Here is a 121896-nt window from a genome sequence, read left to right as displayed (position 1 = left end):
TGAAGTCAGACGCTCAACCGACTGAGCCACCCAGGCACCCCCCGAGGATAGATTCTTAAACAAGAGTCCAGATAGTCAACACTATACATTAAAAATTTATTTTTAATCAAAATTAAGGATTCTTCTTCAATTTCTGAATATAACCAGAAAAATGCAATTTATAATAAAATGACTCCATCTTGCAACAATCCAGTTGGCAAAAATTATTAAGTCATGTAACACCGACTAATGGCCAAAGATCGGGGGACATGAGATTCCTCATATGTTGCTGGTGGAACTATAAACTGCTATTCCAGTAAGCTGTCTTGGCAGTAGGGGTGAAATTAAGAATACACATATACTACGCCTAGAAATTCCTTGCCTGGAGAAATTTCAACATCCAGAGAATCACTTGCATAGAGTTTTGGAAAAATAAAAAACAAAAAAAGACCTCCGAAAGACATATGAGAATGTTCATGGCAATGTTACATGTTCTAACAGACAGAAGGTCGGAAATAACATAGGTGTCCATCTTCAGGGAAATGTAAAAGTAGAATGTGGTAATGCATTTTAATGGAAGACTATGCAGCTGGCAGAAGCTTGATGTAAATAAGATTCACATGTCACAATACAGATACACATATTTGTAAGTGAATATATATGAAAGATGGTGTGAAAGATCAGACTCTAAATATACTAGAGTGGGTGTCTATATCAGACTCTAAATATACTAGAGTGGGTGTCTATACCTGGGGAGAGATTGGGATTGGACGTAAAGAGAATCAAAATAAGACAAATCGAAATAGAATAGAATAGCCTTGCAGGTGCCACCAATGGTAGCATACTATGAACTGAGGAATATGATCCATTCAGTTCTGTAAACCTAAAGATGTAAAAAAAGGTCAAGAAAAATTTTCCATTTTTTAAATTTTGTTCTAAGATAACCTCTTAATCTTTTTTTTTTTTTTTTTTAACTTGCGGGTATGGAATGAATTGCATGGTTCGGTCTGACTTGAGCAGCTCCATGGCCAAACTCTACTGGGGCCATGCACAGTAGACTCAGCAGCAACAGTAGCAACTCTGCTGTTGCTGCTCTTTCCTGTTACTCAGGCATACATCTGTGGTCTTCCCGCTGTGTTCATTTATTTCCACCCAGTAAAGTCCTCTGGCACGAAACTGCCAGATGACCTATACCACTTTTGCCTAAGCAGCGCCTTTATAGGAACCAGAGGGAAAACTCCTGCACGTTAAACTACCTTAATGCTGCTGGGTTTGAAGTAGCAGATGTTGGTTGGATTTACAAGGCCCCTTTGCCCTCTTCCTTCATTTTCTGCCTGTTTTTACTTTAATCTTCTCTGTGCAGATCTGGCAAGGTGTGTGAATCACCCTCCAAGGAGCTGCATTAATGATAAGCCCAAATCTGGGTCTCTAAAGAGTCACCTTTCATTCACAGAGTCTGGGGAGCCCCTACTGGCCTTTCCCATATTAAGGTTTTGCAGCAACTGTGGTATTTAGAGAGAACACACATGCAGGATGGGAAGGTAGGGCTTGTCTGTCTTCTCGGCAGAGAGCCTCCCAGCAGGCTGGATTTATTGGCTTTTTCACTCTCCTTTACCATTTGGATTTCCAAATACTTTTTACTAGTTCGGGTTTTAAAGCTGAGAAATTCAGCCAGATTGTAATAAAACACTGCAGGCTTAGAACCCCAGGGTCCAAGAGCAATCGCTTAACTTTTCCAACTTGGCTGCAAAGCAGCATGTGCTTAAATGTCGTGCCTTACCTCCCCAGCCTCAGGGACACCACACTCACAGGGTGCGATTTTTGTGAACAGTTGAATTAGTATATCTTGTGCCTCTCTCCTTTCAATATCTTATGCTTAGTGTTAATGTTTCTAGTTTAGGGTAAATGAAGTGACTTCACAATGTTTAACATAGCAAGATTTTTTTCCCTTAGTTCTGAGTCATTCATTCGTTCATTCATTCATTCATTCATTCACTGAGTGTTTTCTGAACGTAGGTGTCAGTATGTGGCTCTAACTCTAACCAGGTAATTGCTAGGTTGTCCTCTTCCTCTGGTGATGAGATTTGTACTGTGGGTATTGGACTGATCTGATCATAGTTCTGTCAGGCAAATAAATGCTGGAAATCAAGTTGCCATTCTCTTGTCAATTTGCTGCATGCCTTTCAAACTAGTAGAGAGTTGATCTTCTTGGAAATAGGAAGAAGAAATATGGGTGTCTTATCACTGACTTAAATTTTCAGTCAGCCGTAAGCTTCACTGCTAGGTTTTAGTAAATATCACCTGCCTTCATGCTGTGCTTGAGTGAGGCATAGTATAATGTGATATGGTATTTGTTGTATGATGTGGCATGGTGTGGTGCGGTACTATATCGTGAGGTGTGGTAAGTATGGTATGGTATGGTGGATAGTACAGTACTATGTCGTAGGTGGACCCCAGATTCACATAATAGCTTAAGCATTAAGTTTTCCATTAACTTCCCTTGTGATCTTGGGTAAGTGTCCTCAATTTCTGGGGCTCAGTTTACTTAAAATTATATGAAAGTTGGTAATTGGAGTTACTGAAACAAATTAAGTGAGGTCTGTTTGTGCTCAGCACATAGTAGATGCTCATTAAATGCCAGCCTCTCCTATGGCATTCTAAGAGAAATGTGCAATGGATAGAAAGCACAGTCCTAGTCCTCAGGAACTAAAAATCTAGTTAGGGAGATGAGACATAGCCCCTGTTTGCAATCACCAGAGAAAGTGCCTCTGAGAAGATAGCTTAAATGGAATGAGTTAACTTACTTACTTTCTTTCTTTCTTTCTTTCTTTCTTTCTTTCTTTCTTTCTTTCTTTCAAGTTTATTTATTTTGAGAGTAAGAGGGGGTAGGGCAGAGAGAGAGAGGGAGAGAGAGAGAATCCCAAGCAGGCTCCACGCTGTCAGTACAGAGCCCGAGGAGGGGATTGAACTCATGAACCTTGAGATGATGACCTGAGCCAAAATTAAGAGTTGGCCACTTAACCGACTGGGCCACCCAGGTGCCCTGAGAGAAACTTCTTAGAGGCTGTGGGTATGTGTTGGATGATTCAAGGTGGGTTGAAGAGAGTGAAGGCCAATTCTGGATTGGATGTTTCCGGAAGCAGGAACAATTTTATGATTGTCTATCTTAACAATGTTTATTGATCACACAGGAGAACCGAAGTGGGGTGGGTGTTCTTGGTAAAGCAGAGGAGCAGCAATCACTCTGTTAGACAGAAGAGGGGGATATTTCATCATTTTTGTGGTTCAGGAGTGGCCTTATCTTTGTCCCTTTCCAAATATGGTAAAGGAGTAGCCTTGGTTAGACATTGTTCCTACTCTGTGAGTGTGGCTTATATTCAATTGGGAGCATCACGGCCTAGCTGCCAGCAGAGCTGTTTTCTCACCTGGTTTGGGGTATATTTATTCACCCCCTCTCCCAGAAGGCAAAGAAGGAAGTCATATTCTAGGGCGTGCCAGGGCTGAGCACTAGGGCAGACTGTCCATAACTGGGCTTTGGAGGTTGTATAAAGAATAAGAATTAAAGTTCACAAACAAAAGGGGGAACCACCTGATAGACACCAAGGAGCGGAGCCTGTCAGGGAGGGTGAATGAACGGGGTGTGGGCCTGAAGCACTTCCAGAGACAGAGTGCAGCTTCTCATCGGGCACGGGTGTGTACATGGGTACGTGTGAGAGTCCACAAAAGCCAGGCAGGATTCCTATTTCCTGACTTTAAATCCAGTGACCAGATTTTCTCTCCAACCCCAAGGCCAAATTATCCCTTCTTCCTCCCTATTACCTTCCTATGATTCTTCTCTATATAGTCTGCATCTAAATACATAGTCTTCATTTTAAACTTTATTTTATCTAGATAAAAACGGGAGAGGTAAACTATTAACACTGGTTACTTCTGGGAACTGATCCGTAAGGGTTTCAGACAAAGTCATCAAACTTTGCTCTCTACGCTTATATATTATTTAAATTTTATGGGTTAATTTATTTTTTAATTAAGTTGTTAAAAACAAAAATGAAACAATGTTAAAATGGCAGTGATGGTGGAATGTGTGATTTGTCGCTGGTGATGCTCTCTGAGGTATAATTTTAGAGTTAATATTTCCTTTTTTTTTGGAAGGGAAATTTGAAATTCCCTTTGGGAAGAGCACGGTGTGGATGTCTTGGATCTGTTTAAAAGATTATTTTAATAAAATGCTAAAAATCATGATTCTCATACAAATGTAAAATGAAGAATGGCAGTGATTTTATTTGATTCACTAGTTAAGGTAGAACCAGTGAGATGTGGAACCAGTTCAAGAGAATTCAAAGAGCAGGCATGTATATAGACAACCAGGAATGCTGAAATGAATTTGCTTAATAAATGTAAAACTGGCTTCTTGGCGAGAGAAGGACATCGATTTGCACCTCTACCTGACAAAATTCATTTGCAGTCTGTAGACAAGAGCCATTTGCTTTTGGAAACTTAGCGTAAGAAGGACACATTGGAGGTGGCATCAGTCAGATTCTTTCCCTGTTTGCTTCCCAGGGACAGTATCCACATGTCCTGGTAGAGGGAGGAGGTACTGCCCCTCAGGGTGGGGCAGTAAAGTCTTTTCTAAGTCCTCTCTTTTGCTTGAAAGACCAAATTTCTGAAAAATTTCAGAAAACTTTTGTTTATTAGAATACTATTCACACTTTCTTAAATGTAGACTCTGCTAAGCCAAAGAAGTGGATTACTTCTGAAGACAGATATCCCCTAGGGGAACAGCTTGCCTCTGGTTCTAAATGCTATAAAGTCTCCTTAGTTCAAGCTCCACATAGTTTAAATTCCGGAGGGAGGAGTCTGAGGTTTGCTTTGCAAACCCTTTCTTCATAGATGGTGAAAATTAATGCTATAAATAAGACTCTGGTAGCGTCTGGGATATGTGTGATTTATAACACAACTATATCCCAGGCATCTAAGAAGTATCATTAAGATATTTAGTTAAATTAAACACTAATTTATTATTCAGACTGCTAGGTTCTAAGAGGAAAATGGAAAAATTGTGCATTCTGGTATGGGTTATTGAAATTGCCAATCTGGCTCATTTTGAAGATCTCTCTCAACCACAGTTGAGTGAATGAACCAATGAACAAAGAAATATCATTGCCTGATTTGAGTTATTATATGTATCTCAATAAATTAAATAAAATTTCTTTTATGCCCCAAATATTTCCATCATGGTGATTTCTAAAGAATTGCATTTGGTTCAGGGCAGTTGTATGATAATCTTTTGCTATTCAAGCAACTTTGATTGAGTGCATGACTGTGAGCCAAGTAAATTTATTAGCTTGTTTCATTGAACTGCATTTGTACAATGAGACAAATTGTTTCAGCCAGGTTTCAAAGTGCTTCTCATCCACTGAGAAGTGACTTGGGCAATAAAGCCACAGTAATCAGATCTTCCTGAACACTTAGTAATTGTACATGGAAAACTATATACTGATAATAGCACTTACTAAATAGTATAGAGACGTTTTCAATGCTAATAAAACATATGGTATTAAATAGATCATTTGAAATGTGCATGTACCCTTTCTAGATATATCTGCTGGCTGGTTTTAATGTGCATGTGTGTGATAGACCCTAGATTTTCACCTAAGATTTTTGTCAAGATTTTTGTTGGTTTGAACTATGCCCTTACTCTGAAATCCAGAACACATTTTCCAAAGTCTTAATAAATTCTACTCAAAGCAACATTGCCATCCACGGTTAGTCAGACATCTCAGCAATGACCCTCTGCGAGGAGATCTAAAACACTGACGGTAGAGTTTTATTGTTGTTGTAGGAAAAGAAAATAATGGATATCCTTCATTCAGTGTTCCTTTTCTGCGTATGAAATTCAATAAGGTGAGTGAATGACTACTTTAGTAGTTAAGGGACAAAGAAAACATTTAGTTTCTAATGTTAGCTAGGTACTTCATTGTGTGTCAGTGACTATGTTGAGTGCTATTCCTGCTATTTCATAGTCATTCTTGATCCTCATCACAAGGTTAGTATTGTCTCTATTTTTTATGTATCAGGAAACTGAAGTATAGAATAGTTAAATGACTTGCCCAAGGTCATGCAGTTGGTAAGTAGTATAGCTATAAGGCTCCAAATCCTGGAGACAGAGCCTCATACTTTACTATTGCTGTTGTAAAGAAATGAATATTTTGAAATAATTCTTCATGTCCTTGTCTTTTGGTTATGAAAATTTTCTTTTCTGTAGTCCTTCCACCATTAGGGTCAGATCATAAGGCTTTTTCTGCTAAGGAAAGGAAAAAATATCCATCCGTCTGTAGAAAAGAAGCTCATGGGTTGAGTCATGTATTAGAGAATTGTCAAATAAATATGTTGTACACCTGAAACTAATATAACATTGTATGTTAATTATACTTCAATAAAAAATTTTTGATTAATGAGAAAAAAAGGAAAAGCTCATTGGATAAGTAAGAAGGAGGCTATGACATAGAATTCCTTCCAGAAGGGAAAGTTAGGTAGAAAATCCTTCTGGTGCTGTCAGAAGAAAGGAGCTGAGAAAGAGAGGAGAACCAGACAAGTTTCTTGGCTCTCCATATCCTCAGGGCTGAACAGGGGTGGGTGTGGTTAAGCATCTAAACAGGTTTGGGGCTGTCAGAGGGTATCCAGGCTGGGGAGACTATATGTTGTTGAGGGAAGCCTTGAGTTTGTTATGGCACCTTGTTCAACACAACGCCATGGCATGGGCTCAGTTTAGAAGTAATGTCAGGGAGGAGTCCCTAGGCAGCTCAGTTGGGTATGTGTCTGACTCTTGATTTCAGCTCAGGTCACGATCTCAGGGTTTTTGAGATTGAGCCCCATGTCAGTCTTTGCGTCAACAGTGTGGAACCTGCTTGGGACTCTCTCTTTTCCTCTCTCTCTGCCCCTCCCCTGCTCATGCATGCTCTCTCTCTCTCTCTCTCTCTCTCTCTCAATAAATAAATAAATAAACTTAAAAAAAAAAGTAATGTCAGAAAGAGGTGCTTTTATGGACCGGCCTGAAATAGTGTCCGTATTCCCCATGGCCTGTATCATGGCCACTGAAGAGTTGGAGTTCCTCCCGAGTCCTCTTCCAACTCTACGTCAATGGCTATCAGCAGAAATAGAGCTAGAGCAAGCTGGTGCAAGATGAGACCAGGTGAGCAGTAACTTCTTTTACAAACAAACTGACCAGCATGACCCCTTCGGCACAAGAAATTCCTTGAGCTTTGAGCAGATGTCAGTGGGCAGTTTCTGGCTACATTTTCCTCTTCACTGGAAATCAGTGGAGTGGGAGACCAACTGGTGATGCCTCCTACTTTTTGTCTTTATAGACAGATGGGCAGCCGGGATATGTGTACTCTCATGGGCAGGTCATTGGCTAGAAAATTCATCCAAGCCACTCAGGACTTTTGTGACCTTGAGAATATTGCTTAACCTTTCTGAGCTTTAGATTCTGCATGTATAAAGTGGAAATGATAGTAAAATAACATTTTCTGTGTATCGTTTTTGTAAGGGTTGATGAACAGTGAGACAAATATACTATGGAATATAACGCTATTATTATTAATACTATTATTGCCATTACTGTTATTAATTGATATATTTTGAGCTAATAATTGGAGGACCTTATATGTATAAAATAAGCACATGCAAAGCTACGTGTATGGTTTTGTGAAGCATCACAACATCATTCTTTTAAAATCCAAGCTGTATACCTTAACATGTTATCGCATATTGCCTCATTTTCTATTTTACTTAGTTTTGTTGATTCTTTCCATCTAAATGATCGTTTCTAGGCAGGCACTATGTCTTATGGTGCATAAATAGTAGGGGTTTTAAGATGATATGTATAGTACTTACAAAAGCTATAAAAAGTGTGAACTGGAGATCAGAAATACTCATTTTCAACCAATTTACAAGACAGTAAAGTTCTTGAGAGCAATGCCGAACAAATAATACAGGAAAAGCTGGATGCATAGAAATTAGAAATTAAGAAATCAAATCCAATCAAGCTTTTAAAAATTCCAAATCTTTTTCCTTTATTTTCTCATTTCTTTCATTTTTTAAGTTTATTTTATTGCCTTTTCTCCCCTATCTTTACGAAACTGATGCAGCCTTAGGCTCACTGCAGATAAAACAAAAACAAATAAAAGGATAAGCATAATGAATAATAATTATTCTATACACTTTAATAACTTGACAGATAGCCTTCCAGATAATTGTTAATTCATTTTTTAAAACGATCAAACCACACCTATTCTTTCAAAAATTATCAGAGGCTATACAACCAATTCCATCCTGTGGACATCTAGGTTGTTTACATTTAGGTTGTTTCCAATTAACTCTCTTATTGGATATCCAGATTGTTTCCATGTGGTCCCTTTTGTTGGCTATTAGATTTTTTTTCCAACTCATTACTATTCTCTTGTATTACTTATTGCTGCTGTAACATATCACTACAAATTTAGTAGCTTAACACAACACAAACGTACTCTCTTACAGTTCTGGAGATCAGAAATCTGAGTCAGTTTCATTGGGCTAAAGTCAAGATGCCAGCAGACCTGGTTCCTCCTGGAGGCTGTGAGTGGACAATTCATTTCCTTGCCTTTTCCAGCTTCTAGAGGCTGCCAGCATTCTAATCTCTGCTTTTGTCACATTGCCTTCTCTTTGGTATGGTATCTCCCCCTATTTTTCTCTTATGAGGACACTTGTGATTACATCCTTGGGCTTACCTGGATAATGCAGGCTACTCTCCCCATCTCAAGATCCTTAATCACATCTGCAAAGTCCCTTTTATGATATAATGTAACATATTCCTAGGTTTGGGGGATTAAAATATGCACATCTTGAGAGGCCATTATTCAGCCAACCAAAGGCAAACATTATACACAACGTGAGCAGGTAAAATAGTCTGGGGAAAATTATAGGAAAAATCACCCTGAAAATTTTATGAAAAGTGATAACAATGTTTAAAGACATATGAGCGGTATAAGCCTTGCAAAATTTCTAATACTGCCTAAAATAGGGATCAGTGGTGTCCATTTTAACCAAGACATTTCAACCAGTTTGAGGTCTTGACCAGCCTGTTTCCCACAAATTCCCCAAAGTCCATCATGTGAAGACAAAATAAGGTAGATTGTGGGGGGTTGTGCATCTCACATATGAGTCTCAGAGGAAGTGAAAACTAAGCAGAGATATGCAGGAAAAGAAGTGGATCAGGTGATGTGGTCTCAGGAAGAAAAGTCCTGACATGGCGAATGTGGTGCATATGTGAGTGAGAAAAGACCTGGAGATGGGAGAGGGTCCTGTGTTTCAGGAATTGATGGCAGGATTATGTGGCTAGTAGTATATTTTGAGTCGGCAGTGGGAGGAGGATGCTGTAAAAGAGGAAGCTGGTTAGTTAACTACGAGCTGGATCAAGATGGGCCTGTTGTGTATGGATTTTATCTTAAGGCAACTGCAGAGCCCTTGAAAATGACCTGGATCTTCTATTACATGAACTTAATATTGCTAATATGGCAACACTCCCCACACTGATCCATATTAGCCTCGCTCTCTTTTTAAGTTAGCTCTATGCCCAACGTGGGGCCTGAACTCATGATCTTGAGATCAAGAGTTATATACTCTACCAACTGAGCCAGCCAGGCACCCTTCCACATTGATCTATCGACTTAACACAATCCCTATCAAGATTCCTCCTTTTTTTTTTTTCCTAAAAATTAACGAGCTGATGATTCTAAAATGAAATGGAAAGGGCTCAGAACTGTTAAAACAATCTTGAAAAAGAACAAAAAGTTTGGAGGACTTAAAGTTCCTGATTTTAGAACTTATGTCAAAACTAGAGTAATGAAATCGCACAACAGTGGCATCAGGATAGCTAGACATAGAGACCAATGGAATAAAAGTCCTTGCATTCACAGTCAATTGAGTTTTGACAAGGGAGCCAAGATAATTCAATGGGGAAGTAAATAACCTAATGGTGTTGGGATAGTTGGTTATTTAAAATTTAAACAATGACAGCATGAACTTAGGCCTGACTGTATATCATACATAAAAGTCAACCCAAAATGTGTCGTAAACCTAAATTTAAGAGTTAAAATTTGAAAATATCTAGAAGAAAATGTATAGTTTTCTTTGAGTCATTAGCTATTAGGGACACACAAATCAAAACCACAATGAGATACCACTTCATATCCACGTTATAACACCCATTAGTGGCTATGATAAAAGAAGGCTAATAGTAACAAGTAGTGGCAAAGATGTGATGTTGGGACTGTCATACATTGCTGCGGGCATGGTTCAGGCACTTTAGAAAAGAGTGTGGCACTTTCTCAAAATGTTAAACATACAGTTTAACCATATGACTCAGCAATTCCACTTAGGTATCTACCCAAGAGAATTAAAAACATATGTCCACACAAAGCCTAGTACAGCAATGTTTCCAGCAGCATTGTCCATAGCAGCCAAAGAGTGGAAAGACCCCAAATGTCTATCAATTGATGAATGGATAAATAAGATGTGGTGTATCGATACAATGGAATGTTATGAGTAATAAAAAGGAAATAATAAAAAGAGTAAGTACTGATACATGCTAAAAATGGATGAACCTTGAAAACATGCTATATGAAAGAACCCAGTAAGAATGATCACATAGTGCATGATTCCATTTATATAAATATCCAGAGTAGGGAAACCTTTAGCAGTAGAAACATAGATCAGTGATTGGTTATATTAGGTTTGAGAGTAGAGGTTGGGCAAAGTGGGGAATAATTGCTAATGGTTATGGGCTTCTTTTTGGGGTGATGAAAATGGTCTAAAATTAGACTGTGGTGATGGTTGCACAAATCTGTAAATATGCTAAAAACTTGAATTGCACACTCTAAGTAGGTGTATTTTATGGTATGTAAATTATATCTAAATAAAGATATATATACTTTTTAAGAACATACTGGGGATTGACATAGTCAATTTCCATCAGTGTGGGAATGGATTAGAAGGAGGACAGGATTGGAGGCAGGCAGGCATGTTAAAATTTTCAGGTGCGAGTTACAGCTGGCCATGCTGTTTTAATTTCATTTTATTAAAAATAGATGCTTATTCTCTAGAAGACTGTGATTATAACAGTTTCCCAGCTCTAGTCAATTGCTTACCGTCATCACATAATCTTTGTGATAGCCACAGCACACCGTAGCTATGTCACATGTGATGCATCCAAGGAGAAAGGATGCTTTAGGTTTTGTATGGTAAGAGTTTGCTGCTTAGCGAGTCAGCTGATTTCGAGGCAGGGGATTAATCAGGCTGTCAAATTGTTTCCCTGGAAATAGATGCAGCAGAAGAGATAGTAACCTGTGGCTTTCTCAATTCAGCAAGGCAGCTGTTTAAAATTTTTTATGCCTGCAGTATCTGAGTGTCTCTCTCCTTGACTATAATTGAGGGCTTTCTTTATTTAGATGTACAGGAGGCTCTCTGTAACAAGTACTTAGTATTGGCATATTTAAAAAAAAATCCCGAAGCCTGCTTTTTATGTACCCCAAGGCCACTCATCGATAACTAGCACTTCACATAATAATACACTTATGAAAACTAATTTATTTTTAGTCTTCCTTTCTTCTCATGATAAAAATACAGGCAAACCATAATTTCCTAATGTCACAAAATTCAATACAAGTAGTAATTTTTTAACTGTATTTTTTTACATTAAAAAACACTAGTATATATTTCACAAAGCAAAAACAGCAATTTAAACAAATAGTGTTCATTTCTTGACTGTTCAGAAGGACAACTCTGGATGAGATATAAGAAAATGAAGTAGGATTCATTCATCATGAATATCCATTCATCTGAAGGTATGGCATGGATATTACCTAGGATTCTAAATGATTATAAAGCTAAGGGAAAGGCAGAGAGGAATATAAAAGCCAAATATTATCTGACAAACTGTATCTGACCAAGTGCCTGTAATCCAGCTGTGAGTTCACTGATTGTTATAATGCTTGGGCTTTTCAGAGGCACGCAGAAGTGTCATCTGCAGTTGGTTTGGAATTTGAGCTTTTCCTGTAAATCTCATAACAACCTTTAAATACTCTTTTAGCCTTTTTAATAAGATAGTTCTCATAAACTTTAGAGGCTCAGGTGTTTTCCTTTGCTTGAAGCCAGAGACAAGTCTGGACAGAATGTGTTATTATTCCTGGAAGGCAGCCTGACCTTCACCAGTGCCCTTGGAGAACAGCTAGAATCAAGCAAGTCCAGGGGTGGGTGGTAAAAACATACAGATTTAGATTTAGGAGTCTGGGTGTGGACACATGGCCATTTGCACAAACATTCATCTGGTGTCTTTTGCTTTGATGGAGAGTTCTTGAAATTAGAGTCCTATGGAAATGGTACTTAGGTTCAAAGTATTATTGAAGGAACAATCTCATCTTGACAGTTAACAAAACAACTTGCTACTTCTTGCTCTGGCATATTGTTAAGCTCTCATTGAATATGAGCCTTGGAAAGACTCACCCAGAACTAGAACATCACTGACTCCTTACAACTCATGGACTCTGAAAAACACCATTGAGTCTAAAGCCCCCCTGTTTTAGGATGAGGCTGGTAGTCCGAAGAGATGAAGGGAGGGCTGGATAGTGAAGAAGCTGGATCTAGGACCCACCCTGTTGGACTTGGTCTGTGTCCTCCCTACCACAAGGGCTTTGCTATCTGCATGTCATCATGTACTAGCTGTGAGAACTCACGTTTCTCCATTTGTAAAATGAACAAAAGAAAGCCAGTCAAGTAGGATGTTATAAGGAAAAAATGAGGTGTTGAGCATCCATCGCTGCATTTAATAAAAAACCTCTGTGCCAGAGCACTGATGTTGTTTTCCTAGTCTTTGCCTCATCTTTGATGAATTCTACTGCATTTGGAGAATGTAGTCATTGTGGCCCTGGTAAAATATACTATCACCCTGGGAATTATAAAAACATTGGAGACCAGATGCTGCTGCACAAATGAGAAGCCTCATCAACATTAAATCTTGTTCCTGACCTAGAGGAAGAATAATGTATGTGGAAACAATCTGCAAAATGTAACATGCTATAAAAATGCTAGTTTTTGTTATTAATGCAAATTAATCTATTTTAGTGATTTTTTTTGTTTTTTTTTTTAGCGGTCCCTAGCACAGCTTTTGCCCAGAGGATTAAGACAGATCAGCTTTGGTGATAAACATATCTTTGTGCAAGGGGTAGCCCTTGGCAACAAGAGGGGTAATTGCTTAGAAACAGCTGCCTTCTATCTGGTAAGAGAGAGAAAGAGCAAAAAGGAGTGAGGAATACTTCCAAATAGTTCCCAGAAAGGCCATGGACTAAACCTTTACGGCTCAAGAGGGGTATTCTCAGACTATTGGTGAGGAGTGGTCTGTCACCCAGGGGGCCAATTTGTTTGGACGAAGCCAGACTCTGAAGCCTATCAGGGAAGAGAGTCCTCTGGAAATGTGTCTTTTTCCTTAAGTCTTTTCAGTATCCTTTTTGAAAGAGGGTAGAACCTGTGGACCATGCACATTTTAGAAAGCTGAGACTAGTCAGACATTCAGCAGATGTCACTCAAAGGCCAGGGGTATGCTCACTTGTGAGGCTGTGGGGAGACTGAGGCATGGGAAGTAATAATAGGAGAAACTCTCTTTTGGGATTCCTTGGGTAGGGTAGAGATTACACTTAACCAACAAATATGTGCTGAAAATCCTTCAGTGGGTTGAGGTGAAGGAAATGACTTCTGTGTGGAAGTTGGTGGGACCCACGTGACTGATAATGCTAATGATACGAGAAGGGGTGGGTGGGTGGGTGTGGCAGGGATGGTATTAGAGTTGAATGTGCCTGTGTGGAGGAGTTATAAAAAAGATGTGGGAGGGGCGTTTGGGTGGTTCAGTCGGTTAAGCGTCTGACTTCGTCTCAGGTCATGATCTCACAATTCGTGGGTTTGAGCCCCACGTCGGGCTCCGTGCTGACAGCTCAGAGCCTGGAGCCTGCTTCAGATTCTGTGTCTCCCTCTCTCTGCCCCTCCTGTTGACTGTGCTTTGTCTCTCTCTCTCGAAAACAAACAAACATAAAAAAATCTTTTAAAAAGATGTGGGTTTTTTTCGGTATTATTTCTTTGTTTATAAAAGATATAAGAGTATTGTTGGACATACGGGAAAATATAGAAAAATATAAAGAATAAAATTAAAATCACCCACAATCTGCCACCAAAAAGTAATTAAAAGTTCTATATGGATGTCGATATGGACTGGAAATGCACACGAAAATATGACAATATTGGTTTGTTAAAATAATGAGGAAAGGGATTTTTTTTGTCCTTTTTCCTTTTTTTGATTTCAGTTTGCAGTGTTTTTTTTTTTTTCCTAGTGTTTTTAATGGGAATATATGGGTGAAAAAGAACTATAATATATTGGTAAATTTTACAAATTTAGAACGTGGGCTCCTGGGTGGCTCAGTCGGTTAAACATCTGACTTTGGGTCAGGTTATGATCTCGCAGTTTGTGGGTTCAAGCCCCACATCAGGCTCTGTGCTGACAGCTCAGAGCCTGGAGCCTGCTTCAGATTCTGTGTTTCCCTCTCTCTCTGCACTTTCCCAGCTTGCACTCTGTCTCTCTCTGAAAGAAATAAATATTTAAAAAAATTATAAATTTAGGACGTAACTGTATATTTCTGTATAGAACTGTATATTCTATACTGTATAGAACTGCTTTGTTCTCTGTTATCTTCACTTTTAGCATATTGTGAGCTTTTCCCTTGTGAGTAAATATTTTTTTAAAATATGATTTAAATAGCTCCTTTGTATTTCATTATGCAAATATAGATTATAATTGATCTTAGAAATTCTCTATTGTATAATATAGTTTCATCTTTTATAAATAAAACTTTACTTAATCTCCTTATACACAGTGTTCGTGTGGATCTCTACTACTTCCCTGAGATAACTGTTTCAACGTAAAATCACATTATCAAAGGGAATACACATTTTTTATGCTCCTGATACATTTTATTGGGTTTTTCTCTGAAAATATTCTATGAATTTACACTCCAAAAGGAGATGTTTGAGAAGCATCAAAGGTGGAGGCTGGGGATCTATGGTGAGTTGACCTGAAGAAAGAAGAAATTCGGAGACATCTCTCAGAGGGGCCTAGCAAGAAAGTAGGAGAGGAGTTTCGCATGAAAGAACCCTGATATTCTCAGGCATTTGTGTCTGAACCAGTGACGGAGTCAGCAAAGTGCACTGAGGGCCTTACTTCACCTTTAAGAGGGGGTTCAAGAAAATGATGTATGTGAAAAATGACCTCTTCCTTGAACTCTTGTGGGCTTTACAAAATTGTTCTAGGGTAGCTTACCAGGAGTCACTGAGGAGGACCCGAGGCCCAGAAGTTAGGCGACTCTCCCACATCACATTAATGCAAGTGGCAGAATGCAGATTCAAAACAATGCCTTCCAAACCCACCATGGTTTTCCACTTGGCTTTTTCTACACCTCTAAGTAAAGAGGTTGGCCTGATGTCACCTTTTTTCTTTCTTTTTTAACGTTTATTCATTTTTGAGACAGAGACAGAGCACGAATGGGGGAAGGTCAGAGAGAGAGGGAGACACAGAATCCGAAACAGGCTCCAGGCTCTGAGCTGTCAGCACAGAGCCCGACGTGGGGCTCGAACTCACAGACCGAGAGATCATGACCTGAGCCGAAGTCGGAAGCCCAACTGACTGAGCCACCCAGGCGCCCCCTGATGTCACCTTTTTTAAAATACTTGGTGATGAAGCAGAATGCCCTTCCTCACCTTTGGGGCAAGAGCTGCTCCCACAAGGGTGGCTGAAGTGAGAGTGAATGAGGCTGACACATGACAAACAAGAAAGGGACAATTTTTACAAAATGAAATCACTCTTTCAAACTCAAAACCCACTATTTTGTCATTATATATTATTGCTAAGCATAGAAGAGATTTCTATGAGGCTCATTTCAAAGGGATTACTCAGTGTCTAGTCCAGATTGATAAATTGCAGGTGAGTATAAGGCCCGGTGATTGATTGAGGCCTGATGATTATGTAGCAAGTAGTGGTAAGCCGAGCCCACTGGGACATAGCATGCACACACTCACTGAAACACTCTATTAAGGTGCCTCCTTAAAGCTTCTAACACCGGTCATTTCTCCCAAACTCACTTTATTAAAATGGACAGCAGAAAGAAATGCTTGGTTCTAGGATTTCTTGCTTTTTTTATGGGCTGAATTAGGCATTGAAGGCAAAGAAGAGAAAGGAAGAACACACCTATCGTTTGCTGGGCAAGTTTGATCTGAATGGGTAGGTAGATGCTAAAAACCATTCACCTGTCATTAGAGGACTGTTTCCTATTCACTACAGGGCCATCCTATCAAATGAGTCTGTTTTGGAGCCAGTATCAGCAAAATGTGAAGGGTAAGCTGCTTTTCTTGTCTTCTTTTTACATCAAGCACAGTGGTGGGGATGAAGGAATGTGGGGAGGGGGGGTGGAAGTCAGGGTCTGGAGCTGGCACCACGAAACCAGCCCTGACTCCAACACTATTTATTTGATACAGGATAGGTACTGTTTCTGCGCCTCAGTTTCTCCAGGGTGAACACTCTAGGATTGCTTAGAAACAAGAAAAGCTTGGTCTCAAGTGGGTCCTTTCCCACTTCTGTACCGCAGAAAGGACAATAGGTTTTGTGTAATGTAAAACGTTGCTTTTCAGAGGGTGGTCTGTGGACCAGCAGCAGCACCTAAAAGCTTGTTAAAAATGTGGAATCTCAGGCTGCATCCCACATCTGCTGAATCAGAATCAGCATTTTGATAAGGCTTCCCGGTGATTCACGTACGGTAAAGTTTGGGAAGCACTGATGCAGAGTTATGCAGTGTTATAGCTTTAATGTGAATTGTTAATTAGACTAAATTCTCCTCAACTGAAAATACACGGTGTGGGGATGCCGATTTTATATCGGAGCTAAAATTCCTAGTAAGATTCCTTCCCCTGGAAGGTTTCTGCCCTTCTCTCCTCATGCCGAAATTGCCATGTCAGGAATTGGGACCCATGACGGATAATCTGAATTTACTGATAATGCTTTGTAAGAAAGGCAAACAGGGCTTAGATTTGCATGCATGCATGTGAGCATGCACACACACACATTTTAGTTATGAAAAGTGCCAGAAATTGAAACAAAGGAAAACAACTATGCACTGTATTACTACCATAACAAAGCAGTCCTTTTCCTATATTCTTTCTCAACCCTTTTATACAAATGCAACTATAATTTTTGCATAGTTGTGACTATAGCATGACCACAGTTCATTATATAGTAAGCATTTCTATGAGGCTGGATGGTAATTTCAATTATAAATGAATGCTATAAAAATTTTAGCAACTTCTTATACAATTAAATCTTTCATGATCACAACTCTTTTCCTTTGATCTTATTTCATGCTACATATTTGAAATATCATTAGAGGAGTAGATAAATAGTAATGTTATTGGCAAAGGAAAGGATTGCAATCCATCCCTTCTTCTCTCTTTCCCGGACCTTCTAATTCTTTTCCAGACCTACAGCTAGGCAAAGGAAAGAGGGATGAGAAGGGCTTTTGCTGGCAGCTACATTGTTGTAGAGTCAGTTCATTATTTATCATGGAAGTTTACACGTTCAATCCCTAAAATATAAAATGAAAACTAGAGTTTGTACACTAATATTTTGTAAATGGAATCGCTTAATTTGTTCCTCACCTTTCATCAGAATTTTTGAAGGTTATCTTCCTAGCAGGGCTAACTAGAAAAAAAGCCAATATAGAAGTTTTTAGTAAAAATCTACCCCTTTCATTAAAAAAATAATTTGGCATGTCCAATGTGGTTGAAACAGTGGTGAGAAGTATGTCCCATTTACAAAGTAATTCACTATGTCAGGGATATTTTGATTTTCCTGTGTAGTGCACGTGTTCTGATTTTTTTTAAGGGTTTATTTTTTTGGGGGGTGGGGTCGAGAGAGAGGACAGAGGATCCAAAGTGGGCTCTGCGATGACAGCAGAAAGCCCAATGCGGGGCACAAACTGTGAGATCATGATCTGAGCTGAAGTCGGATGCTTAACTGACTGAGCCACCCAGGCACTCCCCCTTCCTGTTCTTATGTAAGTTTCAGAGTAGTGTAATAGTTGCTTTATATGTCCTGTCCAGCAGTTTTAATTGTAATCAGTGGGAGAGATAAGGTGTGTATTTATTCCCTCTTTAACTCAAACCTGAGGAGTCTCTGAAAGGATTTCTTCAGTCATTTTCTGACTCTCAGTGTTGCTACTGAGAAGTCTGTGACACTTTGATTCATGACATTGTGTGTGAAGCTTCTTTCATGCAGTGCAGGGCCTCTAAAAAGACAGTTTCTCATCCTGAATGTGACTCAGCAATGCAAGGCATCGTTATGAGTGTTCAGCTGGTCTCCCAGTCTCATTTGACTGAAACCCATATTGCTCATCTTTATGCTATACAAAGCTAAAACTTTCCTTAGCACCTTAGTCCATCTTGAAAATACCTATATATTTTGGATACCAAAATTCCATATTTTTAAAATTGACATATGTTCTTCAAGATTATAATTCATTTTCACCCACACCACCAGCAGTTTCTTCCAATCTCCGTCCAACACTAGTGTTCTCCGAGACTCTTAACACTCCTTCTTGTGATGCAACTTTCCCTTTCAGTGGGACAGTTGCATTGAGACTGGCCTGGCCTGGGACGTGCTCAGGGGCCAAGCCAGGCCTAATCTGGTAGTATTTTGATTTTAGCATCATCAACCCACCTATACCTGATCTAGAAATTCAAGTTAGGGTTTGGAGAAGTCTCATGCTCTAATGTTACCAAAATACTAGTTTTGCTTGGCCATCAGCTTAGGCATACAGAAGAGGAAGACTTTTCTGTTACTTTGAAAATGTCACTCAGGGAAGACAAAGGCAGTGAAATGGGAGGTGAAAGTGTATTTTAATTCTTGTTTTGGTTGATCTAAATGAGGTTAGGATTTAGAGAAATTTTATGGTGGGGGGGAAAGGTATATGTTGCACAACAGTACTTGAATATCATAATGGAAATCAGAGAATGAAAGAAAAATCATCCCAAATCTCATCGTTCCAGTAATTATCCTGTGCTCATTTAAAATATTTCCCTGTTGAGGAGCATCTGGGCGGCTCAGTTGGTTAAGCGTCCGATTTCAGCTCAGGTCATGATCTCACTGTTTGTGAATTTGAGCCCTGTATGGTGCTCTGTGCTGACAGCTCAGAGCCTGGAGCCTGCTTCGGATTCTGTGTCTCCCTCTCCCTGCCCCTCCCTTGCTCACACTCTGTATCTCTCTCTCTCTCTCTCAAAAATAAATAAGCATTAAAAAAATTTAAAAATTTCTCTGTTGATACTTAACCAAATGTTCACATAATTTGTATGTATGTTTTAATTATAGTATGGAAATAACATTGCATATGGCCTGTTTCACTTAATATTATATACATGCTACTGTGTAATCTAATTATAGTTTTTTAATGATGGAGAATATTCCCATCAAGTCACTATACCATAATTTCTTATCAGCGAACATGTAAGTTCTGGTGTTTCAATATTATAGATAATTCAGTAATGAATACTTTGGGGGTATATGTAGCTTTTTCCTTCGGGAAGAACAATTTGTTCAGAAAAATTCTCAGGGGTAGAATTATTGATTCAAACTAGGTAAACGTTTTCCTAGCTCTTGAAATAAATTTCTATGTTCCCTTAAAGAAGATATTGCTACAGATACTGAGTGGCTCAGTCAGTTAAGTGTCTGACTCTTGATTTTGGCTCAGGTCACGATCTCGTGGTTCATGGGATTGAGCCCCGCATCGGGCTCCGCGATGACAGTATGAAGCCTGCTTGGGATTCTCTCTCTCCCTGTTTTTCTGCCCCTCCCCCCATTCTCTGGGTCTCTGTCTCTCAAATTGAATAACTAAATATTAAAGAAAGATATTGCTCTATTTATTTCAAAACCATGTATGCCAACTTATATTGCTCCCACGTAGATTTGGAAGCCAACTATCTCAGGATGTTGAAGACTTTCATGTTCTGGCACCTCTGGTTGTCCAGTTTCCATTTCCCTGTGCCATACCCACTCCCACTTTTATCCTTCGAATGTACTGATCTTTCCATCCCTAGAACGTATTAGGTTCTCTTCTTGAGAACATGCTTTCACACACACCATTCCCTCCATCTGCAGCTTTCATCCCCGTTTTTATGTCATTCTTCAAGCCTCATCTTGACCATTATGTCCTCCAGGGTGAGGTGTCCATCCTCAGGGCCCCTATGTGTATCCCTGTCACTGTTTTTATAATTTGGTGCATGAGTTGGCTATTTTTCTGTGTCTTCACCTGTGCACTGCAGTTCCTATCTGGTTCTGTGTTATACCTATAAGGTCTAGCACCAGTGGAACACCCAGTAACTATTTATTAAACAAATAAAAAACAAAGTTAGCCTTAACTAAAAAAAAACCCAACTAAAGAAATACTAATCTGCTAGCAGGGCTATTTGCTATTAGATGTTTAATCAAAAACATTTGTTGAGTAGAAGATGCAGAGTTAGGTACTATATAGGTGAGAAGATATTAAGATAAAATTCTTGAGATACTTTTAAATAGGTTAAAGTTTAGCTAAAACTGGGGAGAACAAGAGTTGGGAATAGAATAGATATTTTTCAGTGGAGAAGACCTTGAAAAAAAATGTGGTGATGGATTATAAGAGAAATATTTTTCCCTTTAGTGGCTGGGGGATGAAGGGGGAAATATCTGAATCATGGTTTTATGTGAGAATGGTGGGAAGGAGACAGTTTTCAATTAAAAAAAATTTCAGCATTAACCATCAAATCATGGCAGAAAAAAAATGATTAAATTGGAGTCATAGGATATATGGTGTACATAAGCTTTATATTCTTTTTTGATATACTTTTATCACATTTTCATATATTTACATCATTTTTATTATAATTAATAGGAAAGTAAAGAGGAGGGAAAGGAGAGTCATATGGCATCAAGGACTTCCAATGAATGGCGAAAATGTATTAAAGGGTTATTTAGTGCCCTGTGTGGTGGAGAGAATTGAGAATATGAAGATATTTTTGTGAAAAGACATAATCAGCAGTTTGGGGAGATTATATCATCTGAAAGATATATAGAGCTAGAAAATGTCCCAAACAGGTACTTCTCAGCCCAAACCAATCAACAGTGAATACAATTCATATGTGAACCCTTGAACTTTGCTCTATCATTCATGCAATATTCACATGCTCACGCAAGTGAGGTGCCTGCTGATATTCTGGCAAAATGCTCTTGGTACCACCCTCCGCTAAAGGTTGCTCTCCCGGACCCCGAAGTTCCACCCACTGACTAAAGCCTTACAAAACTGTTTCTCTTTCAGGTTTAACTTTCGGGGATTCTGCTGGATGAAAACCATGATCCACACAATCAAGGAGATTCACAAGAGGAAATATATTTTGCCCAACATCACTTTGGGTTATCAGATTTTTGATACCTGTTTCACCATCTCCAAATCTGTAGAAGAAGCGTTGGGATTCCTTACAGGGCGGGAAGAAAACAAGCCCAATTTTAGAAACAGTACCGGAGCATTTCTGGCAGGAATTGTTGGAGTATGCGGATCGTCCTTATCATCTGCTGTGTCAAGAATTCTAGGGTTGTATTATTTACCACAGGTAATACTCAGGTAGCTCAGAATACTGTGCTGGGTACTAATTTATAAGCAAACACAAGCTGTGTTTGTGGAAACTGCAGTAAATAGTAAGGTACTCAGATGATGCTGAGGTAAACTGCAGAGACAAACAGGGATGATGGTGAAGTTACTGCCCCTAATTACTCTGTCCAGTCTAGCCTCAGCAGGTATGACTTGATGACCATGTAGAGGTGATTTCAGACTCTTCTATACCCTTCAGGATACTACTTTAATTTTTGGCTTGAGGCTGTGAGTTATTGATTTCTAAGTTAACACCTCACTAGGCACAACACAGAGGCACAGAGTAGGTGATGGAGAAATACTAATTGGTTGGTTGTTTGCTAGATGGTATAAGGAATTCATTTTCTTTCTTGCCTGTATTAAATATTCATGACTCTTTTTGTTCCATACACTAACATAGTGAAATGAGCCTGGGAATTTCATAAGATAGCTAGAGTTTTGGGATGCTAATTTTATGGATTATTTTATTTTTGACTTAAAAAACTTTTTTACTTTAAGTTTTTATTTTAATTCCAGTTAGTTAATGTAATAGTGTTACCTTAGTTCCAGGTGTGTAATAGAGTAATTTAACAGTTCCACGCATCACTCTGTCCTGATCACAGAGAGTGATCCTTAATCCCCATCACCTATTTTATATATCCCTCCACCCATCTCCCCTCTGGTAACCATTAGATTATTTTAAATTCAGAGACAGATGATATGTTTCTACTTAAGAATAAGATGACATAAGGGGGGCGCCTGGGTGGCGCAGTCGGTTAAGCGTCCGACTTCAGCCAGGTCACGATCTCGCGGTCGTGAGTTTGAGCCCCGCGTCGGGCTCTGTGCTGACTGCTCAGAGCCTGGAGCCTGTTTCTGATTCTGTGTCTCCCTCTCTCTCTGCCCCTCCCCCGTTCATGCTCTGTCTCTCTCTGTCCCAAAAATAAATAAAAAACGCTGAAAAAAAAATTAAAAAAAAAAAAGAATAAGATGACATAAGGGGCGCCTGGGTGGCTCAGTCGGTTAAGCGTCCGACTTGGGCTCAGGTCACGATCTCGCGGTATGTGAGTTCGAGCCCCGCGTCGGGCTCTGTGCTGACTGCTCAGAGCCTGGAGCCTGGAGCCTGTTTCAGATTCTGTGTCTCCCTCTCTCTCTCTGACCCTCCCCCGTTCATGCTCTGTCTCTCTCTGTCTCAAAAATAAATAAACGTTAAAAAAAAATTAAAAAAAAAAAGAATAAGATGACATAAGGGAGAATGGATTATTAAGAAAATATAAATAAAACTCTAATTATTTCTAAGGATGGGTGATTCAAGTATAGTCAGGATTTATTAATGTGAATGATGATTAAGCCTATTTGTGTTACTAAAGTAATGGAAAATTTGAAATAATCATAAAAAATAACATTTACATGGTATTTCTTATAAAGTTACAAATAAAAATGAAGGAGGATCAGAAAAATACCGAGAAACAGGCCAAGTGGGTGGGGGGTGGGTGGGTGACACAGCTAACGCCTTAGCCGTGGGCTTCATGTAGCTCAGTTGAACGGTTACTGTGAACTCTATTTTCTACCAAAACCCAGCTGCAGTCCAGGCACTGGCTAGAAACCTCTAGACTGATTTTCTTGTTTAAATCTTTGCAAAGAAGATTGTTTAAATCTTGTTTAAATATGCAAACAAGGTAAAAGTAATCTTCTATATGACACTTTCACATTGGCTGTTTCATTTAATATACTGATCATATTAAAATTTTTATATTATATATTAACATGTATGATATGTATGTTATTCATTATATTATACTGAGTATATATTAGGTGTACTTAATGTACTTAAGATGTAGATACCATTACCCTGATTTTGTTCATGAGGAAACCGAGGTTCAGAGTGTTTAAGTAAATTGTCCACAGTCTTACACTAATTATGTAGCCAGAATTAAAAATCAGGTGTCTCTGCTTCTTAAATGAGATTCTTTCCTACATATGACTTCCATGCTGCTGCTGCTAATGAGTTTCCAAAGAAGAATGTAAACTTTAGCTAAGAGTATAAGAATAGGACAAATGGTATAGAAAAGAGAAAATAGGAATATTTTGTCACTCACAAAGGCATTGACAGTCATGGAGGTATGGAATTATAATATAGGAGGTCCTACTGAAGGTGACGTATTAATAACAAGAGATGGGTTGGGCAAGAATGTAGCGTATGTTCCTCATTGCAGAGTCAGTGAGGCTGGGGGTAAGGTACAGCAGAAATGCATGTAAGATTGTCAGGAATTCATGGTACTGATGGAAATATACACGAGGATCACTGGCAAAATGAAAAAAAAATACTGTTTAATTTATCTGGACAAGTACCTATAAAATGAGGCCTTCTAGAACTTTGTTGGAGAATGTAGCTAGACCTGCAGGTTCTGTGGAGCTTCCTACAACCTTCCTCCAGTAAGTCTCAGAACCTAAATGCTCACAAGTCCTGGCAGAGAAAAACAACATAAGAGAAGAGAAAGAGGGAAAGGAGTGGTGGTAGAAACACACACACACACACACACACACACACACACACACACACACACACACGAGGGGCAGAGGGAAGGAGGGAGAACAAGAGAGAACTGAGCCTTCTGAATAGGCTGTGAGTCCACTCACTCCATCATCTGTGTGGATGAGAAAGCAGAGCTGAGGAAGGACCTTGACCCTCACACCCAGTGTCACGAGAACATAGATGAAATGTCAGGTGACCTGTTTTTCAGTGTTGTGACCCCAGCTCTGAAAAGTGGTGCATTGAATGTCATTATCTTGATAATTGGCTTTTCTGACTCCCCTGGGGTGGAGTGAGGAAAGGGTGCACAGGGAGGCCAGTGTTCCCATGCATGGTCCCCACCCATGAGATAGGGAGCGGAGTACAAGGTTTTATCATGGAAGGATGTGAGAATGAAGGGAGAACTCATCAGTCCCTTCTTTCTCCAATAAAAATATTCAGAGGTTGTGTAATTTGAAATTTTTCTATTGCTGTCTAATAACTGCAAGCACATTTTCAATTGTAGGTGAGTTATACCTCTACCTGCTTGATTCTTATGACAAACACCAGTTTCCGTCTTACCTTCACACGGTAGGCAGTGGTAAGATCCAGTCGGAAGCCATGGTATGACTTATCCACCACTTTGATTGGATCTGGATAGGCACAATAGCAACTGATGATGATTATGGAAAATATGGAGTGAAAATTTTAAGGAAAGAATGGAGAATGCCAACCTGTATTGCAACATTGAGTGCCAACAGTACAACCTGTATTGCATTCTCTGAAATTATTCCCAAAGCCTCTTCCAATGAGAAAATGCAGAAAACTGTTGATGCGGTTGAGTTCCACTGCTAGAGTTGTGCTTTAAGCATCTGACACTGACCTCAGTCCTTTTGTGCTGGAAATGGTTCACCATAACATAACTGACAGAACATGGATAGCCAGTGAAGCCTGGCTTACCTCTGCCCTCATTGCAAAGCCTGAATATTTCCCATATTTTGGTGGAAGTATTGGATTTGCGATTCCAAGAGCTGATATACCATGACTCAAAGAATTTCTTTATGATGTACATCCTGGCAAGGATCCAAATGATGTCCTGACCGTTGAATTCTGATAAATGGCTTTTAACTGTACTTAGCTGGATAGCAGTGTTCCTTACAACATTGACCATAGAGTGAATTTGACTGGTAAGGAGGACAGATTACATGCCATGTCTGATGAGTTCTGTATTGGAGAGGAGAAGTTGGAAGATCTTAAAAATACCTATCTGGATGTGTCTCAGCTAAGAATCACGATGTCAAACAAGCCGTATATTTTCTGACTTATGCCTTGGATGGTCTAAGTAGATGTGAAGAAGGACATGGGCCATAGATGCCAGGAAACACCTGTGCATATATACCTGACTTTGAGCCTTGGCAGGTAAGTTATTGGGTTGTTTCTTTTACTTCATGACAGAGTTTGACATTAAAAGAATTCATACAAATAAAACCTTTGACTTGCTTTTGTATTTAATAGATATAATTGTATCACATGTCTACCTAAGAGAAGAGCTTGCTTGTGTGACCTAAATGAGCATTTTTAAGTTCCTATTTGGTGGGATTTTTGAAGCCTTTAAATTTTTTCTATTTTTTAATTAAAAATTTTTTTCCTTTCAAATTTTTATTTAAATTCTAGTTAGTTAATGTACAGTGCAATATTGGTTTCAGGAGTAGAATTCAGTGATTTATCACTTACATACAACACCTAGTTTATTAATAGAATTCTTATTAGGTTTGTTTTGAATGGTAGAAAATTCTCCCTAAACAGTACTTTATGCAAAGTAGGTTTTGTTTTGTTTTTTTTTTTTCTTCATGTAAGTGAAGTTTAGAGATTAACATTCTGGGACTGAAAGACTGACTTAGGGATCCAGATTCCTTCTACCTTGTTTCACTGTTCTCACTATGTGGGTTCACTTCATAATCTCAAATGTCTACTTGGACTTCAACCATCATGTCCATACTGTAACCAGCAGGAAGGAGAAAGGGCAATGATGTGTACATCCCTCCATTTAAGGATATTTCCTGGAAATTACATACAATTCTCCTTACCTGCCATTAGCCAGAATTTAGTTAACATGGTCATAGCTAGCTGGGAGGGAAACTTTAGCCTTTATGCAGTGTGGGAGGGGCCATGCAAAGGCATGAACACTAGAAGAAGACAAATGGGGGTCATCTTGAGGATATGATTCTCCTCTTTCCTGTCTCAACTCTGATGTCCAAGAAATTCGTGTTGGGACACAGTAGCCCGAATGATCTCACCAGGATGCACGCCTAATCAGAGTGCTCCTTTGCTTACAACCTTCAGTCCCTCCCCTCTTACCTGTAAAGGATAAAGCATGACATCTGTGGTCTGGCACTATCAGTATCTTTGATTTTATCGTTCTTTCCATGACTCTCAGCACTTTATTCTCTAGCAACACCAAATTGCCTGTCACTCCCAACAGAGTCCACAGTAGTCTGAACCACCACATCTTTATTTTTATTTTCAAATTGATCCCACAATGCATTTTGATTTGTGTCTACTTAATCTCCTCCAGTATGTGATAGTTCTCCATTCCTCCTTGTTTTTAATGACTTTGATATTTTTTATAAGTACTAGTCAGTTATTTTTAAAATGTCTTAAATTTAGGGGCACCTGGGTGGCTCAGTCGGTTAAGCTTCCCACTCTTGGTTTGGCTCAGGTCATGAATCTTATGGTTTGTAGGATCGAGCCCCACGTGAGGTTCTGCACTGACAGTGCCTGCTAGGGATTCTCTCTCTCCCTCTCTGTCTGCCCCTCCCCTGCTCATACTCTCTTCTCTCTCAAAATAAATAAATAAACTAAAAAAAAGAATGTTTTTCAATTTTGGTTTTTTTATTTTTTTTCTCATGGATACATTGAGGGTATGCATTTTGGCAAAAATATCATATGTTTTTTGATATGATTTATCCTTTAAAAAATTTCTTTTTTAAAGTTTATTTTGAGAGAGAGAGGGAGGGAGGGAGTGTGAGTAGGGAGGGGTGGAGAGAGGGAGAGAGAATCCTAAGCAGGCTCCATGCTGTCAGTGCAGAACTGGATGCAGGGCTCAATCTCTCCAACCATGAGATCTTGACCAGACCAGAAACCAGGAGTCAGACGTTTGACTGACTGAACCACCCAGGCACCTTGATGTATCCTTTTTATGTCTCATATCAGGAGGTACATGATGTCATTATGTCTTATTATTATTGTTGACATTAATTTTCATCACTAAGTAATAGTGATGTCACCTTTTCTACTGTAAAGTGTGTTTCCCTTTGTAATTATCTTGTGGGGATAGTATTCTGAGGATCTGAAAATAATGTTTCTCATCATGCCTTTGCCCACAAATTTTAACATCCATTGACGATGGGTTTTGCTTGAAACAACCATTACTGTCTTGTTTAAAAAATGGTCATTTTCTGTTTCCTTCATTTCTTCTACATTTATTAACCAGAATTCTACTCTTCCCCCTCTGATTTAATTATATCAATATGGATGCAAGAATACTTATTTCCATCCTATGAGAATAGTCCACAACTATCATTATTTATTCTGCTGCTCAAAATTTCCCAGATTTGGCTGTTGGGAGCCACTTTGAGCTAGCTCTTTTTTCTTTGACACATCTTTATCATCTCTAAGTAATTCCTTGTTTTCTGGAACCCCAAGATGTTCTGGGCTCATCTTGTACTTTCTCTGCGTCAGGTCAGTAGTCAAGTCAGCCATTTCTGTAAAGACTCCTATTTCCATTTATTGGAGAATGGAATTTGTAAAGCAAGATCTGAGTGCAAGGTGTATTCCTTGGTACTGGGGAAATTGTGGTAAATTCAGAATAAAAAATTAAGTTATATTTTAAAGTCTTAGGGCAGTTCCTTTATTTTAAAAGAAATCCTTTGGGTACTTGTTTTGTAATAGAAAGGATACTATATGGTAAATAACAACCCTCTAATTCATTATTTGAATATTTCAATACTACAATTTAAATTTGCTCAAAGAACAACAAACATGTATTAGAATTGCAGAGAAGAGACTTTAGTGAAGATCAAAGGTCCACATAGTGTCAGGGTGAATGTTGGTGGGATAGTCCATGACAGGATTCATGTTCCTTGACACATACCCCATATGATGTCAGTAAGTTAAACCTGAAAAGCAGGACCTTACCCTAGAGATGGTTAAGAGGCTTATTGAGAATGCTTCATAAATGTATTGAAGTAAAAATTTTAAATTTATTTAAAACTAAAATGACAATGTACTCCATACTCATTCTTCTCAGCTTATCCCGTTAGCAGACTTGATCAGAATATGTATATTTGGTAAGACCCTTTTACTCTTGTGGTTTATTTGGACATATCTCTAAATTCTTTTGTATAGCTGGGTGATAGGGAACTGTATCCTACCATCCAATGGTGACAAACAGATGGAATTATGGCAACATCGTTCTAGAGAATGGTCAGGGACTGGTATTCTTTGAACATTTCCTTTCTTGACTCTTCTGAACATTGGAAAGGGGAAAAAATGCCTCTTCCCAATGGACTTGCCAGTGAAAGTCACCATGTTGTGAACTCTGATGTAGATTTTATGTTGTTTGAGAACAGCATGTGGTAAAAGGAAGGAGAGATAAAAGGGCAGGGGACCTGGAGTGGCCCTACTCCAGATTGGATGGTGATTATTATAATACTTAACTTGGTATATTGACTTACAAAAGGCTGAAAGTTATATTAATTTCTATGACAGAGATAGGGCAGGAATAATTTCCTTCTTTTAACAGACCAAGAAGCTAGTGCTTACAAGATATATGACTTGCCCAAGGTCATGACATTTGAAAGAACCAAAATATGATGTCAGCTCATCAGACATCATAATTCAGGCTGTTTCCACCAAGTTGTTTGGCCTCTTTGGTTTGTGGAGGGACCTTTGTCCACATGTTATTCTCTTGGCTTAGAATCTCCTTGTCACCAATGTTTGTCAGGTGAATTCTTACTAATTTTTTAAAACCCAGCTCAGATAGCCACTTCCTGGGGAAACCTCCTAAATTTTCCTAAGACAATTAGTTAACCCCCCCCCCCTCCCATGCCTTTTCAACACTTTCCACAACAGCAACATAGAGGCACATTGAATGTTACTATTTGTACCTGTTTATTTGTTTAACCTCTCTACTGGATTGTGAGGTTTTCAAGGTAGGGAGTGGATCTGGTTGATCTTCATGTCTCTACCACCCGACATGTAGGAAAGGGAATGGTTGGGGAGGTAGACTGGTATCCATAAGTGGAAGAAATCTGGGAGGGAAGGAAGATTCCCTAGATATGGAGATATTATTAGGCACCCCTACGCCTAATCTGTATGAGTCTGTATGAGCCACACAGGTAATTTAAAATTTTCTAGTAACTAAATTAAAAAATAAAAAGAAACAGATAGAATTAAATTTAGTAAGTTTTATTTGATCTGGAATAGTATTTTAACATGAAGTCATAATCATGATAATATAATAGTAATATTATAAATATAAAGTAATAAATACTATTTACTTATTATTATAAATATTATACATATAAAGTAATAAATAAAAGTAATATAAAATTATTAATGATGGTTTACATATTTTTAAACTAAGTCTTTGCAAACCAGTGTGTATTTTGTACTTAAAGCTCATCTCAATTTGGCCAGCCACTTTCAACTTTTCAATTGTCTCATGTGGCCAGAAGTTGTTGTATTGGATAGCAGAGGTATCAGGGAAAAGGAAAAAAATCCAATCACATGAATTAGATATGAGTTCTGAGATTCTTTTCTTTATAAACCCTGTTTTCTAGGCAACCAAATATTTACAAATTGCTTTTTTTCCTCCTCTTTTTCTAGTTAATGTACTATTTGAAGGGACTTAAGTTTACCACCCATAATGGAGAGAGAATAGAAATTGATGAAAATGGAGATGTGACTATGACATTCTAAACTGGCGATTAGGTGATAATGGAGAGGTTGCTTTTGTGAAGGTTGGAGAATATATATTCATAAACTCTAAGTTTGAGCTCGTGATGAAAAAGAACAATGCAACCATATTTTGGAACAATGAATCATCAAAGGTTAGTTACTCTGACATCTTATTTTGCTTATATACACAGGGAATTATATGCCTATATTGTTTCAGGCACTGTGGAATATCAGACATCTAGAGTTGGCTATTCCAAGTCAATTTTTTCAAATATAGTACATATCTTTTCTATGTACAGATTCCAGTCTTTTGTTTTTGGAACATTCTCTTGGACTGTAGTTTTAAATATTAGTTCTATCATTTGGTTTTTCTTCTTCAAGCACTCCAGTCAAAGAGTTTGGCTTCCTTGGTCTGTCTTCTGTTTTATCTATTTTCTCTCATTTTTGCTTTTTTTCTTTATTTCCTCCTTCTTCTTTTGGATATTTTCCTGCCTTTTCGATGTCCCTCATTAAATTTACACTCAGGTATATTTGTTTTTGAGTATCTTGTAACTTTTATCATAATTTCTGAACTGATAGTGTTTTGTCTTTAGTTTCTTTCCTGAACTAAAAAATGAAATTGTTTTCATTCTTTCCAGTTTTATATTTATTTAGGTTTTTAATTTTTAAATATCTGAATCAACATATTTTTGCACATCTCCAAGTGCTTTTTTGAGAGTATTTAATTGTAGTGCTAGAATGTTTATTTAAAATACTATGTTACACGGGACACCTGGATGGCTCAGTTGGTTAAGCATCTGACTCTTGATCTTGGCTCGACTCAAGTCTTGATCTCAGGGTCATGAGTTCAAGCCCCATGTTGGGCTCCACACTGGGCATGAAGACTTCTTTAAAAAACTAAGAAATAAAATAAAATGCTGTTACATTATTTTTCTGGTTAATGGTTATGTGTTTATATGTGTTGATGGGAATTTTAATCTGCTGGAATATTTTTTTTTCTATTAGAATGTTTTGATTTTCATTGCCTGTTTTCTTCTTATAGTAAACTTACTTCAAGGCACTCTTCCATTTTTGTTCATAGACAAGGATAAGGGTTTTTGGTGTTTTATAAATTTCAATTTCAAGACTTCCTTCTGTTAGTAGAGTAAAGAATAGTACATTTGAGATAATGACTTTTTGTGGTAAGAGAAAGCTTGATGTGTCTCTTGGTTTTATGATTCACTCTTGTTTCTGTAGGACTCTTAATTTTCCCTTCTTCTTTCCTTTTCTATCATATCTCAAAAAGGCACTTCTCCGTCTTCATACACCTTCTAGTCCCATACAAGTGGTGCCGTCCTGAGACTGGCACCTTAAGTCCCACTTTCAAGACCTTTCTCTAGCCGGTGCTGTCTCTACATGGTTTTGGACCTGTTTCAATGCAGACTGGGACATTTTCTTTCTAGGAGTGTCTCGTCTGCTCTCCATCAACCTTAGATTCTCTGTTCCCCCTTACTCTTTCCTGCATAGTTTCTTAAGTGTCATTTTCCACATACCCAGAGATGAGGGAGGAACTCTAGAGATGGCATTGCTGGAATTTACTGACATTTCTCTACACACAAGCACTTTGAAGTTCATAGTGTTCTCAGGTCCTTTATGATGCTACAGTAGCTGTCATGTATGGTTTTATTTCATTTTGTTTTGTTTTGTTTTTAAAGTTTGTGTGGTGTTTTTGATAGGATGTGTGGAAAGTCACAGTGTAGCAGCTACCATTATCCTCAGGCCACCCAGAAGTCCTTCTTTCTCTTTCTGGTGGTAGTTCTAGAGGGACTTAATTTCTTCCTCCTTTTTTTCTCAGGGCCAAAGTGTGGGAGGGAGGATTTACAAATTCATAATATGATCTGGGGTAGGGAACGCTAGCTACCCGTATAGTATGCATATGTGTGCACATGTATGTCAACAAGCTTTGATGTATCATTCAATAAACCTTTTACTGAGAAGATTACAGGAGAGAAAGGTGAGTTTCCAAAATACTGCCTTCAAAATTGTTTTGAGAGGTAATAGAAATAAGGTTTGAGGATTAAATGCGTTATGTTTGGAAGTAATGTTTACTATACAATAAAAACTGTTATTTTCCTTTTATTTTCTATTGTCATTATTTATTGATTGTGGATTATTGTTATTTGTGTCATTATTTATTTTGTTTATTATTATAATTTTTATTTCTCTTCCTCCTATAGCAACAGGAGGGCTTTGATATGCAGGACTGAGAAGTGGTTGGTGAGCTAGAGACTGGGCCCCCCTGGGTACACGAGGTAAAGACAGTATCTGGAGAAGTAACAGAGAAAGTTAGGGGAAACCTCATCACTTACCAGAAGTTATGAAGAAACCCCATTACTTACCAGATAGCTGAACTTTTTATCCTTCATGAAATATCAGTTCTAGGAGAGTAGGACTCTATGGCCTTCGATATTCTAGTTCAGTGTTTACTACATGGTGACCTGCTGTGCCACAGTAAAATGGTCAGGTGGAGGAAAAGCACTGGCAATTTAATCTTCCAAGGGGATCTCAGGATGAAGGACCTAGCAGGAGTGAGAGAGTGGAATGTGGGAGTCCATGCAGCCTGTGGTTTTTCTTTAATGGTGCAGACTTATTTCAGGAGTGTGGGGGCTGTTTTCATCTTGTTTCTTGTTCATGTATTTTCCCTCTTCTTGTGTGGCCCTTTAGACCTGAGATCCGAGATACCCAAACAGTCTTCCAAATCCTGCTGGGGAAAGATCTAAGAATAAAGTGACAAGGAAATTAAGATTTTTGAGATCCTGTCCTATGCCAGACACCTAGAAGATCTTGTGTTTTTTTAAAATCTCTTTTCATCTCTTTTGTTTTCTTTTTTTGCTCTCTGCTTTTCATGGATGGCAGTAAACATTTATAAACTCATACAGACTTACAAAAGCACACACACTTACACACAAGTTCCTCCCTTTCTTGGCCCATCCTTAGGCAGCACTCAAACATTATGACAGGATATATAAATAAAACTTTATCAGTATGTACCACTGGAGGGGCCATAGCTCTCTTCTGCATTTTATTTCTTTGACCTAGAGCTGTTCTGTCCAAATCAGTAGCCCCTATTCACATGTAGCTTATAAAATGTAAATTAATTAAAACTAAATAAAATTAAAAATTCAGTTCCTTAGTCACATTGGCCACATTTCAAGTGTTCAACAGCCACCTGTGACTAGGAGTACTGTACTAGACGTATAACACTTCTACATCCCTAGGCCTAGAGTATAAACTATCTCCTGTAGTCTAGAGCTCTCTCCCTCAATGAGGCCTGAGACTTTTCACTTTGTAGTCCTACTGCTAGGCATATAGCAGGTACTTAATATAATTATTGTGCATGAAAAAAGAGATGTTACTGCTTGTATAGGTTCATAGAACACTCATTCTACTAAAATTTGATGGAAGAACAGTAAAATGTAGTAGTTGGTTTTTATTTTAATGTTCCATTAGAACATAATAATTTTATTTTTCTTCTTTATTAAAATTGGGGTTATATTTGAATAATGAAATTGGTACAAATGAATTCGATACACATTTACTTAACATCTACTATGAGTTCACCTCTTGTTAAGCACTGCAAAAAACCACTTCCCTGAATTCCAGTCCAAGATGGCATCATAGGAGGACCCTGAACTCACCTCCTCCATGGACACACCAAATGTACACCTGTTTATAGAGCAGTTCCTCCTGAAGAACTGAGGGCTGGTTGAACAGCTTCTGCACAACAAAAAATAGTGACCACACTGAGAATGACAGGGGAGATGGAGACTGCAGTGAGGAGGAATAGTACCCTGAGATGACCTTGAGCAGGTTCGTCTGCTCAAGGGCACAGGAAAAAAAAAGCTGAGATTTGAAAGAGCAACCAGAATATGACGGGACTGGCCCTAGAACTTCGCCTAAAGGTGGGGAGCTGCTGGAACTCTCTCTGGGCCAGAGGGGCTAGTGAGTGCCGGGGTTTATGTTCCCCCTCCACCTTGACAGTGTGAACAGGAACAGGATCTGTGTACCCTACTGGCCTGCTGCTCCAGTGTTTCCTGGGTTCCTAGCTCACACCAGCTCCACCCATCCCACCAAGGACGTCACAGGGCAGTGCACACCAGGACATCCCTAGTCAGTGCTCACTATGGCTCCAGCTATCAGACCAAGATGACACAGGAACACAGCACCCTGGAACACTCCAGGCCCAAGTCACTTCAGCTCCAGATGGCTTGCTAGGGCACCCCTGATACAGAGCTGTTTGAGACCTCCTGGCTATGCCTGCTTTAGCTCCAGCTATCCTGCCAAAGTGCCCCTTGTGCAGAGTGGCTTGGGAATGCCTGGCCCATGCCTGCCTCAATTCTAGCCACCCAACCAGGGCACCCTGGGACCTCCCAGCCCACATCCACCTTGGTTCCAGCTGCCCCACCAGGGCAACCCCTGTGCTCAGCACCCTGGGACACCCTGGATTATACTCACTTCAGCTTCAGCTGTCCTGTCAAGCACCCTCTCTGTGGAGAGTCCCGGGACCACCCCAGCCCCAGAACCCACTTCAGCTCTGGCCATGTTACTAGGGTAGCTCCATTGCAGAATACTCCGACCACACCAGACACAGCTCTAGCCAGCCAGCCAAAGTCACAAGGCACAGTCCACACAGGGGCCAACCATGCATAAGACTATTCCTTCAAGTGTAAGAGAAGTAGCTGTTTTGCCTAATTTATAGAAACAAACACATAAAGTCAAGAAAAATGGGGAGATAAGAATATGCCCCAAATGGAAGATCAAGAGAAAACCTCAGAAGAAGAACTAAATGAAATTAAGCAATATGCCTGATGAAGAGTTTAAAGTAATGGCCATAAAGGTGTTCATGGGACCGAGAGAAAAGTAGAAGAACTCAGTGAGAGCTTCAACAAAGAGATAGAAAATGTAAAAAAAAAGAACCAGAGTTGAAGAATATAATAACTGAAATGAAAAATACACTAAAGGGAATCAAGAGTAGATTAGAAGATGCCAAAGAATGGATCAGACATCTAGAAAATAAAGTAAGGGAAAGCACCCCAGCAAAATAGCGAAAAGAAAAAAAGTATTAAAAATTAAAAAAAAAAGTTTATGTATTTTAGACAGAGATAGAGTGTGAGTGGTGGGGGGAGGGGGGGAGAGAGAGAGAGAGAGAGAGAGAGAGAGAGAGAGAGAGAGAGATCGATCCAGAATCTGAAGCACACTCCAGGCTCCAAGCTGTCAGCACAGAGTCTGACGCTGGACTTGAACCCATGAACCATGAGATCATGACCTGAGCTGAAGTTGGACACTTAACCAACTGAGCAACCCTGTCACCCCAGAAAAAAAGTATTTAAAAAAAGGAAGATAGGTGAGGAGAACTCTTGTAAAAATCTTCAACAAAATATTAGCAAACCATAGTCAACAATGCATTAAAAGGATCATTCACCACAATCAAGTGGGATTTATTCTGGGGATGCAAGGATAGTCAATATTCACAAATCAGTCAACATGAAACACCATATAAACAAAATGAAGGATAAAAATCATGATCATCTCAATAGATGCAGAAACAGCATTTGTCAAAGTACAACATTCATCATGATAAAAACTCTCAACAAAGTTGGTTTAGAGGGAGCATACCTTAATATAATAAAGACCATATATGAAAAAACCTCAGCTAACATGCTCAATGGTGAAAAACTGACAGCTTTTCCTCTAAGATCAGGAGCAAGACAAGCATGTCCATGCTTACTACTTTTATTCAACATAGTGAAAATTCTAGACACAACAGTCAGAAAAGAAAAAGAAATAAAAGCATCCAAATTGGTAAGAAAGAAGTTCAACTGTCATGATTTGCAGATTATATGATACTAATCACAGAAAACTCTGAAGACTCCACCAAAAAAACTATTAGAAGTAATCAATGAATTTGCTGAAATTACAGGATACAGAATTAATACACAGAAATTGGTTGTGTTTCTATACACTAGTAACCAAGTAGCAGAAAGAGGAATGTAGAAAATAGTCCCATTTATAATTGAACCAAAAAGAATTAAATACCCAGGAATAAACTTGATCAAGGACCTGAAAGACCTATACTCTGAAAACTGTAAAACACTCATAAAAAAATTGAAGACAGCTTAACGAATGGAAAGATATTCCATGTTCATGGATTGGGAAGAATTAATATTATTAAAATGTCCATAATAGCCAAAGCAATCTACAGATACAATGCAATCCCTATTAAATACCAGCCGCGTTTTTCTTAGAACTAAAACAAATAATACTAAAATTTGTATGGAACCACAAAATATCCTGAATAGTCAAAGCAATTGTGAGAAAGAAGAACAAAGTTGGAGGTATCACAATTCCAGATTTCAAGACATACTACAAAGCTGTAGGAATCAAAAGAATGTGGTATTAGCACAAAAATAGACACACAGAATCAATAGAACAGAATAGAAAGCCCAGAAATAAATCCATGATTATATGGTCAATCTACGACAAAGGAGGCAAGAATATACAATGGAGAAAATATAGTCTCTTCAATAAAAGTACTATGAAAACTGGACATGCAAAAGAATGAAACTGGACCACTTTCTTACACTATCTACAAAAATAAACTCAAAATGGATTAAAGACCTAAATGTGAGGCCTGAAACCATAAAACTCCTAGAAGAAAACTTTGGCAGTAATTTCTTTGACATCAGCCTTAGCAACACTTTACTGGATATGTCTCCTCAGACAAGGGAAACAAGCAAAAAAAAAAAAAAAAAAAAAAAAAAAAAAAAAAAAGCTTTTGCACAACAAAGGAACCCATCAACAAAATGAAAAGGCAACATACTGAACGGGAGAAGATACTGCAAATGACATATCTGATAAGCGGCTAGGATCCAAAATATATAAATAATTTATACAACTTTAGCACCAAAAAACAAGTAATCCAACTAAAAAAATGGGCAAAGGACTTAAATAGACATTTTTCAAAAGAAAAAGACATACAGGTGGCAAACAGACACATGAAAAGATTCTCAAAATTACTAATCATCAGGGAAATGCAAATGAAAACTGTAGTGAGATATTGCCTCATATCTGTCAGAATGGTTAGAATCAAAAAGATAAAAAATAATAAGTGTTGGCAAGTATGTGGAGAAAAGGGAACACTTGGGTACTGTTGTGTACTCTTGGTGGGAATGTAAATTGGTGCAGCCACTGTGGAGAATGGTACTGATTTTCCTGAAAAAATTAAATAGAAATATCAAATGACTCAATAATTCTGCTATTGGGTATTTATCCAAAGAAAATTAAAAAAAACCCCACTAATTCAAAAAGTTGTATGCTCTTCTGTTTATTGCAGAATTATTTACAATAGCGAAGATATGGAAGCAGCACAAGTGTCCATCCATAGATGAAGAAGTGGTGTATATATGTATATAATGGGATATTACTCAGACATAAATGAGATCTTGCCATTTGTGATAACATAGATGGAACTAGAAAGTGTTAAGCTAGGTGAAATAAGAGAGAGAGGCAAACAAATTCATGATTGCCAGAGAGAAAGGGGGTGAGGGGGATGGACAAAATGAGTGAAGGGGAGTGGGAGGTACAGGTTTCCAGTTATGGAATAAATAAGTCGTGGGGAATGAAAGGTAGAGCATAGGGAATATAGTCAATGGTACTGTAATAATGTATGGTGACAGATGGTAGCTATACTTGTGGTGAGCACAGGGTAATGTATAGACTTATGGAATCACTATGTTGTACATGTGAAACTAACATAACATTGTCAACTATACTTTAAAAAAGAAAAAGAGAATGCAGGAGCAAAGCAGGAGTTCTCCCTGGTCAAAAATTGGACAACTTGAGCATCAAGAAGGAAAACAAATGCAGTAAAATAAAACATATTTTAAAATCCATAAGTTCATAATGATAGTCTCTCTCCTCCTTCCAAAATTGATCAGCTTTGGAAGATTCTTTGGAACCAACCTGTTATTTCACAGACTACTAAATAAAGGAAAAGAAGTAAAAAAACAAAAGCAAACACACACACACACACACACACACACACACACACACACCCCAAATACTGCCTTCACAGCACTTACAGTGAAATCAATTAATTCATTGAGCCAATATTTGTTGAGCACAATATTATAGATGCTAGACACTATCTTACGAACCGGGAATACATCAGTGTACAAAACAGAACAAATCTCTGACTAATGGAACATTTTGGTGGGAGGAAATAGGCAATTATGTAAATTAGGTAAATTATGTTATCTTAAAGGGTGATAGTGCTGTAGAGAAAAATTTATAAGGATTAATATAGGGAATGATGGAGTTGGGGGTTTTATTTTACATAATATAGTCAGGGAAGGCCTCACTGGGGTGACATTTGAACAAAACTTGAAGTGAATCCATGCATTATCTAGGGGAGGAGTATTTTGGACAGAGAGAATGGCAACTTCTAAGCTCTGAGGCAGGGGTGTGGTTGGCATTTTGGAGAAACAGCAAAGAGGTCATTGTGGCTACAAGGAGGGAGGGAGAAGGAGAGTAGTGGGAGAGGAGGAAAGAGAGGCGAGAGAGTAGATCATATAGGACCTTATTGGGTATTTCAGGACTTTGACTTTAACACTGAGTGAAAAGGGGAGTCACAGAAGAATCTTGAGAGAGGAGAGTAATGGTCCGACTTAGGGTTTAAAGGATCATCTGTCTGCCATGTTGCAAATAGCCCTAAGGAGTGGGCTGGGGTGGGGAACAAGAGTAGAAAAAGGTAAACCAATTAGAAGACCAATAAAATAATCCAAAATAATGTGGGTGCTTGAACTAAGATAGATGTGATGGAAGTGACACATAATAGTCACATTCTGGATGTCTTACAGTTAGAAGCCCCTGGACTTGCAAGTGTTCTGCCCCAAATAATTAGTGGACAGTACCAGGTATGATTTAAATCATGATGGCAAGCTGAATCTGGAGGTTGGGGAGCAGGCGGGCCTGAGTGAAGGAGAGGGTGTATATATGCATGCAAGTAATGCAAGATAAAGATATGGATGAGAATGGTGGTGTTGGTGACAGAAATGGGGAATTTGGGAGGAGGAATAGGCTTAATGGGAATAGTTTTGACATGTTGACTTGGAGGTGATGGTAGAAACTAAAAGTAGGGACACGTTGGAAGTTTAGGATATGGAATTAGAGGTCAGGTGGGATAGGTTGGCAGAGATCAAGATTTGGGAGTCCTTATATAGAGCTGCTGGTTGAAAAAAAAGAGTGAATGAGCTGCTTTATGTGAAGAGATTAAAGCAGAGGATTAAGGAGCAAACCTAAGAAAATGCCCACAGTGATGAGGAAGGTGGAGGAGGTAGAGCTGACAAAGTAAATAAAAGGCCCAATGGAAGCCAAGGGTGCCTGAATCTCAAGGAAGGATTGATCAAGAGTGCCAAATATTGAAGAAAAACACCAGAGAATTTAGCTAGAGGAAAAGCTAGCAGACACGACAAGAAACATTTTAGTGAGATGAGTGGGTTAGAAGCTAGGTTGCAGGGGTTAAGACAGAAAGGGATACTTAGAAATGGAGCAAAAAGGCATCAGTTCATTGTTCATGATGATTTTATTTTATTTTTTTAATGTTTTTATTTATTTTTGAGAGAGAGACAGAGTGTGAGTGGGGGAGTGTCATCCATGCCTAGATATCTTGGGTTTCCTGAGATATCACAAACCCCCTAGAAATCCAGATGTAAACTCTTTCTGTCCTCCCCTGGTGTCCCAGTGGAGACAAAAGGCTTTGTTACATGCATTGATTGTATTTGTCTTTGCTAGCTTTTCCATTTGGTGCGTACTGATCTATGTCGTCCTGGGACCCGGAAGGGGATTCATCAGGGGGAACCAATATGCTGTTTTGACCTCATCGCATGTGCTGATGGACACGTGTCATGGGAACCAGGTAGAGATGATCATATTTTTCATTGATACTGAAATGCAATCAGAGTAAGCATGCTTTGGTAAACAGGGCTTTAGGAGTGATCTTTATAAATAGGTGTAAACAACTTATAACAAAAATCATTACAATCCTTCAAACTGTTGGATATACTGTGTAGTTTGAAAAAAACCCATAATATTGGGTTTCAGTTCTAAAGCTGCTACAGTTGGGAATTTAAGAGAAAGAATTTAAGAGAAGAAAAATTTTAAAAATGAAACGTGAAATGTGAATAAATGGAATCATAAAAAGTACTTAAAATTATTTCAATTTATAAAATACATTAAACATCAGTTATGTAAGAAATAGTGAATAATTGGAAAAACAGGTGAATTACAGTTCTGTATTCTACTGAATTATCTCTAGTTTGGAACTGTAAGATATAGAATTCCATCCCTAAAGACAGTGGACTTAAGGCCATAATTGCTCAAGGTTTGTAGGATGAATTTTACAGATGAATTCTTTACTGCTCCATGAATTCTTCTCTACAACCTGATGAATTTCTGCTCTTCATGACCAGGAATTTACCTGGGTTTGGTGTGCGTAGCCTTATGAAGCATGTTGGAGCAGGTATACTTTTATCTCTGCTTATCTCTATCTTTAAAGATAACTCAAAAGCTGTACTTGTCCTTTGCCCAAAGGCCCTCCATAACAATTTATTTCAAGAAGAATTTTAAAAAATGTAAAAGTTCCCCAAATAGAAAATAAGCACAATGTAACCTGAACAACTCCCTGAGCCCACGTGACTCATTCTCTGAAGAGTTTTATCAAGAGAAGTCCAATCCAACAGTGAGAAGTGGTTAAAAGGGATTTCCAATCATCACCTGTACATTTCAAAGAACACTAAAGTGATCCATTTGATAATTTACCATAAATTCATCTCAAATGCCTTTTTCCTATGTTGTAACACACTCCCATGTAGCTTTGTCAACACTGTTGTTTTTGTTTCCCTTGTTTTAAAAAAAACTTTTTTTAATGCTTATTTACTTTGTGTGTGTGTGTGTGTGTGTGTGTGTGTGTGTGTGTGAGAAAGAGAAAGAGAGGGTGGGGGAGGGAGAGGGGCAGAGAGAGAGGGAGACACAGAATCTGAAGCAGGCTCCAGGCTCTGAGCTGTCAGCACAGAGCCCAACATGGGACTCAAACCCACAAACCATGGGATCATGACCTGAGTCAAAGTCAGAAGCTTAGCCAACTGAGACACCCAGGGACCTTGTTTCACTTCTTATTCTCAGTCCTTCTCTGCCTGTTCTCTGGAATCTGCATCTGGAGGGTGGGGAGGAGAAAGCTGAAGGAGCAAAGACAAGATTCCCCTCAGTAGGTGGCAGTAATGTTGAATGGAAGACTGAAAACACTTGTATTTTAATCAAATTTCTCACAATAATTCTCTTGATTGTTTCACCTGAGTAGCTTTAATTTTCCCATCCCTGGCAAACCATCTGTGGGTTGTTCTTAGGTTTATGAGGATACACACCTCTCTTCTCAACCGGGTAATGGGAAGAGAAGGAAAGAGGCATCTTACTGGAAAAGGCCCATATAGGAAAGGCTGAAACCAAGAAGGCAGTCCAAATTTCCACAACTAAAAATAATTCTCAATTTGTAATATTGGTTGCAGACTCTAAGACCATTGTATTGCTGCTTTTTTTCTTCTTTCTTACTTTCTTTTTTTTTTTTTTTTTAGATTTTGTATATTCTGTATAAAGGGATTTCAGTGAGTCCTGCCCTGGGTCTTTGGCTGCTCCGAGCTATTCATAGCTAAAGGGGACAATTAATTTTCTTGCAGTTAATCCTCTGTTTGTTCATTAGGTCAAAGGGAGTGTGAACAATGTGGTGAAGACTATTGGTCAAATGCACAAAAGAGTGAGTGCATACTGAGAGAGGTGGAATTCCTTGCTTACAATGAGGCCCTGGGATTCCTGCTTGTCATTCTCTCCATCTTTGGGGTGCTTGTGGTCGTGGCAGCCACAATTGTGTATGTGATATGCAGGCATACTCCACTTGTGAATGCCAATGACAGGGATCTGGGCTTTCTTATTCAGGTTTCTCTTGTCATCATACGGCTGTCTTCCAGGCTTTTCATTGGCAAGCCTTACAACTGGTCCTGTATGACCCGCCATGTCACTTTGGCAGTGGGATTTTCTCTTTGCCTGTCTTGTATTCTTGGAAAGACTATTTCACTGTGTTTAGCCTACAGAATTTCTAAATCCAGAGCCCGACTCCTATCCATCCACACCCTTTATCAAAAAATCATTGTGCTAATCTCTGTTCTAGTTGAGATTGGCATATGCACAACCTACTTAGAACTGGAGCCTCCAAGAGTGTGCAAGAACATGGAATCTCGAAACATAAAGATCATTTTGGAATGTGTTGAAGGTTCTATAGAATTTTTATGCTCTATGTTTGGGATTGATGTCTATCTGGCCTTGCTATGTTTTCTTACAACCTTGGTTGCTTTCCAGTTGCCAGATAATTACTATGAAGGAAAATGCATCACCTTTGTGATGCTGGTCTTTTTCATCTTCTGGCTCTTTTTTGTCCCTGCTTACTTGAGCACCAAAGGCAAGTTCAAAGTAGCTGTGGAAATGTTTGCAATCTTGGCATCCAGCTATGGTTTGTTGGGTTGTATATTTGCTCCCGAGTGTTTCATTATTCTGCTGAGGCCAGTGAGGAATACTGATGAAATTGTTGGTGGAAGAGTTCCCACTATAAATAAAAGCATCCAACTGACTTTAGCTTCTGTGAGCAGTAGAAGTAGAACACAGTGTCAAGTGTTCTGGATGACTAGGGTTGTGAGTTACATGTGTCTTTCAAAGCTGCAATGGTGACATGGTTCAATGTTCCCTCTCAGGTTGCTCCTGCAGCAGCTGCCTGATGCTCTGGGGAAATATTGAGGACTTGGGCTCTGGTAGTATGGTCCTAGCATGAGATGTAAAATCTCATACTGTAAGATACCATTGAGCATGAATTAGAATACCTGTTACTCCTGAAACTGTAAACCACTACATTCAAACATCTCAATACTTGCGTATAAGGGGTGTATAGCAGAGGGTACAAGTAATCTAAAATAATGGGTAAAAAATTGGCTCATGAATATATTCTTTTTTATATCATGGGTGTCTGATCTAGAAATTTACATTAAACAAAGTCACCTTGAGGGGACCAACAAAGGCATCTTGTTAATGCATCTATTGATAGCTTTTCTCTAACTGAGGTAAGAATTATAGCTCATAAACTCTCCCTTGGAGCAGGGCATTTGGTAAGAGAATTTATGTTTCGAAGGACTCTGCAGCATACAGATGATATTGGAGGAACTGAGATGTGAACAAAGCTCAGGTCCTTCTTGAATTCATAATGGGAATAGACAAGTTTCTTCTAGAGGGAAAGCAAGGCCTACTTCCTCCAGATTTTCGTAGATAATAGTAGTAAAATATTTGAGTTCCTATAGAATGCAAGATTTTTTAGAATAAATTAAATGATAGATATTTACTCTCTGGTCATCCAGAATTAACTAAAATGTTATAAAAATATTTTGAATCTTCTTCCAGTTATGAAACTTAAAAGTGATCTACATATATTTATGTGCATATGGATTAAATGTGTGGAAAAACAGAATTTGTAGAAATGCTGATAAACCAAATAGCTGTGTGCATACTTGACTCTAGGAAACCAGTAGGATCAGAAACTCTCTTTTCAAGAGAAGTTATGAAGTCTTGTGAATATCAATTAGCCAAACTAGGCAGAGAGATTCATACAGGCTTTGGAGCAGAAAGTGAAACCATGATGACTAGTTTAGCAGGACAGGTCTGTCAGGAATTTATTAATTTAAAAAAAAAATTTTTTTTTTCAACGTTTATTTATTTTTGGGACAGAGAGAGACAGAGCATGAATGGGGGAGGGGCAGAGAGAGAGGGACAGAATCGGAAACAGGCTCCAGGCTCTGAGCCATCAGCCCAGAGCCTGACGCGGGGCTCGAACTCACGGACCGCGAGATCGTGACCTGGCTAAGTCGGACGCTTAACCGACTGCGCCACCCAGGCGCCCCAGGAATTTATTAATTTTTAAAGAAAGATAATTCCAGACCAGATGAAGAGGATAAGCTTCCTGTAATTTAAATAGGAAGTTTACACCACGGTTCAGCAAAGCCCCAAAGTGAGCTCATTTCTTGGAGGGCTAATGGTATCCCAGTGCTTTCTGGGCCGGCATCTATTCACCCACCCATCTCCCAAAACTTGTACAGTGCTTTGCATCATGGCCCTAGGACTCTGAGAGAAGAGCCTATATCACGGCGTGACGCATGGGAGATTGCTTTCTTTGTCCCTATACTTGATCCAGCAATGGACTTTGGAAAAGAGAGGGTTGTTTGTCAAGGTATCAAATAATACGAAAATGAGAATCCGAGTCAATTTCTTGCTCAATAATGCATGTAGCTTGAGTCTTCTCAGTGATCCATTTTGGAATTTTAAAAAATGCTGAAAGATGACTCACGTCTAGTGATTTGCCTTACTTTTATATTCAAACTATTTCAATATCAAAGTAATTTTTCCTGAAATGTTGACTGCTGAATATATGTCTAAAAAGGTAATTCCAGAAGTCCACCTGGGCAATATCAAAGACTTCACTCTCTCCTTTCCTACCAGATGGCTCAGTAATACTGTCTTATTGGACTTGTGTTCCTTGCAATTATTTATTTTTCTGATCAGCAATAGGTTTGGGAAAGTAGAGAGAATAAATATTATTAAAACAAAGTATCAACTGAACTTGCATGCTTAACTTTAATGTTAACTTGTAAAATTTTATAATTTTAAGATACAACTTTCATCTAAAATGATCTGAAGTTATCACTTGTTGACTTGGTACACATACATTGTCATAAAGACTGGCTTATGGCAGATAAATTGAATAATATGTGTTGTCAAAGATGATGGTCTAATTTTTAATATTGATCTATTCAATTACTTATCAAGTATTAAAATGGTCCTTACTGCGTTAAAAGATAATTTTTCTCCTTGGGCGAATGGGTTATTTGTTTATTTCATTTAATTTAAATTACATTTAGCTAACATATGGTGTAATATTAGTTTCAGGTGTACAAGTTTAGTGATTCAACACAGGCATGCAACACCCAGCGCTCATCACAACAAGTCCACTCCTTAATCCCCTTCACCTATTTCACCCATCCCCCCACCCACTTCCTCTCTGGTAAGAGTCAGTTTGTTCTCTATAATTAAGAGTCTGTTTCTTGGTTTTCCTCTCTCTTCACCTCCCGCCCCCGCCTATGATCATTCGTTTTGCTTCTTTTTATTAATGTTTATTCATTCACTCAGAGAGAGAGAGAGAGCGAGCAAGCATGAGTGCAGGAGGGGCAGAGAGCAAGGGACAGAGAGAATCCCAAGCAGACTCGATGGTGTCAGCACAGACTGGGGGCTCAATCTCACAAACCATTAAATTATGACCTGAGCTGAAATCAAGCGCCTGACACTCAACTGACTGGGCCACCCAGGCACCCTTGTTTCTTAAATTCAACATATGAGTGAAATTGTATGTTATCTTTCTCTGACTGACTTATTTTGCTTAGCATAATACTCTCTAGTTCCACCCACGTCGTTGCAAATGGCAAGATTTCATTCAAACGTGTCATTTTAAAATGATTTCTAGTAAAAAAAAAAATTACTAGAATCTCTATCAGCAAATGTTGTCTCATAAGAGAATCTCACATAGAAGTCATTCGTGATGCTCCCTGCTGGGGGTGAGCATTTTCTGGTAACCACATGCTGGGTCTTGGGGAATAGTTCAGAATTAATTTCGGGGTGTTGCATCAAAATAATGCAGTTGCTGGCTTGGGGAGTAGCATAAAGACTAATTGAAAGAAAAAAAAGTAGAAAACCACACTTTATTAGAGGCTGACCTAGACATATGCAGGTTTGAGCTCTTTTGGAAAAACAAATGTATATCAGGGCTGCTCAAACCCACAATGTAAGATTGATTTGTTTGGGTTAAGGCAAAGAAAATTCTTGATAGAAAGTGAATATATTATCAAAAAGGGAAAGATACTCCAACAGCCAGATTAATTTCCTTAAAACACAAATCTGATCTCATCTCTTCCCTGCTCATCAGCTCCCAGTGTTTCCTCAGTTCTCTGCAGCATGAGTCCAGCTACCTTAGCCAAATATTTGAGACCTTACGAACTGTTTTCCATTTTCTATTTTCAACGTTTGTCACCTGCCACCTTCCTACCCACATCCTTGTAACACAATCCAACTGGATGCCTGAAATTCCTAGAATCACCTTATTTCCTTTTTCCTCTAATGTGCTAATAGTGCTCCATCCATCTATCCATCCATCCATCCATCCATCCATCCATCCATCCATCCCTGAAGGGATGGTGTGCATCAGATTCAGAGGGAGGCATAGAAGATGCACAAAGACAAGGCTTGTCCCCCACGTACAGGTAATTGCCATCATTTGAAATGAAAGATAATAAACTGACAATGATCCTATGATGTGATCAAGCTGTGATTGTGGGAGCATGGAGGTCAAGGAGGTGACACTTGAATACCTTCCTTAAGGACAAGAAGGAATTAGCCATAAGCAAGAAAGATAAACTAATGTGTGCATTCTCCCTAGCCTAGTGGTGGGGCATGGTAGGTGCCACCTTCCCTTTCCTTTTTTCTAAAGTCCTGTAGGACTTTATCTATGCCTCTTTTGTGTCATTGACCATTCTCTGCCTCATACTAGGGTTATCTGCTTCCATATCTTTTCTCTGTTGCTGCATTATAACTTATTAAGGGATCCCTTATATGTATATAAGTAATCTTATAAAGACTATAAGTCTTAACATCACAGAATATAACTTGCATTTAAGTGGTGCCCAATGATTTTTTTTAAATGAATGCATGGATGAATAAAGTTATTAAGATAGTTAACCAGTAACCTAGAAAGGCCCAGGGGTGATGTTTCCATGTAAACTGAGGAGGCCTGGAGCATAGCAGGGATGGAGGAGGTGGAAAGAGGCTGTTAGGGAAACCTGGTGGGTAGGGGCCAGTTTGAGAGCAACAAGCACTTCACTGGGAAGAGAAGGGAAAGCAGGGCTAAGAGGAAGGAGGTGAGTTGAAATGGGAGTGAGCAGTCTTAAAAAGAATTTTTCAATGGTATTCATTTTACTATTTTCCCATGGTATTTTCTCTTTCATATAGTCTTATTTTTTGAAGAAATGCTGTGTTTTAACCCTCCTGCAATTTCTTCCCTTTTGAGCTGTCATTGGGAAGCAGCTGTTCGGAACATTTAAAGGCAGAGTAGTTATTCATAATCTCAAGGTAGAATTATTAACAATTTATATAAAAAAATCTTTGTGAAATTTACTCATTTACATTTTTAGAGGATTATTACACATTTCCCCTGATAGTTTTGGGAAAACAATTTAAATACAAAAGACATAATGTGAAATGCAAATAAACCAGATACATTAGTCAGGGTAGGTTAACTGTGGACCGAACAATCCCTAAATCTCAGGGATTTAACGGATTAATACTTAACACACATTTGAGATGAATGTATGTCCTATTAGTCAGACTGCTGTCTTGGACAGCCCTCTTTCAGGGGGTGATTCAAAGATGCTGCTAGATAATCTATGTTTGCCCCACCACACACCCATTTGCTGCCTTCCCCACTCTGCTCTGTGCTCCTATAGTCTCCATCACACAAATTCCCTTGTCCTGTGGCTTCCAGTGGGTTCTGTCAATGAGAGGCACCAATGGGACACTGGACAGCAAGGAGAGAGGTCAGGGTCACTGGACAGCAAGGAGAGAGGTCAGGGTCTTTGCTCTTTCAGCCATGGCTCATTCCTTTCCTGTGGCCCCTACCCCTCCTCTCCTGTGACTACAGCTCTCACCAAGTGTCACATTTGCTGACCTATCCTTTCAGAACTGAGTGTAAAGACAACTTTTCATTGTTGCTAGTCCCAGGGGGTTCACTATCCTTTGTTAGATCCCTTAACTTTGTCTGCTCATGTCTATAGTCCTTTATTTTTTTTTCTAATTTTTATTTAAATTCCACTTAGTTAACATACAGTGTAATATTTGTTTCAGGTGTACAATTTAGTGATTCAGCACTTCTATACAATACTCGGTGCTCATCACAACAAGTGCCCTCCTTAGTACCCATCACCTGTTTAACACCCACCCCCCCCCCCCCACTTCCCCTCTGGTAACCATCAGTTTGTTCTCTATAGTTAAGGGTCTGTTTCTTGGTTTTCTTCTCTCTCTTTTTTTCCCACCCTATGTTCATTTGTTTTGTACTTTAACTCTCTTCTCTTCTGAGCTTACCAGCGTTTCCTGTTGGTACCCTGACTCATCCAGTGACCCAAGTTCCTTTTGCTTCATGATGCCAGTGTTTGCCAGGGCAAGCTAGAAGTATACTTCATAGGCTCTAATTCATGGATGAGTGTAAATAGACTGTGGGAAGGTCTGATGGTGGCTAGTCTGGGGTCTGGGACTTAGGAACTCTTGAAACCATTAAATAAGAATACCTCTCAAAGACAAAGCCTCCAATGAAGAGGAAAGAGTAGGAGGAAGATCCAAACTGATCAGGACAAAGACAGCAGGGGCAAAGAGAGAAAGGGTTCAAATCCATATAATCAAAGTAAATCTTACTTAAACCCGTGTCATTTTGAAACATAAATAGACCCGGACATGAATGAGAACAGAGGTTTTAGATGCTTTAGGATAATGATCATGGTCAGTTATTTTTGCTAACGGGGTGAAGCAATGGCAAAGATAATCTCAAATTACTCATAAGCTATTACTGTCATATGACTGATTGTATCAATAAACATTCCAGGACTGTTTCATGTGTTTGCTACAAAATGATGTGGTATGCGGCTGCCCATTTTGCCAGCAATGCACCATCACTCAGAACAATTTGCCTCATGGAAATGCCTTAGGAGTTTGGGACATACTCTTTTGAATGTCCTCAATTATGAAGAATCTTTACTTTTTCAGAATAGAATTTTTAAAAATTTTATTTATTGCTAAACATTGAAAGAAAATGTAAGGGGAAAACAAGATCTGTAAAAGGCTGAATAGAATATGGAGAAAGGTAAAGCAAAACAAAACCACAATGTTGATTAGCACATTAGAAAACTATTTTCAGCATCTACCGAAAATGAACATATATATACCCATGACCCAGCAAATCCATTCCCAGGAATCCACTAACTAAACTGTGTCTGTATGCTTATCAAAAAGATGAATTGGGTAGTTGTGATGACCCAATCACCCAAATGCCCATCAGCAGGAGAAGAAATAAATAAATCAAGATAATCCCACACAGTGGGATACCGTGCGGCAGTGAGAACAAACAGGCTGCTTTGTGGGGGAAAAGACTGTAGGGCTTTATGGTTGAGAGCTGGGAGACCAATTTAGAAGTGATTACTGTCATCTGGGCAAGAGATCAAGAGCCCATCTTGGACCAAGAGCAGAGCTCTCAACAATTTGTGGCTAGCTGGACATTGTCACATCAGATTTCCTGACGTAATTTAGACATTTGGCAGTTGCATCTCAAAGTAAATATTCAAAAGAAAAGGGGGACGAGTCAGAAGGCTACAGTTTAAGCACTTAGCACCAACTCCAAAGATAATCCCATTATTTTGAACTGGCTTTTACTGCCTTTTGAAATTCTGATTAATAAGGGGATCATTTAAGCTGATAAAGCCACCTGGGTGGAACATGATTTTCTCAGAGTGGCTGCCAGAGCTCACCAGTAATTGAAAAACATGAATGAAAAGTTTCCTATTTCCTTTTTCCCATTTTAAAGTTAAAATCTCACTGAGTAAACACTTTTTCTCCTTTCTGTAAGGATTCAGAGTGACAGCCTAACCAGCAAACACCTTTCTCCTTCCTCCTAAAGACACTAAACTTCATTTCTGCCTTTCTCTTTGAAGCTTTTCTCCACGGTGTCCCATTTTTTGGAGCTGGAGTATGTTGATTTATAGGTCAAGCATAAGGGTTTCTCAGGCGAAGTGCAAATTACTACTTCCTTCTCAGGTTGTTTTTATGTTTTTGTTTTTTTCTCTATCAGCTGCAGTTTCATAGTAAATCTTCCCACAGTGTTAATCAGACTGATGGAGTGGCCAGCATCCTCAGTGAGGGCCTTGATCAGGGAAGACAAAGCACAATGATTTACTTTGGTGCCCTAGCCTCAGAACTGGTTGGGCGTGATAGAGCAAAATGACTAAAAGCAAAGAGTTTAGAATAACATGGTTTGGGACCAATGTTACAATTTCTTGCTGTTTAATCCTAGGCACGTTCTTTTACTTCTCTAAGCACAAAGCCTGGCATATAGTAAACACTCAGTAACTGTTAGTGTCTTTGTCTGTTCAGGCTGCTGTAACAAAATGCCACCGAATGGGTGGCTTATAAGCAAAAACCATTTCTTTCTCATAGTGCTGGAGCCTGGAAAGTCTGGAGATTATGGCACTGGCAGAGTCGATATCTGGTGAAGGTTTGCTTCCACATGGTGGAAGGGATCTCTCTGGGGCCTCTTCTATGTGGTCGCTAATTCCTAATGAGCTAACGTCCCAAAGGCCCCACATCTTAATATCATCACCTTAGGGGTTGGTATTTCAACTTATGAATTTTGAGGGGGGAACAAACATTCAGACTGTAGCAGCTAGTTATACAAGTTATTTCATGAACTACTAGTAATACTATTATTAGCTTGTTGGCTCCAATGTCTCTTTAGTCCCAGCCCCATGCACTGAGTATTTTAAACTCCAGGGGGCGCAGTGGGCCCTGCTCTAGCTCCTGTGATAGTGGCACTTTCAGGCCACAGAGTTTCTGAAATCAGAAACTTGGGGATCATTATCAACATTTTCTTTAACTTCAGCTGCCTCCTCCATCCCCCTTCTAGGCCCCATGTACGCCACAATTGTCTACCAATTTCTGTCAACTCCAAAATCAATATGGTTCTCAGATCAGTCCTTTCCTCTTTGTTTACCCAATCCATTAGACACTCTTGGCCTAGGTACTTTTTGGTACTCTTACTTTGCCTCTCTCTGCAGCAAGAGTCCTCTAAAATGTGTGTTTAATTTTGTCACTTTTTGGCTAAAATCCTTCACCATTATGTTCTTGTTCTCTGTTTATTTCTCCTACTTGAAACTCCTTCTTCCTTGACCTTTTGGGGCTTCCCTTCCCTCTAGCTAGATTATTTATAATACCCTGAATTCATCTTCTCTGAGAAAAGGTAACTCCTTCTTTCTGAATATTCCTTCCTTCTCTGTCATTCTTTTGCCAAACATCTTTCTCCAATCCATGAAGACTCAGGTATCACGTCACTTCTCTGTGGAAGCTTTCTGAGCAGGCTCTCTCCGCTAAGTTGGCATGGGGGAACTTCTCATGCTTTGTAACACTCCACACCTGCTTTGATCATGGCACTTAGCATCTTGTGTTGTAATGACTTTTGGAAGATACCTTGCACCATGAGCTCAGGGAGCTCTGTACTGCTCATCTCTTTATTCCTTGGTCCTCGTAGAGGGCCTGATTCATGATAGGTGCTTAATGAATGCATTCTGAATATCCTTGGCGGCTACTATACTGGGAGACTGGCATTTTGCATCAGTGTAATCAAGATACAAATGGAACTATACATATGTTTTTGTTCATTTTTAAAGTCCCTAGGCATTACTGGCATCAAGTTGTATTTTATGTTAGTTCATGGTTGTGGCTGCATGAAACCTTTCTCAAACATGGCCCTGCTCTGTAAGAAATGCCATGCTAAAGAGTACTTAAAACACCGTTACAGAATCTGAGATGATTTGCCTCTGGAGAAACAGTCTTTAGCCTGTGGACAAAGCTACTACAAGCAATAGTCACCCATCAAGGTCAACAAAGCATGCTTCCAGCTTAGAGCCTTCCATCCACTGGCCTGGGCCACAGCAGCTAAAGCTGGTTTAATATAAACTGCATCAAACCACGAAGATAAAAATGCCTTGCCTACCCACTGAAGTTCAAGGCTCACAACTGTATTTCCTGGCCCTACCAAAAGCCTCTCTGCATGAGTATTTGTCTTCTCCAACTCCATACTTTTGCTTAATTTTTAGTGTGGGAATTTTCATTTCCCAGCCCATGAAATGTTGCGGTCATTGACAATGCACCAAAGTATAGCCTCCTTTCTGGGTTTATAACAAATTAAGATAAAAGTTAAACAGTAGCAAATGAGAGGTCAAATGCCATCTTTTTTAGGATAAACACTGGGTTGAGGATGACTTTCTTAAGAGTCAAATGGATTTCCTAAATTTGATCCCAAGAAATAAGGTGACTGGGGGTGTCTGGGTGGCTCAGTCAGTTAAGTGTCTGACTTCAGCTCAGGTCATGATCTCATGGTCCATGAGTTCAAGCCCCGTATTGGGCTCTGTGCTGACAGCTCGGAGCCTGGAGCCTGCTTTGGATTCTGTGTCTCCCTCTTTCTCTGCTCTTCCCCCACTCACGCTCTGTCTTTCTCTCAAAAAATCAATAAACACTAAAAAAAATAGAAAAAAAAAGAATTAAGGTGACTGACCCCTCTAGTCACTGGCAATGCAGGACTGAGCCCCCCCCCCCCCCCCTTCCGCCATGAGAAACTTTCTAGGGAAGACTTGGGTCGTAGAAAACAAGGATATATTCCCACACCCTGTGGGCATTTCATTCCCAAAGAAAAAGATAGATAAGGTGTTTGAGCTCAGCTGTGTCACTCCACTTCCCCTCAGGGGTGAGTGAGCTGTGGAGAGATGCCAAGGGTGATAAACTAGTTGAACTTCCTCAATGCAGCAGGAGTCAGGAGTAGGGAAGAAGTGTTCCCATTCAACACCAGCAGAGATAGGGGCTCAAATAACTTTTGTGGTTTAATCAGTAAAAACATATATTAGGTGCTATTATTCCACCTCAGCATTTTTTCCTTTTAGTTCTTGTGTTTGCCTGCTGTACTGGATGATGTATGGATCAATACATAGTAATTTTGCAGAGATGATGGGATAAAGCATTTATAGGTGGCTTACCATGAACTCTAATGGTGCTCACATAAAATGTATGCCATATATCGTGTCTGTATTTTAATGCTACTAATTATGACTCAGACTGAAAATGTTTCTAAACCTTAAAGCTTGAGAAAAAAAAATAATGGCCTTTTTTTAATGATCTTTTTGCATTGTTTTCTACTCAAAGGGAGTAAAATATCCATAAAAACAACTCAATTTATTTTCAAACTGTAACTTCCTTTCAGACTTCCAATTTAAAGGCCAGTAAATGGATACCTAGCATTGACCTTAACACATTAATGTTGCATTTTAAAAGCAGGGTAATATAGGACCAGGTGATGTTTCTCAGATTTAGAAGTCCGATCACTTAATAATATCACTGTCCCTATCACTGGGCAGTATCAAGTGCCTGCTGACCTGGAGGCTGGTGTTTGGGGTGAGTGTAACCAAGATACAGAGGGAACTGGTGAGGCTAGCTGACCCTTTAGAAAGTCTTAGGACCTATGATATAAAACTGTGCCAACTGGTGGGTTTCTCCACCCAGGATGCCCACAGAAAGGGGTGGTGAAAAAGAAGTGGTATGCCTCTATTTGCCCATTGATGGTCAGCCGCCATTTTGCTGGTAGAGTGGGCTATAGGATCTGGGTTGGAGTACGTGACTTCGAATTTTGTTTTTTATAGTAGTTAATGACAAGAGTTAGGATTCCGTTGGTCAGCTTGAAAACTCACCAAGGTTTTGCTTGTGGTGGTCCCAGCAGGGAACTCCATTGGCCAGTGAAGGGAAAGGAAGGTGGAGAGGTGAGATGTGGAAGAATGAACATGTGGGCATCGCCTTGGGGGCTTACATTCCAGCCAGGGAAACAAGCAGATGTACACAGTCATTTGAAGAGTGCCAGAAGTTTGGTCATTTGAAAGAGACAATTTAAGGGCCTGTAAAATACTTTGGTCACATCACTTGCTATCCCTGAGATTTTATCCTTTCTATGTCTAAATTCCTTCATCTGTCATAAAGGTGTCCTAATAGTACCTATCTCATAGAATTGAGAAGATTATATGAGATGATGCTTATCAGGTGCTTGCGATGTCAGCTTTAAAACACTACATGCTAGACTGGTGGCTAGGTGGCCACCTGTCTAATATCCATTAAAATATTGTAAAGCATTGTGCCTGGATCGTGTTTTCTCTGGTTCCTGCAGGAGAAGTTTATTGAATTCACATTCTCAGTGTAAAATGCAAAGTGAGAGTTTTCATACTAATGTAGGTGGAAATTGGTTCCAACTTTCTGGAAAGGAACTCGAGGATATGTATCAAATTGTCTTAAGATTTTTCCTGGTTCTATCTAACTGAATAATTCCACTTACAGAAATTATCCATAGGAAATAGTTATGGGTATATGAGAGGATTTATCTTCAGCATTGCTCTTAGTTGCTGTATTCTCCCAAAAAACATCCTTAAACTATAACAACAGGAAGTTTGTTAAATAAATTATGATATAGAAATACAGTGAAATATGAAATATAGCTATTTCAAGGGCTATTTAATGGGAAAACGCTTTCATATTGTAGCATTTTATGAAAAAAGTACAGGGTGTTCAAGATTTTATTGAAAGTTTGTACTAAAAAATGACATTCATAATTATCATGATTCCAATTATGTGGTTCATGATATATTATGTAGTTAAGGAAAATAGGTCACAAAACAATATTATGGTACAATTCTAATTTTATATAAAAATATATTTCTAGGGGCATCTGGGTGGCTCAGTCAGTTAAACCTCCAACGCTGGCTCAGGTCATGATCTCACAGTCCCTGAGTTTGAGCCCCGTGTTGGGCTCTGTGCTGACAGCTCAGAGCCTGGAGCCTGCTTCAGATTCTGTGTCTCCCTCTCTCTCTCTGCCACTCCCCCACTCGCACTCTGTGTCTCTCTCTCTCTCTCTCTCTCAAAAATAAAAATAAACATAAAAAAATTTTTTTAAATGTATATTTCTAGATGACATTGGAACACTAAAAATCAGATGTGAACAATGATTATTTCTGGAAGCTGAGATCATGTATGATTTTTTTTTAACGTTTATTTATTTTTGAGACAGAGAGAGACAGAGCATGAATGGGGGAGGGTCAGAGAGAGGGAGACACAGAATCTGAAACAGGCTCCAGGCTCTGAGCTGTCAGCACAGAGCCTGACGCGGGCTTGAACTCACGGACCGTGAAATCATGACCTGAGCCGAAGTCGGCCACTCAACCGACTGAGCCACCCAGGCGCCCCAGATCATGTATGATTTTAATCTCATCATTTATGTTTTCCTGTATTTACTGATTTTCTTTTAAAATGTAAAATTAAGAAAACTTAAAATTTAGTTTTAATTATACAAGTGATAACACACATATATTCTCTGTAATAAAGAATTTAAACAATGTAGAAGTATAGAGTAAAAAGTGGGAAGTCTGTTTTTCATTGTGTTACCTCCAAGTGCCATAAATACCATTTGATGCTCACTAGTTACATTTTTGGGGAATCTCTTCATAACCCTTTCTGGGGGGTTCAGGAGCACCACACTGCATTCTCTACACCCTTCTACAGATTGCAAGCCGGAGTGGCTGCTTTCAGCCATTTTTTTCTGGGCTCTTCCGGATGCAGTGTTCAGATGAATGTGAGGCTCCTCTGAGGCTTTCGCAGTCCCCTGGCTTAGCCAAGGAAATAGGATCTCCCTGGGAATTCCATATGACCCTCCCTTCCACTCTTCTGACCCCAAGGGCATCTGATATTGTGTCCTTTTCTTCTTTCCTCCTCCTCCTCTTCTCTCAATCAAAAATGTTCTCACTTCCTCTTTAGGTGGGTATTAATTGTTGAATTTTCTGTATGTTTGGATTTTGAAATTTTTAGGCTCAGCTGGCCAAGCCTTGGTATATAAGGGAATCTTTGGAATAATGATATTCATTCTCAATATATTTTGGCTTTCAAGACTTTGTCCTTTCCTTCTCTTCCCTCACTCCCTTCTTTCCTCTCATTCTGCTATGGACAAAAACTTTCTCATTTATAAATCCCCTGCCTAACACTGAATCATTTTTTCATTTTGTATTTTTGCTGAAACAATCCTCAGTCTCTTGTTGAATTGGAAGAAATTCACATACAAGGAAGGGGGGAAAAAAGAGCACAGAAACATATTTAAAAATTTTTTCCTTTAAAAGCATAGAATTAAAAAAGTTGTATTGTACAGATAGATTTTTTTAGGTCAGATTTACAGGTAGTAAATTCACCCTTTTTAGGTGTGCAATCAATGGTCTTTGTCAAAGTCATACAAAATAGTGTAACCAAGACCACAACCAAGATATGGAACGTTTTCATCACTCCCAACAGTTTCTTTGTGTCCCTTTGTAGTCAACTTCTTCCCCCAACCTCAGCCTCTGGCAGCCATTGATGTGATTTATAGTTTTGCCTTTTCTATAATGTGATATAAATTACAGTAGGTAATGGCTTCTTTCACTTAGCATAATGCTTTTGAGATTCATCAGTGTTGTACATGAGTAGTTCAATCTTTTATTGCAAGGTAGCATTACATTGTATGGATATAGAATAATTTGTTTATCCATTTATCAACTGATCATTTAAGTTGTTTCTAGTTTTTTGACAATTATGGATAAAGCTACTATATAAACATTCACGTATAGTTCTTTCTATGGACATATATTTTCATTTCCCTTCATTAAATATCTAGAAGTGGGGTTGCTGGGTAGTATACATATATGGTTAACTTTAAAAGAAATGTGAGAATGTTTTCCAAAGTGACTATGCCATTTTGCATTATCACCAGCAAAGTTTGAGAGTTCCAATTACTCCACATCTGTAATAATACTTGGTATTGTCAGGTGTTTTTCTTTTTTTTAAATCGTAGCTTTTCTAGTAGGTATGTAGTAGAATCTCACTGTGGCCTCAGTTTGTGGTTCTCTAATTTTTAATGATGTTTAGCATTATTTTGGGTATTTATCTAACACTGGTATCTCTTTTTTGGTGAAGCACCTATTTAAACAATTTGCCCACTTTAAAAAAATTGTTTTTTTTTCTTTATTGAATTGAAAGCGTTCTTTATATATTTTGAGTACAAGACTTTTATCACATATGTGTTTTGTGAATATTTTCTTCCAGTTTGTGGTTTGTGTTTTCATTTACTTAGTAATGTCTTTCAACGAACACTAGTTCTTAATTTTGATGAGGCCCAGTTTATTGATTTTTCCCTTATACAGCTCGTGTTTTTTGTGTAATACCTAAGAAATCTTTGCGTAACCCAAGATTGCAAATAATTTTTTCTATGTTTTCTTATAGAAGTTTTATGGTTTTAGGTTTTACGTTTAGGTGTATGATACATTTTGAGTAAATTTTTTGTACATGGTGTATGTTAAGGTTTATACTTTTACATATGGAGAACCAAACGTTCCAGCACCATTAATTGAAAAGACTATCCTTTCTTCATTGTATTACCTTGATACCTTTGTCAGAAATCATTTGACCATATACATATAAGCTTACTTCTGGACTTTATTCTGTTCTGTTAATCTATATGTCTTTCATTATGCCAACACCATACTCTCTTGATTTGTAGTTTTATAGGATGTCTTGAAATAAAGTAGTGTAAATTCTCCAGCTTTGTTTCTCCAAAATTATTTTGGCTATTCTAAGTCCTTTGCTTTTCTGTGTAAATATAAATATCCGGCTAGTCAATTTCTACAAAAAGAAGTAAGCTGGAATTTTTATTGGGATTGCATTTAATTGATAGGTCATATTGGAAAGAATTAATAGTTTAGCAATATGGAGTCTTCCCATCTATGAAAACCGTACATATGTTTATTCATTTAGGTCTTTTTTGATCTATCTCATCGTTTTATAGTTTTAGCATACAGATTGGGCACATGTGTTGTTAGATCTATCCATAAATATTTTATGATTTTTGATGCTATTTTAAATGGAAACCTTTTATTTAAGATTTCAGTTTTCAATTTTTTCACTGCTAATTTATAGAGATGAAATTGACTTTTGTATATTGACCTTGTATTTTGCAGCTTTGCTAAACCCGCTTATATTTTATTAGCATTTTGTAAATTTTTGAGACTTGCCTTGTAGAGAGTTTTATTTCTTTATTTCCAGTTTTCTTATGTTACATTGTTTTTGCTGTTTCACACAGGCCAAACCCTCCAGTAAAATATTTAATAGAGTAGTAAAAGTAGACATCCTTGAAAATGGAATATTTTCAATCTTTTGAATTTTTGTCAATTTACAGATGGATATGGTGTGTCATTTTTAAAATTTGCATTCCCTTACTACTAGTGAAGTTGAATGTCTTTTAATATATTTATTGACTTCAATGTTTTTTTTTTAGAATTACCTCCATATATCCTTTGTAAAATTTCCCTTCAGTTGTTTAGCTTCTCTTATCTGATTTGTACATACTTCTGATGCATTCTGGTTATTAATCTTGTGCACGTTGTAACTATTAACATGTTGCTCATCTTAATTTAATATGGTCAGCTTTGGGATGTAGAAGTTTTAAATGGTATGGAGTCAGATGTGTCAGGCTTCTTATCCTTTTATGATTTCTGAGTTTGTAGCTTGCTCACAAGGGCTTTTCCATTCCAAGACAATACAAATATTATTTTATAATTTATTCTGACACTTTTATAGTTTTATTTTTTTCTTCTTCTTTTTTTTAAATTTAATTTTTAATTTTTTAAAAATTTACATCCAAATTAGTTAGCATATAGTGCAACAATGATTTCAGGAGTGGATTCCTTAGTGCCCCTTACCCATTTAGCCCATCCCCCTTCCCACAACCCCTCCAATAACCTTCAGTTTGTTCTCCATATTTATGAGTCTCTTCTGTTTTGTCCCCCTCCCTGTTTTTATATTATTTTGTTTCCCTTCCATTATGTTCATCTGTTTTGTTGCTTCAAGTCCTCATATGAGTGAAGTCATATGATTTTTGTCTTTCTCTGACTGACTAATTTCACTTATCATAATACCCTCCAGTTCCATCCACGTAGTTGCAAATGGCAAGATTTCATTCTTTTTCATTGCTGAGTAGTATTCCACCGTCTATATTTACCACATCTTCTTTATCCATTCATCCATCGATGGACATTTGGGCTCTTTCCATACTTCGGCTATTGTTGATAGTGCTGCTATAAACATGGGGGTGAATGTCTCCCTTCGAAACAGCACACCTATATCGCTTGGATAAAGGCCTAGTAGTGCAATATAGTTTTACTTTTTAACATTTAGCTCTTTATAGTCCATCTGGATTTTTTTCTTTCTGTGTGGTGTCAGAAGGATGTAGCTTTATAGTTGTGTAAATGATTAACCAGTTGTCTCAACTCTCATTTAATTGAATATCTTACATTTTCTCCACCACCTTGAAATGCCATGTTTATCTTTAAAAAATTTTTTAAAATTTATTTATTTATTTATTTAAAAAATCTTTAATGTTTATTTATTTTTGAGAGAGAGAGAGAGAGAGAAGCAGAGAGAGCGAGACACAGAGTCCAAAGCAGACTCCAGGCTCTGAACTGTCAGCACAGGGCCTGATGAGGGGCTCAAAGTCACCAACCATGAGAGCATGACCTGAGCCGGAGTCAGATGCTTAACCGACTGAGCCACCCAGGGGCCCCAATGTTTAATTATTTTTGAGAGAGAGAGAGCAGGAGCGGGAGAGGGGCAGAGAAAGAGGGAGACACAGAATCTGAAGCAGGCTCCAGGCTCTGAGCTGTCAGCACAGAGCCTGACGTGGGGCCTGAACCTATGAACCATTAGATCATGACCTGAGCCAAAGTTGGATGCTTTACCGACTGAGCCACCGAGGCACTCCTCCATATTTATCTTTTACTAAGTATGTTCATATCAAAGAAGTTCATATATTAATGAGTGTCTTTCTGGATTCGGGTTTTTGTCCCTTTGCCCTATTTTTCTACATTTTTGCTAGTACCATATGATTTATTGATTGATTGGTTGATTTTTGAGAGAGAGAGAGCATAAGTGAGCAAGGGACAGAGAGAGAAGGATGGAGAGAGGGAAAGAGAGTCTCTGGAGCCTGAAGTGGGGCTCGAACCCACCAACCGTGAGATCATGACGTGCGCGGAAGTTGGATGCTTAACCAGCTGCTCCACCCAGGTGCCCCTAGTACGATATGATTTTTACTTCTAGAGAATTTCCTATGTTTTGCCATCTCATAGAGGAATTCTGTGGCAGTCCTGTGGAGAGGCTTGACTCAACTTCCATTCCGATCTTTTCCAAAAGTATTGGCTAAAGGTCACATTGCCTAGGTTTTCTTGCAGTTGCAGTTCTGTTTGAAATTTAGTTTTTACTTTATTTTTTAAAACTGTTTGTTTACTTTTGAGAGACAGAGAGAGTGAGTAGGGGAGGGGCAGAGAGACAGAGGGAGACACAGAATCCCAAGCAGGCTCCACACTGTCAGTACAGAGCCCATCATGGGGCTAGAACCCATGAACTGTGAGATCATGACCTGAGCCGAAATCAAGAGTCGGATGCTTAACTGATTGAGCCACCAACCACCCCTGAAGTTTACTATTTAGAAGGCAAAAGCGGAATACAGTATTTTGGAGGCTGTTCTTTACCATCTGTGCTGGTGAGCACAGAGGGAGACACATTTGGTTTTTCTACAGTGATTATAGCAGTGGTGCCATTCTCTAGCTCCCAGTCTGGTGTAGATTGTGTCGAATGGGGGGCATTACGCAGTTAGTAACTTTATGACTCTGTGAGGCAGCTGCTCCATTGGTGGTCTAATTCTGTATTGAACCCTTGGGAGGTGTCCCTGGAAATTCAGCCTAGGTTCTGTTTTGTTCACCTTCCCAGTGGATCTGGTACGGCACTTAAGATCTAGAATGATTCTCCTTGTGTTAATTGGATGGATTTTGTTTTCTGAAATGAGTCCTGACACAATACAACTGCCATCATATTTATTCTTTTATCAGTTGGGAGGTAGGGTGTAGGGAAGACATAATTATAATAATGCTCTTTGTCCTTTTTGCCTTTTGTACCAATGTATGCATTCCTACCACTGCTAAAATCCAAGTTCACAAACCTTGTGAGGGATGCAAATTGTATTGTAGATTTTGTAGGGAGGTGGATCAGACTAGTGTTTGCATGCCTCTTCGTAAAACTTAGGAAAAATTCTGCATAGAGACCTCAGTTTTCCTACCAAAGTTCATCTTAGTTGTTATTTTACAAAATTTTTTCCACTTCTGCCCCTATAAGTCTGTCTTACCTTCTGAATCCTTCATTCCCACGTGCCATTTGATTCAGTTTACTGCAATAGTAACATACTTCAGGATAAACAAACTCACAGTGAGATGTTTCCTTGAAAGAAAGAAAAGAAATCACACAGGTGTGCACTGTTTTGAGTAACTGATTTCACAGCATGAGGTTTAGAATTCTTTGCAGTAGTTGGCAAGTGTTCTTTTCAAATTTGCAAAGACCTTTAGATTCTTCAGGATTAGATTCTTCAGGATGTATCTGTGTCAGTTATTAAAATATTGTCCTTACGATCCAAACCTACCCTTGATACTTTGCTTTGTGAAGTTGGGGTCGGGACCGCAAACCGCGTATCCGCTCTGCTAGGCGCTCTCCGCTAGATTCTGTCGGTAGGGGGCGCTAGAGGGAGCCTGGACGGTGGAGGCGGGAGAAGGACTTCAGGCTGGCCTTCTGATTCTGAGAGCACCATCCCAGCAGTTTCTTTACACTGGCAGCGGCAGTTATTCCCTTAGTGGCAGCTGAGTCCATTTTGTACTTACGCTAACACGTGTAAAACCATCTTCATCCTGTGTCCCCTCAGAGATCCTGGCTGATGCCCCCAGGGTATTGTCCATCCGCTTCGCTATTGTATCTCCAGCCTCTAGAACAATGTTCAGTTACAGAAAGTGCCTAATAAATATTTTATGAATGAATGAATAAATTCAGACAGACCAGAAATATGGTAGATTTCAAATGTCAAAAAAATTCTCTCCTCAGCTCCTCTAAATCCAGACACTGTCATAGGGGCTTTGCATTAATCTTACTAGAGTAGGCATTCATTGCTCCATTTTTAGATGAGGAAATTGAGGTTCAAAGGCTTAAGTAGATCAAGTAACCAGCTCTACTATCTTATACACAACAGAATTGGGGCTCAAACACTGCATCCCATCTGAGGCCTAAACCTGGGCTCTTTCCCCCATCCGCTGTAATAATTGTGATATTTTAAGGACCCGTAGGGAGAATCATTGACAAATTATATATATTCTGCTGTTACACATATATACATTGAATATGTAACAGTGGGGAGAAACATTTGTTAGGAATAACACTATTATAATTTTCATGTATCTAATGAAAACTCATGGAAATTGGTAATAAAAGAGGCTTTATAAAGTGTGAGAATGAGTCACAGCATACATTCTGGGGAGTCAGGAGATGTGGGTTCTATTTCTGGCTCTGAGGCTAATTAGCTCTTTGACCTTGCGTGTGTCTGAGGACCTCCTTGTGTCTCACTCCTCTCATCTACAAGGTGAGGGAGCCGGTCCCTAGGACTTCTGATGCATATACTGCTTACCCTTCTAACTTGGTAATTCTCTCCGTGATATACAAATGAAGGAGCTTATCCCGTGTAGGCAATGGGAACACTCCAACTGCAAGTCAGGTTATAAATAAATAAAAACTTAGACCCACTGTTCTTCCTTTAAAATGTTTGTGTTGCCACTCAGAAAATCTATTCTTAAAATTTCTGACTCTGCTCTAAAAGGAATTCGCAAAAACATTAAGTAATGTAATATTTTTTTAAAAGCTAGATTGAGGCTAAAATGATTTCTTAAGGTCTGTATTGCTTAGAAACTGTCTATTTTTCACATTGAAAAATTGAATGGAAGATTCTGTTTTCTGTTACTGGCATCATGGAAGGATCTATTGAGAAGTTTATTCAGTTAGGTGAATGAAGTAAGGCTTTTTGTTTATTTGGCCTTGAATTATTTCTAAAAGGAGGCACTCGAATATTTTGAATAAATTCCCTCCTCTTTGTGGCTTTGTAACTCAGTTATTATTTGGGGGATCCATCAAAAGGTTTTTAAAAATGACTCAATCTGAGGCACCTGGGTGGCTCAGTCCATTGAGCGTCCAACTTCGGCTCAGGTCATGATCTCATGGTTCGTAGGTTCAGGCCCCCATGTCAGGTTTGCCTCCTCTCTCTCTCCCTCTTTTTAAAAATTTTTTTTCAACGTTTTTTATTTATTATTTTTGGGACAGAGAGAGACAAAGCATGAACGGGGGAGGGGCAGAGAGAAAGGGAGACACGGAATCGGAAACAGGCTCCAGGCTCTGAGCCATCAGCCCAGAGCCCGACGCGGGGCTCGAACCCACGGACCATGAGATCCTGACCTGGCTGAAGTCGGACGCTTAACCGACTGTGCCACCCAGGCGCCCCTCTCTCTCTCTCTTTTTAATGTTTATTTATTTTTGAGAGACAGAGACAGAGACAGAGCACAGGCAGGGGAGGAGCAGAGAGAGAGGGAGACAGAATCTGAAACAGGCTCCAGGCTCTGAGCTATCAGCACAGAGCCCCACATGGGGCCCGAACTCATGAGCCATGAGATCATGACCAGAGCCGAAGTCGGATGCCCAACTGACTGATCCACCCAGGCACTCCCGCTTGCACTCTCTTGAAAATAAATAAAACATTAAAAAATGACTCAATCAATTAAAAAGAATAGTTGCATCACAAATTAAAATCAGTGAAATCTCTGTCCATTAGTTGAGTACGTGGGGCGGGGGGCCCTTGACATTCTCATGGATTTAGGGATCTCTGGAAACTGTGAGCATGGTAGTGTATGGGTAAATAAAGATGCTGTCTCCTTTCCCCCAAAGGTGCCATTTCTCTCTCCCACCTCCAGGGGAGACAGTGAAAGAGAGGAGGGCAGAATGTCAGTACAAAGAGCCCTGGAGTGGGACTCGGCAGGCCTGAGTTCTAGTTCCACCTTGGTCAGGGCTTTGTTGTTACTTCGGGCAAGTGACCATGTTTCTCAGGACCTCACCTGTAAAAGAAAGATTGGACGAAAACTATGCCTGAGACCCTTTCTGGGTCTACTAATATATGACTTTAGAACTGAATTTTGGGAACAGTTGTAGTCCAAAGGAGACTGGATGAAGGGAGGCTAGTTGAAGGACTTGATTCAACAGAGGGCTCTTATGAATAAGGAACACTTGAAACTGAACAGACAGACAGCCCACTACAGCCATGTGCTTCCAGCAGGTAGGCCATGGCACCTGGCTTCCTTTGGCTGGCGTCACGTTCCAGATAGGTAAGGGTGATTTTAACGGAGGCCTAACTAAGCTTTTCCAGAGGAGTCAGGAGAGGGTTTTAATCTGGTGCAGGCTGTTTGACTAATTGGCTTTGCACAGCTTGTCCTGGGAGTAGCAGAACAAGAGCCAGTTCTCCCAGGAGGAGAAATACTATTTGTTCGAGCAGTTATATTTAATAACCTAAGACCTCCAGGGACAGAGGCTGATATGAGAAAATGTTATTTATTCTCCTTTCACAATCCAAAGTGTCACATTCTTCTGGGTCAAAGTTGTGTCTTTCTTTTCCACCTGATCTGAACGCAGATAATTTCTATCTTAGTAACCTCCAAGAATCCTATCCAACAAGGACAGAAAGAGAAAAAAAAAGGGCTATAGAAAAATACTTTAGGTTACACATTTTCAAATCACATGTTTATTGAGGTGTTGATGCAGTAAAACTAGTGTCCAGATAATGGTTTCATTCATTCTAGACTTTTAATCTATTTGTTGTATTATAGTTAGTGATATTGAAGAGTCCTAAGCCTAAGGGGCCTTTAGAGACATTCCTGAATATTCTCAATTGATAGGTATGCTGAGGAATGTGGAGATGATGTGATTTATTAATGGGGGATATCTAAGGGACTGATTCGATTTAAGCAGTAAGCAGCTTTTAAGAGAGGGCTGCAGGAAAATACAGGACCTGAATACAGTTGAAACGAAAGCTGAAGACTAGGCAAGCATGAGTTGCTGTGCCTAAATCTGTTAAATACCACCTTAGAACAGTGGGCAGATAAATGGAGCCAAACTGTCCACAAACATATGTCAGTATATGTAATACATGTATACGTATTTAACATGATGAAGGTGGTATCCCAATCAGTGGGAAAGGAGGTATATATATATGAGTTACATATTATATATACTTAAAATATATTAATATTTATTATATATTTATATGTGTATTTATATTCTCTATGTTTCTAGGATTATAATATTCACATTATAATATTAATATGGCCCATGAGCCCCTGTTTTCTCTGAGAGTGTTAAACTTAATCTGGCTAATTCTCGGTAACTCAGTCACTTCTCCAAGAACTCAGTCTCTTAGGGTTTTTCTTTCCTCTGTCTTTCCTGCGCACCGGGCCCACCTAGTTCCTCCACGGGGTCAGGCATGGCCTTAGCGTGGGAATTCGGTCTCAGAAGTGGATCCTTCTGCTGGCCCTACCAAGGCGAGGCTTGTCAGGTGGTTGGCTTCTCTGTCCACTGTGCCTACTCCGAATGTCCCTGGCTGAGGAGCTCTCTCCCTCCTGACTCGAGGCAGCCTCACTGCCGCCTCTCCGGCTCCGCTGCTCACGCCACAGCCCTGCCCCAATCTGCCCTTGCGCCGGCCAGGCCCACCTTCCATTTTCTGTTACTTTCCGCAGGTCTTTTTTTTTGGGGCGGGCGGGGGGGGGGGGGTGGCTACGGAAAGCACCCAGATCTATCACTCTCTCGGGCCCTCGTGGGGAGCTCTGTTCTTAAACCCACGGTGCTGCCATTTTTACTCTAATGTGGCTGCTCCAAGTGGCTCTGGGCACCTGAATGCTGAATCCTTGGAGTATTTGTCCTTCACAAACTCATCTGGCTTTCTATCCTGGGGCTCTTGTGTTTGGCTCCTAGCTCCTCCCAGTCCAGAAGGGATTCTTACTTCCGTTCTTATAGGTCTCACTCGTGCTTCTGTGCCCTCTGCTTACTAGTTTAAAATCTGTGCTTCTGATCTTCCAGGGTTTTTTTTTTTACCTCTTGAAATGAGAAGCTCTTGAAAGATCAAAAGGACTCTGTCTTCAAGAATGCTTTTTCTACTTTGGATTTGAAAAGCCTATTTTTATACTCAAAGCCAAGAATTTGAATATATGTACATATATGTATACACACACACACATATATATGTATATATATATGTATTCAAATATATTAAAAATATACGTGTGTGTATATATGTATGTATGTATTTATCATTTTGCTTGTTTGTTTTGGAGTTCCCCCCTCCCTCTCTGGTGCAATAAGCCAATGTGAATTTTAGGTAATTATAAAAAGAATGACACTAAAGATCATATAGATAAATATAGATGTTTGGTCTCAGGATACAAATAAAGTTTTTCCTAAACTTAAAAGTAACAGAAGAAATTACAAGAAAAATGCTAGTGGTTTGGATCACATCAAGATTAAAAGTACAACATCAAAAAAAGCATGCAATACTAAAGGAAAAAAAAATAGTCTGGAATGTTCTTTACCCAAATGTTAGAGATGAGTGATGAATAACCTTTATATATAAAGAATTCATACATATCAATTAAAACACTGAGACACCATAAAAATAAATGAGCAGAGCATAGAAGTAAGAGGAGGTAATAGTGACTAATAAAATCACATATCAAATATATGGAAATTAAAAGGATACACATTAAAACCAAGCATACTTAGTTCTGGTTAGTGTATTCCAATCAGTGCATCCTCATATTGCTAAAAGGTGTGAAAATTCATATGGCTTTTTTTTTTTTTAATCTGGTACCAAACTGAGACCAGGACCTTTTTGGTAGCAAATTGAAATTCAGACCCTTTGGTTCCACTTCTAGGAATTTAGAAAAAAAAAAAAAAGGGGTGGATGCAAAAGAAACATGAAAATTTTTGGTGGGATAATAGTTCATAAATTATGAAACATTCATTTGCAGGAATCTTATGTAGCCATTAAAATATTTCTAGGGTTTTTAATGACTTTGTTGTATAATATAGAAAAGAAGAAGCAAGAGCTGGGTCTATGGTATAATCTCAACAATATATAATATTTTTTATAACAAAAGAATGGATGAAATGTGACATGGGGGGGTTATTTTAGGAGAGTGGCATTATGATGGTTGTTACTGTCTTCCTTACTTTTTTAAATCTTTCATAATGATCATATATTGCTTTTATAGTTAGTAAAAAAAAAGTACTCTTAGGGTAAGTGTAGACAATTATACTCTCTTTTGGGCAAACGCTGAAAAGGCTTCTATAAAATGCCACTTTCTTTTAACATCCTAGTCATCAGTCTATTTGTTTAGTCTCCATCAGTAAGAGAAATTTTATGACCTGTAAGCATAAAGTAATATAAAATAGGAACAACAAAAATTAAAATTACATGGATGAGAGGATTTCCAAAAATGTTAAAAATGAATACCTTTTAGAAGACAGATGTCTTTGACATTTTGAAAAAAAGTCTCAAATCTTTGGCAAGCTATCAAGTGACATCAGCTATTTGTGAAACTGAGCAGCCTTGGGATTGTACTTTACCCTTTACAATGCACATGCACACGTGTTGTCTCACTTCTTTGTTAATCCTCACAACACTCTGGGACAGGAACAATTACCATCATTTCCAACTTAACCACTGGAAAGCCAGTGCAGGGCTTTTAGGTGGTAGGAACATATGTCAAATCTAGATCTTCTCATGAGAAATCCCAGGCTTACTCCATTGTACTGCACCATTTCTCTAATGTTCTCAAGGAATCCAGGAGAGTCCTGAGAACAAAAAAGAAATGTAAAATAAATTTTTGTTGCAAGATATTTTAGATGTGAAGCTCTCTTTTAATTTTTGAGAATGTGATGCCATCTGGAAGCGGTATCCCATTTTAAAGCTCAGATGGTGAGTCATGATTTCCTGACCCATATATATTGTGTACTAGTTTTGTTTCTTCTTTTTCCTAAGATTCTCTCTACCAGACAGGAGACAGATGGCTGAAACATTGTGACATCCAGGGCTGTTGTATTGCACAACTGCAGGGAGCACCATTCATATCATAGTCTATGTGAATAGCACCTTCTGGAATTGTGCAGTGCCCAGCCTGTCCAGCTGTACATGGCCCTAGTGAAACTAGGATAATTCCTACCTTTCATTAGTACTCAGTTCAGGTAGAGTTAGTCCTGAGGATGATGGCCAGCAAGGGGTCTAAATCTTTGCATTTTGAATTTTGCCACATCTACTATGGACATTGCACTCTCCCTAAATCCATGGTGATATATGTAGCACAGAGGACACTCTAAGAAATAAAATGTTTTATTGCTAGCTAAGCTACACTTTCCTTAACTTCACTCAATGGTTCTCAACCCTGGGCACACTGGCAATGTCTGGAGACATTTTTGATTGTGACCACTGAGTATTTAGTGCTGTTGGTATCTGGTGAGTGGAGAGTCCAGGGATGCTACTAAAATATCCAAAAGAGCATAGGACTCTCCCTCACAGCAAAGAATTGACTGGTTCCAAATCTCAACAGCGCAGACATCCCAGCTGTATTCCCTTCTTGATCAGCTGGGCCCATTTATGAACCTTGAAAAATTTCTTGTTTTGTTTTTTTTTAAGTTTGGCCTCCAGTAGGAGGTTAGGAGGCCTCTTTCCCTAGATTTACACCCTGTGGTTTCCTCTTGGGGATTCTTTATTTCCACTTAGAGAGAAAGAAGCAAAAGTTCTTCTTGAGGAGAGTTTTCCTGAACCATTTATCCATGGCCCTATTTCCCCGTAAGTTTTGGTGCAGTAAGTGGTGTGAAAGATTTCTTTTGGTGGGAGGAAGTACATGGTTGGAAAATCCCTCACAGTGCAAGAAGGCATGGACTATGAGCACCCCCTGAGAGCTCTTACTGCTTTGATCCTTGGATCCTTATAAGTGGAAAAGAAAGAATGCACACCTCTAAGGGAATGAAGGACTTAGCCTGAAGCTGACCATTGATATACTTTTGAATTCTCTCATTTTGTCTTAAAAATACATGTAGATATTTTTCTACTCTTGATATCCGTATTAATTTTTATACAGTTGTTTTAAATGATCAGACACCTCACTTTGTTTCTCCATGTCTTTGAATAAAATCGAAACTCCATGAACATGCATGTGCTTACCCAGTTGCTTTGCTTATATGGCCATGTAGAATTTTCCTCCATTGCCCCCCTTCACGGGGCTTGTAGATAATCACCCATTAAGGAGAGAATACCTGATTGCTTTTGGTTGGGCCAGTGTTAGAGATGTTGAACTGTGCTGTGGCGTCCAGTGCATCTGAATCAAAAGGAGTGGTCATCATGGTATCTGAACTCTTAGGAGGGAGGTGTTGAATACACCACTGGATCCATCGTGAATGACAAAAGTGTTCTGAATACTTTCAGAAGGGGGGGAATGAAAGGAAAATAGCTGTAGTCTTGGGACTAGAGTTTCAGCAAGAAGCACTGTGACAGTGTTTCAGCCAGAAAGTGGGGGACTCTGCCTTGCTAGGTAAGGTACCATACAGGTTTCTGTAGAGAATTCCAGGAGGAGATGCCAGAAGGCCAACCTTTGGAGAGAGGTACATGTCCTGAATCGTCAGTTATCAAAGGGATATGGCAAAGTTGGTCAAATGACTCAAGCAGCACTGGATCTGTGGACTCTAGTTGGACCCTGGCCAGATGGCCTTGAACCGACAGGAAGACAAGCAGTGTGACCTGTGTTCATGTTACCAGGCAATCAAAAACAAAGATTTTATGGCATGTGGGAACCTCAGAGAAGGTGTCCATAGAGGGTAGAACATATTAAGAAAATATTACAAGAATGAAATGTCTCAGAGACAGACTACATGTGGGTTATAGGTTATGGAGAATTTTAAGACTCCATCCACAAGAGGTCACATATTTAAGATCCAAACCCACTCTTTGTAGTGCCTTACTTAGGCTGGTTTAAAGCAAATTATTGGGATGGTAGGAAGTACAGCAGCATTTTTATCACCTAGAAGAGACAGGATGAAGTTTTCTGGTTAATGATGACATGAGGGAAATTATCCTGATAGGCAGTGGAGAAGGGGCCGTGGAACATGTAATGGACTGGATGTGTCACCACAAGGTGACATCCACTTGTGGGGATTCTCTTTTCCAGCTGCAGAATTGGTCTGAGGATCCTGAAAATTCTACCTTTTGTCACAGTTAATGAAGTGTGTTGGGGGGAAATGGGGAAAGTTGAGGCAACAGAGAACCATAAGGAGAGTTTGGGGGATCAGAATATGCCACTGCAAATATGGCACTTTGGCATAAGGATTATTTTGAGCTGAAGATAATTGAGAAACAGTTGCCAAAAAAGTTCTGTACCTTTCCTACCATTGCTTAAAATCAGATATAGAGTCTTAATCATTAGAGACAACTCTAGACTCTTAACAGTGCAGAGATGGCACTGAGATGAATCTACCCAACAAACCTTACAGACTTGAACCTTATCTTCTATTAGTTTCCCTCCATATATTTATCTTCTCAAAGTTTGCTAACTCTAGAAGCCTGCACCCCTTTCCTTTGTCTTGTCATTTCTCTACAAACTTCTTGTTCTTTGTTTAGATGCTATATAAGCCCAAGTTCTAGACCATCTCTTTGAGTTACTCATCACTGAGTTTCCTCTGCATGTGTATCTACTGTACTTGTTAATAAACTCTGTTTTTATCTCAATCTGTCTTTTGTCAGTTTATTTAACAGGGTCCCAAGCTGCTGAGCCTAAGAGTTAGAGGGAAAATTTTTTCTCCCCTACAGGAGGAACCCACAGGATGTATCCTGACCTGTGCTCAGACATGGAAATCAGGGGTGACATAGCCCTGAAGAGGCAGGCAGGCCAAATGTTGGCTGTTCACTTGGGGCAGTGAAGTATCTAGCACCTCTAAGCCTCTTAGCTGAGATCGCCAAAGTGGAAAAGATGTACAGATGCCAGAGGTGGTCACAAAATGAGCTTGGACTCCTACACTGGAGCCAACTGGCTCCCTATGGCACCAGGCTCCTTTCCTGTGGCCACTCCAGACCCCTCTCACAGAAGGGCTACTCAGCATTTCTCCTCTTCCTTACCACACTTTCCTCCCACTCTGTCTCCAGACCAGTGGGATAGTACATTGTATGAGTCAGCATCTAACCAGGAAAACAGAGTCCTCATTGGGTAGTTCAATAGAGGGAATTTAGTGTGGGGAAGTGGTTATAAAAGTTTTTAGAAAAGTGGTATGGCTAAACAGACAGTGAGGCAGCCCAGAGATGTTGTTCAAAGGGTACAAAGGTTGTTATACAGGATGAATTAGTTCTGGGGATGTAAGGCACAGCATGATGACTTTAGTTAATGATACTGCATTGTGTTATTGGAATGTGCTATGAGAGTAGATCATAAGTTTTCTCACCACACGTACACACAAATGGCAAGTATATGAGGTGATGATGTGTTAATTAGCTTGACTGTGGTAATTATTTCACGATGTATTAATATATCAAAACATCACACCTTAAATATATACAATTTTTCTTTATCAATTATAGCTCATTAAATCTGGAAATAAAATTTAAAAAAACATTTAAAAAGAGCTTTACATGAAACACTGGAGGCTATGTAATTATGCCCCTCGCCTCACAGACCTGGGCCACATGCTGTCCTCACTGTGGTTCTGTTAAGAAATATCTTCAAAAAAAGTAGCTTCTGAGTCATATGAACCACAAGCTCTGCAATCTGCCCAGCACTGCAGACTTTCTAGAATGTATTTGGTAATGTCTCTTAAAGATACTTTCCCCATCACTTGGGGGTTATGACTGTCAGATCTTCTCTCTGACATCTCAGTTGGAGACCAACACTTTTGATGACATATGTTGGGTGGGCTCATTGCTGTCATTTAAGAAAATGCCTCTATTCAAATCCAGATGACTAGATCATTTTCCCAAAACATCTGTCTGGCTTATGTAAAGGGAGCTGGATGGTATTCGCAATCAAAGCTTAGAAATCTGCATGGGTCTGCAGGCTTCTCTCTTTCCAGAAAAATCAGAGGAAATGAATTCAGATTTATGTAAAGTTTTAAATCAGTCTGTCCTCATACTGTTGGGGGGGTGGGTAAGTCATTTGCTCACAGGTAATCAGTGTAAAATGGTTTTCCAACAGAATACCAAGCAATTACTTCTTGGTCAAGTAAATTTTCCCACAGTTCTTATAAATGGGCAGGCTCTTCTATTTAAACATTTATCTCTTTTCTAATACTCGGGATGCAGACGAGTCTTACATCCTTTAATTAATAACATGCCCTTTGAGGTTAATGATTATACAGAATGTTGTTTCATTGTACCAAGTTTCCAGCCTGGAGTGGAGATCATGGAGTCAATGAGAAATCACATCAGCATTCATTTCAGTTATTTTTCACTGAAACCCAGTTTGGAATGAACCAAAAGGGCTTATCTGAAATTATAAATGACTATGAATACATTAAAGGGATAAAACAAGCCACCTCTTTGGAAAAAGGCAAAGGATAAATTATAAAGAATTATTAAAATATCAGTGAAGAGATTTTACAAATATTGTGCTTCTTATTTCCTTTGCTCTTTTTTTTTCCAGGTTTTGTGATCCTTTAATATATTTTCAGCTTTAGTTGCTCAGGATTAAAGGAATTACTTTTTGTGTAGTTTATTCTGATTCTTTGATAGGTCTTTCTTCAGAGACTCAGTTTAATCTTTCTCCAGACTTAACTTTCTATTAAGTCCAGCCTCCAAAATCTAATCTTGGCCTAGGAAATCTGAAACTTACAAGAATTGTGTCAACTCCACATGTACAAACCCTCCCTTCCTCCTCCCTGCCTTCTTTCCTTCTTTCCTTCCTTCCTTCCTCCCTCCCTCCCTCCCTCCTGCCCTTCCTTCTTTCCTTCCTTCCTTCCTTCCTTCCTTCCTTCCTTCCTTCCTTCCTTCCTTCCTATTCTTTCCTCTGAGGAACATCCACTTCAAGTTTCCAGGAGTGGATAGTAGCAGTTGCCTGATTGCTAGAGCACGATTCAAGTCCAGCTTATTCATTACCTTTCTTCTGCATTTCCAAATTCTTCCCTGTCTTTCTCTGGACTTGTCCAAGCCATTATTGTCTGTCCCATGTCTTAGGGTTCAAACCTTTTATAGTTGGAAACACTGGCTTCTACTTTCCCCTTTTCCTTCCAATTAGCCACAAAGCCCAATTCCACCTGTGAAATATTTTTCTAAATAACAGTTTTGTTTGAGTCGCTCTTCTGAACAAAAATATTCAATGTTCCGTATTTCTTACAAAATAAAGATTAAATTCCTCAACCTGGTGTTATAGAATCTCCTTGTCTTTATTCCAGCTTAGCTTTGGCCTTATGTCTAATTTACTCATTTGTCTGTTTTATGTTCATGAGAAGCCAAGTTTATAGAGGTTTCCTAATTACATCTGGTACTAAATCAAGCTAATTTCTACCACTATTTCACTTTAATTTAAAAAATTCCATATAGTAGTGCATGGTGATTTTAGAAAACAGAATATACAGATAAGCAAAATAAAAAAAATCTAAATTCAAACTCTCAGAGATAATTACTTCCAAAATTTTGCTGCATTTTCTTTCAGAGTGTTTTCTGCCATATGTAAACTTATAAAATGGAATTTTACTGGATTATAATCTAATTGCTTCAATAACTATATCATTGAGTATAACTCCATTTCTATATTTCCATCTCTTGGCTATCAAATTTATGGATGTTTAATTATCTGATCTCTTCGTTTGGTCACTTAAGTGTTTTCATTTTTTTTCATGATTAAAAAAATGTCCTTACAAACTATATTGTAGCAAATATTTTGTGCAAGTTCTTAGTTAATTTCTTACGGTTAATTTCTACAAGTGAAATTGGTTCTTGAACATCTTTAATGTTTTCCTATCATTTCTATTTTCCAAATCTTAATAATGATTATTTTTCTTCTTTGGATCCAATTCAACTTGTTTATATTTTTATTAAAGTGTGAAGATTAAACTCAGAACTATTAATCTAAGACCAGATCAGACCGGAGCTATGGACAAGATAGAGATGACTCTCTGGCTCTTATAGTTTATAAGTCTTGTTAATTCCAACCAGAATTACATGAGCTGTGAACCTAACAAAACTTACTCCCAAAATGGTTTATGTTCATGTGGTGCCCCTATTCCTCTCATCTCTGTTTGAATCAGCTCAGTCACTCACCTCCATGCTGTTGATGAAGTTGGAGTTTTGTTATTGTGATATAAACTTTATAAGTTAAGGTGTGCCTGGCTAGCTACCAACGGCTGTTTTTTCAAGGGCACTTGGTCCATCATTTAAGAATCCACCACTGAATGGTTGTTCATTTTATTCTGCCCTACTTAATTGAAAAAAACATTTATTGAGTCCCTTTGGTAGGTGACTCTATGTGAGGCTCTGAGGCACAGTGATGAGTAGGGCAGTCTCCCCCAAAGAGCTCAAGGTCCAGTAGGGGAGGCTGACGTGTAAATACCTAGATTCCCTCACTGTAGCCTGTGCAGCCACAGAAGTGTGTACAAGGTAGAAGAGATGGCAACTCTTTATGGAGGGTCAGGGAAGGCTTCTTAAAAGAGGTGACAGGTGAAATGTATTTTGGAGGATAAATAGGAGTTCCACATGTGGTTGTGTCATGAGGAGAGAAAAGAGAGAGCAATGTTTCTAAACACAAAGGGGCCTAAAACAATATGGTGTGTTTAGAAAACCATACATACGGTGGTATTATTGGGGAAAAATGCTATGGAAAGAGGAAAGTGTGTGTTATGAGGCTTGAGGGGACAATGGCCAGAACGTGAATGGCCTTGTGCTATCATGTGCTTGGTCTGGACTCTAGAGGCACTGGTGACTCGGTGAAATTGTTGTTTGAGAAAGATGTGCCAAATTCTAACATGGTACCTGGATTTCAGATGAAAGGTACTGGAAACAAGAAAACCAGTTAGGAGAGGATTATAATTATCCACAAAAGAAACGAGGGAAGTATTGGGACAGGAGTGTGATCATGGTAGAAAAGCAAGAGGCCAAGGGTTCTGGACCAAGCCAGGGCCTAGGAGGCTTGAATGGGTATCACACTTAGGACTTTAAAGTCCTAAGGGAAGAGTGGTTGACTGATTCAGGAGGCTTCAGTGGGGAAACCAAAATTGGGAGCCACTCATTCTAAAAGAGGAATCAGCAGGACAAGGTTGGGTAGAGAGAAGAAGCCAATTGAGATACAACAGTTTGGGCTCTGGGAAAACCAGAAGATATGCAAGAGTGTAAAATCAATGGATTCTCTAAGCAGAACAAGCAAAAATCATCAACAAGGATATCCATAAATAGACCACAAAGTAAACTTTTCCTCTACCCCCCAAATCTGTAAAATACCAGCAAAAGAGAAGTCTTTGGGGGAAAAAATCCCAAATTGATTTCACAGTAATTTTGATCTGAATATGAAAATCTCATTTAGAATAAAATATTCAAATGTCGTGGGCAACTCTAAGAGGTATCAATACTTACCTTCCTGATTTTATTGGCTTCTTTGAAACCCTGACAGGGAGGATTTTTGCATAATTGTCCATATGTTTACTGGGGTAAAAAGGCAAAAATAAGTCAGTTATAGATACTGAAAATCACCCTCTCTAAGTGTTAACATTTGCCAGTTTCCCTCTACTTTTCACTTGGTACCATTCACCTCTTTTGATTGGGGCCGTGTTCTAGTTATGGAATTCTGTGTTAACAAACCATTTAAAAACTTAGTAGCTTAAAACAACAACCAGTATTTTGCTTGTAAGTCGGTAACTTAGCCAGAGCTTGTCTGGGGCAGTCTGTCTCTAATCCGTTTGATGTCAGCTTTGGCAGATTAAAGGCAGAGGCATGGAATTATCTGAATGCTGCCCATTCATGTCTGGTGGTTGATGCTGGGGAGACTCAGAAAGGCAGGGTCTGGAACAACTGGAGCTCCATGGCCATGTGTCACCATTTCTATGGGATCTCCTCAGTAAAGTGGCTTCAGGAAATCCAGACTTCTTTCATATGTTGGTGGAGGGCTTGCAAGACATGGAGAGAGAGGGAGAGAGAGAGAGAGGGAGAGAGAGAAGAACCAGGAAGGAGCTCTATTGCCTTCTCTAACCTACCTTGGAAGATAGCAAGTGTCTCTTTTGCTACATTCAAGTTATTAGAAATGAATTGCTAAAGCCAGCCCATATTCAGGGGAGAGGAATTAGACTCCACCTTCTGTAGGGGGAGGGTCAAATAATTTGTTTTAAAACTCACTGCAGTTGGGGTGCCTGGGTGGCTCAGTCAGTTAAGTGTCTGGACTCTGGGTTTCAGCTCAGGTCATGATCTCACTGTTCATAAGATGGAGCCCCTGTAGGGCTCTGTGCTAACAGCATGGGTCCTCCTTGGGATTCTCTCTCTCTCTCTCTCTCTCTCTCTCTCTCTCTCAAAATAAATAAATAAAACTTAAAAAAAACCACTGCCGTCTAAATGAGGGGAGAGGAAACCTACTGCTATAGCTATAGTTTTGTAGACCCTTTTGTTTCAGGGATTCTTACCAGAGAAATTTTTGACTCCTCCTATACTGTATATGGGTTCCTAACCCAACCTTCCCAAGTTCAGTTCTCTGAAACTTCTGATGGTCCCAAAGCAACATGATATAGTAGAAGGAGCAGGTGTCCAGAGTTAGAAAGACCTGATTAATAATCCCCCAGTCTCAGGTGTGCTACTGACTTGCTGTGATTGCCTTGTGACTTAGACAAGCTTCCCACGGTGAGTGGAGGTGGTTAATTTAGACCATAAATAACATGTTTTTTCCTTTAGTTAAAAACAACAGTAAGATTTATGTGTGGAGCAATTAGCAAACTTTACTGAGTTTTTTTCACATGAGAAGTGCTATCCTGGCCTCTGTGGAGGCTGCAAAGACTGGCCTAGGAGCAGTAGAGTCTGGTTCTAATTAATAAGTGGGGGCAGCCTGTGCAGACAGAAGCCAACAGCATTACTGTCCCAAGGCCTGGGCAAGCGGGGCTCCCCATGCCATCTACTACTCCTCTCTTCTCTGTCCCCATGGTCCCAAGGGCTTTGTACTTTGAAATCTCTTCCTCAAAAGTTTCTTTCTTTCTTTTTTTTTAAAATTTATTTATTTATTTTGAGAGAGACAGAAATAGCGCAAGTGGGGGAGGGACAGAGAGAGGGGGAGAGAGAGAGAGTCCCAAGCAGGCTCAGTGCAGCCAGCACAGAGCCTGATGTGGGGCTTGAACTCACGAAACCGTGAGATCATGACCTGAGCTGAAACCAAGAGTCGGACGTTCAACCAACTGAGTCACTTCCTCAAAATGTTGTAAGTGACTCTCTGGTGAGATTAGTTTTAGTCAGGACCTCTAGTGCCATCTGAGAAGGGTGCTCTGGGCTTGGACCAGGTCTGGTATAGGCTCTGGTCTCCCATTCTCACCTTCATGATGCCTTCCGTACCCCCACCTCCTTGTGCATGGAGTTGACTAGATGTCCAGAAGCCTCAGGACTCATGACCACAGGGTTGTTTCAGGGCTTTGTGGTAGGGCCCTGATTCTAGATGTGCATCCAGTGAGCAAATAGGCTCTATTGGCTAGCATGGTATTTCTCTTGTAGGAGGACACGAAACTGGGCTGCCAGATTGGTGCTGACACACTAATTCTGAGGCCTGAGAATTTAAGTTTCGAACAAGTTTCCAGGTGATGTTAATGCTTCCGGTCAAGCAACTGCACTTGGAGAATTAGTGTGAAACTGTATGTCTTGTGAGTGAACTGTGTTATATTCTTTTTAATCCTTTGAGAACTTTTGTTCTTATACTCTGTGGTATTAGTAAAATGCCTAGCTCAAGAGCAGTGTAGGTCTAAATTTCCTCACCCAATGATACTGACTCAGGCATCACCCTATAAAATGGCCCTCTGTACATGTTCTCCCTGACTGACCTGCACTGTTGATCCCTGCTCAGTCAGTGCAGTGGGGTTCTCATCTGTGGGGGTCACCTGAATGTGATACATGATAGGCCATGTTTACTTGACTTGAGGACCAGAAAGGCAAATCTTTAGCTCTGGGACCACCTCATTCTTACTGTGACTGAATGCCACATGATTGGGTATGAGTGTGCCTTCCTTTTTATCTTCCCAAATTTTTGCTGAAGATGAGATGTCAAAAAATAAAATCTAATCAATGTTTGCTGGAGGAGGTAGCTTTGCAAAGGAATATTATAATGGATATCTGAGGTGGGGAGGGGGTCATTGCTTTAGTAGCTTGAATTTTAAAGAGGCCGTTATGTTTGTGGCCAGGGTTTCTGAAGCAACAGAGACTAAAGTCACCCAAAAGTGACCAGCAGGTCAAATGACCTCTTAAGGGATTCAGGACTTTGCAAAGACATCTCTAGTTCCTATGACTGAAAACAGCTGGAGATCTTCAATAGTCAACATTTACTAAATAGATTAGTGCCAGCTCCGTTCCAAGATGTGGGTTCTATGGAATGTGTCATCCCTTGGGGCTCTCGAGACAGTCTGGTGCCCACCCCCCCCACCCCCACCCCACATAAGCCACTAAGGAGCATTGCCAAGCAAGGAGGGCTCTGACAGAAGTGCCAGAAACGAGAGGAGGGAGCTGTGTGTGGAAAAGTGGAATGTAGTAAGGATCCCCATACATTATCTTAGTTGACCTTGTTGACTTAACGGGATTATTAGGGACTTGCCCAAGATACGACCGCTTGCATCACAGAGCCAGGACTTAAATCCTCTACACGCTTAGGGCATATGTAGAAAGGGATGTTTAGAATACGTGATCTGTACAATAATTACTCAACCATCTGCTAACTATGGTCTGGTTACTTAATCTCTCTCTCCACGAACTCTTATAGAAAATTACGTTGTTTATATAAACCAGGCTTTTTGTGAGGAAGAGAGAGACAAGAAACAAAGTGCCTAGCATGGTGTTGGACACATAGTAGATGCTAAGAAGGTTGGCTTCTTTCCTTCCCTTCTCTTTTCCCTCCGAGGGACCTAAGCCTAACAGCTTCACTCTGATTCACCAGGAGGCACAAAACAGAGGTTTTCTCTCAAGCAAGTTACACAATCTTCTCAAGCCTCAATTTCCTCATTTCCAAAGTGGAGATATAAAGTTGTGGTATTTAAATGAGAAAATGCGTGTCAAATGCTTAGCATAACACACAGCACGTGGTCAGTGCTCAATAAATATTAACTATAATTAATAATAATAGAAACGGGAACATTTAAGTATCTAGGGTTGTTGGAGTCACAGGAACGGTGAGCTGGTGAACCCTGTACCTCTTTGATTTTTTTTTTTTTTTTTTTTTGCTGTCGCTGGCATGCCCTTTAAAGTTGAGTTGGGCCAGGCCCAGGCCTTCAAGGAAGCCTGGAGGCCCCAGGAAGAAATTTGGGCCCTTTGAGTCATCTTGTTTTATATACTGTGCATGTTATACAGCTCTTGCCAAGGAGATGGCAGGATTTTCTTTCAAATAAAGCTGAATTTTGCACAGTTCTCAGAAAGAGATTTTCCTCTGTTTGTGAATAGAGCTTCCTAAGGACTTCTTGCCAGAATGAAGAGAATGAAATGCTTGACTTCTCGATAATAGCCTCTGGTTTAATAATTAGACATTCCAGGAATAACTGCTTTGGCAGAAGTCAGCTACATTTTATTCTGACAGTGAAAGACTCTTCTATTTTTTTCTTCCTATTCCATTGTAATAATGGTAAAAGCTATTTGGAAGCCTGGAATTTTTGTAACATATTTTGTTCTTTAAGGCCACATTATATTCTAAGATTTTCTCCAAAGGTCACAACTAGAAATATTTTATGGTGGAAAGACAACGGAAAAGGCCAACTTTCTATGTATCCCAGCAAGTTGAGAAGTTTTCAAAGTAAAGCTATATTATAACTCTTCTTCAGATTTTTATTCTCTCTTTGCAATAGGGAGCTGGCCCTGTGGAATTTAAAAAAGACTGGGAGGTCTTGGGGCAGAGGGACCAAGGCATGGATTCCAGCCCAGCCACTAACTTGCCCCTGGCATGTTATTGAAAACCTATAACCCTCAGTGTCCTCATCTGGAAAATGGTAGTCATAAATCCACATTGCAGGACGGTTTGAGGACAAAGAAGCTTATATAAAGCTCACAATGTGGCATATGGTAAGCACTCAATACAGTTCAATAAATACTATGTCCTTTCCCTCACCTCCTCTACTGGTTTATAGTTAGGCAATCATGGGCAAGTCTCCTAGGCCCTCTTGGTATCAGTTTACCCATCTGTAAAATTAAGGGGCTTGGCCAGCTCAACACACCGGGGGGCCTGAAAAGCCTATGATTCCGCGATTCTCTCTATTGTTATCATTCCCTGACAAGCTGCTCCAACACTGGATTGAATCAGCTCCAAGGTGAAAGATGGAATAAACCCAGGTAGCTGCTGGCCTATGTGTCACCATGACCCTTAAGCTCGGCCTGAGGAAAGTAAAAGAGCAGTGGGGCCTCAGGGTGGAAAACAGCCGGAACCCTTCAGGGGATTCAAAGAGTCCAGGGATGTTTATCCCAAATCCTGCTTGGATTTCTGAATGACCAACCAATTCCAGGGGCAAGTGGGGCATTTCTGACATGTTCAGACTATTATATTACTCAGCCCTTTTTTGGTGGAAAACAGCAGAAACCCAATAAAGACCAGCTGAAATCTAGTAAAGACCAGCTAATGCACAAAAGAGATGTCCTAGTCCCATGAAAGCAGGATGTCCAAAAGATAGATCCACATATGGCTGGACAAGGGGCTCACATGGTGTCCTCAGGCCTTTTCCTCCACATCTTTCAGCTCTTCTGCTCTGTTTTTTTGAATGTTAGCCTTTTAGTTTTCCTCCTGCTTCTGATAGGGTTTCTCTACCTTAGAGCCAAGTTGGACCCTGGCAAGTTTAGGCTTACAATCCAATAGAAAGAGACCTGTTCTCCCCGCCATGTCCATATTTCACATCCTATGGAAGGACTCTGATTGGATTTTATTAGGATATGTGTTCATTCCTTGGGTGAGAACACAGTAGCATGTAAGTAGCATACCACAGTTCTCAGAACATATAGACCTGGATGATGTGGCCACCAATAGGAACAGGAACCAGGTGGGCCTTGTGATTTATAGTCCAATGATATCTATGTGGAACAGAGGACTTTTACCAGTTTACCAATAAAAAAAGACCTGCCAGGCAAAAACAAACACAACCCAAAGATATCCATGAGGGCAGGTACAGTGAGCAGAACTAAATCCCAGTATTGGTCTCAGCCTCTTGTCTGCCGAGAGATGCATTGACCCTTCTGAGATTACTGAGAAGCACAGCAATATACCCCTGGGCTGGCCTTCAAGGACTTGAACTTCTCCTTTTTTCATCAGCAGTTTCCTCTTTTTGATCTTGTTCTCATATCTTACACGTAATTATCCATCACATATTTTCCCAGTGCCAACTTCCTCACTCCCATTGTGCTCCCCCACCTGCCTGAAAAATCCCAACCCTGGGTCAACCAAAACATCCCATTTCTCTGTGCTTACACCTGTACTCCTGACCACTCCAGGAGATAATCATGGGCCTGCACTGATAAAGGCCACTATCCATTCACGGCTCCCAACTTCAGGCAAGCCCTGTTCCTTGGCAGTAATTTCATCCATCCTCCACCAGTGGCCATTTCAAACATTCTCCACTTGCTGGTTATTTGCTGTTTCTACTGTGGATAGATTCTCCACCTATATCTTTTCTGGGCACTGATTGACCTCAACAGGCAAGATCATCGGGCTCCTTGCCCTCTGGCTTCCTGTTGGGTTTTGTCAAGGGAGGCACTAGCAGAAGAACCAGATGGAAAGAGGACAGAGAAGTTGGGTCCTCTATTTCCCTGTTTCCTCTCTGCCTCACCGTAAGTCTGACTAATGTCTCTGCTGGGCAATTCCCCCTTCATGGCTCCAGCTCTCAAGGTTGCACTTCCCTTTTCTTGCCCATTATTGCTAGCTCCTGGGTGCTTCGCCCCCCCCCCCCCAACCCAACCCACATCTAACTGACTTGCCCCATAACTGACCCTCTTTAGTGACAGTTCTGTTCATATTGGTGGCCACATTATCCAGGCCTATAATGATACTCTTTGAGCATGCCATTGGTTTCCTGCTGAAAAGTGATTGTGCACATTCACTCTCCTCAAACACATGGACTCTCCAATGATTCCTTCACCCCCAGAATGAAGTGATCCCTTCATTCCTATAACACAGAGAGAACAGAGGCCACTAGAAGGGAACCACTTCACCTCCTTCCATTAAGCCTAAAACCTTCCTGCATCTGCTTCTATCCTCCCCCCATTTCTCCTCTTATATTAACAAGTTTTCCAGCCCCTGCCTGAGACCAGTTTGTCTACTTGCACTCTGGATTTTATGATCCCATCCACCTGGGGACCTTGTTGTGTCTGTTGTTGTCTCTCTCTATAGTCTTCAGACTGTCCCTCACACTGGATTCTCCCTTCCTTCCAGCAGTCAAAGTTGCCTAAGACTTTCCTATCTTTATTTTATTTTTTAAAAATGTTTGTTTATTTTTGAGAGAAAGAGAGAAACAGAGTGTGAGCGGGGGAGGGACAGAGAGAGAGGGAGACACAGAATCTGAAGCAGGCTGCAGACTCTAGGCTCTGAGCTGTCAGTACAGAGCCCGATGTGGGGCTTGAACCCACAGACTGCGAGATCATGACCTGAGCCAAAGTTGGACGCTTAACTGACTGAGCCACCCAGGTGTCCTGGGCTTTCCTATCTTTAAAACACCCCCCTCAACATGTCCTTCTCTTTAGCCACCATATTTCTCTCTTCCACCTCACAGCAATCATGTGCAATCTCCGTATTCGCACCTCCCATTTGCTGAGGGTGGCCTCTCTAGCCCCTAATGGGAAGCTTATCTGTTTAAAGGATCATACCATCCTTTGCTGAATCTGGTTTATTATCTTTAGGAGGAATTTACTTGCCTCTCTTTTAAAAATTATGTTTAAAAAAGAAAATGGGTTATAAGTCTGAAATATTTGTTAAATGTTGTTAATGCCAGCATTTCATACTTACTTTTCAGTTATAACTCACGAAAGAATCCTTGGGAAAATGTAAATGTACCTCAGCACTGGGCATCAGGGCAAGGGGAGGCATGTATCAGTTTCTGTGAGGCAGGAAGCAAAAACTATGGCCACGAGAGGAGCTCAAAGCCAGGAGTGGGGTCTGAGGGTTTGAGGCAAAGTGCATTCACACATAGTTCTCACCTGTAGATGGCAGAGTCTGTGGTGCTTTAGGAGAGAGTCCTAAATTGGTCTTGAATTTAATCTTTATTCTCCTTCATCTCCACCTGGGAACATCTGTGTTAATCCTGCTGACCTCCAATAATCAGAAGGAAGTTTTATATACAAAGCATATTCTTCAACAGACATCCAACTCATGTTTAAAGAGCAGCTACTCAATAATGAAAGAACATGAATTTTAGAATCAGACAGGCTTGGGTGATCTTAGGAAAGTTATTGAACTCTCTAGGTCTCAGTTTCTTCTGTATTAGTCAAAATGCATTCTCCCTGTTCAACCTTTTCATATACACAATCTCCCAGTACATGCAGATTAGTGCTTCTCAAACTTCTATATGCATATGAATCACCTGGGGGATCTTGTTAAAATACATGTCCTGGTTCACTGGGTCTGGAGTAATTCTGCACTTCTAAAAAGTTCTCAAGTGCTACCCAAACTGCTGATCCTTGGACTGCACTTTGAGTAGCAAAAGCTTCTCCAAGCTTTGATCATGTGAGTATGAAAAAACAAAATGAGTTACCGTCTCTTACAGCAACTGAAAGTTTCATAATGTCCCTTAGCCTTTTTTAAGATCTTTTATAGGGATGATGGGAGTGTTCTGAGTAGCTCTGGAGAGTCCGCAGCCCTGCAAATGGCTGGAACTCCTGTCACTTCGATGTTGGTGTGGCCAGGTCTGCTTGCCCTACTGGTTCTGACTTCTGTATTCTCCCAGTTCATGTCCTGGCCAGCGATGGCATCTTAGCCCTTTTCAGGCACTTCAGATATTTATAGGGGAACCTCTTTTTTTCCAGTCTCCCCTCCATTAACTAGCTTGTGTGGCCTGGTTCCTAAATAAGGTCCGGACATTTTGGAATGAAATATTCCCTGCTGACATGCCTTAAACTTTGTGAGTATTGGGCCATAATAGTATAAATCAGCTTTTAGACTCTGAGAAAAAATTGGGCCCAAAAAAGTATTGGGCCAAGCTCTTCCATGTGTATTTATTACAGTCAAATAAAGCAAGTATACTTTGACACACTTGAAAAATACTCTAGGTGTTAAAATGTAAATAATATCACAATAAATGACCAGATGTCATCATAACAATGTCTATGGTTTTACTAGAGCACTTTCTATGTCCCAGGTGCTATACATTTAATATCTGTAATCTTCACAGAAACATCGTCATCTGTATTTCCTTCTGGTGCCAATGGAGATACTGGGACTCAGAGAGGTTAGACAATGTCCCCGGGTCACATCACTCCTATTCAGGAGAGCTTGGATCCACCACCTGTGTCTCATGTGAAATCCTGCTAAACCACTTCTGTTTTTCATGCTATCTTTTCAGTAGACAGCCACTTCCTTAAATACATGTCGTGTTTTACTTTTGCTATTTACTTTCTCATCAATAATATTTGTGGGTTTCATTAATGAGGTTCCCCTTAACTTGAAGCAATGTGATCATCACAATGGGAAATATCAATGAGGGACTTCCTCAAAATATTTGGTTGAATTTAAGCCATTTAAAAAATTTTTTAATGTTTATTATTTATTTTTGAGAGAGGGAGAGTGCAAGCAGGGGAGGGACAGAGAGAGGGACACACAGAATCCAAAGCAGGCTCCAGGCTCTGAGCTGTCAGCACAAAGTTTAATGTTTGTTATTTATTTTTGAGAGAGAGAGTGCCAGCGGGGGATCTCACAAACCATGAGATCGTGACCTGAGACACTTAACTGACTGAGCCACCCAGGCTCCCCTGGTTGAGTTTAATCTTACACAAATGTAATCCTGAGGATCCAGAATGGGTAGGAAATGGAGTCACTGTTTATCCCAGATAGTGAGGCAGTGTCTGTCTATGAAGGTGTGAATGCATCAGAAATGTGGGCCGTTATTTGCATTTCCAATGTAGGGCTGACAGAATACTTGAGTTCATACCGAACCACACGCTAAGAGCCCTGGTATATTATTTCTGTTGCGAGTGACTGAACTGGGCTCAGGCCCCAGGATGGGAATTGAGGCAATGAGACCTTTATAGGAACTGGGCCAAAGTCATCACTGCAGCAATGCTCCAACAAGGGAGGAGTGACTTAAATATTGGGCTCCTCAAATAGTGTTCAAGATCTAGAAGACCCTTTAAGTCTGTGGAGTCATCTTTCAAGCTTTAAAGAAACAAGTCTGAGTAAATTACAGGATTACTGGACAATAGTTGGGACAGGTTACTTTGGCCTGACGTTTAAATGTTTCCTGTAAGATCACAGAATGTCATTGATTCTGGTTGCCTAACCATCATTAGAACTTGTCTACATGTTTTTTATTATTAAAAATTTTTTAAATGTTTTATTTATTTTTGAGAGAGAGCGAGAGACAGAGCACAAGCAGGGGAGGTGCAGAGAGAAGGGGAGACACAGAATCCTAAGCAGGTTCCTGGCTTTGAGCTGTCAGCACGGAGCCTCACCCAGGGCTCGAACTCACGAACCGTGAGATCATGACCTGAGCTGAAGTCGGACACTTAACTGACTGAGTCACCCGTCACCCAGGTGCCCCAGACTTGTCTGCTTTTGAAAACAAGAAAATAATTACCTCCCATTTTGCATGCTCGTTACTTTTCCTTTTTGGGATTATGCTCAGTCCTTCTTTAAAGGGAAGGAGATGGAGAAAATGTAGATGATTTCTACCTCTCTGTCTCTAGATTCTATAAGAGGCTGCTGAAGGCTTATACAGAATAGTTTTTTTTCCTTCAAATTTCCTTGAAGCAGTGATTACAGAGATGGCATAGCCTTCAGCACACATTTCATTGACAGCTTCGATGTGTTTTCTTTGTTTGCCAAACACTTTATTTTCAGAGAGGATTGCTCCTTGCTTTATAAGTAGCAATGTTCTAAAATCTATTAAGAGGAATTGTATTTTCTTTCAATGACGATGTTCTAAAAGAAATGTGTAGCATATTAGGGCTCAGTGAGTTAAGCACCCAACTCTTGATTTTGGATCAGGTCATGATCTCCTGGTTTGTGAGTTAGAACCCCACATCCGGCTCCATGCCGACAGTGCGAAGCCTGCTTGGGATTCACGGTCTCTCTCTGCCCCTCCCCCACTCATTCTCTCTTTCTCTCTCTCTCTCTCAAAATAAATACATAAACTTAAAAAAAGAGAAATGTGTAGCATATTAAAGCAGCAGAAATGCAGTCGGAATACAAAGTGACTCACTATACAGTGTTAAGTATTTAAAAGGTAATAAAGATGACCCATAGTAATTCATGGTTAGCAAATTAACAGGAAAGAAGAACCAACCTTGCAACAGGCAGGTAAAGAATAAAACCCAAAACTTTAGTGGAGCAGTGTGCGTTTATTAACATCATAAAGCAGGAGTGACAGGAACTGACCTCTTAAATTCAGTGCACAGAGTTTGTTCCTGGAATGAATCCACATTACTGGTGAAACACAGCATCCGGCTTTGATTCTTTCAAAGGAGCTGAAAGTAGAGCAAGTCACAGAACTTTCTGGGCCGACTTCTCCTCATCTAAGAATGGAACCTGCAGTGAGAATACATGACAACCATTCAGATCTGTAACTACATGGCTATGGGTTGTTGTGATAGATGTTGTTATTCTGACCAGAAGTAGCAGCCCTCATTTGGAAAAGGCTCTGGCTCAAACTTCTCCTTGCTGAGAGTTGGAGGTTAGTACCCTTGTGCTCTGCCCGTCATAGCCTATAAATGCAGCCCTGCCGGTCTGCCGATGTGTTTCACTTATCCAGAAATGGCCTCATAGCTTCTACTGGGTTCTACCAAGTTCAGAAGACAGAGGGAACCTTGAAAGTAATAAAAGTATCAATCATCTTAGGATGAGAATGGAAAACAACTGAAAACACAGTGGGGCAGTGGGGGGGGGTGGTGTGGGACAGTGCCTGGGTGGCTTAGTCTATTAAGCATTTGACTCTTGACTTTGGCTCAGGTCATGATCTCATGGTTCGTGAGTTTAAGCCTTGTGTTGGGCTCTACTCTGACAATGTGGAGCCTGCTTGGGATTCTCTCTCTCTCTCTCTCTCTCTCTCTCTCTCTCTCTCTCTCTTTCTCTCTCTCTCCCTCCCCTACTGCTCACACTCGTGTTCTCTCTCAAAATAAATAAATGAACTTTAAAAAATAATAAACATTTGAATTCATGGCAAGGATACAAGAACATCACTCACCCCTCAGGGTCTAGCTCATAAAAACCTTCATTTCCTTTGAGAGCAGAGCAGAAATGCTGCCAATTCCAGGTAGTCACTTTTGAATGGCAACTCAGTCAGTTTCAGATTGTCTCTTACCTCCCTTCTTGGGGTAATTCTAAGTTTCTAGGGACCTTACATATTTTCTTGACCGTGGGAGGTGTGTCTGGTGCCGGTGCCGTCCTCGTCCTGACATGCCTGCTCTTGAGGCTGCCAGTCCCCCAGGGGCGAGACACCTTCCCTCGCACCAGGGCCCACAGCAGGGTACTTTGCGGTTCCCTTGTCTTGAGCCCAGCTTTCCTCGATGCTGGCTTCTGTCTGCCATTTCTGCGTGCCTTATGTGGGAGGGACCACTGCTAGAGAAACCTTTAGGTTGCTGTTCTACATCACGCTCAGGGTATGTGTGGGATGCGTATACCTCCTGTTTGGAAGACATTACCGTTTTTGCCTGTTGTTTCTATGTGACTATTATTAACAGCACTCTCTTCCCTCTCCAAAGTGGCCCAGTTTCACAACATATTGGGCTACCTTGGTGTGCAGGACTCAGGGAGGCCCCCCCTTCGGTCTACCTGGCCAAACACCTCCATCAGCCATTGTTTCCTTGTCACTCAGATACCTTCTCGCACACAGAGCAAGTAGGGCCAGTGGCACCTCAGGCCTAATCGAATCTACTCCAATACTCTCATTTGGCCTCTAGTTTCTTCTTGGCCCTGAGGGAAGGGAGAGGAAGAAAATAATAATCATGCAATCGAATGTCCTTCCCCTCTTGATGACTATGTTCTAAGCTTTCTCTCTTACTATTTACATAGGATTTTCTAGAAATAAAGCAAAACAAAACCTTTGAAGAAATTTTTTTAAGGGTTATTTATTTTTGAGAGAGAGAGAGAGAGAGACCAAGTGCAAGCAGGGGAGGGGCAGAGAGAAAGGGAGACCCAGAATCCGAAGCAGGCTCCAGGTTCTGAGCCATCAGCACAGAGTCTGACTTGGGGTTGGAACTCAGGAGCCACGAGATCATGACCTGACCTGAAGTTGGACGCTCAACCGACTGAGCCACCCAGACGCTCCGAAACAAAACCTTTTTTAGGTTCCTGGCCCTGTCGTTGCCCTTCAAGAACCCATGGTGAAAGGAAAAGATCCAGTGGGTATGATGTCGAAGGTGTGCCTGAAAGGTGGGACCTCAAAGAGGGGGGTGAAAGGGAGACGGATTAAGGGCAGGTGATGGGGGCAAGACATACAGTAAAGGGAGCAGATGGTCAAGACAGTAGTAAAATTGTCGCAAAGCCATGTAGAACAGCATATCCTAATTAGCTCAGCCCATAGCCATGATAAGAGCAGGAGAGAAAATGCTCCCTGCAGGCTGTGGGGATCAGAGGAAGCTTTATGATAGCCTGGAATCTCAATGCGGAAATAGGGAAAGGGGTAGGCAGAGAGCTTTACTGATAGGGAGAAAGGGAAAGGAATGATAAAAATGTGGTGTGAAGCAGCAGGCACTTTAGGGGAACCAGGAGTGAGGCAATCTAGTTGGAATACACTTTGTGCAGAGAAGCAGCTACACATGAAATTGAAAAAGCAGACTGGACAGAGATAGTGACTGGCCTTTAAAATCAATTTGATGAGTTTCAGCAGTATTTTATGGTGTAAGGAAAACACTGAAGGGTTTTGAGCACAAGAGAGATATAATTAGAGCAGGTTTCTCTTGCCCCTCTCTCCATCTGTCTGTTTTCCTGTTTTAGAGAAACTTACCTGTCAGTTATGCGTGTAGACTGGCTAAAACTTTGGAGTGATGAGAGAAAGAAAGACCAGATAAGTATTTTAAATCAGCTATTATAACTATGCTCAATGAGGTAAAGGACAATAAGCTTTCAGGGAATGAAAAGCTAAGAAATCTCATCAGAGTAATATAGAAAATAACCAAATGAAAATTCCAGAACTGAATAATATATTATCTGGAATTAAAGGGTTACAGGATGCACTTAGAATAGAAATGAAAAAGTGAGCTTGAAGAATAATCGATAAAACTGTACAATCCAGAGAAGAGAGAAACAAAAAAGAAAAGAATGAACGGAGACTCAGGGACACAAGGAACAATTTCAAAAGACCTAATATATGTGTCATTGCTGTCCCTGAGAAGAGGAGAGAGACTGTAAAAATAATGGCCAAAACATTCTTAAATTTAGTAAAAGACAGAAATTTATAGATTCAAGAAGCTAAGCAAACTGAAGCAGAACAAGTACAAAACTGGAGCACATGATAATCAAACTAATCAGAATCAAAGATAAAGAGAAAATATTTAAAACAGTGTAGGAGATTGCAGATAAGGGAAAAATGACTTGACCATTGATTTCTCATCAGAAAATGCGGAGGCCGGAAAACAATGAAAAAACATCTTCAAAGTGATGGAAGATAAAGAACTCAGAGTGAATACCTTTCAAGAAAGAAGCTGAAATAACATATTTTCAGATAAAAGAGAATTTCTTGTTAGCAGGCCTAAAAGAACTGTTCAGGGAAGTTCTGACTCTAGGAAATGAAAGTGAGTGGAAACGTGGATCTTTGGGAAGACACCAAGAGCATTAAAAATGGTGAATATGTGAGTGAATAGAAAAACTATGCCCACATGCACCCAGCAAACTCAATCCACCTGCCTCTGCCCTGTCTCAGCAAGTGGCTCAGGCCAAAAGCCTTCCCATCATTCTTTTATACCTGCTTTCCTGGCACCAATGCACCAGGAAATTCTATGCTTGTCACCTTCGAAATAGGTACACAGTTTTACACCTTTTTATTACAGCCACGATTCACCACGTCTATGCTGCCATCATCTCTCTCCTCTCTCCTAGGTCATTGCAACAACCTCTACTAGTCTTCCTTCTGCTTGCCCCTGCCTGCAGTCTGTTCCAGCAAAGCAGCCAGAGCAATCCTTTTACTACATAAATCTGTTTGTTTCACTCTTCAGTCATCTCCTTCCACAAGCTGTCCATCTCAGAGATGTTGCTGGATGGATCTTTAACATATTGTTAAACGATACAGCATTGTGATTTTCATATGTATCTGAGAAGACATTTAAAGAACCGAATAATTTTATTATAATAAAAAAAAGCCTTCCATTTCCATTTATATGAACAAAGTTCTCAGAACATGTATCTTTAAAAATGAAAAAAAAAAAAAAAGAGAGACTAGAATTGATGTTGAATCTTATCCCATTCTACCAGTGAAGAATATCACTCTATGGATACATGACCTAATTCAGAAAAAAAACCTCAACCCTATCCATGTCATGAAAAGATACATTTCTGGGGCACCTGGCTGGTTCATTTGGAGGAACATGCGATGATTGATCTAGGGATCATGAGTTCGAGCCCCATGTTTGGTATAGATATTACTTAAATAAATAAATTTTAAAAATAAAAAAATAGGGGCGCCTGGGTGGCTCAGTCGGTTGGGCGGCTGACTTCGGCTCAGGTCATGATCTCGCGGTTCGTGAGTTCGAGCCCCGTGTCGGGCTCTGTGCTGACAGCTCGGAGCCTGGAGCCTGTTTCGGATTCTGTGTCTCCCCCTCTCTGACCCTCCCCCGTTCATGCTCTGTCTCTGTCTCAAAAATAAATAAACGTAAAAAAAAAATTTTTTTTTAAAAATAAAAAAATAAAGATACATTTTAAATATAATTTTACTTCTTAGGTAAGCAATAATTTTTCAAAATTTGGAATATCTAATTTTGATCAGTTATGTCTAATAATTGTCACAATAATTCAATTCCTAGGACATTTTATAACACGTATAGTCTTTTTTTTTTATATGAAATTTATTGTCAAATTGGTTTCCATACAACACCCAGTGCTCATCCCAACAGGTGCCCTCCTCAATACCCATCACCCACCCTCCCCTCCCTCCCACCCCCCATCAACCGTCAGTTTATTCTCAATTTTTAAGAGTCTCTTATGGTTTGGCTCCCTCCCTCTCTAACCTTTTTTTTTTTTTTTCTCCTTCCCCTCCCCCATGGTCTTCTGTTAAGTTTCTCAGGATCCACATAGGAGTGAAAATATATGGTATCTGTCTTTCTCTGTATGACTTATTTCACTTAGCATAACACTCTCCAATTCCATCCACGTTGCTACAAAAGGCCATATTTCATTCTTTCTCACTGTCACGTAGTATTCCATTGTGTATATAAACCACAATTTCTTTATCCATTCATCAGTTGATGGACATTTAGGCTCTTTCCATAATTTGGCTATTGTTGAAAGTGCTGCTATAAACATTGGGGTACAAGTGCCCCTATGCATCAGCACTCCTGTATCCCTTGGGTAAATTCCTAGCAGTGCTATTGCTGGGTCATAGGGTAGATCATTTTCAATTTTTTGAGGAACCTCCACACTGTTTTCCAGAATGGCTGCACCAGTTTGCATTCCCACCAACAATGCAAGAGGGTTCCCATTTCTCCACATCCTCTCCAGCATCTATAGTCTCCTGATTTGTTCATTTTAGCCACTCTGACTGGCGTATAACACATATAGTCTTATGGATATAGAAAATAAAAATTTGGGGGCACCTGGGTGGCTCAGTCAGTTAAGTGTCCAACTTCAGCTCAGGTCATGATCTCATGTTTCATGGGTTTGAGCCCCGCATGGGGCTCTGTGCTGACAGCTCAGAGCCTGGAGCCTCCTTTGGATTCTGTGTCTCCCTCACACTCTCTGCACTCACTCACTTTCTGTCTCCCAAAAATGATAAATGTTAAAAAAAAAGAAAATAAAATTTTTAACAGTTTTATTTATATTTGTTTTCCTTGCAGAATTATTTGATAGTATCATCTGTAAAATATTTTCAAGCATGCTAATATTTTACATCAGAATAAAATTCTGGGTGAGAAATGGACTAGAAAAACAAGTTCAGGGAGAAAAAGGAAGAATGTAAAATTTCCAACTGCTAAAGAAGAGAGTGTTCATGAATTTTTTAAATGTTTGGTGATAGATATCAAGTAGCCATGGGATTTAAATTCCACTGGATACATTTGAGATAGTGGCATAACAACTTTATTTTTAAAACAGCAATACTTATATGCTGGACATGGCATCTTTGCCACTTTTTAACTTTATGATGACAAATATATTTAAAAATGTTTAAGTTGATAGTTTTTCAAATTTTTAAAAGGGAAACATAAGCAGAAAGTTTGAATTCGAGTGTTTTAATAGTATCTAACTTGGAGAATAAGTCATCAATATTTATTAAATGTTTACATATGCTAGATACTGTTCTAAGTTTCACACATATTTTGTGAAATGTTTATCATAAGGGTATGAGTAATACCCTGGTTACTATTGCTGCACAATAAACCTTAAAACTTAATGGGGGTAATAAAGCAATCACTTATCTTACAATTTTGGAGGTTAGGGTTTGGGGATGGACTTGCATGGGCCGTTCTCACTCGGGGTGTCTCATGCAGTTGCAGTCTGGTGTTGGCTGGGACTGCGGTCATCTGAAGGACCAGCTGTGCCTGGACACCCAAGCTGGCTGGCTCAGAGCGTTGGTGGTTGATGTTGGCTATCGTCTGGGAGCTCAGCGGGTGCTACTGATCAGAGCACCTTCACGTGACTGTCCGCCATGGCAATCTCAAGGTAGTCAGTTTCCTTACATGGCAGCTGGTTTCCCCAGGATGATCGTTCCAACAATGATGGGTGAAAGCCATCTGGTCTTTCTGACATAACATCACTTCTGGTATATTTTACTGATCAAAGCAATCAGAAGTCCACCCAGAGTCAGGGGAAGGAAAATACATCCCACCTGTCAATGGAAGGAGAGTCAAAGAATTTGAGGGTCATGTGTTTTTCTGTTTTTCTTGTTAATTTTAAATACTGCTGTTTCTGTAGTTACATTTATTTTTGTTTCTAATTTTTAATATGCCTTCCCCCCTCAATTAAGACCTTTTTTCTTCATTCTGCTTGAGGTTTGTCTCCTTTTTGTCTTTTCATTTTATTTTGTTATTTTTTTTTTCCTTTTGTGCCCCTGGAGTTCCATCGTCTTCCTTTCCTGACTGCCTGTAGACAACCAGCTTTAGCCTGTGCCCAGGCTATGCCTGATTTTCCCCTCCTGACTCAGTCCTACTCATTTTTTTTTCTCCTTTCCTTCCTTCCTTCCCTCAAAAACATATATATATATATATATATATATATATATATATATATATATATATATATCAAAGTTTATATTATATATAATATAATATAATATATATTATTCTTCTATATAAATCAAGTTTATATATATAAACATATATATATAATTTCAGTATGTATGTATTACCTGAGAAAAGCCTTTTTGGAGAAGGACTGGGGAAATCTCTATGTTATACACTTGCTATTATATTTCAGTGTTTTTCCTTAAGTTACATGGCTTCTCTCTCTTTTTTTTTAATTAGCATGTGAATCTTCCTTAGCTCAATACTGTAAGGTTCAGCCTCGTTCATTCTCCTTCAATACTGCATAGTGCTTAGCTTACTGTTGGGGACCTCCTAGGTAGAACTTCAAAAATTATAATGAATAAATAAAAGACTGAATCCAAGATTTATACAGATACAGATACACACACACACATTGGCTAAAAAATATATAGATTACATTTAAAAAAAACAATTTATTTCTCCCGCCCCACCACCCTGCCTCTGGCAAGCACCGATCTAATCTCTGTATCTATGAGCTTTCTTTTTCTTTCCTTTTTTTTTTTTTTTTGGTTCCACATATAAGAGAGATAATATGGTATTTGTCTCTCTCTGTCTGATTTATTTCACTTAGCATAATGCTCTGGGGTCCATCCATGTTGTCACAGATTGCAAGCTTTCTTTTTTATGGCTGAATAATATTCCATTGTATATGTGTCTCTGTGTGTGTACAATCACAATTTCTTTATCCTTTTATCCATTGGTGGACACTTAGTTTATTTCCTAAAAAAATGTTAAACTAGAACTACCATATGACCTAGCAATCCCACTTCTAGTTATTAATTCAAAGAAAACAAAAACATTAACTTGAAAAGATATCTGTACCCCATTGTTCACTGCAGTATAATTTACAATAGCCAAGATAACGGAAACAACCTGTGTCCATCGATGGATGAATGGATAAAGAAATTGTGGTACGTTTAGACAATGGAATATTATTCATCCATACAAAAGAATGAGGGCTATGTTTTAAAACTGCCACAGGTAGATAATTATTCCTGTCTTTATAGATGAGCAAAGGAAAACATAGTGGGGTTAAGTAATTTACCTGAGTTCATAGAGCAGATAAGTGATGGAGTTAGGTTTCAGACCCAAGCAGTCTGACTTTACAGCAGAGCTCCTTAACACAATAGCACTGCCTCCTAAGAAAGGCAAGCCAAGGGACCTGGGAAGCACCTTTGGCTGAATGAACGTAGTTCTCTCTCCCCAGCTCCACTACAGAGTCCCCAATTGACACATGACCAACAATATCAAAGTAGGGAGACTGTCCTCAGAGTCCACACTTTGAGAAGTCTATTGGATACCATTGTTGTCAGAGCTCCTTGATGGCTCAAGGGTTGGAGGGCAGGGTGAGGAATTGGAGAGGTTGCAGCTGTTGGTGCTAAACATTCGTAAGCCTCCTCAGTGCTGGGTAGGATAGACCCCAGCACTTGGTAGCAGCTGCCTCCTTGCTCTTTGGTCAATGTTTCAGGTGTTACATTGCTTTATGGTCATAGTTCTAATCCTAGTTTACTCTAGATATTAATATTAAACATCTGTTGCCTAAATACGGGAGAGTCCACATGATATGATTTGCTGTCCTCTCATTCTCAGCTTTGATTAATTAGCAACCATGGGCATCTTCAAAGACATCTCTATGATTTCCACAGGAGTCAACTTTTTAAGAAGAACCTTGTCTTTCCTCTTTTCTCCCCTGTCATTGGCAGAGGCTATAAAACCTCACATTCCCTCTCTAATTTAAAAAATTTTTTTTTCATGTTTCTTTATTTTTGAGAGAGAGGGGTGGGTAGAGAGAGGGGGACAGAATCTGAAGCAGGCTTCAGGCTCTGAGCTGTCAGCACAGAGCCCGACGCAGAACTCACAGAACTCACGAACCGTGAAATCGTGACCTGAGCAGAAGTCGGGTGCTTAATCGACTGAGCCACCCAGGTGCCCCTGATTTTTATTGGATAGACAAATTCACAAACTGTCTCAAGTTCTTTAGATGTAGCCGACACTGAGTAGTTGACATAGGAAGGACTGAGGTTGACTGGGGGGATGCCTGGGCTTAGTGGCTCATCAAACAACTTTGTGGTAGACACATAGGTGGGCACTAATGTCATCGTCCCTTGAGCTAGGACTGATTGGTGGGCATGTGTGGGTCAGTCCCATGGGTCTTGAGTACAAGGGCCATTAACCGAACTTTCTTTCCATCTTCAGGGCTGGTTTTCATGGGCTCTGAGCACATACACCCCCACGTCTATATGTGCACACACTGGCTCTTTCCACTTCCTTTCAGCCTCCTAGTTTGGTTACGGCAGCTTCAGCCTCAGTCTATTTAGTTGTAACGTGATTCTCAGGCCTTCCATCCCTCAAAAGTATGGAAAGGCTCAGTTACTGAAGCCCTGATGGTGGCCCTACCTTTCTTCATTAGGAATGAAAGAATGTTTGACATATATTATGTGGTTCACTGACGTTCAAAAAGCCTTCCTCTCCCAAAGGATCATGAGATAAGTTAAAAATATTATTTTAAGGCTTACATGAGAGGAATGATCCTCCCCTTGCATTGATATTGTGAAACTTATTCGAGGAAATTCACACCAAAACGTTTAAAACTCTAAAGGGACTCTAATTAAGAATGGCTAATGAACCTCTAGACGTCTGTTTTTAAATATAACTCTGACATGATGACCAAATATAATTTACCGGCCTTAATGATCTCAGGTTCCGTATTTTTAAAATGAGTCAAGTCCAAACTTTGAAGAAGAAACAGCACCGTAACAGCTTCAGCATTACAAAGTTGCTAGGGGTTGTTTTTTTTTAAATTTCCACGTTCCAAGGTAGCACAGGTAGTGGCCACCCTAGCCCTTCCTCAGGAAAGTTAGAGATAGCCTTTCATCCCCCAGCCACAGACCTGGCTCAATTACAGCGTTGCTGCAGGATAAGGTTAAGGGGATGGGGGAGGACGGAGAGGACGAGGGAGACAGAAACAGAAAAATCAATTCAAATTACTTTGACGACAGTGACTCAGAGTCGTCTCTGATAGACACGAAAGCTCCAGGATGCTGGCGGCCCGGACCGGGGCAGCCGGGAGTCAGATCTCAGAAGAGAATCCCAAATTCAGGAGACAATCTGGGCTTTCCACGGGGGGCAAAGACAAATCTCCCAAGAAAGCCTCAGAGAATGGGAAAGACCGCAGCCTCAGCCCCACGGGGCAAACCCAGCTCAGGGCTCGCCAGCTGGCTCTGGTGCGCGAAGTGGAGATGAACTGGTACCTAAAACTCTACGACCTGTCCAGCGAGCACACCGCCGCCCACACCACCGGCATGCCCCACAGGTAAGCCTCTGCCCCTCTCGGCGCGTGCTTCGGGAGACTCCACTCTTCAGAGTGGATGCCGGATTTCTTTTCCCGTGCTGCTGGAGCTCTTAATGGCTCTAATTGTTTCATGGATGATTGACACTCCCAAATGGGTAACCACAGAGCAGGAACTTGGTGAAAATGGCAAATAATGCTCCCTGGATTGTTACTCAAAAGACACCCCGTGTAAGGAGGCAAAAGACCCTCAAGGGCTGGCAGGAGCAGAGGGTATGGCATTCAGATCCCTTTTAAGTGAAAATCAGAGGAGCTCAAAGATTGCAGGAAAATGCCCCTTTCCACCATAGCAACAAAAAAGACTTTGCAGTCGTTTTGCACTTCCTTTACGTTGAGAACTTGGGGATGAAGGAGGGAAATGTGTTTTGCTTGTTTGCAAAGTGTACAATTGAATAGTGTGACTTTGTTGAATGACAACTTAGTCTGGCAATCGGAGTGCAGAGTAGAACACCCAATATGACCCAATGTGCAATCTGCAATATGACCCAATCTGACCCCAATATGGGGGTCTGAGACCCTCCTCTGAGTAAGGAAGACAGCATCAGGACAAAGGGCACATTTCAAAAAAGTGGGGAATCTCTCTAGATTTAATTTCTGTTCTTTTCTCAGCCTCAGCTTCAAATACTGCAGAATAGAAATAATTTCACAAATCTTAATGTTATAAGGCAAAATGCACTGAGTAAAAGTGGTCTGAGTCCTGAAATTTAAGAGTGCTTATTCCTGACAATTGCTACAAAAAAATCTCTTAGGAAAAGGATAATTTTGCAAAGAAAGTTATTGTGAAAATAAAGCCTGACATAACTATTTTCATTAGATGGTAATAAAAATTAATTAGAAATGAAACGGTCAAAGTATAGAAAACTTCTTTTGTAGAGACTGTGTGGTAGTATGGACATTCTGGAATGTACTTACTAAAGCATCCCAGTGTGCTCTGCACTGTCCCTATTTTTATGTTTCTAATTCCAAAAGGACACTATAGAAAAGTTTATCTGGCCATGAAATCAATTGATTTAGCAATTGATGCCTGTAGACTAAACACTTGTTGGAGTACAAACTTCTAAATGCTCGAATTTCCCTTTTTCCATTCCCTTTTCATGGCAGGAATAAAATAGATATTTCCAAATCTAAGCCACTATTTAAAAATCAACATTTAAGAAATAGAACAAGATAAGGTTTCTAGAAATGTTCTGTGAAATACATTTACTATTTATGGCCAGAGTGATTTGTCTGAAGCTCTTGTAAGCTGTCGTGCTTTCATTTGGGGTACAAGGAGGAAGGACCAAAGAGAATGGCCTCAAGTCAGAGAAAGCTTGAATGACCTGTCAGTGTTGGACTTCACATCTATAAATCTTAAAGCTATCATTAATGAGCTTCTGGAAAGAGAGTTAAGTGGCAAAGCCCTGGTAATGATTTCCTTCCGTAATGCATTCTTTTACTTACTGTAGACCAGAAGCTTAAAGGAGTAAAGGAGTAAAGACTCCTTAAAGCAGTCTTACACAGGAATTTTATGATTCGGTTTTATGTTCTGTTTTATGATCATAAAATTCCTACTCTATTATCTGATGGTGGAGTAACATTTTTCAGGTCAGAGGGGAATATTCATTAAGGTAACCAGATTTAGCCAGCAACTTTTGGGAAGAAACAAATATCTACTCTTTTTTTGCTTTACTCAAACAATACTAACTTGTCCTTTAGTCAGAAGACATGACCCAGAATTAATGGTTTCTATGGTAATCTGTGGGGTAGGGTTATTAATCGTTGATTTGCAGTAACTTTGGGTGTCCTTTGTTTAGTGAGATGTTCAAGAACAGTGAAAATCATTTCTATCTTACACCATCAAAAACGGCAAAAAAAAGTCTCCTCCCCCTTTATCTTTGCAACATGATTTCCTAGGAGGAAACTAGTGTGTGCAGTTGGAACTAAGTCCATTTATAAATTAGATTTATCTCAGAGCTCTGTACATGCATATCTCAGAAAAAGAGTTCTCATTGTCAGCTCTTTTCCTTTTTATACCACAGTGTTGGGACTACCTACCTCAGTTGAGTCCTTGAGATCATTAGGATAATGACCATGACTAATGGTACAATCCCCTTAAATAGTAATGTAAGTAGTAGAATGTGCACTCCCCCAAGCCACCTGTTTTTCCTTAATTTATAGATGAAAAGCATAGCCCAAGAGTGATAATTCCATTAGAGACCTGTATGTAGAATATAAATATGATTAAAATAAGAACAAATGTATTCATCTGTGAAACCTGACTTATAGGACAGAATATGAAATGCATTGAAGAGTCCTTGAAGATATACACATTTGCTATGGGCAAGGATTTTATGGGTTGTTGGTTAATGGCCATCAATAGGAAAATGCTAGAGGGCTCTAACTCTAATTTCCTTTCTGAGAGGATGGAGTGACAATATTTTACAGCAAGTTAATTCTAGTTCATGAGGGATTTGAGAATTGTCTTATCCTCAGATTCAATAATAACCTATATTTGAAAAAAGAGTATTATTAAATGATTAAATGAAAGCATTAGAAATTGAGAGGGGCCCAGCCGTCCTGGTATATTTAAGAAATAAAATTGCAGGAAGCAGGGCAGAGAAAGCACATTAGTTTTGTGGGAAATGGTTCTGACCCCCTTTCCGGGGAGAGATCTGTATCTACATAGGATTACATATGAAACAATCTAATATAATTGCTTCATACTGATTGGCCACTTTACAGAGTTGACTGATCGCCCTGTGATCCTGGTGTATTTTATACGATGGTCTCATTTCTCTGCATAGTGAGAAAGAGTGGTGCAGGGGCCAGCATCCTGAGGTTGGAGGCAAAAAGTTGGCTTTAAGTTCTTGTGTAACTATAGATATGATTTTTAAAGAATTTATTTATTGTTTTTAATAGCATTTTTTTTTCAGATTACAAAAGTAGCATCTAAACAAGGTAGAAAAATTTGAAAGCAAACACATATAAAGAAGAAAGGCAATACTGTTAATAATTGGTGTGCTTTCCCCCAGCCTTCTGAATTGGAATCATTCTATACATTCTGTTTTCTACCTTTTTTTTCCACTTAATATTATGCCAGTCCATTTTATTATCTTAAAGACAGCTTAAAAATTTCTTTCTAAGGACTATATCTTATTATATTATTGCTTAGCTATTCTTATTTTGCTTAGTGTTTATCATTATCATAAATAATATTATAATAATGTCTTTATATCAGATTTGAAAAATATATCTCTGGTTATTTTCTTAGGCTCTACTTCTAGAAGAATAATTAATGGGTGAATATTATACATACTACATTACATACACATATATACAAACACATACATATTTATTCTTAATGTACATCATAAATTGCTTTTTGAAAATATTTTCTCAATGTGCTCTGCTACCAGCAATATTTAGGGATACCTATTTCACTGCTTTCTCTATATGCATAGTGTTTATATGGAATCCATAGCATTGAGGGTTTTTTTCAACGTTTATTTATTTTTGGGACAGAGAGAGACGGAGCATGAACGGGGGAGGGGCAGAGAGAGAGGGAGACACAGAATCAGAAACAGGCTCCAGGCTCTGAGCCATCAGCCCAGAGCCTGACGCGGGGCTCGAACTCCCGGACCGCGAGATCGTGACCTGGCTGAAGTCGGACGCTTAACCGACTGCGCCACCCAGGCGCCCCGTGGGTTTTTTTAATTAAGCTTTTAAGATCCCAATGTAATTAACATACAGTGCTATATTAGTTTCATATGTACAATATGGTGCTTCAACAATTCTATACGTTACTCGGTGCTCATCACAAGGGCACTCTTTAATCCCTGTCCTATAGCATTGATTTTTATAAACAAGTTGTTAGGTAAGTTAATTAACTTTTTTGAGTCTCAATTTCTTTGACTGCAAAAGAGGACTAATAGCATTTAAGGGACCGTTAGTAAAAATTAAATGAGATAATGTACAAATGATTTGAAAAGAGTAATATATTTTGTTTCCGAATTCTCTAAAAGGTTGTGATGTGACCCCATATTGTTCATGGTGTGTCGAAAGCTTATGAAGGTAATTACGGATGGGGTGACTCTTAACATACCTGGCAAAAATGTGCACCTCACCTGGCACCTGACAGCTGAGAGGATCCTGTTGTGCTCAATTAATATTTATGGGATACCATTGTGTTCTTAATAGAGGCTTTCTGGGGATTCATACAGTCACCATCCTCCTGGGGAAAAATGACTTGGGGATAGAATACAAAGAGCTTTTAAGTACTTTTTAATACAGTATTAACATTCCAAACCATAGCTGAGTGAACCTATTAAATTGAAATGACTGGGGACATTCAGTGGGGCAAGTCAACACACAAATGAACATTTAGCTGTAGCATTTCAACAGTGACTTCTACCATCTTAATGAATGTTTCTTCTTAACCAGAGAGTTACACTGGCCACATTTCTAGTATTTCCTCTTTCTGCTGCCAAAACTCCTTGACTTCCTAGAAATCATTTACTTCTGCCTGCTTCCAAAGGATCAGATGTAGTTCTGTGTGAGGACAAGTAGTTCTCCAACGTCGGTTTTGGTGGATTCATTTCCTGCCAATAGGGCAGCAGATGATCCATGAGCTTAGTAACCTCTGGGTTGAGTTTATGCAGGGAGATCTGGAGTTGAGAATCCAGCCTGAGATCAGTGAATGAACATTTAACAACCACTGATTGAGCCTCCTCTTTGTACAAGACCCTGTAGCTGACACAAAGATGAATTAGGTAAGAATCCTGTCCTCAAGATTCTTGAGGGATCATAAAGTTCATAAAGCTCAGAAGGAGTGAGTGCTTTCAGCTGGAGTGCTTGGATCTGGACTTGGAAAGTGAGCAGGACTTGAGCAAGAGGAGGTCGGGGCTGGAGAAGGCAATATGTGTAGAGGGAAGAGTGTGAGCAAGGTCACAGAAGTATGAAAGTGTGAAATGGAAATGGAGAGCTGCTTTTTTTGTTCGGAAAGTTTCTTGCAGGCTGGAGCCAGGAGTGTGGCCAGGAGAATGAAGGAGAGGAGATCATTTTCAGAGACTTGGGAGTCAAGCAGAGACTAGACAGGGAGGGGAGGCAGTGTGTGTAGACTCTTCTCAAGAAGAGGCGATAGAGAAGAAGAGAGTGGATGATATTTGAAGTCTCAATCAGGGTTCAGGGAGAAGTTTGTAGGAGAAAGCTGGTCTGTAGATGTTTTTTGGCAGAAAGGAAGAGTCCAGTGGAGAGATAAAGTATGTAATGCAAGTAATGAAGCCATGACCCCAAAGAGGAATAAGACAGGTCAAGGCCAATAAATGCAGGTGTTAGCTTTGGCAAAGGGAAGTGTTGGTGGAGCCTGGTGGTGAAGAACATACCTCAGGAGTCCCGTGGTCTACAGGCTGCGTTCCAGTAGTGTCACCTACTGACCAGCGGCTCTGGGCAGGCCCCTTGCCTGACACAGTTGGTTTGGAGGTTAAGGCCATAGTCCAGGAGCCAGGCTGCTGGGTTCAAGCCCTGGCTCTGCCACTGACCAGCTGTGTGACCTAGTTTCTTCAGCTGTTAAAGGTGGATAATGAGAATACCAATTCTGTACAGTTATTATGCAGATAAAATGACTTTTAAATAAGGAAAGCACATGGAGTCTGGTGCATAGTAAGTGCATTGTTATATGAAAGTCCTTAACAGAGTTTCTGACACACGCTCCATGCCTTGTTTTTATCATGAGACTATTACTGGGTCTATTATTAGAGATGCCTCCCCTTTCTGGAGGGTACTAACTCTACTCTCATTCTGCAAACGGGTGTAAGAATACCTAGCTGAGAAGACTGTTGTGCAAATTCCATGAAATTATAAAAAACATCTGGTGAAGACTGGACACTCAATCAGTTTTGGTCCCCTGCCCCCTACTCCTCCTCTAATGACCTAGGGCATAGTGGACAGCATCAGTAAAATGATATCAGGGACAGAATATAGAGAGATAGAAATGTGCTACAATGGAATAACTAAAAAAAAATTTTTTTTTAGCGTTTATTCACTTTTTGAGAGACAGAGACAGAGTGTGAGCAGGGCAGGAGCGGAGAGAGAGGGAGACAGAGTCCGAAGCAGGCTCCAGGCTCTGAGCTGTCAGCACAGAGCCCAATGAGGGGCCTCAATTCATGAACCATGAGATCATGACCTGAGCTGAAGTCAGACGCTTAACCAACTGAGCCACCCAGGCGCCCCTAAATTTTTAAGCCAATATTATTTTTGTTAGAAAATACCATTGATTAGATTCTTTGGTTATTAAAGAAAAAGCTCTTTTCTAAAAGGTGATACATGTTTCTTATAGCAAGCATGCAATGTTTATATGAGAAGTCTCCTAGAGGTGCATTTCTAGACATGTTAGAACATGAAGATGTTTTTGTGTAGCTTAATTAGACCATGAGCTAGAAAGATTGCTTCCTAGTTCTTTGTTCTGTTGTTTTGTATGTTAGTGCAAATCTTAGACTATTGAATGCCTGGGTGAGTGGGAGGGTGAACCTCAGTAAGACAGGCATTTGATTAATTAGAGAAAGTTCCCAAGATCCCAGCAGCAGCCCTTGGGGAAGGGTGGGATTGCTATGGTTTCTAAAGGTGACGATGATATCCTTTGACGTAGGGCCATGAGGCTGTCAGTGCTCTGTGCCGCTGTACCCCCAGGGTGGTGAGTTGCAAGTAGGCATCCCTGGGCAGGCGCACCAACCTCCACAGTAGTAGCCAAATACATAGGTGCTGGCTTCCTGCTGCATCCCTGTGACTGCCTTTTGGGTTACTTGGGAAAGTCAAGGCAGTTTCTCAATTTTGGGTCATGTTTGCGTGTGTCCAATTCATTCTGAAGGATTGTGGACACACTGAAGGCCGCGTCTATGTCTTGGTCTTCTAACTTGCCCACACATTTCTTTCCAACTGGATGTCAGTGGATTAGGGAGAGCGCAGAAGCCCTGGTTCCCCTGAAGAGGAGGAATGGCTCCTCTTGGCTTCTGCCATTCTGGGGAGTGGGCTCATGTAACGACAGCAGCATTCGTTGAGGGGCTTGCATCCATGATTCAGATTCCATTTTGCCCTGATTGTAATAAGGTTTTAAAATTCTCCAGGACTCAATGTCTCCTCTGTCATATGAGAATACTAGACAAGATGATCTCTCAGGCTCTTTTGAGCTCTGAGCCTACTTGGTATCACGATATCATAATCCAGAGTAAAGGGGTAGCGTTTGATTTCCTGCTCACTGACCTTCACAGAGATTGTGCCTTTGTGTTGTCTCTGCAAGGAAAAGGAAACATGTTGATGCTTTGTTTTGAAGTGTAGGAGCAGTAGAAAATTCTCTGATTTTTAAAGTGAATTATTTTAGCGATTGGTTGACCATTCGTGGATATGTTTGATTATTTTTAAGTTTTCTTTTCTCTTTTTTTAAGATTTTATTTTTAAGTAATCTCTACACCCGACGTGGGGCTTGAACTCACAACCCTGAGGTCGAGAGTTGCATGCTCTACTGACTGAGCCAGCCAGGCGCCACTAAAGTTTTCTTTGAAAGAAGGAGACAGAGTTACACAAACACCTTCAATCTGTGATGTCCCTGTTTATGAAATGCTTTCACATACATTATCTTCTGTGCTAATGGTTTTATATTTATTTTCATGAATATTGGGAAGAAACGTATAGCTTCACCTCAAACCTGCAGATTCATGGCTGTTAGGGCAGAGGACAAGGCTAAGGGTTTTTTTTGTTTTTAAAGTTTATTTACTTATTTTGAAAGAAAAGATATGAGCAGGGGAGGGGCAGAGGGAGAGGGAGAATCCCAAGCAGGCTCTGCACTGTCAGCGCAGAGCCTGACGTGGGGCTTGAACTCATGAACCTTGAGATCATGACCTGAGCCGAAACCAAGAGTCAGATGCTTAGCCAGCTGAGCCACCCAAGCACCCCTAGACTAAATTTTAAAACAAGTGAGTCAACTTAGAGGAAAATATTCACTGAATATGAGTAGATGTGGAACTCAGATCTGACAAAAATTCTGAACATGGTACACAAAAGACTATTTTATCTCCTTCACATTTATTAAGCACCTATGACACATCACATCTATATCTTTCCATTTAATTCATACAGCAGCCCCACAGACTTTTAACCTACAGCCCTCAGGGGTGAAGAGTATGGCTCTGCTTATTCACTTTCAGTCTAGTGTTGATTATTTTTTCTTCTTTTCCCATGAAGGGGGTAGAGTATTTCCTGGACTGTTTCTTTGTTGGCTATGCTCATCTCTATTCCAGGTTACCTGTTTGAGCCATTGCTATGCTACTCCCTGTCTAAGGTCAGCCTTCCTAGTTCTTTCTCTACATACTGAATGTTCTGCTTCCCATGGGTTGGGGTAACATCATGCTGTGATTTTAAAATTTAGCCTCAGTTTTATGGCTTAGTTTCATTTTATTTTATTATTTTTTTTAATGTTTATTTACTTTTGAGAGAGAGAGAGAGAGAGAGACAGAGTGCGAGTGGGGGAGGGGCAGACAGAGAGGGAGACACAGAATCCGAAGCAGGCTCCAGGCTCTGAGCTGTCAGCACAGAGCCCGACACGGGGCTTGAACCCACGAACCGTGAGATCATGACCTGAGCTGAAGTCGGACGCTTAACCGACTGAGCCACCCAGGCGCCCCACTTTCATTTTATACAGATTAATTTTATTTTATACAGCTTCATTGATTAATCTTTTACATTTGCCCTGCAGCTTACAGTGCACTTGTGGTATCAGCCAATGAGAGATGTTGTGTATCTTGCCTTCTCTGTGAGCCTCAGGGCCTACATAAACTGTGGGAAGGCTAACATAAGCTCTGACGTCAGGCCAACCTAGGTCCAAATCCTGATTCTACTACACGTTCTCTACGTGACCTTGATCTCAGTCTCCTCTGTTGTACATGGGAATAACACTACTGCACATTCATAGGGTGGGGAAGATTAAGTGGGAGAACATCTATAAAAGTTTAAGCACAGCGGTGACCGCAGGGAGAGGGCCCTTCAGCAAATGCTATTATTACCATTCCCCCTTTTAAAGGGCCTTCTGTTATTTTATCCCCGTACTCTTCTTTTTGTTGGATTCCTTCTGTGAGCTCCCTAGCCTGGGAAAATTCCCCAGCCATAAGAGAACAGCAGGACTTGCTGCTTCCATCCTTGCTTCACTTAGAACTCTGTTCTTCTAAGATTTTCACTTACACCCTCATTTAAAATCTTTTCTGATTAACAAGGATCAAATGTCTTTCTGACATGTCCTCTCTCCATGCACAGTGGATTGGCCCCTTGTCTCTAGAATAGAGAGGCCTGGGTTTAAATTCTGGCTCTTTTGTGGGCCAGTTGTGCCAATTTCAGCAAATCATCTCTCCTCTCTGAGCTTTAATTTCTCCATCTATAGGACGGAAATAAAAGCATCTGAGTTATTGTCTACAATTTTAAAGATTAGATGAAAGTGCATAGGTGAAATGGTATGTTATAAACTACTAACTATATGTTATAAACTACTAACTATATGGGTACACTGACAAAGATCAGACCATCTATCTTGTTTTTTTTTTCTTTTATGTTTATTTATTTTTGAGAGAGCGCACATCAGGGAGGGGCAGTGAGAAGGGAACAGAGGATCCAAAGCAGGCTCTATGCTGACAGAAGTGAGCCTGTTGTGGGGCTTAAACTCACAAACCATGAAATCACGACCTGAGCCGAGGTCAGACGCTCAACCGAGTCACTTAGGTGCCCCTTGCCTTTCTTCTTTTTTTTTTTCTTTCAATATATGAAGTTTATTGTCAAATTGGTTTCCATCCAATACCCAGTGCTCATCCCAAAAGGTGCCCTCCTCAATACCCATCACCCACCCTCCCCTCCCTCCCACCCCCCATCAACCCTCAGTTTGTTCTCAGTTTTCAAGAGTCTCTTATGCTTTGGCTCTCTCCCACTCTAACCTCTTTTTTTTTTTTCCTTCCCCTCCCCCATGGGTTTCTGTTAAGTTTCTCAGGATCCACATAAGAGTGAAACCATATGGTATCTGTCTCTCTCTGTATGGCTTATTTCACTTAGCAAACACTCTCTAGTTCCATCCATGTTGCTAGAAAGGGCCATATTTCATTCTTTCTCATTGCCACGTAGTACTCCGTTGTGTATATAAACCACAATTAAAAAAAATTTTTTTTAACGTTTATTTATTTTTGAGACAAAGAGAGACAGAGCATGAACAGGGGAGGGGCAGAGAGAGAGGGAGACACAGAATCTGAAATGGGCTCCAGGCTCTGAGCTGTCAGCACAGAGCCCGACGCGGGGCTCGAACTCACGGATCGTGAGATCATGACCTGAGCCGAAGTCGGACACTTAACCGACTGAGCCACACAGGCGCCCCCAAACCACAATTTTTTAATCCATTCATCAGTTGATGGACATTTAGGCTCTTTCCATAACTTGGCTATTGTTGAGAGTGCTGCTATAAACATTGGGGTACAAGTGCCCCTATGCATCAGCACTCCTGTATCCCTTGGGTAAATTCCTAGCAGAGCTATTGCTGGGTCATAGGGTAGGTCTATTTTTAATTTTTTGAGGAACCTCCACACTGTTTTCCAGAGTGGCTGCACCAATTTGCATTCCCACTAACAGTGCAAGAGGGTTGCCGTTTCTCCACATCCTCTCCAGCATCTATAGTCTCCTGATTTGTTCATTTTAGCCACTCTGACTGGCGTGAGGTGGTATCTCAGTGTGGTTTTGATTTGTATTTCCCTGATGAGGAGCGATGTTGAGCATCTTTTCATGTGCCTGTTGGCCATCCGGATGTCTTCTTTAGAGAAGCGTCTATTCATGTTTTCTGCCCATTTCTTCACTGGGTTATTTGTTTTTCGGGTGTGGAGTTTGGTGAGCTCTTTATAGATTTTGGATACTAGCCCTTTGTCCGATATGTCATTTGCAAATATCTTTTCCCATTCCGTTGGTTGCCTTTTAGTTTTGTTGGTTGTTTCCTTTGCTGTGAAGAAGCTTTTTATCTTCATAAGGTCCCAGTAATTCACTTTTGCTTTTAATTCCCTTGCCTTTGGGGATGTGTCAAGTAAGAAATTGCTGCGGCTGAGGTCAGAGAGGTCTTTTCCTGCTTTCTCCTCTAAGGTTTTGATGGTTTCCTGTCTCCCATTCAGGTCCTTTATCCATTTTGAGTTTATTTTTGTGAATGGTGTGAGAAAGTGGTCTAGTTTCAACCTTCTGCATGTTGCTGTCCAGTTCTCCCAGCACCATTTGTTAAAGAGACTGTCTTTTTTCCATTGGATGTTCTTTCCTGCTTTGTCAAAGATGAGTTGGCCATACGTTTGTGGGTCTAGTTCTGGGGTTTCTATTCTATTCCATTGGTCTATGTGTCTGTTTTTGTGCCAATACCATGCTGTCTTGATGATTACAGCTTTGTAGTAGAGGCTAAAGTCTGGGATTGTGATGCCTCCTGCTTTGGTCTTCTTCTTCAAAATTACTTTGGCTATTTGGGGCCTTTTGTGGTTCCATATGAATTTTAGGATTGCTTGTTCTAGCTTCGAGAAGAATGCTGGTGCAATTTTGATTGGGATTGCATTGAATGTGTAGATAGCTTTGGGTAGTATTGACATTTTGACAATATTTATTCTTCCAATCCATGAGCATGGAATGTTTTTCCATTTCTTTATGTCTTCTTCAATTTCCTTCATAAGCTTTCTATAGTTTTCAGCATACAGATCTTTTACATCTTTGGTTAGATTTATTCCTAGGTATTTTATGCTTCTTGGTGCAATTGTGAATGGGATCAGTTTCTTTATTTGTCTTTCTGTTGCTTCATTATTAGTGTATAAGAATGCAACTGATTTCTGTACATTGACTTTGTATCTTGCAACTTTGCTAAATTCATGTATCAGTTCTAGCAGACTTCTGGTGGAGTCTATCGGATTTTCCATGTATAATATCATGTCATTCTGCAAAAAGTGAAAGCTTAACTTCATCTCTGCCAATTTTGATGCCTTTGATTTCCTTTTGTTGTCTGATTGCTGATGCTAGAACTTCCAACACTATGTTAAACAACAGCGGTGAGAGTGGACATCCCTGTCGTGTTCCTGATCTCAGGGAAAAAACTCTCAGTTTTTCCCCATTGAGGATGATGTTAGCTGTGGGCTTTTCATAAATGGCTTTTATGATCTTTAAGTATGTTCCTTCTATCCTGACTTTCTCGAGGGTTTTTATTCAGAAAGGTGCTGAATTTTGTCAAAGGCCTTTTCTGCATTGATTGACAGGATCATATGGTTCTTATCTTCTCTTTTATTAATGTGATGTATCACATTGATTGATTTGCGAATGTTGAACCAGCCCTGCATCCCAGGAATGAATCCCTCTTGTTCATGGTGAATAATTCTTTTTATATGCTGTTGAATTCGATTTGCTAGTATCTTATTGAGAATTTTTGCATCCATATTCATCAGAGATATTGGCCTGTAGTTCTCTTTTTTTTACTGGGTCTCTGTCTGGTTTAGGAATCTTGCCTTGTTTCTTAATATCAGGAAGTGCTTATTGAATCCTTATTATCTACTGGGCACTTTCCTTTGACCATTCAGTTTAATCCCCACCAATAATCAACCGGGTGGCTATTGTTATCTCCACTTCATGGGAGGAAGGCTTACAAAAGATACTGCCCTAGGTCCAACTCAAGTAAGTGACAGAGCCAGAACTTGAACCTGGGTGGTTGGGTGGCAGATGTCACCTCTTAACCCCACAGAACACTCCCTTTCCCTCATTTGGCTTGATTATAGGTCGCTACTGAGATATCACTTGAGTAATTTTACCTTTCACTTTCCATCACAGTATAAGGTTCCTTGATGAGGGATGTGGGAGTCACAGCTCCTTCTCCCTGTTTGAGGTCCTTGAGTTTGGCCTTACATGAGTCTAGCCAAGGGCCGGGGGTGGGGGCTGGAGAGCAGCTTAGATGGCGAAAAAGTCCCTCAGATGGAGAGCAAAGGGCTGCATGATACAGTGGGCTGTGAATTTCGGTATTTATTCAGGCTTCTCTCCATGGAAGTTATTTCCATCAAAAGAGCTGTGTAAGAGCAGAGGCTCTGGAAGCCCTCACGTGGCATCCTCTATTAGATGAATTTAACTGAATTTCAGATCTTTGGTTTAAGTCAGGGTCTTTGGCCATCTCCCTCTCACACAACTCCAAGAGGAGGCAAACATTACACAGCAACAGCTGCCTTGACCTTTCCAATTTTAGCTCGTGGTCATCACTAAATGCTAATGTGCTGCCAGAGATTTTTGCTGTTGTTTTAGGTGCTTTTCTGCTCTCTGGGAGGATGCAGTGTGGTTTTGAGAAACACGTGCTCACATCTGTCTGGAGATGATGATTGAAGTGATGTTTCCTTCCCCCGCAGCCTCTTGAGTCATCAGGCGTCAAGTCTTGCAGTTTGGAAGAAAAATCTCCATTCCAAGGCAAGAGAGGTTGGGGGTTTCATGTGCCTTGGTACACACATCACAACCTAATTGCAAACAAAAACTTGCCAAATATTTCTCACCAGAAAATTAAATTTAGCTCCAGACCAGGTATCTGATTCTGGTTCCCAATCTAGGAAGAGTTCTTGAATGCTTATTATGGTTAGGCTAAAAGTGAATGCCCCTCACTAAATAGAGTCCATTGATTTTATTAAGGGACACTCCGGCTGCTAAATCCTGCAGGTTCAGTGACTTGACCTAAGAAAGTTTATTTCTTACTCATGGGAGCCCAGTCAAGAGTAGGATTGTCCCATCAGGTGAAATCCAGGCTGATGAAAGTTCTGTCATTTTTGCTTTTGTTTTCTAAGCTGGCTAGTGACTGAGAATTGACATCGACCCAGCAGACAGAAGAGAGTTTGGAGGTTTATTTGAAGGGTACTTTATGGCCCAGGCCTGTAAGTGGCACCTGTAGGCAGAAGTGACATTGACTGGCACTCAATCACATGACCGTTCTGAACTTCAAGGGAGGATGGAAATGGAGTCCAAATGCATGCCTAGGAAGAGAGAAATGAGCATGATGAAGAGCTGGCCAGACTCTGTCACAAAGCCATGGTCAGAGCAGAATAAAGGAAGTGCTGAGGCAGAGTCTGTTTCCTATAACAGGGAGAGATGAAGGGCATTGCTTTACACTCAAGGCCATTCTCTTTGTTCAAAGCCTGATGCACCCACCTGGCGGTAGCCACATGGTGGGTCAGTCTCTTTTGGCTTCTCTACTTGGAACTTCCTTTCCTGTTTTACTGAGAAGCCTAGCGTCCCTCAGAAACCCGTAGATGGTGATCTGCTATAAGCTTGGCAAGGACTTGGAACACAACCTTGCTTACATCAATCCATGAGTGCTCAGCTCCCATTTTGAACCTCTCAGAATTTTTCTTATTGCCCTAAGGATCACTGATGGGTGGGTGAGCAGGAGCTTCCTGCAGTTCATGTTTTATTCCTCCTCCACTCGGCTGTGAGATGGAGTTGCTGCAGGGCAGGAGGTCATCTCTTCCCATGGTGACAGCCAAAGGCGCTGGCGCCTAGACGCACGCTGATACCTTATGAGGCGGGATCAGGCACATGGAAACAGAAGTCGGAGAGCACTTGTTGAGAGCCAAGAGGGCTCATTAATTTCGTCTGTTATTTCAGAACTGGTCAGGTGTGTTTTTAAGAGGAGCTTCTATGACAGCATGTTCATTCAATTAACGCTCGCGCTTTTCTGGAAGGCACCTACAGGAGTCTTGACAACAGACAAGCCGGTCACTCTGTTCTCAGCAGCAGGATCCAATATGGTTTTGAATGTAATATTATTAAATAATATGGCTTATCATTTATGATGTCCTGGCATTCCTTCCCTGGCTCAACAAGAGCCTCACACAAGATACGTGCATATTTTTGTGTGCTATGGTGAGGAATTTGAGGAAAAATTGGTTAAGAGAATTTGGGTTTGTATTCAATATACTTTTTTAAAAAATTATTACAAATTATTACAAATATTTATAATAGTTCACTTGTCCAAGTCCAACGTGTATTCTGTAGCTTCATCTTCTTATTTAATTTGATTACAGCAATAAACATTAAGTATGAGACAAGCTGTCCAAAAGGGCTGTTGAATTATTTAATTACCTCAGGGACTAAGGAGGTGTAGTCAGGGCAAACTATTCCATAAGTGGGATGCATTTGAAAGATCAGCTCTTTCTGTCTCCAAGCACAGTAATTTGAATGATGTGATCCAAACACCAGTTGCTTGTTGAACAAAACATTAAATGCTTAAATCTGTTTATAATACTTTAGGTTCCAGATGGTCATCTATCCAAAAGAAATGGCAAAGAAGTCTCAAGTTGAAATGTGTTTTTAAAAGTATTTCCAGTTAAATGAATATCCGATGAAGTCAATATTCAGAATTTAGGATTGCTCTTATATTACTGTTTATGTAATATTGAAAGAATTCCTAACAAGCACACTAGAAAATTAAGCAGAAATTCATTCAAGAGTTTCGATCATCTATTACGTTCCATTCTGGGGATGTAGGGCACATAAGATAGGGTCCTTGCTCTGAATAATCTTGGAGTCCTTTCAGAAAAGACAAGACCACAATGAAGTTTTATTGGTGCCGTATGAGAAGTAGAAATGAAGTGCTATGGAAAGAAAGGAGTACTTAGCTCTGCCTGGAGGTAAGGAGACAAGGAAGAGAAATGTCAGGAAAAAATAAACACAAGATGCACCGTTTCGGCGGATTTTTACAAGGAAGGTGCAGGAGCTCGTGAGACCATGAGCCAGCAAGGAGGCAGGCAGGAAGGGGCAAGGGAAAGAAAATGCGTGGTCTGTAGCTCAAGAACAAAGTTGATCTTTTCTTAGGCTAGTCATCAGCTAAACCACCAAGTTGCTAGTGATGGAAAGAAGTTTGTGAGAAGGGGCAAGACACTATTTCTAAATGCGGAGATTAGTCACAATTAGGCCTTGCTCATCTGACACTGTGAGAGAATGGAAATTTTCACTCAAGTGATTTTCCCAGTACCTGAAACTTTCTAATTTCACAGTCAGGGCTCTATTTTTAACTTTTTAAACCTGAAGAAACAACTCGACAACTCTAGTTTATCTTAGTAAATGTCAGCTATTGTGCTATGTTAAACTGTCCTCGGGGATGGTTAAGGAATATAGAACTCTTTGCCTTGAAAATCAGAGGCTTTATTTGCTCTTAAATTTTGTCTTCTGTATTTCACCCCCTCCATTACTCTTCCTGTATCCGCGTCTTGCTGTAAATTTTTCTTGCTGCTGTCAATATGCCTGCCTCTCTAATAGCTTTTTCATCTCATTTGCTACCCTTACTCTGCTGGGGAGTGGGAAATAAGAAGCTCCGTTGTGCTTGAATTATGACCAAGAGAGAGTAAATGGTTTATAAACTGAGGTGCCCTCCCAGGAGGTTTGGGACTGGGGCTTTGTGATGTCTTATTAGTTCATTTGTTTATTCTCGGTTGTGTTCTATCTAGCAAGGCTGCTAAACAGGTGACCTCTAAAAAATTCGGTCGTTACTTTATTTGAGCTAGCATTTGAATGTGTTTGGGAAAATGCCAAATGCTGAAATTGCTTCACATTGGAGTTTATCTTGGAATACTCCTTAGAGATTTTAGAAGAGCAAACCATGAAGAACACAATTTTTCAAAATGTAGATGGGACCCTTGTACTCTATGTTTTATAAATTTCCCTGCAGACAGAACATTCTGTCACAAATAAAGTAAGCAAAATGAAGCTATTCATTTGTCTTCCACAGCAGAAATACACGGAGGGCTTTCCAGTGGATCATGTTTTCAACAGTATTCCTTGGATCATAGGTCAATGGTTAAACATTCACAATTATTACACGGTGAAATGACATTGCAAGAGGCGGTGCGGTGTATTTGGAGATTTAAAATATATAAAATGGGGGCACCTGGATGGCCCAGTTGGTTGAGCACCGACTCTAGCTTAGGTCAGGAACTCATGATTGGTGGGTTCGAGCCCCACATCGGGCTCTGGGCTGATAGCTCGGAGCCTGGAATCTGCTTCAGATTCTGTGTCTCCCTCTCTCTCTGCCCCTCCCCCACTCATACTCTGTCTCTCTCTCTCTCCCTCTCTCTCACTCAAACAGTAAAAAATTTAAAAACAGTAAAAAAATTAAAAAAATATATAGACTGATTTAGCTTACTTTGTGGAGGTAGTGTTTTTTCCCCTATTTTTCTGAGGAAGAAACTAAAAACTCAGAGACACTCGCATTACACAGTAGCATATTATCAGCCAAGGATTTAAATCTGTCTACCTCTAAGCCCATGCTCCTGGAAACTTGCATTTTATTCCAGTCCTCACAGTAACTGATTCTAAATGTTGCCCGGTTGGTCTGGATGTTTTTTTCCTTATTTGTAAAACAAGAGAATTGAACCAGTCGATTTCTTTTCTTTTTTCTTTTCTTTTTCTTTTTCTTCTTTCCTTTTTCTTTTCTTCTCTTATCTTTTATTTCCTTTTTTGTTTTGAGAGAGACAGAGAAAAAGAGAGAGAGCGTGGAGTATGTGTGCACACATGCGAGCGAGTGTGAGCCATGGAGGGGCAGAGGGAGAGGGAGAGAGAATCTTAACCAGGCTCCATGCTCAGTGTGGAGTCCCACATGGGGCTCAGTTTCACTATCCTGGGTTCATGACCTGAGCTGAAATCCAGAGTTGGATGCTTAACCGACTGAGCCACCCAGGTGCCCTGAACCAGGTGATTTCTAAGATTTCTTAGAGTTGTAGTTAGAATCCTAGATTTTTTAGATTATTGTTACATGCCTGGAAGAAGATGATGAAGAGGTAGATTGGTTCAGCTGGAATGATGCCAAGAAGACCTCACAGCAGTGCATTGTATCACAAAACTGAACATGTACGTTATTAGGCCTTGCTTTTATAGCTGGGATTCACTTTTCATGGTGCCGCTCTGTGTCCCAGACTCCCAGCCTTGTCTCTGATACGTTCCTGACGCCAAAAGGATAATGTGTGGAAGATGGGTGAGCCTATGGCAGAGCACATGGAGCAGGGACCGTGGAGGTGTGGGATTCTCTGCAACGTTCAAATCTGCTTTCTGAGTAGACGCTGAAGGAGTGATGGGGGGATTTCTTGCCAGATGAAGAGCAAATCAACTTTATTAGATAATATTTCTCTTCTCTTTAGAAAAGAGGAAGTCATATATTTAAAGCCATCCCATCATTTTGAAGTCATGCAACTCATAGCATTGATGTCCCCTGAAAATGACTGCTTGCTGCATCTACTAGGTCGGCCACGTAAAGCTTTGGCTGCTGTGTGACACTAGGCGGCACCATCCACACCGACGACAATGCCCAAGGCAGTCCTTGGCGTCGTGTAATACCACAGATATTATAACGATAACCACCATTTATTGGGCCGTGCATTATGACCCAGGCACACCAAACACTGTGCTTCCTTTCATCTTCACAACAACCTTATGAGGTAATATGGAGAGGTGTATTTTCCAGAGGAATTAATTGGAGCTCAGCAAGTGCCCATGGTCAATCCACTAGTGTGCTGTAAAGGGTAGGATTCGAATCCAAGTCTTTCTGATTTTGCAGCCCATGCACTTTCCACTATATTCCACCCCCACTCCATGGCCAATGCAGGCTGGGATAAGGGAGGAGCATGTTCTTGGCATCCTGAGAGCATTCATTCAGTAATGACTCAACAGCTTATAACCATAATACTGTCCTGGTTTCAAACCTTTAATGGCCCAAGATTACTTAAAAAGAAAGTGTAAAGTCCTATATAATAGGACTGCGGCCCCTTCTCTTACCCTTCCTTCCTCCTCACCTGCCTCTTTTCCAAGGTACTCTGTGTCCCCAACAGCCACCTTTCAAGGTATTTCTGGCCACAGGGCACCCTTTTGCACATTGGGTCCCATTGGCCATTTCCATTGCATTAGTCTCAGACTAAAGGCCACGTTTTGGCATTTTGGGGGGGACCTTTTGCAGGAAGAACAAGATGGTTACCCTCAAAGTGATGAGAGGGAGACAAACTCTACTCAAAGATGCTTTCTGGTTGTGGATATGGGTCAGTGTGGGATAAATGCAGGATGCCAGTGAAATCCCAAGGGTCAGCCCCGCCCATAAGCCCTTCATAGGCCAAGGAAGAGACCTGTACATGTGGTCATCCATAAGTATGCTTCATTTTTGTAAAGCAAGGCTATAATGTATATGCCTCTGTATGTATTAGAAATATGATTGTACATTGAGGAGGGGCTGCTTTATGTTATAATGCAAAAGTACATAATATACAAGCAGCAGGGATAAGGAAAAGATGTAAAGGAGACTGGGACTGAGGGGAGGCCCTGCCTTCAGAGCTGAGGCTGGCTGGGCGGGGCTTTCCATTTGTCCCATGCTGTCATCCCTCGCACTGTCACATGTGTTCTCTCCCCAATCCCATCGGAACTGCTGTTGTCTATTATTAGGAACATTTTGTCCTAAAAGGAGGTGAGATGGATTGGCCCTAGCTCATAGCTCACTGCTTTATAAGCTTCACTGGTCTCTCCTCTCCCTACTGGGAACTCCTCAAGGGCAGGGGTGAGGTTTTCTTCATCGTGTTGCATTGATATGACACACACATATTTAACTGTGGTCTCACTACACACAACTAGACTCCCAGGTGCTTCTGCAAAGGTAGAGAGAAGATGGCAATGACAAGAGGAGAAAGCTCTGTGATGACTCCCAGTGGAACAAGGCAGACATCTCGGTCAGGTGACTGCTCTCATCACAGCATCGCCTGCAGAGCACTAGCCAGCAGACCCCTGAGCGGGAGTAAGAGCCACAGTTCCCATAAATGATTGGAATAGAGAGACAGGCTCTGATCTGTGGTCTGGTGTCCCCTGTCCAAACTCATTTGAGCAGAGCCAGCCCTCCTTCACCCCAGCCATGGAAACACAGTCTCCTTGTCCCAGGCCCACTGGCTCTGGCCTCAGTTTTCGACTGTAGGCCAAGACAATTTTTAGATGACTGTGATGTTCCCATAAATCCAAGATATAGTGTTTAACAGGCCATCTCTTTAGCCAAGAAAAATTTTAAAGCAGGCTATATGTGTGACTGGTATATTCCAAGAATAATAGCAGCAATCTCCTGGGTCCCGGTGTCAGAGAGCTAGCTAATAATTCATAGTCTCCAAGCCTCTCCAGTCAACACAGGCAGGATCCTTACCTCTGTAGGATGTCTAGTCCAAGTAGTTTTTCTTCTTAAAATTTTTTTTTAATGTTTACTTATTTTTGAGAGAGAGAGACAGAGACAGAGACAGAGAGAGAGTGTGAGCAGGGTAGGGGCAGAGCAAGGGGGAGACACAGAATCCGAAGCAGGCTCCAGGCCCTGAGCTGTCAGCACAGAGCCCGACGCAGGGCTCGAACCCATGAGCTGTGAGATCATGACCTGAGCTAAAGTCAGACACTTAACTGACTGAACCACCCAGGTGCCCCCTAGCCTAAGTAGGTTTTTTTTTTTTTTAACATTTATTCATTTTTGAGAGACAGAGAGAGACAGAGCATGAGCGGGGAAGGGGCAGAGAGAGGGAGACACAGAATCCGAAGCAGGCTCCAGGCTCCGAACTGTCAGCACAGAGCCCAACGTGGGGCTCGAACTCACAAACTGCGAGATAATGACCTGAGCTGAAGTTGGACGCTCAACCGACTGAGTCACCCAGGCACCCCCAAGTTGTTTTTATGATTCACGGAACACCATACCTAGAAGAATCTTAAGAGATTACCTAAGTCTGAGCCAATAAAGAAACTAAGGGGACAGAGATGTCAAGGCCTGCCCATGGTTACATTGTTACCTTTGAATGCTAAACAGGTGTGTTTAAAGCCTGCTCACCACCCAGAGCTATATGAGCTTCTATTTGTGACTTCTGATTCTCAGCACCCCATCAGCAGAACATGACCAGAAACATCTCTGTCCTCAGTGGTCTTGTCATTTTTTCTCCACACTGAGATTACATAGTATTTAAAGATTCTGAACAGTATATGATAGTCATTCCTGAGACAGAGAAAGACAGCAAAGCAGACATTAACTGCCCCTCTCAGCTGCTCAGGGGCATTTCTTATAGTATTGTACATTTGCAAGATTTGCATTGACAGCCAAAGGGGCTTAAAGTTCTCTTATAAACATAGTTTTTATTTGGGGCACCGGGCTGCCCAGTCAGTAGCGTGTGCAACTCTTGATCTCAGGATTGTGAGTTTGAACCCCATGCTGGGTGTAGAGATTACTTAAAAAAAAATCTTAAAAAAAATGTATATTTTACTCCCCACCTTCAAACTGGGACCTTTTATGACAGTGATCAGCTTTTAGAACTTAATGAAAAGAGATGTTGGTTTCAGACAAATCTTGGCTTTCTCATCCCTCTGTCCTCTCCTGGGCTTGGCTCCATATTCAGAGGGCAGAAAAAGAGAGTGATGTGTTGAACAGGGCTCATGTCTCATTTTCCATGACTTCTTTCACTTCACCTCTGCTTCTTCCTTGTTGGGTATTCCCACTGGGGAGCCAGTTCCACGGCTCACAAAGTCAGATGCAACCACGGGCTAGTGTAAGTGGTGGAACAGTAGGTACAACTTTACTTGGGCACGCCTGTTTCTCCCCGACTCCATCCCGCTGCTTGTGTCCTCTTCTAACTTTTCCTGGCCCCCTCTCTCTAAGCTCTTATTTCTCCCCTGAGATTCAGCTTTGGCTGTGAGCTTGAAAATGGAAAGATTGACAAGAGTAGCTTTTGGAATTTTAAAATTCAAGCAGGCAAACTCTTAATATCTATGAAATGTTGACTGAGCACAAAATACCATGCTGGTTATGATGGAGGTTAAAACTTATACCAGATAGAGTCTGTCCGTCTCTTCAAAGAGCTTATAGCTTGGATGGGGAGTTAGATGTGCACTTGCAGGAGGAGGTATCTAGTACTCTGGGACAATGTGTTATGAGTCTGTGTCTCCCAAAGGAGGTACCAGTACCACTGGCAGACAAGGAGGTGACACGGATGGGGCATTAACTTGGATTCATATTGTAAAGGTGGTGTATTCCTGTGCCAATTTCCTGTCAATTCTTCTGATTACCTTTAAAAAATTAACAGGAGAAAGGAGAAAAAAAGTCTCAGATTTGTGCTAAACACCTAATAATACCTTTTAATTTCTGATATAAAAAACAAAATGAGGTAGGACTCGGGTTCAGAAACTTTGGACACCAACAGTGTCTGGCGGTTTAATAATATTCTTCATCTTTATTATACTTATTTTCTACAGGCTATGCTCTCTTTTATTTCAAGTGATAAAGGTTTTCTATGTGTAATGCTAGTAACATAAGTTTTCCTTACCAAATTTCTTAGCTTGGGCTGCTATAGGAAATTACTACAGACTGTGTGGTTTCAGCAACAAACGTTTATTTCTCACAGTTCTAGTGGTTGGGAACTCCAAGCCCAGGGTGACAGCATGGTTGGATTTGGGCCAGAACCCTCTTCCTGGTTTATAGACAGCCATCTTTTGCTGTGTCCTCACACGGTGGAAAGAGAGCTAGCTAGCTCTCTGACCTCTTCTTAGGAAGGAACTAATCCCCTTCATGAGGGCTCTACCCTCATGATCTAGTTATCTCCCAAAGGTCTCACTTCCCAATGCCATCATAGATTAGATCTCAACATGTGAATTTGGGGGAGGGATACAAACATTCAGCTCATAACACTAAATATATTCATTTAGGTTAAAAAAAAAAGCAGGTGAATTCCAAATAGTAAATAAATAATGGTAAACGTGGTCCAAAAATAGGACAGAAATCATCAGGTTTGTACAAATGTTTGGAAACAGTTTAGAGGTGTCAAGTGAGTGCTTTAGAAGTGAATTGCAAGAGGAATTTCAAGAGGTAGTCATATACCAGGGTCTAGGAGGTGGGGCAAGAATTCCTAGAGGAGGTGAGCTCTCACAGGACATGGGGTGGGGGAGCTCATGTGAGCAAAGCCATGGTGATGGGTGGGGTGGGAGTAGGAAGCCTGTTGGATTGGATGAACCCTTTATGCCCAGGAGTGGTCGCTGGAGGAGAGACGCAGCTGGTATCACAGAGCGAAAAGACCCTTATGTGAGGGACTTTTTGTTTTCTCTTTTTGACTTTTTCTGTTGAGATCATTATTGAGTCACATGCAGTTGTAAGGAACAATACAGAGAAATTCCTTCACCCAGTTACTCCCAATGATGATACCTTACATAACTATATTTCAATATTACAATTAGGAAATTGATGATGATGCAAGCCACTGACCTTATTCAGATTTCACTAGTTTTGCATGCACTCATTTGTGTGTGTGTGTGTGTGTGTGTGTGTTAGCTCCAGGCCATTTTATCACACATGTAGAGTGATGTGGCCACCACCATAGTCAAGACACAACAATTCCAGCACAAGAATCCCTCATCTACCCTTTTATAGACTGAGCCACCTCCCTCTCTTTCCAATTCTCTAACCCCTGGCAACCACTAATTGGTTATCCATGTGTGTAATTCTATCAGTTAAAGAATGTGATCTAGATGGAATCATGCAGTATGATGATTTTTTTTTCTCTTAAGGACCTTATTGAAACATTGGCAAGATAAGACATATATTGAACAATTAGAAAACATGATAAGTAATGATTTTCCCCAGGAAAATTGGGAAGCTGGGAGGGAGTGTTTGTGATATGGTGGGGGAAAAGGAGAGAAAATGAGTCCTATTTGATATGTGTAACTTGGCTTTTTTCCACTCAGCAAATTCCCTTGAGATCCATTCAAGTCGTTTCATATATCAGTAGTTCATTCCTTTTTATTGCTGAATACTATTCCATAGTGTGGATACGCCACAGTTTAACCATTCACCTGTTATAGGAAATTGGGGTTGTTTCCAGTTTTTGGCTATTTTGAATAAACCTGTTATGGACATCTGTGTATAGTTTCTCTGTGTCAACATAGATTTCATTTCTCTGGGGGAAATAACCCAAGAGTACAACTACTGTGTCCTATGGTAGGTTTGGTATGTGTAGTTCTATAAGAAATTGCCATACTCTTTTCCAATGTACATCTCCCCCAACAATGTGTGAGTGATTCGGTTTCTCTGAATCTTTGCCAGCATGTGGTGTTATTGGTATTTTTATTTAGCTAGTCTGGTGTGTGTAGTAATATTTCATGGGCTTAATCTGCATTTCCCGAATAGCTAATGATGTGGAACTTATTTTCACGTGATTATTTTCCATCCGTATATTTTCTTCAGTGAAACATCCGTTAAGTCTTTCGTCCACCAGCTGATTGGAGTGTTTATGTTTTTATTGTTGAGTTTTGAGACTTCTTTGTATGTTCTGGATATAAGCCCTTTGTTGGACATGGTTTGCAAATACTTCCTCTCAGTCCCAGTTGTTTTCATATCTTCTTTTTTTTTTTATTTTATATATGAAATTTATTGTCAAATTGGTTTCCATACAACACCCAGTGCTCATCCCAAAAGGTGCCCTCCTCAATACCCATCACCCACCCTCTCCTCCCTCCCACCCCCCACCAACCCTCAGTTTGTTCTCAGTTTTTAACAGTCTCT

General features: G+C 40.1%; 1 long non-coding RNA gene and 1 pseudogene across 1 annotated transcript; both read left to right on the top strand.

The window, feature by feature from the left end:
- Positions 1-4684: 4684 nt before the first annotated feature.
- Positions 4685-13198, top strand: LOC128315264 (uncharacterized). Its single transcript, XR_008297904.1, has 3 exons — positions 4685-5883; positions 6999-7171; positions 8518-13198. It is a non-coding gene; the product is annotated as an uncharacterized LOC128315264 (long non-coding RNA).
- A 3005-nt stretch (positions 13199-16203) lies between these two features.
- Positions 16204-42995, top strand: LOC106969511 (vomeronasal type-2 receptor 1-like; annotated as a pseudogene).
- The last annotated feature ends 78901 nt before the right edge of the window (positions 42996-121896 follow it).

Source organism: Acinonyx jubatus, chromosome C2, assembly GCF_027475565.1.
Source record: "Acinonyx jubatus isolate Ajub_Pintada_27869175 chromosome C2, VMU_Ajub_asm_v1.0, whole genome shotgun sequence".
NCBI classification, from domain to species: Eukaryota; Metazoa; Chordata; class Mammalia; order Carnivora; family Felidae; genus Acinonyx; species Acinonyx jubatus.
Note: the sequence above shows the minus strand (reverse complement) of the source record. Positions and strands in the feature narration are given on the sequence as shown.